Raw genomic sequence first — 104,601 nt, 5'->3', positions numbered from 1 at the left:
ACGCCTAGGAAAGAACAGGACCCCAGTCTTGATGGTAGCGACAATAATTGCCCTACTGGGCTGTCAGGTAAAAGGGAATCAAATAGACACTTATTGGACATATTTCCCAGATCCACCCCTGGTACACCCAGCTATGTGGACTGGAGAATCTATTCCAGTATTTACTAATGACTCATTCATGATGGGAGGATTTACAGATACTCATATTACTCCCAATCATGTGACTAGATTTAATTATTCTGGCTACAGTGCCCAATTACCTTTATGTTGGTCACATGATAAACATGCTGGCTGTCTGAAAGTATCATTTGAAGAAAAGACAGCGATTGGTAAACCTAGACTGACAAATAATTCTATTTATGGAGACTTAAAACCTAGTACTAGATCAATAATTAAGATGGGACTTTCCCATAACAAGCCAGTCATTTCTGCAAAACCTCCACCGGTACCCCACTGTCCAAATAGTTCTATAATTGAAATTGGCACCTTTCCTAAATGGATGGATTGTGTAAATACCTTTCCTGTACAACATAAGGTGTCTAAAGCTAATGGGTATATTTTAGACTGGTCTCCAAAAATTGATAAGAGACAATTACGAAGAAATTCTGCTATGACACCTGCAGGATTTGTTAGTAATATTTTGACTTATAGTGAAGGAGGCATTCAAAGAGATATTTGGCGTTTAATTGCTGCCTCAGAATATTTACATTTTACAGATAAACCTTTACCAAAATTTGTCGGCAAGAACTGTAAAGAGGGATCTTGCTATGGCCTAAGAGCCTATGTCCAATCTCCTTATGTTTTAATTATTGGAAATGTAAAAGTTAAATGGATAGATGATAGATATTTTGTTACTTGTAATAAGTGCAACCTAACCAATTGTATTTCTAGGTATAATGGAGGAAAAGGAATGCTGATACTTCATCAGCCCTCTTTTGTTTTATTACCTGCTAATATTTCAGAGCCATGGTATACTGCGTAATCAAGTAAATATTAATGAAAGGATTGAGACTAAGTTAAACGCCTTAGAGGCGACTGTTATTAACATTGGTAATGAACTTTCAGCCTTAAAATTTAAGGAAATGCTTAAATGCCATGCTAATTATAAGTATGTATGCGTTACAGCTGCCAAGTACAATGCTTCTCTCTGGGATTGGGAGAAAGTTAAAAACCATTTATTAGGTATTTGGCAAAATAGTAATAATAGCTTGGATATTCTGGAACTTCATCACCATATCCAAGACATTCAAAATAATAGAGCTGATTTTTCAGATCCTTCTTCTTTGGCTAATCAAATATTGAAGGAATTAAATGGATTCAACCCTGGAAATATTCTTAAACACTCCGCTTGGTACCTTATTGGATTATTCTCTTTGCTGTTAATTCTCTTTTGTATTGTAACTATAGGATGGCGAGTCTTCCAATCAAGAATCCGGGGACTCCAGAGAGTGAACCGCCGCCTCATTGTTAAGAATAGAAAGGGGGAATATGTGGGGAGCCATTCTGACACGTGATTGGGTGACTCCCGTTAAGGGCCTGAGGCACTCTGGCTGTGTCAGAGTTATCCCGACCCTTTCCTGATGAGAGAGCCCATCCGTGTGGGGGTGTGCGTAACCACTGACCCTGGAGACCCAATCACTGACCCTGACCTTGGAGTGCAGCCCCCCCCTCAACCTTCATTGGATGGAATTCTCCCCTGAATCTCTTGTCCCCCCAAATAAAAGGCTACTCCCCGGCGTGTTCGCTCTCTCTCTCTCCTGCTAGCCCAGAGTAATCCTCGCTGCCCTGCTGGGCGGCTGGAGGCAGGGAAACAGGGAGGCGAGCCGTCTCGGACCTAGCAATATAAAATAAGGTACTGTCTGTGTGTTTTATTTTGATCTCTTCTAACTAACTTAATGCCAGAACCTCATTAATGAAACCACTGCGCAGGCCGCGTGGTAGATCTGTGAAATCAAATAAAAATTTAAATTACAAATTTATTTCTATTGCTTTTAAATTTCATGTTAAGATATATGTATATGTACATATATGTTGGTTTATATACATATACAACATACATACACACACATACCTCCTTGCATTCTATACACCATTAGTTGTCAAGGCTTCCTGCTTTTGTCTTCTCGTTGACTCATTCTCTTGAATTTGTTCCTTTCTATTCAAAATTAATTTCTCTATGCTAATTCAGCCTCTTTTGACCACTGGCCTGGAATGTTGTGTTGCAGAAGTAACTGACTAGTCTTTCCCTTCCTAGGTCCTCATCTTTCTGCCCTCTCTTTCCTCTCTCTTTTTTTTAAAATTCATACATGGGCTCAGATTTGTCTTTCTAAAATACTGGTCTCCAAACCCTTTTGAAAGCACACTTTATTAATAAAAATGCTTGAACATGAATCCCTAGTATATTGATTTATTTATACATTACAGGCACGTATGTACCATATGTGTACGTTGTAAAATGTACATAAATATGTCTTGAAGTCAGGCACACTGTAATTGACTCATGAGGCTGAGGCAAGAGGACCACAAGTTCAAGGTTAGTCTTGGCAATTTAGCAAGATCCTGTCTCAAAATTTAAAAAATTGAAACAGGGCTAGGAATGCAGCTCAGTGATAGAGTGTTCCTGAGCTCAATCCCCAGCACCACAAGTAAATTTATTCATTAATAAAATATATTATACTTAAGTACCTTTTGTGACATTCAGTGAAAAGATCTAAGGTTGAAAAAAAGAAACTGGTGATCAGTGGCTAAAAATTACTTTTTAAAGTTTTATAGGCTAGGGGTTGGGGTTGTGGCTCAGCGGTAGAGTGCTCGCCTAGCACGTGAGAGGCCCTGGGTTCGATCCTCAGCACCACATATAAATTAATTAATTAATTAAATAAAGACATTGTGTCCAACTACAACTAAAAAATGAATTTTTTTAAAAAAATAAAGTTTTATAGGCTATATGTCTTGTAATTCTAACATATGTTACTGTAAAGATAATATAATATTGGGCCGGGGTTGTGGCTCAGTGGTAAAGTGCTTGCCTAGCATGTGTGAAGCACTGGGTTCAATCCCTGGCACCACATAAAAATAAAAACAAAGAAAACATTTGGCATTTGGTTTTTTGAAATTGGCTAACTTCATTTAGCATTATCTTCTCCAACCCCATCCATTTACCTGCAAATGCCATGATTTTATTCTCTTTTATTTCTGAGTAATATTCCATTGTGTATATATGTCACATTTTTTAATCCATTCAACTATTGAAGAGCATCTAGGTTGGTTCCACAGTTTAGCTATTGTGAATTGTGCTGCTATAAATATTGATATGGCTATGTTTCTGTAGTATGCTGTTTTTAGTCCTTTGGGTGAGGAGAGGGACAGATGGGTCAAATGGTGGTTCCATTCCCAATTTTCCAAGAAATCTCCATACTGCTTTCCATATTGGCTGCACCCACTTGCAGTCCCACCAGCAGTGTATGCGTGTACCTTTTCCCCCACATACTGAACTCTATGTAGGACAGAGGGGTTGGAGGGGAAGGAAGCAGGCATGGAGTAATTAATGATGGTGGAATGTGATGATCATTACTATCCAAAGTACATGTGTGAAGATACATATTGGTGTGACTACACTATGTATACTACCAAAGATATGAAAAATTGTGCTCTATATATGTAGTAAGATTGTAATGCATTCTGCTGTTGTATATAAATTTTAAAAATTACATAAATATAAGAAAAACAAATAAAATAAAGGTATTGTGTCCATCTTCAACTAAAAAATATTTTTAAAAGATAATATGAGGGGGTTGGGGATATAGCTCAGCTGGTAGAGTGCTTGCCTCACATGCACAAGACCCTGGGTTCAATCCCCAGCACCACAAAAAAAAAAAAAAAAAAAAAAAAAGATAATATGTTATCATGGGAACCAACAGATTTGTCTTTTGAATATCCCTTGGAGGCATACACATCTTTTTCACCCTTAGAACTCCCCATCATGAGAAAGAGAAAGTACAGTGTTGTGTGGACATGGCTTGAAAAACTCAGATTCCAAAGCTACTCTACCATTTAGTAATAATACAACTTAGAGCCTTTCTAAGGTTTAACCTTTCTCATTATTAATAGTATAATAATACTTATTATATAGTTATCATGATAATTAAATGAGCCAGCAATTGTAAAGTGCTTACATCTTTGCCTTGTATAGTTAAACATTAAAGCTGGGTGTGGTGGCACACACCTGTAATCCCAGTGACCCCAGAGGCTGAGGCAGGAAGATTGCAAGTTCAAGGCTAATCTCAACAAGCCTGGACTGGGCATGGTGGTACACTTCTGTAATCCCAGTGACTTGAGAGACTGAGGCAGGAGGATCAAAAGTTCAAAGCCAGCTTCAGCAACTTAATAAGGTCCTAAGCAACTTAGGGAGACCCTGTCTCAAAATAAAAAAATAAAAATAAAAGAGCTGGGATGTGGCTCAGTGGTTAAGCACCCCTGGGTTCAATCCCTGGTACTCACCTACCCCCAAAAAAATTTATGAAGCCTTAAGAAACTTGTAAAGACCCTGTCTCAAAATAAAAAATAAAAAGGATTGGGGGTATAGCTCAGTGGTAAAGCACCACAGAATTAAATCCACACCATAATAATAATAATAAGTAAATAAACAAATAAAGATTAGTTATAGGGGATGTAGTTCAGTGATAAGTTGCTTGCTTAGCATGTGGGAGCTCTGGGTTTGATTGATCCACTCATGTATAAAGGCAATCAAAGAACACTATCAAACATGCAAAGATTTATCTCATGTCAGGTACATGTAACTTTTTTGAAAAGTGATCTGGTGATGAAGTCTAGTCAATTAAGTTATTCCAGAATAAAAAACTGGGAATTGGGGGAAATATATTTAATCATTTAATATTAAGTTATTTAATATTAAATATATTTTATCTTGAATCCATGTAAAACTAGAACTAAGGCAAAACAATTAGAGATACTACAAATTAGGACCCACATATATGAACAAGGAAGAAAGGTCATCAAGCAAACTGAGAACATCCAAATGGTTATATGGCCCAGCAAGGGTATCAGAACCTAGGTAGAACAAAGAGGGCATACACCAAAATCGGAGTAGAGTACCTGTGTTGAAGATTGTTTCAGTATAAAGAGTTGGAGGCTCTACAGGGTAAGGAGGATGTTCATGTGAGGTGGTGGCTCAGTGCAGTGTCTGAGCCAGATGAGGAAGGTGTCGGTGCATGAAGATGACCAAGTGACAGTGTCAGAGCCCAGGAAGGGTAAAAAGAGCATTCCTGTGGGAACATAGTCTGGCATAGGATAAAAAAGCTTGAGCACATTGAAAGGGGAATCCCCATGGAGGGGCATAAAAAAGTTTTGTGTGGGTTGGAAACTATAGCTCAATTGTAAAGTTATTGCCTAACATGTGCAATGTCTTGTGTTCCATCTTCAACATTGGGGGAAAAAAGGTTTTTGAACTTATTTGCCATTTTTCTGAAAGCATGTTGATTGTCTTTAAAAAATATGTCTAAACATATCAGATTCCTTGCCCTCCTGCATTTTTTTTTTTCGGTATTGGGGATTGAACCCAGGGGCACTTAACCACTGAGCCACAACCCCAGTTCCTTTTATCTCTTATTTTGAGACAAGGTCTTGCTAACTTGCTTAGGGCCCCACTAAGTTGCTGAGGCTGGCTTTGAACTTGTGATCCTCCTGCCTCAGTCTCCCAAGCCACTGGGATTATAGGCGTGCACTACTGTGCCCAGCTCTTCCTCCTCCTTCTTATTCTTCCTCTTTTTTTTAGTTGTGGATGGGCATAATACTTTAAAAAAAATTTTTTATATGGTGCTGAGGATCAAACCCAGTGCCTCATGCCTTATAGACAAGCGCTCTACCACGGAGCTACAACCCCAGTTGTAGCTTCTTTTTAATACATCATTTTGGATATACATTAAGGAACATTGTCATGTTAATTTTTAAAAAATTGTATTATTTATTTGTATTCAGTCTTTTTTCTTTTAAACATATGCATTCTAATGCTATAAATGTGTCACTTTTAAAAAATTTTTTTTGGTTGTCAATATACCTTTATTTTATCTATTAATATGTGGTGCTGAGAATTGAATCCAGTATCTCACACATGCCAGGCAAGCACTCTACCACTGAGCCACAACCCAGCCCTGCATGCTAATTTAATAAAGCATTTTAATACCACTTAAAGAATACGAAGTGAACCTGAGAACTCCTAGACCATTTCCAATTTCAATGCCCATTCTCCTTGTTCCTCACAAAGCTTAGTTACGGTTCAGACTCTTGGAATTTTCTGGAACTCCATAGCAAAGATTGAAGCTTGCAATCAACTTTGAATTTCCTTATGGTTTCATACTTGTTACTTTTTACTCTCTTCCCCCTACCCAGCTGGGAGTTGAATCCAGGCTCTTGTGCATGCTAAGCAAGCTTTGTAGCACTGAGCCTCGTGCTCCTTGTTACCTTTTCTGGTTTCCTTGCCATTACCACACAGACTCAACTTTGGGTTGCTTCACTTCCTGCCTTCTGGGAACTTGAAGTTGCAAGAGCTCATGCTGGGGAAGCTGATGCCACATTAAAGGCACGCACATTAGAACATAGGGGCAAATGAGCCACAAGTGCCCTATTTGAATGCATCAGGATGAGAATGTTGTATTTCCCAGCCATTGCTCTTGCTCTGGTGGGGAGGCCTCTCTGGGCTTCTATCTCCCAATAGCTGTTTGTGAGACATGTTTACATGATTTTCTTCTATACCTGTATGAAAGCATGCTTTCGGGGTCCAGGAAATATCATATTGGATCAGAACAATGTTTTAATGGGCTCAGGGTTTTTATCCCTGATGGTACCATCAACCCACTTTGTACTGTAGACGTTCCAAACTCTGATCTCCAAACTGGTGATTATTGAAAAAGTTTTTTAAAAATTATTATTAAACTGTGGTAAAATAAAAAACAGTGAGAATGATGTGGGAGAACATGTCCAAATGCCATTATTTGTTGTTTTATCCTGAGAGTATGTCCTTCTTACATTGTTTGTTTGTTTGTTTCAAAATTATCTCTCCATTTATGAAATGCAGGTGGTAGTAGGTGGAGGCTGGTTTGTTGTTTTGCCATGTCCCTCCTTGGCAAAGCAGGAAATAGGCAACTTCTTTTCAATATTCTTTTTTTTCCCTCAATGGTGGTAGAATATACATAACTTAAAATTTATTGTCTTCAAACACTTTTGTTTATAGTTCAGTGATATTGAGTACATTCACATTGTTTTGCAACCTTTCCCACGGTCCATCTCTAGAACTCTTGTCTTTTTGAAATGCAGCACCCTTGAAATAACTTCCTATTTCCAGCCCCCGAGTCCTTGGTCTCCTCCATTCTACTCTCTGTCTATGAATTTTACTATTCCAGGGAGCTCCTAAAAGTGGAAACATATAATTTGTGTGTGTGTGTGTGTGTGTGTGTGTGTGTGTGTGTGTGTGACCTGATTCTTTTATTTACCCTAATGTCCTTTAAGGTTTATTCCTGTTGTAGCATACTTTAGAATGTTCTTTCTTTTTAGGGCTAAATAGTTAGGGGTGTATAATATTCCAGTATACGTATCTACTACATTTTGTTTAATCATTCATCTGTCAATAGACACTTTTATGGCTTTCACCTTTTAAAATTTTTTTTTTGTTTCAATTAATCATACATAACAGTAGAATGCATTTATGCACTTTGATATATCATACATAGATGGGATATAATTTCTCATTTTTCTGAGTGTACATGTTGCAGAATCATATTAGTTATGCTGCTACTACCTTTTGACCACTGTGAATTATGCTGCTATAAACATAGGTATATAAATATTCTTATTTTTTTAATGCAGTATTGGGGATTGAATCCAGGGGCGCCTTATCACTGACCAACAGCCTCAGTCCTTTTTTGAGACAGGGTCTCACTAAAATGCGCAGATTTTGAGTGAGTAATTTGATGAGTTTTGGCAAATATGTCAATCAATGTAACAGCTACCCTAATTAAAATACGGAACATTTGTATTACCCCAGAAAGTTCCCTTGTGTCTCCTTTTCATCTCTCCTCCTAAGTAACCACTGGTCTAATTTTTATCACCACGGGTTAGTTTTGCCTGTTCTACTTCATATTAGTGAAATTAAACAGAGTGTACATACTGCTTTGTGTCTGGCTTCTTTGATTCAACATAATGTTTTGGGGATCTATCACAGTGTCATTTCCTTTTTATTGCTGAGTATTATGCCATGGCATGATATACACAATTTTAAAAAGGCCAATCTCATTTGGTTTCCTTTCAGTTTGGGAATAAAGAGCTCTTGCTGGGGAAGCTGATGCCACATTAAAGGCTGGGGATGCTGGGGATTGAACCCAGGGCCTTTTGCATACTAGATATATGCTTTACCACTGAGCCACATCCCCAACCCCCTGAACATTCTTGTAGAAATTTTGAAGAAATTTTTATACTTGTACAAAAATCCCAATGTCTTGAAATTCTTATTCTTCAATCCACTGATAACCACAAGCTAGGGACATAGTCTGAGGCTCTTAGTCTGGTCTTAGTTGTGTTCTCTTTACTTCTGTATGCACAGAGATTTGTCCTGGCTCAGGCATAAATATTGTGCTTAATCAAATTACCAGGGATTGAACTCAGAGGCACTCAACCACTGAGCCACATTCCCAGCCCTATTTTGTATTTTATTTAGATACAGGGTCTCACTGAGTTGCTTAGCGCCTGCTGGCTTTGAACTTGCCATCTTCCTGCCTCAGCCTCCCAAGCATCTGGGGTAATCCCAGATGTGCCATTATGCCACTATGCCCAGCACACCATTTAGTACTGAGAGTCTTTAGAATTTTAACCATTCTATTGGGTATGTGATCTTAACTTTACAACTTTTGAGGGGGGGGTGCTGAGGATTGAACCTAGGGCCTTACACATTCAAGGCAAGGGCTCTACCACTGAGCTATGTCCCCAGTCCTCTGTACAACTTTTAATAAATTCTCCCAGTCAATTTTCTTCAGGGAATATTGCTTAATGGCTTTCCTAGGACAGGACTCTTTGAACAGAAATTGAAGTAACACAAAATAAATAAAGTAGAAAGCAGAATGTTGCCTCCTGCAACCAAACCATGGAGGGTAGATGTGGTGCTGCCCTAAGGGAGTGACTGGAACCACCTTCAGATCTCTCTCCTGTGCACTGCAGCTCTCCCCTCTGCTTCTTTCTGCACAAGGACTTTGTCCTCACAATTCAGTTGTTCCCCCTAAACTAGAGCCCTGTTTTCCTGCAAGTTAAGGCATCTATCCACAGTCCACCTGAGCAGCATTTCCAGCTAGGGAACTCTGATTATCATAAATTGGGACATGTGTTATCTCTGAATCAATCAGAGCATTAAGGGTGGAGACCAGCTGGGTTAGGTTCACCCTGTAGTGGAAGAATGAAGAAGCCATGATTGGGCAACCCTACCATAACTATGTTTGGAATGGGGAAGGGGAGTTCCCAAAGAAGTAGAGTACTCTTTGAGGCAGGTAAAACAATGTCTATGTACTCTCCCTGATTTTGAAGAAATTTTTATACTTGTACAAAAATCCCAAAGTCTTGAAATCCTTATTCTTCAATCCACTGACAACCACAAGCCAGGGACATAGCTTAGACACATCTAACCTCACTTAACTTTTACATCTCTCAGCTATAAATTTATCTAAACCATCCATGAACCCATTCTATTTAGGTTAGCTGAGGAACCTCTCAGGTTCGCTGAGGAACTCTGAAGGGAATACTATCATTAAGCAGCATGTTGCTGGGCCCAAGGGCCAAAATTCTACCTTCCCTCTTTCTGTATTCTCGTTCGACTACTTAACCCTCACTTTTGGAATCCAGTTCTACTCAGTAAATCATTGATTCTAACAACTCTTTCATTGTTCAGCTTTTAGCTTTCAAACTCTCTCAATTTCTTAGCTTTCAAATTTAATTCTCTTGGCTAGTGGAAGCCATCTCAGAAACTTGGCCTTCGCCCATTCCAATACAGCTCTTCTCTGGACCTTCTTCCATCCACCAAGTCTCTCCCCAAGTTGACCTTATCCTCAAAGTTCACCCTTTGGATTCCATTGGTATTTGAACTCAGTTCAGTAACCTCTAATTCAAGTGTATAAGTATATGGTGAATAAGTCCACAAAGTCATTATTTTCCTGTGTTGGGAATGGAACCCAGGGCCTCATGCATACTAGACAAGTGCTCTACCGCTGATCTACACCTCCAGTCCCCGCCCCCGCTCCCCCACTGCCAGTGAGCTTTTTAAAGGCAAGCAGTGTCCATAGCTGAGTCACCCCTGAAGGGAGACAGCAAGAGTGAAAGATTTCATCTTTAATGAAATCTGACTTTTGTAATTCCTAATTTTAGAAAGAAGCAATTTCAGCATATAGGTAAGGGTTTGTATCACTTGGAAAAACAACATATTATTTTGAATTTTCTTTGGAGAAGACAACACCCTAGTCTTTTAGTGCTTAAAGCCTCTGAGGCTCTTAGTCTGGCCTTAGTTGTGTTCTCTTCACTTCTGTATGCCCAGAGGTTTGTCCTGGGTCAGGCATAAAGATTGTGCTTAATCAAAATCTGTTGGATGAACTAATACATGGATGGAAGACCTCACAGAGCAAAACCAAATGCTGGGAAGGAGACAAAAATAAGGGGTGAGGGTCAGGGCTGGGAAGAAGCAATCCAGAACTTGACTGAAGCATCAGCTCTGATGCCTGTAGACATTTGCTATAATTTCTACCAGTTCTGTCTGATCTCTGGTTGCACCAGTTCATCCTATTTTCTCTGGCTTCATTGTCTGTTCGTTCATTTCTTTGAGTGCTTCCCTTCCCTACTGAGTCTATGAGTTGGTGATTGCTTCTCCCAATTGCTTCTTTCACTTTGCAAACCCACTGCCCTATTTTGTGTCCCTGGCTTTCAGGTTCTCCTAGGGAACGTCCGCATTTGCATGGGCTTGCAGTATTTTGGTAGCTTCTTTCTCTAGGGCAATAAATCCCTTTGCATCATTTTCCATCCAGACCTGTAATAGAGAGATGGCTGCAGAGTGTTCCCATAAATAGCATCAATTTCCTCACCTTCTGGTACTTCAGCTTGTATTCTTGAGATGGAGTCCAGCAGGCTGGGTGTGAATGTGCTTTGTTTATGCCAGTTCAGTCTCGGCAAGTATTTTCATCAAAATTGGAGGCTGAAATTACTGGCTACCACTGCATCTCTGGTAACTAAATACTTCTCTGGTTACAGGGTGTAAGTTGTGCTTCAGATCTTTTAGGCAACAGTACACAGTCCTAACTTCTTACAGTTTTAACTGGAAGATGTCTTCAGATCTGGGCCTACTTACTCTGTCTGGATGATAGAGCAAGCACTTGGTCCCATTCGAATCTGTTGCTCTAATCTAGGTCTAACCTTTAACAAACTTATAAAATAAATATTAATATAGTCCAAGCAAAAGAAAGCTATATTTAGTCTTATCTCAGCACAGAGACACATTCAAAAGAAACTCAAATCTAATTTCTGGAAGTCTTAAAAAGTCAAGTACAGTAGATCTTCACGAAGTTATCTTGAGCAATCTAGAAGGAAGTTATGGATCCCATTACAGATCATAAGTGTCACGCTTCTCAAGAGCTGCCTCCAATCCCCTTTTATTTCTAAAAATGTCTACCCTCATCTATGCTCTTTATTACTCTTTCTCTCTTTTGCCCATACTGTGGGCAGCAAGTATTTTTGTTTGTTTCTTTGTTTTTCGATTCAAGGCGAAATTTACACCATACAATACTAACCATCTTAAGGGTTGGGGTATAGTTCCGTGGTAGAGTATTGTGCTTATCCTGTGGGAGGCTTATCTAGTTCCACAACAGTTTTATCACCCTAAAAGGAAACTGTATAGTAATCTCCCCTTATCTGTGGTTTCACATTCTGCAGTGTCAGTTACCATGGTCAACCAAGATATCAAAATACTAAATGGAAAATTCTAGAAATAAATAATTCACAGGTTTTAAATGGTACACTATTCAGAGTAGTGTGATGGAATCTCACATCCCTTTGACACTAAATCATCCCTTTGTCCAGTGTACTCACACCGTATATACTACCTTCCCGTTCCTCACTTAGTATTTCTCTGAGTATTTCAAAACCATAGTTGCAGTTTCTTTTTTTTTTTTTTTAATATTTTATTTTTTAGTTATCGGCGGACACAACATCTTTGTTTGTATGTGGTGCTGAGGATCGAACCTGGGCCGCACGCATACCAGGCGAGCGCGCTACCGCTGAGCCACATCCCCAGCCCTGCAGTTTCAATATTTAGGATAAAATGACCCTTATTTTATTTAATAATGGCCCCAAATGGGGCTGGGGTTGTGGCTCAGTGGTAGAGTGCTCGCCTACCATGCATGAGGTACTAGGTTTGATCCTCAGCACCACATAAAAATAAAGATATAGCATCCACCTAAAAAAAAAAACCTAAAAAATAAATATTTAAAACAAAAATAATGGCTCCCAAAGCACAAGAGTAAGAATTCTGGCAATTTGAATAAGCTAAAAAGAAGCCTTAAAGTGCTTCCTTTTAATGAAAAGGTATAAGCTCTCCCGTTAGCAAGGAAAGAAAAAAAATTGATGCTGCTTGATGCATAGAAAAAAATCTTCTGGGAGCTAGGAAATCATGGCTAACTCAGGGTAGAGCACTTACCTAGCATATGTGAGGCCTGGGTTTGATCCCTAGTCCTATGAAAAACAACAACAACAAAACCCTAAGCTTCCATCTATAACATTGTGAGGAAGGAAAAAGAAAATTGTGTTCGTTTTGCTGTTGCACCTCAAAATGCAGAGAACTATGGTCATTGCTCATGAAGAAAACTTACCAATATTTTGAGATAGAGAGGAAGAGGGAGGCCACATTCACATAACTTTATTATAGCATATTATTATAATTGTTCTATATTATTATGTTATTATTGTAATCTCTTACTGGGCCTAATTTGGAAATTAAACTCTATTATAGGTGTATTAAACTTTATTATAGATATGTATGCCTAGGAAAATATATAGTATATATACAGCTTGACACTAGTCTCAGGCATATATTGGGGGTTTGGAATGCATCCCTTGAGGACAAGGGAGTGGGGCTACTGTACCCAATAAGCAGCCATTCCACATTCCCCACTACACTAGTATTTTCAAAACTCCCTGGGTTATGATAAATGATAGTCAGGGCTGAGAACCATCAGTATCCAGCTATCTATTTTTTCCTTGGGGTTTCCCCTACTTAGAGTTCCACTCTTTTTCTGAATGCAAAACTGAGCCAAAGATCCTCTTTAGAAATAGTGGGTAAGTTCTGCTTTCTGCCCTTCACACAGGTACCATTGACTTTGGCAACCTGATTCCTCCTTTTCAATATTTCTCCCTTTTCTATGTCCACTCTAGCTTCATTCCATTCTCCTGGGCCTTTGTACCCAAGAAGCCTGCTAAACAAGTCCTCTGGTAGGTGAGGCTTTCCTCCTTTCCCACCTACTCCCTAGGTTTCAGCAGATACATGCTCAAGATCCCTGGAGTGTTTGCCTTTTAATTGAAAAAACAAAACAAAAAACCTCAAGACCTAAAGAATACCTCTCTAATAGTGCATTTTAGGCAATAGGCAGAAAGGGAGAGGAAAGGACTGTTTTTGGAAATGAAGGAGCCTGTCCCAGTTGCTCTTTATCTGTAAGTAATGCACATACTGGAAAAGTATGCAGTTTGAAGTTAGAAAATAGAGTGGTTCTAGGCACTAGTTTCTTAATCTCCCTGAGCCTGTATTCTCACTTGTAAAATAAGGATGGTAATATTGAACTCAAAGGGTTTTATGTCAATAAGTTGCAGGCATAGAAACTGATTCTAGTTGAAAATACATTTACTAAAAGGTTAATGTTTGAGGATGCAACTCTTAGTAGAGACTTGCCAGGCAGGCCTTGGGGGTCAATCCCTAGCACTGCCACCCCGCAAAAAAAAAGATATTGGCTTTTCTTGTAAACGGACCTAGTTGATCTGTGAAAATGGCTCAGTATATACTTGACCCAGAATACCCCCACAAAATTGTGCAAATCAAGAAGTTCAAATATTGATGTTCATGGTAAGAATACTTGTGAGGACAGGGGAGGTAGCTCAGGGGTAGAGTGCTTGCTAGCATGCACAGAGACCTGGGTTCAATCTCCAGCACCACTTACACAAAACAAAAAACGCCTGTAGAATTACCCAAGCCACCAAGGGTAGGCCTAGCCAACAAATCACCAAGCATCTGAGTGATGTCACTTTAAAGACACAATGGGTACCATTCCTTTGTTACAATGATGGAGTTGGTAGGTGTCTCCTTGCCAAACAGTGAGTGTTGGACACAAGGTTGGTGGCCTAAAAAAGTTCTAAATTTTTACTGCATATTTTTTAATATTTATTTTTTAGTTGTAGTTGGACACAATACTTTATTTCACTTATTTATTTTTATGTGGTGCTGAGGATGGAACCCAGGGTCTCACACGTGCTAGGTGAGCGCTCCACCGCTGAGTCACATCCCCAGTTCTTTACTGCATATTTTTTAAAAATATTTATTTTTTAGTTGTAGGTGGACACAATACCTTTGTTTTATTTATTTATTTTTATGTGGTGCTAAGGATCGCACCCAGGGCCTTGCACATGCTAGGCAAGCGCTCTACCACTGAGCCACAAGCCCGGCCCCATACTGCGTAATTTTAAAAAGCATAAAAAGAATAAGCTTTAAAAAAGAATAAGACTGAACTTAAGAATTGATTTTTTAAAATATTTATTTTTTAGTTGTACCTCAGCACCACATAAAATAAATAAAATAAAGGTATTGGACACAATACCTTTATTTTATTTATTTTATGTGGTGCTGGAGGATTGAATCCAGGGCCTCACATGTGCTAGGCATGCGCTGTACTGCTGAGCCACATTCTAAGTCCCTGAACTTCAGAATTTAGATGTAGATTCTCTGGTTTTTTAACATATCCAGGTGGATAAAGCACCCAAGATGCATAGCCATGATTAGAGCTCATGGTTGGATTAACATGTGCATGAGCTCCTCTTGCCATACTGAGATGATCCTCACCAAAGAGGAACAAATTATACCTGAGCTAGAAGAGGAAGGTTCACAGAAGAAAACTGAAGGGTGCAGAAGAAACTGAAGAAACAAAACTTTGGCATGTGTATTAGTCAGCTTTTTGTCTCTGTGACAAATATCTGAGGTAAATCAACTTAAAAGGAGGAACGAATTATTTTGGCTCATGGTTTTGGAATTTTCAATCTATAGTGTCTTGGTCTCATTGCTTTGGGCCTATGACAGCACAGTGTTTCATGGCTGGGGCAGGTGGCAGAGGAGGTCTGTTCAGCTCATGGTGACTGGGAAGCAGAGAGAGAGGAAAAGACCACTATCCTAATATTCCTGCTAAAAGCACGTCCCTAATGACATAACTTCTTTCCATTAGGTCCCACTTCTTAAAGGTTCCATCAACTCCCAATAGTGCCATAGGCTAGTGGTCAAGCTTTTAACGCCTAGGGGGACATATAAGATCCAAACTATGATAACATGGGAATCAATTCAGCATAAAATGAATGGAATTCAAAAGGACATTGGTTAATGCACAGATTTGCAAGACAGTTTGGAAAATAAGAGATTATACACAGATAAGAACAATGCCCTAAAGCAAGTGGCAGAATTTAAGAAACTACTCTGTGTCACAAAGTACCAGCTGCTGCAGCTTGTCCTGCCAACAACATTGGCAGTGGGAGCTGAGTGTCCTGTTTTCTCTGTTGCTCCAGAAACTATATGTTGCTTCCATCTTTACTCCACCAGTCAGAAAGAATTATCCATAACTCTGCTTCTTTGTATCACTGGCTCCCAATACAACTGTCAGGGGTTCATCTATTTGGCTAAACCTAGGTCATGTGCCACTGTGCTGGCAGGTTAAGGCCCTGGTTATGTCAGCCTGTAAAATGGGTAGAAGGCTCTGCCTTCTGCCAAGATTCTAAGGTGGAGTGTTCCCCAAACAAGGGGGGGGGGTACAGAACAACCCAGAATAAGGACAAATTTTCCTTTAGTCAGCTAAACTGCATGAGAAGAATACTGTGAACTCTAAAGTGTCATGCAGGTGTTGGCTATTAACACTTTGTTCATGTTCTCACTTAATTCACTGCATTAGGGGATTTCCTCTTCTTCCTTCTGTCCCATATACATTAATACCAACCTGAGTCCAGGACAAGTCATGCTCAACATTCTGCTGTTTTTGCTTGTATGATAGGCAGATTGGTATCAATTGGTGGTTCTATTCTCTACTACCCCCTTGCCAAAGGCTCTGACTTCCATTTGCGTGTCTTTGTGTGTGTGTGTGTGTGTGTGTGTGTGTGTGTGTGCGTGCCAGGAATTGAACTCAAGGGTGCTTAACCACTGAGACACATCCCCAGTCCTTTTTGTTTTTTATTTTGAGACAAGTTCTCACTAGGTTGCTTCTAGCCTCACTAAGTTGCTGAGGCTGGCTTTGAACCTGCGATCTGCCTGCTTCAGCCTCCAGAGCCACTGGGATTATAGATAAACAAAGTGCTAAAATCTGGTAGCTATAATCTGGGATTACAGATTACAGCATAAACAAAGTGCTAAAAAAAAAGAAAGATACTTTTCTGATACTGAAAGTATCTGATACCTGCTTGTGAGCCACCAAACCCAGTTCTGATTTCTATTTGTGGATCCAGGTAATTTCTGGAAATTAGACTCCATCCCTGGACCCAGCAATGGAGTTTATGTCCTAAGACTAGCCAATCAGCATATTCTGTCTCCCTGGCCATAGTTATTGGTTCAGGAGTAGGCACATGGCCTAAGCTTCTCCAATCTGTGAGAAACTAGACAATTTTGCTAGGACAAGGACATCCTCTGTTTTCTTGCTGAATGTGAATGAGAAAGCATATGGCTTTGGGAGCTCCTGTCAGCCCCCTTGGAATCACAAGGGGAATCAGAATAAAGTGAACATTGTGGAAGGCAAGGCAAGGACAAAAAGAAACCATGTGCTTGGTGACCGTTTAGTCACAGGATAAAGCTACACTTGAACCCAGATTTCTCCTTTGGACTTCTCAGTTATATAAGCCAATAAATTCCATGTATTATTTAATCTAGAATGAGTCAGGTTTTCTTATACTGAAAGTATCTGATACCTGCTTCCCTCACTCTTTGCCTTATGAGACTAGAATTGTTGTCCATTTGGTGTTGGCTAATAATGAATCTTTTGGAGATACAGATTTAAATCACTACCCTGGTCTCATGATTGGGCAGCAGCATACCTATGCCCTAGAAACTAGGTCTAACAAAAATGTGAAATTGGGCTGGAGGTATGGTTCAGTGGTGGAGCACTATCTAGCATATGCAAGGTCCTGAGTTTAATCCCTAGCACCAGAAAAACATTTTTTTTTAAAACAAAATAGAAGGTATGATGGCAGGAACTCTGGAGAGCTTTTGCAAATAGAACTGAAGATCACATCTTTGCTCTGTGTCTTGTTGTGATCCTTGCCTGAGCTGGTTACTGGCAGCTTAAAACTAGAACTTTTCCAGGCTGCCCTGTCAGCTCTGAGTTGTTGTGAGCATTGAGTAAGATAACATCACAGAAACACACATTAATACAGTGGTGGTATCACTTAGACTGTGATTGACATATTTGCTTCCAGATGGTTGCTTTTTGGGTTCTGAGATGACTTCATCATCACTAGTTTCATGGACTGCAAGTTTTTGGGGATTTGATTTCCTCTTGATCAGGTGATCCAAGGGAGTGGCCACTTGTGGCTTTAATGCTAAGTTAGATCCAACCAAAAATTGAAATGGAGGTTTTAATTATGATATAGTCTTTCCCTTCTCTATGTTCATCATCTCAGAGGCTTCCCATCCCTTTAGAAGAACCCAATTCATTGGACTGTAACCACGACCATATTTTTCATGCTATCAGACAGACTCTTCAACAAACAAAACAAAACAAAACCTCTGTTCTATGTCCCATTAGCTTTCAGGTATGGATGACATGTTAGGAAACTGTTGGGTCCTATTAAGTATCAATGGCTGAAAACATTTATTCCTCTTCATTCTTTCCTCTCACTCTTTGAGATGATTATTTCATAACTTTCTCTTTCCTCAAACCTCCAACACCTATTCCAGCATCCTTACTCTTTGCCAATGGCCTTGTTTCCAAATTGATTAATAAAAGCACTCAGTGGAGAACATCCATCAGCTCTCAATACCTCCCCAGCCATTTTTTTTCCAGTATTGGGGACTGAACTCAGAGGTGTTCTCCCACTGAACTATATCCCTACAATTTTTATTTTTTCTATTGAGACAGGGTCTCACCAAGTTGCTGAGGTTGGCTTCTAACTTGCCATCCTCCTGCATCAGACTCCAGAATAGCTGGGATTACAGGTGTGGCCTACTGCTCCAGAATTACATACCCACTTGATTGTACCCATAGGTTCTACCTTTCCATTTGTGACCACAATTGAATGTTTGTGCTTCTACCTAAAATTAATCGCTCCACTGATCTGTAAGGGCTCATCCCTTCTCAATTAATCATTCTCAAAGACAAGTTTCTAGCAATTCCCTCTTCTCTCTAATGCATCATCAAATTTTCTCTCATTTTTAGTTATTTACTCCTTTGGGTGCTGGGTATGGAACCTAGGGCCTCATGAATGCTAGGCAAGTGCTCTGAACTACATTCCTAGTCTAAATTTTCTCTCTGTACTTAATCATTCCCATTTTAATTATGGGAAATAATGGACAACCTGTAATTTCTTCCATCTTAAAACCAAAAACCAAAACCCAAACCAAACCAAAACAAAAACCTCTCTCTTGTCCTTATATCCCTTTCCAACTTTGTTCTATTTTTTCTATTCTTCTTTATAGACTCCTAAAAAGAATTATTTCACCAATTCCACTTCACCTTCTATTCTCTTCTGAACCCATTTCATTCAGGTTTTTCCTGCACCATTTCCCCAAAACTACTCTCAGAAAGTCCATCAGCAATCTCTGCATTATTAAACCCAACGGTTGCTCCAATTCAGTCCTCCTCTTACTTCCCTTTGAGAGGCATTTAACACAATTGATCCCTCCCTCCTTGAAACACATTCTTGGTGTGGCTCCTGAAAGCTCACACTCTCTTTTCTTCACGTATTGACCACTGTTCAGTTGTTTTTGCTCATTCCTCCTCCTTTTCCCCATCTGTATACACTGAATACCCCCCAAGGATTCAGGATTTGGTCTCCTGATGTGTTTCTGTCACTTTCCCTACTTTCTTACTCTGTTGGTGATCCCATCTCATGGTCTAATAATCATTACACCCTGGACCCTTGAGCTGATATCCTCAAACCAGATCTCTCCTAGAACTACAAACTTATATGTCTAACTGCCTATCTATTTGGATGTCTAATAGACTTCTCTAAAAACTGAGCTGTTGATATTTTTGTACGACCTACTCTTCTCCAAATCTTCCTCATCTAGTAGATGGCACCTTTCTCCTTACCATTAGTTGATTAGGTCAAATCCAGAATTTAGCCTTGATTTTTCCATTTCTCTCACCTTCAGACCACCAGTAAATTCTGTCAGTTCTACTTTCAAAATGTGCCTCGAATCCAACTACTTCTCACCAGCTTCACCTCTACTATCATTCTGGTCCAAGCCGTTTTGTTTCTTGGTTCAACTTTTGCACAACCTCCTATGTGGTTCCTTGGTCTCTGAACACAGACTACATTCATCACTGAGGCCAAAGTGATACTTTTAAAACTTAGTAAGATCAGGCCACATCTCTGCAAAAGTCAATGTCCATTTCTGTGGTCTACAGACCTAAATGATCTGCAACAACTCTTACCCCTAGTCCTTTACTCTGTGATCTATCTTCTACCACTTCCCATCTTGCCCCCTGTACCCCATTCCCACTGGCCTCCCTGGACACAGAGAGTACATTTCCTCCCAACCTTCAACACTTCAGGCACACTCTTCCCTCAAGGCTTTCCCACTTGGTTTTCTTCTTCTCTTAGTTATCCATGGGGTTCAGTTCCTCATCTCCTAGGTTTTGAATGTCCTGTCCTTTGTGAGTCCTTCCCTCACCATTATCCTATTGAAAATTGCGTCATACTCTCCCAATCCCCTTCTCTGCTTTATTTTTTTCTATAGTACTTATCACTGCTTAAAACCCAATTAATTTCAAACATTCACTTTCCTTCTATCATAACTCTCTGTAGGAAGGAATCCCCCCCGCCCCGATCTTTTTTTCTCTCTCTCTTTTTGTGGTGCTGGGAATTGAACCCAGTGCCTCATGCATACCACTTTATCCCCAGCCCCAGGAATTTTCTTCTGTTTTGTTCACTGCTGTGAATTTTGCCTGACTAAATATAGTATAATTCATATGTACTGAATAAATGAATAAATGTGCTCACATTTAAATTGACTTAAGAGATGCAAAGCCTAAATCTGAAGGAAGACTCCCCAATGCTCCAATTTCTCATCCGTGAGAGAAACTATTTGGGGTCAGCTGGATCTTTCTGCTTCTCTTCCTGCCCTTACCTGTGATGGTTACATATTTCTTTGCCTGTTCAACTCACCTGAGACAGGCTTCATAAACTTCCAAATGCCTTCTAGATATTTCCACCTCTGGGTTTCATTCAGGCATCTCCAACCTAAAAGGTCCCAAACCTTTTAGGGAAAAAATGACTATTTTTTTCCTCCACATATCCCCAACCCCTTCTGTTTAGTTTCTTTTCCCTGGTTGGCCTTGTTTTGAATAATGACAAAGTCACTTACCTGGTCCTCTTTACAAGCCTGTGAAGTCATCTTTTACTTCTTCCTTCCTTCTTATTCAAGCAATTGCTCAATCTTATTAATCCAAAAAAAACTAAACATCTCTCAAATACAGTGTGTGTTGTATACCCCTAAACATCTTTCAATCATCCTAAATTTGCCAGAATCAGTTCTTGTCTGCATGGTAACCATTCTTAAGCCTGCCCCAGGCAGCCTATGGAATTCTCTTGCTTAAAAAAAAAAAAAAAAAAAAAAAGATGTGATCTGTACCCTTCCTCCTCACAAATGGCTCTGCAAATTTTTCAATTTGCTGTAGAATAAAGCAAACCCCTCTTGGCATGGTGCTCCAGTCCTTTCATCATCTGGCACCATCTTTCCTTTATAGTTTTGGTACCTGCTGCTCCTCCCAACACGTTTTCTATTCTTGCCACCATTCACTGCATTCCTCTGTGCCTCTATCCTTGCTGGTCCCTCTGCCTGGAATACTCTTTTATCCATTATTTTTTTCAGTTTGAGAATTCTTATTACTATTTAAAAACAAAAATTGGGCTGGGGGTGTAGCTCAGTGGTAGAACATTTGCCATGAGCTCTAGCCTGATAGAAAGCCTAGCATGTTATGAGGCCCTGGATTCCATCCTTAGCAACACACACACACACACACACACACACACACACACACACACTGATAGTGATGATTTATTATATATCAGGTATTACATATTACATATATATCACTTCACTTCATTCTCAGAAAAACGAAATAACCTGTTCAAGGTAAAACAGCTGGAGAATGATTGATCCAGGATTTGAATGTTAAATAAAGCTCATGGTCTAACAATATTGGGGAAGTTTTCTCTGACTTCTTGCCATAATTGCTTTTTCCTTTTTGTGCCCAAAGCAGGTTTTTTGTTTTTAAATTCATGACTGAGAAGCAGTTTTATTATAAAGTGAAACACATGGATTCTGAAGTCAGACCTTTTGGAGCTTGCTAGCTGTGTGAAATTGAACCTCAATCTCTTTATTTTCTAAATGGGAATGATGATATTACCTATCTGATAAGACTACTCTGAGGATTAAATGAGTCAACCAGTATAGTTCAGCATGGTGCATATTACATATCCCTGGTCTTCAGATACATCTTACCCTCTGTTATGCTTCTGATCTGGGTGACCTTATTAGGTTCTGACGTCTAGGAGGGAAAGGTCTCCTTCATTCATCTCCCAATCCTCCTGTACCCAGCATAGCAGACCTTTCACTAGCTTGGGAGCTCAAAAAATGCTTGGCAAATTAAATTTGTGAATCTGTGGGTGTTTCTGCCAGATAATGAGACATTTACAATTTTATGATCTATGCTGTGACTCAATTACCTCTGAATCTTTTGAAGAAAGTAGTTATTGAATCAGGCTGGCCATCCAATAGCTTCTGTCTTGTTTTTAAAAAATCCAGGTCATTGTCACTTCACTTATGTGAACAGGAAGCTTTTTACCTTCAAGCCTTTCCCAAGTTCCCTCATGTGTGAGCCAAGACTTTCCAGGGGGCGGGGAGTAGGAAAGAGACACCTGTCACAAGATTCCAGGCTCCTGGGATACAGATGAAGGTATTCAACTGTGGGCAAATACAATGCGGGCCCTGTGCCTGCCCTGCTGTTCCCCTCTAGTGAGCAGTGACCCGATTTGCAGCTTTGGGTTTTCACTTGCAACCACAGGCTCAGCGTTACCTGCTAAGAATGCTCTCAGCCCTGGAAAAAAGCCCCAAATGCAAGTGGGAGGCCTGAGGATTCCTGGGAGGGCCCTGGCTCAAGTTACACATTATTCTCTTGCCCTTAAGCTTGTTTATTTACATTTCAGCTGGCCTTACTAGGTAAGGCTGCAGGACTGAGGAGGCAGAAAGAGGATTCAAAGGAGAGTGAAAATGGTAGAAAAGGAAATGCTTGATTAGAGGTTAACATGTCCCCGGGGGCTCCTTTGATTTGGATTATTGTAAATGTGCACAGTGTAATGATTAAGCACTCCCAAGGGGGAGTGGTCTCTGCATAGAGTTGGGGCTTTGTTTCTTCTGAGTTGCAGCTGCTGTGCATAATAAGGTAGACTAGACCAAATAGGGCATGGAGAAGAGTTCCCAGGACTGGAGTGACTTGCTGGCTCTTATGCAGAATATTCTCATCATCTCCACCTAAGCCTGTGCTTTCTCCTATTCTAGATCTCAAGTAGCACCTGCATGTTGCTTGAGAGCCAGCCGACCATCCTCTTTCTTCTTGGATCATATCTTTCTCACAGGTCTCTCAGCCTGTGGTCTCAGGCCTCCCATTCCATTCTCTATGTTACTGTCAGAAGGGTTTTCCCAAATTAGTTTAAAATCCATCTGTGACTTTCCAAATCAAGTGTGCCCTCCCCCCCCCCCCAGATCTCCTGTGTTGATATCTCTACAACTGTGATTCCCTTCACACAGTAATCCTGATCTGCAGTATTTGCCCTCAAACCTTGCAACTTTCTGTTCTTGTTTATCATTTTGCCCAGAATCTCCTTCTTCCCCGACAGCTTCTTTCTTCCCTTCCTCCTTCTCAGGTTGAATGAGGATTCCCTCACCCTCACTTGTTCCTGTGGTACTCACCACAAACTGCATTGAGTCTCTGATTTGGCAGAAGAAAGAATTGCTTCCCAGCGTCTAGCTTTGGCATACAGTATTTGCTCAATAAATATTTGAGAAATGAATGAATGAATGAACTCTACTAGTCATATTAGGGTTCAATTACAGTTCAGGGATTAGATCTTGAAACATCTGGCTCTGAAAGAAAGAAATACAACAGTTTTTGCAATTATGTTGTTAGAGGGGTAGAATTTCACACTTTATAAAACGTTTTGTGTTTCTTCAAGCTAATGTGATTAAAACCTACTTTAAAGACCAGTTTTAAAGACCCTTTCTCTAGTTTTGATAAAACAGTATTTCCCAGCTTTAGCCAAACATTGAGGAGTCTATGAATTTCACTTTTCAAGCAAGTGTTTCCAGAAATGTCAAACCTACTGCTTAAAAACATGTCTTTCCAAGACCACAGTAATATACATATGATTTTCTCAGAGAAGGTGAGAGAGGTGGGCTGGTGAACTATGAAATACAATCTGCCTAAGGAGGGAGCAAGTTGCAGTGAAACAATTGGGGTAACTCCAAAGAAATAAATAACACAAATGGGGCTTACGACCTAGCAGATTTTCGCTGAACATTAAAGAAACATCTTTTTACATAGCAACTCAAAAATAGAATGGACTGTCTGGTTAAGTGGTGGGCCTTCTACTACTTCAAGTGACCCATTCGCTTTGAAAGCATGCAGGCAGCTAAGGCAGGTAGCATCCAGAGGTAAGGGTGCAAAGGAAATTGGACTAAGGCATCCTTTGATTCCTTGAACGTCGATTGTTTCTAATATATTGGTTTTTCTCAAATCTTTTGGTTCTTTGGCATCTTTTGATTCTTTGGTTCTCAGCTCTAAATGTTAAAATGTTAAAGCACAGCTGAGGAAAGCAGCAACAAAGATGGAAAGGGAGTTAGAGTATTCAAGAGGAAAAGGGAGTGATAATTTAAGGGGAGAAGCCATAAAGAAGAAACAGAGTAGAGAAGAAGCAAAGCAAGAATGGAAAAGGAAGCAGGGAGGCTGGGAAGAGAGGGAGAAAAACCTTAGGGAAGGAAGCAAGGGACCAAACTCCTCCAGGACTGCAGGAGGAGGAAAGGCACGCCCAGAGGGAATCGGTCGCTTTAAGGATAACCCCGCCCCCTGACGTGACGCAGCAGCAGCCACGTCAGCGATTGGCCGTGAGCGGAGGGCGGGATGGGGTTGCTAGGTGCGGAGGGGATCCGGCGGGCTCCGGCCGCCCGGAGTGCGGAGCCGCGGGAGCGGAGCCGGGGTTAGCGGCGTTGCTGGAAGATGGCGAGCGGCTGGGAAGCGCGGCCACTCTGGCGGCTGGGGCGCCTCCATCTGCCGCTGTGCCTGGTGTTGCTGCTGTTGTTGAGGAGCCCGGCCCGGGGGGCACACATCAAGAAGGCGGAGGCGACGACGACGACGAGTGCGGGCGCCGAGGCGGCCAAGGGCCAGTTCGACCGCTACTACCACGAAGAGGAGCTGGGCAAGGCGTTGAAGGAGGCGGCGGCCGCAGGTCCCCCAGGTCTGGCTCGCCTCTTCAGCATCGGTCGTTCAGTGGAGGGCCGACCGCTGTGGGTGCTGCGCCTCACCGCCGGCCTGGGGCCGCTGCTCGCGGACGACGATGCGGGGCCCGACGCTGAGGGGCCGCTCCTGCGCGGCCGGCCGCAGGTGAAGCTCGTAGGCAACATGCACGGCGACGAGACCGTGTCGCGCCAGGTGCTGGTCTACCTGGCCCGCGAGCTGGCATCTGGCTACAGCCGCGGGGACCCGCGCATCGTCAGCCTGCTCAATACCACCGACGTGTATGTGCTGCCCAGCCTCAACCCCGACGGCTTCGAGCGCGCCCGCGAGGGTGACTGTGGCCTCAGCGAGGGCGGCCCGCGGGGGGTCAGCGGCCGCGACAACAGCCGTGGCCGTGACCTCAACCGCAGCTTCCCGGACCAGTTCAGTAGCGGCGAGCCCCCAGCCCTGGACGAAGTGCCAGAGGTCCGCGCCCTCATGGACTGGATCCGCAGGAACAAGTGAGTGTTGTCCGGCCTCTCTTCCGCATCCACGTGAGCCTTCCAGGGCAAGAGGCTGGTTCCGATACCCAGTAGGCGCTCAAACAATGCTTGCCGGCCTAAGGGAATAGGGATAGTGAGGATGGAGGGTGACACCCTGTAACAGGAACAGCCCAGGCCGGGGAGCCTCCTAGTCCCGCTAATTGTCAAAGAAGCGGTGCCTAGAGGATATCATTTGTTCAAGGCATGGCTGAAGGGGAGATTCCTTTCTGGCATGCTGCCCCTCTTCTTTCAGGACCATGGAATTATAAGCGTTGGGTGGATGAGACCTTAAGGATAACCTAGGTCAGCTCACTCATTTTATAGATGAATTATCAATATTGTTATCTTGTTTCTAGAAGCATTGTACTAACCACTTTCCGGGACTGCTTTATCCCACTTGATGTTGGTCACAACTTGATGACACAGACACCATTCACATCCTGGTTTTGCATACGGGGGAAATTGAGAGTGAGAATTGGTTAAACTAATTTGCCTAGTGAGGAGTATAACTGGGACTTAGATGCAGGCAATCTGTCTCCTACTCAGTGGTCTTACGAGGGAGGGCAAGAGACTGTAGCCCAGAAACGGTAAATGACAACCATTGATTGTTTGATAGAAACTAATTCTCCTCCGGTTTTTACTTCTGACTCTAAGGAGCTTGGCTGGAGAACTTGCACAGATCTGTGATCTGCCTTATATTAGACTGCAAGGGTTTCTGATGCCATTTTTGCACCTTATTATTGGGCCTGGGCAGAATAACTAAATTGTCACACTTAATATAAACCTTGAGTGTTATTAAGTATGTGTAGGATTTAAAAAACTTAATAAGTATAAGAATGAGGGTCTCGAGAAATTAGTGTATAACAAGAAAATATTATAAATCTATATGAGATGTTCACCCAGTTAAACTTGACAGAAATTGTACTCACTAGCAAAGTGTGGTTGAGCTGAAATAATATTGACCATCTCAGTGGAAAAAATAGAACTTGAACTGAGTTTGGAGATGTGGGTAGGATTTACATCTGAAAGGAAGGAGAGGCATAGAGGAGGGAACTTATTAAAAATGGAATAGTGTCTGAAGTGAGCATATACTGCTTTGTTTTTCCAAGCATCACTGAATCCCCATATTTGTGCCTTCATAAGGCTTTTTAAGTAGTAGTTAATCTTTCCATCCTGATTTGGAGATTTCTGAATGCCAGGTAAGATAAGGCAGTAATGAATGAGGAAGTTTCTGTGTGGGACTTGGAATAATTTCTTCTACAAGATTTCAGACAGATACAGCGGGCCTAGAAGATTTGTGGGCATTATGACAGCTCCAGATTCTTTTTCTTTCACCTTTCACTTTACTCCCTTTAGAAGATATTTCACAAACACTTTCTAGGAGGATTTTTTTTTTCTTTTAAAGATGATCACGTCATGACCTCTGAACAACTGCATAAATTTGACTTTGACCTAAACTTATTGTCAAAAGCCATGATGGCTAGGCACTTTTCGAGGTGATGTATTGACTGTACTGTTTTCATTGCTTAAGTATTTAAATACTCTTGTCATAACCCTTGCTGGGATTTTTTTCTCTTCAGTATTAGTTCTGCTGTGACCAAGAATGAAAATTTCCTTTTGGTCTAAGTCACCTTGGGATTATACTGAAAGCTTTAAGTTTTTAATCTGGGCCCCAATATTTGCTCTCTTGATATTCTTTCATATCACTAGTATTTAACCATTATGAGTTTTGGTTCAGTATGGTTAGTTCGATGATAGGAGCTTGGGAGGATTTTAAAAACTTGTGTGGGTCATTTGGTATTATATAGTCATTTTATTCTGTGGCAGTGGACTACCCTAATCATACTGCACTGTTTTTTAAAGCATGTAACTCTGATCAAAAAGAAAAACAGGTGATTATATAAGGTAAAGAGTACATTCATCTGTCTGCAGTCTTCAAAAATTAACTCAAAATGTGTATTTAATGATTAGTCAATAACAAAGGAATTAAAAACGTAAGTATACACACACAATTTGAGATTGATGCTTAGATGAATATTAAAAAGAAAGATACAAACAGGTTGTATGAGAAAACTGCCTTTTTCATTGTATTTTGTGAAGTAAACATTTGGGTAATTTCTTTATTTCCTAGTCTCTGAACTCTATTAGAAATAGATTTTTTTGTTATTTTGAATATGTAAAAATTTAAGACTCATTTCTTCCAGTTTAGGAAAGGGAATTTATTTTTATTTTTATTTTTTTACTTTATATACTTTACCCCAAAGGTGTTTTTGTACTATTGATAATTGAGATGAGTATTTTAGAAAATATAAAAGATTTTAATATCAGAATTGAATAAAGATTTTATAGTTTATTTGATCCCATTTTAAAAATAAGTTGTATATATTTTTTAGTTGTGGATGGACATGATACCTTTATTTTATTTATTTATTTTTATGTGGTACTGAGGATCAAACCCAGTGCCTCACACATGCCAGGCAAGTGATGTACCACTGAGGTACAACCCCAGCCCAATTCCATATTTTTGACATACTAGATTTCTTTAAGTAAATTTACTTGTTTAGACTTCAATAGGAGATAGCATATAAATGATTTTTGATGGTGCTAGGATTGAACCTCAGGGCCTGTCAAGCACTCTGCCATTGAGCTACACCCATAACCTCAATTTTTTGATGTTTTGGAAGATCATTATCATAGTGTTGGGGTGGGTACAGATTATTTTAGGAGGCTTGTGCATATTCATCTACCATTTCCCAAACCTTTGTAATTTTTCGGGCATCACATTATCAATTTTTAAAGTTATCTATAGCATTGTCTAGTGAACATAAAAATTAATTTAGAAATTATTTTTTTTCATATTTATAGACTCTTATTTATAACATATTTAGCAGCTACTTTATTTATGTTTTATTTTTTTGAATTGCTGGGAATTGAACCTGGGGCCTCACATAGGCTAGGCAAGCTGTCTACCACTGAGCCACATCCCTATACAATATTGAAGTCAAGTATGAGAAACACTTGAGAGAATTGATTTGAATGGAAACCATAAAATACCTTTCAAATATGATAGGAATTGATCTGACAGAGACTCAAAAGAGTAATCTTTTAGCCATTGTGATCGATGTTACTTTCTGATGAAATCCTGGAATTAGTTCCTAAAAAAAATAGAATATGGAAGTCTAATTGAATTTTATTGCTCAAGGAGATTGCAAATAATTTATTTCTCTGAAAGTCCTTGGTTATGCCATTTTAAATATATTTCTGAGAAGTGTTTCAAGATATTAGAACAAAATGAAAAATAACATTTAGTAGAGAACCTTGGATTTTAAAGTTTAATTAAAAATATGGAAAGTGACATACTTCACTTAGAATGTTCAGGACTTTTTAATTGTTGTTCATAATGTATTCCTAGTGCCTAGAACAGTGTTCAACTCATAGTTGGCACTCAAAAAATATTTGTTGCTGAATGGATTGCCTGAACTGAGCCTGCCTTCTAATATAGCTTTCTCAAAGTCCAATGGGGGAAAAAGTGTTTAATTGTTTTAGAAATACAAAACATAATATTTTTTAATACATTAGCTCTATGGGGTTGGTGGGGGGCAGGGGTGAGATTGTTAGTATAGAGTTAGAAAGTTAAAATATGTACTTAATTTTTATTTCTTTAACATTTAAGAGGGACAATGGAAATGGAAAATACAATGATAATCTGTATGTTAGTGATTCCTTAAACACAATGCTAGATATCTCCAAAGAAATTAACTATTGTTGAACAGGAGCTATAAAGTACTCATTGTTGTAGATGTTCATGTGCATTATATTCCTTAGTCTTCATAACAACTTTGGGAAGCAGGTAGCACTAATTACCATTTTACAGATGAGAGGGAATCTAAGGTTTATTGAATTTGGGGGCAGAAACTTCTGATTGTGTTACTCTTGAGCCACAGATCTGTGAGACTGAACTTTTTTTTTTTTTTAAAGAGAGAGTGTGAGAGGAGAGAGAGAGAGAGAGAGAGAGAGAGAGAGAGAATTTTTAATATTTATTTTTTAGTTCTCGGCGGACACAACATCTTTGTTTGTATGTGGTGCTGAGGATCCAACCCGGGCCGCACGCATGCCAGGCGATCGCGCTACCGCTTGAGCCACATCCCCAGCCCGAGACTGAACATTTTTACCATATTTGCTTGACTCCAAAGCTTGTGCTATTACCACTTTACCAAATGACATTCTCTGGTGTCTGGAAGAGTGCTAATTATATTAGTCTTAAACTCTTCTCTTTTTATAGTCTGTTCTAGTGTTTAATCACAGCATTATTGGCTGTATTTTTTTCTTCTGTCATGAATAGATTCTGTCTTAAAAGTAATTTTCATTATTTGATCTCTTCTGGGATGATGCTGATCATGCTTAAAATAACCTTTGAAATTAGACAAATGATTTAATTTTTTCAAGCATATAGAGAGAAATGTTATATGTTTGTGTGTGTGTGTGTATATATATAGAGAGAGAGAGAGAGAAAGAGAGAAAATATATATATTTCAACCCTCTGTAGAATTTCTGTAGGTCAATTAATTTCAACCACAGAAAAGGCAGAATAAGAAAATCCAATTTAGAGTACAATGAGAAAAGTATTTAATATTTACTTGTAATGGTTTGAACAGTTACATAAGGAAAAGACTCATAAACAGAATGTACGCATTTTTTTTTTTTTTACCTGTGGTTTTCACCAGGAAAGAAGTTTTTCAGTGTTCCTATATCTATAGATTTGATCAGATTAGCCAGGCGCAGTGGTACACACCTGTAATCCTAGCGCTCTGGAGGCTGAAGCATGAGGATCAAATGTTGGAAGCCAGCCTCAGCAACTTAGTGAGGCTGTAAACAACAGGGTCTCAAAATATAAAATAATAAGGGTGGGGATGTGGCTCAGTGGTTAAATGCCCCTGGGTTCAATCCCTGGTACCCCACCCCCCAAAATATTTTGGGGCCAGATTATAAATTGACTCACTTAAAAGCAGAAAATGCGGGGCTATAGATATAGCTCAGTAGTAGTACACTTGGCTAGCATGTATAAGGTCTTGGGTTTAATCTCTAACAAAACACATATACATATGCACACAGAAACATTAAGAAAAACTTTTTGGTAGCGGTTTTGTTGTTGTTGTTTTGTTTTCTCCTGAGGATTGAACCAAGTGGTATTTAATCACTGAGCCAGATCCTCAGTCCTTTTAAAATTTATAAATTTGAGATAGGGTCTTTCTGAGGCTGACCTTGAACTTGTGATCCTCCTGCCTTATATCTTGAGTAGATAGGATTGCAGGCATGTGTCATCATGCCTGGCAAGAAAAAGGGTTTTGTTTTTTGTTTTATTTAATCAGCCTTATCTCCAGGTTAATTCTAAAAATGTCCCCATCTCTTGGCGCAATGGAGGATTAGTCTTTGAAAGGCTGTATTATTTTTCTCTGAAAACATATCACTATATATCTGGTTGTTTTTTGTTTTTCCTGAAACTTCTCAACTGTGACTTCTTTCTTGAAAATGTGAATTTAGTCTAGGTATTTTGTAAAACTGGAGCAAAACAAAACTCATCCTTTTTTAAACTAGACTCCCTATCCTTAAAACTCTGTGGACAGTAAATATACAAAGCATAACCCAGCTCATGTATTCAACAAGTATTATTTATACAGCCAAATTTTCTATGAAATTAACACATTATGAAATGTAAATATGAGGTTGAACTATATGAAATTGTCATTTTTTATAGGTTTTAAAAAAGGTTGAATATTGGAAAAGTCACATAGTTCAGCCCATTACATGAATTTGGAATTCCTTAAATAAGACATTTCCTGAAACATTAGTTAATGCTGTGTTATTCAACTACTTTTTCAATGATAGAAAATTCTTTAAAGTTACTTGTGGTTAACCTGAAACTGTTTGAAATTTTAAGTTGATGATACTTTCTTTCCATTTTCCTTTTTTTTTTTTTTTTTTTTTTTTTGTTACTGTTAGTAGTGGTTCCCTTATAACAACTTATAGAGCTGTCTTCTGGTCCCCAAGAGAGATATTTCAATTTGTTTATGGGTCTGGGGGAATATAGCTCAGTGTTAGTGTTTGCTTAGTATGCAGGAGGCCCTGGGTTTAATCCCCAGCAACACACAAACACACACAAAGATGAGTTCATTTATTAATGATATTGTGGAACTTTTATTAAATGCATTGTGTTTTCTATGTCTTTTATTCATTTATTTTTTTTTTAGTGATACATGATTTGGTTGTGTTTTCAAAGGTTTGTGCTTTCTGGAAATCTTCATGGTGGCTCAGTGGTAGCAAGCTATCCTTTTGATGATTCTCCAGAGCATAAAGCAACTGGAATCTATAGCAAAACCTCAGATGATGAAGTCTTTAAATACCTGGCAAAAGCTTATGCTTCAAATCACCCCATAATGAAAACTGGTGAGCCTCATTGTCCAGGAGATGAAGATGAGACTTTCAAAGATGGAATCACAAATGGTGCACATTGGTATGATGTGGAAGGTATGCAAAACACAGAATTTGCTGTATTTCCCCCTGCTTATTTAGCTTTCTTTAGTGTAGTTAAGAAAGGAAACTTTGTGGAATTCTAATTTTTTAAAATTTTATTTCTTTTTATATTGATAATTTCAAACCCATAATAAAATTGAAAGACTACCTATAGAAGTCTTTAAATATGAGCACCCATATATCCTTTATTTAAATTCACCCACTGTTATCTTTTCTGCTATATGCTTTGCTTCCTCACCTCCACACACATCCACACCCTCCCCTCTACATACACATATAATCTTTTGCCAATCCATCCAAAAATAGGTTGTAGTTTTCATGACACTTTGCCTGTAAGTTCCATTGCATGTTTCTCAAGTACAGTCCTCTATAGAATTATATACCATTACCATAACCAGTAATTCAATACTACCATCCTACATGCTTTCCATAATTCAAATTTTACTTATTATCCCCAAAATATCCTTTGTAGCTCCTTTTTCTCCAGATCTAGGATCCAGTCAAGGTTCAGGAATTGGCATTTGTTTGTTGTGAAGAGTCCAGACCAGTTGTCCTATGGAACATTGCCTATTCTGGATTTGTCATTTTTTTCATGTTAAAATTCAGGCCCAATTTTCTAGCACAATCATTATATAGACTGTATCACATCACATCAGGAGACACATAAAAGCAGCTAAAAGTGACTATGTTGGACAGCTTAATTAGTATGATAACCATTAATGAGATCTTTCCATTTTATATAAAGACACATTTTCCTTGTCTATTTTAAGCTGTAGGGTGGTCATGGAATTATTCTATTTGTTTATTTTTTCTTTAATTATGATAAAATTTGCCATTTTATCCCTTTTTTTTTTTTTTTGCTACTGGGGATTGAACCCGGGGTGTTTTACCCTTGAGCTACATTCTCAGCCTTTTTTATTTTTTATTTTGAGTCAGGGTCTTACTGAGTTGCTGAGGGCCTCAGTAAATTGCTTATTCTGGTCTCAAACTTGGAATTCTCTTGCCTCAGCCTCCCAAGTGGCTGGAATTACAGTTGTGAGCCACTGTGTCTGGCTTAGCCATTTTAAAATGTAGAATTAATGGTATTAATTGTATTCACTTCTATTTTCCATCATCACAATCTATCTCCAAGCTTTTTTATTATGTTAAACAGAAACTCTGAAATTGTTAAATAATAATTCCCATTCCCTTCAACCCTGTAGCCACTGAGAACCTCTAATTTATTGTTTATCTCTGTGAACTTGCCTATTCTAGATATTTCACATAACTGGAATCTTACAATATTTGTTTGTTTGTTTCTACCTAGTTTATTTCACTTAGCATAGTATTCTTAGGTTCATCTATTTTGTAACATGTTTCAGCACTTTATTCTTTTTTATGGTTTGTATTCCTTGAATGTATAAAACACATTTTGTTCATCTGTTGATTGGCACTGGGTTGTTTATACCTTGCTGGCGGTGAATAATGCAATAATGAACATTGTTGTACAAGTATCCAAGTCCTCAGCTTGTCTTCAATTATTTTGGGTATGTAGCTAGAAGTGGAATTGTTAGATCATATAGTAATTCTATGTTTAGCTTTAAAGAAACTGCCAAACTTTACCATACTGGCTATACTATTTGTATGTATTCCTACCAGCAACATGCAAAGGTTTCAATTATCATGGAATGCTGTTTTAAAAGAATTGTTAAAGTGAGCTTGAATTGTTTACCTGTTCTTTTAAATGTCATGAGAATGGTTATTGCTCTTTTAAAAATTTGGCAGACTTTGAAGAATAACTTTGTTTTTGTGCACAAACTTAGATTTTTAAGAATAAGCAAGAAGGAATAAGTCAACCCATGGAAATGTCATCAGTATAAATATTTTCTCTTAGAATCTGCTCATGGTGAAATGCCTTTGGGCTTTCTTATCTTTTTATTGATGGTCACATTATAAAGTGTCTTATGATGTGTCTCTTAATTTATCTTTATTTAAGCCTTTTAAATTGCTTTCTGACTTTTTATGTCAAGCCACAGACACCCAAAATGAGACTTAGTATCTCTGTAGAGTTTTCTGATCCCCCTGTAGTTTGTATCTGTGTTTCTATAATAAGCATCTATAGATGTTTGAAATATTTAGAAGCCAAACAGTTAGAGGTGATTTTGAAAACCATCTATTAAAAAGAAAGCTCTTTTTTTAATAGATAAGGGACATATTTCAATGTGTAATCCTTACATGTCAATCTTTAGTAGGTACATTTAATAAAATCTAATTTTGTGAACTGGTGATTTTGTGAGTTAGATTAATTTGGGATGATGTTACTTAAAATAATGGATTGAAGAATAATTTACTTGCCCTTTTTGGAAAAAGTTCTAAAAGGTTAGAAAGCAATTCCTAATTGACAATTGAAGAATGTAAGTCTATGTTATACTATTTCAAAAACAAATATCCTGCCTTCACCGAACTGTGATATTAAGATCAGAGATTATTTAGTTATTTAGTTACTAGATTTTTCTAACAACTGAAGAAGTTAAGTTTTGTTGCTGCTATTGTTATTGTTTTTATGCTTCAACGTTTCTCTTTAGCTGAATGGTCAGACATGTTTTATGTTATTTCTACAACAGCTGCTCTTTCTACCTTAGCAAATTTCAAGCAGATTCTTCTTGAGGGAGGAGGCTGTGATGGTTTCAGTCATTTCAACAGGGCAAATTCATTTTGTTTATCTTATGCAGGACTGCAGTGAGTAAGATGCTGTGAAACCTTGTGACTTGGCATATATTCAAACCCTGATGTCCTGGAGTGATTTTACTGATACTCTGTGTGATGTATTTAGGAATTATAGCTCAAAGAAGTATATGTAGGCCTTTAAAGCTGAAAGGAAATATATTGATCTAGTCCAATCCTTTTGCTTTATAGAAATTCAAGACCTGAGAGAGGGAATGACTTATGCAATGTAATTTTTTTTATTTAGCAAACATTTACTGCAAACATTCCTGCCACATTACCTGCCACAATCCATATGCTGTACTAGGATGATGGGGACATAGTGGAACAAACCAGAAATAGTTCCTGCCAGTGAGAATCAGATAGTGTATTACTTGGGTGGAACGTAGGGTGATTGGCCTCTACTACTTTACCTTCATTGCCAGGGTTGACTCAGCATATCTAGCTGCCTATGTAGGAGGTCCCTGCTTCTTTCAACATGCCTTTCAAACCTTCAAGATTCATGTAGGGAATGATTATCCTTAGAAGGCCTGTGAATAGTAATGCTTACCTGCTAAAGCCTCATTACTCTGAGAGCCTAAAAAGGACTTATTCATGGAGGAGGGCACCTTCTTTTTTTTTTTTTTTAATTTTTTTTCTTAAAGCACAGTGTGTTAAGTTGAATGCCTTTTGCCTACCTTTTTTTCCCCTGTGGTACTGGAAATTGAATCCACTCTCTACTACTGAACCGTATCCCCAGTTCGTTCGTTCTTTCTTTTTTGTTTTTAATTTTGAGACAAGGTCTCACTAAGTGACCAAGGCTGGCCTTGAACCTGAGATCCTTCTATACCTCAGTTTCCTGAGTTGCTAGAATTACAGAGATGTAATTGCATCACACCCAGCTCAGAGTTTTATTTTCAGTAATGATCTATAGCATGAAATAACTTTAGTTTTTTGTGTACGTTTCATGATGTATGTACATAAAACAATTCTATGAAATAATACTTTTCAAATTTTTTTTAAAGATGTTTTTGGTTTGTAGATAGACACAATACCTTTATTTATGTATTTATTTATTTTTATGTGGTGCTGAGGATCAAACCCAGAAGATCGAACCCAGTGCCTCATACATGTTAAGCAAGTGCTCTACCATTGATTCACAACCACAACATTATAAATATATTTCACTATTATTTCTTCTATCCTATCCTATTCTGTTTGTTTGTTTGTTTGTTTTGGCACCAGGGATTGAATCCAAGGGCACTTATCTCTGAGCCATATCTCCAATCCTTTTTATTTTTTATTTAGACACAGGGTCTCACTAAGTTGCTTAGGGCCTTGCTAAATTGCTGAGGCTAGCCTCAAACTTGTAATCCTTCTATCTCAGCCTCCTGAGTGGCTGGGATTACAGGCATGTGCTACCATTCCTGGCCCATTTCATTTTTAAAAAATTATTTTTTAGCTGTAGTTGGACACAATATCTTTATTTTATTTATTTATTTTTATGTGGTTCTGAGGATCGAACCCAGGGCCTCACACATGCTAGGCGAGTGCTCTATCGCTGAGCCACAATCCCAGCACCCCCATTTCATTTTTTTTTAAGAGAGAGAAAGAGAATTTTTTAATGTTTATTTTTTAGTTTTTGTCGGACACCACATCTTTGTATGTGGTGCTGAGGATCGAACCCGGGCCGCATGCATGCCAGGCTAGGGAGTCCCATCTCCAGCCCTACCCCCATTTCATTTTTAAAAAAAATATTTTTTAGTTGTAGATGGACCCGATACCTTTAATTATTTATTTTTATGTGGTGCTAAGGATCGAACCCAGTGTCTCACCCATGCTAGGTGAGTGCTCTACCACTAAGCCACAATCCTAGCCCCGCCATTTCATTTTTTAAAAAATATTTTTTAGTTGTAGATGGACACAATACCTTTAGTTATTTATCTTTATGTGTTGCTAATGATTGAACCTAGTGTCTCACCCGTGCCAGGTGAGTGCTCTACCAAGCCACAACCCCAGCCCCTTCATTTCATTTTTTAAAAAGTAAGTAACTTACCAGTTGTCACAAGTCAATTATATATTTCACTAATAGGTTATGACCTACAGTTTGGAAAAAAACCCTGTTTTTCATCATCATATGGTAGAATTGATTTATTTATAAATTCTAAGTAGGAACAAAACACCTTGCACATTGCATTTCATTACTTATTACTTGGGGGTTTTCTTTTGCCCTGACTTGTTTGTATGTCTCAGTCATTTCCAGTGCAGACTGAGCCTGGTTTCCCTCCCTATAATTTGAATAAGTATTGAGATAGGAAATTAGAAATATAATTGTCAGCTTTCCCTGTTGCTCATGTGTTTATTCATACTATGATTAGATAGGATAGCTGCCATAATGCCTTATATTTGTGTTTTGGTTTGTTTATTTATTTAATTGTAAGCCACTTCTGACTTGGGGACTAAAGTTTTTCAAACTGGTAATTGTGATTTTTCTTTTTTTTCTCTTCCGGAAGAAGAAAATATTCTGTGAATGAATCAAACTTTTCCCTCTCCTTTTATACTCTGGGCAGAGTTATAAACTGTGACTACATAGCATATGATGTGCCTAGTTCATTTTTTTTGTGTGTGTGAATATGAATACCTTTGATCATGTGGGCAACCATTCTTTCTCTACAGTGGAGGTCAGACTGAGCAGCATGAATGTACTCTAAATATTGAGATACACTTGACTGGGAGTAGGTGGCTGCTGGAAAGGAAAGAACATGGGGAAAATAATTACCAGTTTTCAATAGCATAACAAGTAGATCTGTCCAAGAATGGACCAAAAATCTTATCTAGAGGAGTGTTTTCTGTGTCATTGAATAGGGCTTTATATGTTAACCCATATGACACCAGAAAATTGGAATCTAAAACAAAGGAAAAATCCAAAGAACAAACCCCAGAGTACCTTATATTAATAAGTAGACAAATTCATAAGTATAGTAGGGAATTTAAGTTGTACTTCTCTCAGTAACTGTTAGATCATAAAGACATACATGAATAAGACCACAGTGGAGGCATTGGGTGTGTGACACATGCCTGCAATCTCAGTGGCCTGGGAGACTGAGGCAGGGAGAGTATGAAGTTCAAGATCAGTCTCAGCAACCTAGCCAGGCCCTAAGCAACTTAGCAAGACACTGCCTCAAAAATAAATAAATAAATGAAAGGGTCTAGGGATGTGGCTTATTGGCTAAGCACCCTTGGGCTCAATCCCTTGTGCCAAACAAAACAAAACAAATCAAACAAACAAAAAACCCAGTGGATTTGAAAAACCATAATAAACCACATAAATAAACCAATTTGACCTAATGAACATATATAGAAAGAATCTAATTTTCCTGCAGTCTCTTTACTAATGTCAGGTATAGATGACTAAGTAATTTACCAGTTGTCATGTTTATGGAAGATGTGTCTGGTTGTATTAAGTGCTTGTGTTATTTTGTTTTTTTAAAAATTATGTATTAAAAGCAAAACAACAAACATAAAAACTTAAAGGGTTCTTATATCTTTGTTGGTTTTACATTTTGATAGGATCAAGTCTAAACTTGAATAGATTCTGATCAACCTATATTTCTAGTCTCATCTTCTACCTCTCTGCACTGCTGAACTACTTTCCCTTCCTCAGAAGTGAACCTTCACACATTAGGCTATTCTGTCTAGAATGGTTTCCTTCAGTTTACCTGTAAATCCTTTGAAACCTCCCTTGTAATAAGTGTCACTCTCCTGCCCACCTAGAGTTTTTTTTTTTTTTTGTTATCTCAGCAATATAATGCTTATCCAACTTATGTTAATAGTTTCTTTGTGTCTCATGTGTGAATTCTTTGATAATAAGGACAGGGAGGTGCTATTCATTTTTGGAGTTATCTTTGTGTAAAATGGAAGGGACAGTCCTAGAGGAAGGGAGAGTAGGGAGGTTTTTACTATTATTTGGATTGAGGCCTCTTTAGGAGATAATAAGGGGTTTATCTAGAGGGATGCACGGGAATGAAGAAGGAATATGTTTGAGAAGAATTGCATAATTGACCTCTGATTAAATGGTAATACAGAATGTCAAGGAGAGAAAGGACCCAAAGATATGACTTTGAGGATTTTGAGTCTGAATAAATGAGAATGATGATAAAAAAAAGTTATTTAAAGGATTGTCTCTTTCTCCTTCTGTCTCTGTCTGACTTTCTGAGAAGAGTTGAAATTAGAGGTGGTACTTGATGTTCTGGTCACAAGTACCCAAAAGGCAGTTAGGAAATAGATTCTGAGATTTAGGAGTTTGTTTTGTTTTGCTATTGGGGATTGAGCTGAGGAGCACTCTGTAACTGAGTTGCATCCCCAGCCCTTTTTATTTTTTTGTTTTGAGATAAGGTTTTACTAAATTGCTTAGGGCCACATTAAATTGCTGAGGCTAGCCTTGAATTTGCAATCCTCCTTGTAAGCCTCCTGAGTTGCTAGGATTACAGGTATGGGCCACCACGTCTGGCAGATTAAAGAGTTTTGAGACATTTGGAAAGCATATATCAGAATACAGGATTTTGAAAAATGATTTGATATTGTTTCCTGGCATAATTGCTTGGAGGCAGAAATTCAACTAATACATATGTATAAATGAACAGATGGGTGCTTTTTCACCTCCAAAGTGAATTTTAGGATGTACCAGGATGCTTTCTTTAAGGAATGCTGACAATTCATATACTAATTATCAGCCTGTTCATGTGTGAGTATAACTGATAATCAAATGTACAGTGCTTTTGGTCTTAGCTGATCTTGTACATTGAAGAGTTGATTGGATCTCTTCTTCCTATTTTGTTCTCTTTTTAAAGGAGAGTTTCCTAATCTAAAAGGAAGGCAAAAAAGGTAAACCATAATTCAACAGAATATTTGCTTCTACTTGAGTCATGAGTTTGCTTTAGTAAACTGAAGTATAACCTAATATAAAATCTGACCTTTAGGAGCATTGCACTAGTGTACCTTGTAATGTGATAATAAGACCCTGTGAAGATTGAGAGCCAAATACTGCTATTTAGGGTTTGGCCCTTAAATCTTTACAACTATGTCTATAAATTGGATGTACTCTTCCCCCCTTTTTTCTCTTTAACTCAGGTGATAGAGAATGGGAGAATATTTTTAAAAAGAGGGAAATGCAGTTCAAAGATCTCTGAGAGATGGTGTTGACCAAGTTGGAACTAAAAACAGAGGCAGGACTGTTTAGCTCTGTAGAATCATATCACTAGCAAATATATATCTAGTGGGAGTGGTGAAGGAAATAGATTTTCAGAAGATTAGTTGCTCAGAATGTAAAGACCAAGTTCAGGTAAGGTTTGGTCAACCTAAATTTAAAGATTAGGGATTTGGGGATTTTTTTTTTAAATTTTTAAAAATTTATTTATTTATTTTTTTAGTTCTGGGCGGACACAACATCTTTGTTGGTATGTGGTGCTGAGGATCGAACCCGGGCCGCACGCATGCCAGTCGAGCGCGCTACTGCTTGAGCCACATCCCCAGCCCGATTTGGGGATTTTTTAAAGGACAACCTTTGTTTTCCATTCATTTGGCTCAGATTTTTCCATTTAAAATTTTTTATGAGCATCATGACATCAACTTGTGAGAACTCTTAGGGAGTCCAAAATTATCACTTAATAACTCACCTATTTTCTGTAAAAATATTAGAAGCAGTCAGAATTAATTGTGAGAATTTCTCACTATCCTTTGAACTAATAAATAGTCTTTCCTTATCTGCAGTTTTACTTTCTAAGGTTTCAGTTAAAACTACTGAAGTCTCCCTTTATCTATAGGGTTTATGTTTCAAGAATCCCAGTTTTCAACCATGGCCTGAAAATTTAAGTGAAAAATTCCAGACACAAACAGCTCATAGGCTTCGAATTGTTCTGAGCAGCATGATGAAATTTCCAGTATCCTGTTGTCTTACTGAAACATGAATCTTCTCTTTGTCCACCATATCCATGCTGTATATGTTACCTGCCCTTTAGTCTCTTATATATCAGATGACTGTTGAGATATGGCAGTGCTTGACTTCTGGTCACCCTTACATAGTAGCCTAATGCTGTATCACACTATCACATGAAGAAAGAGGGTGGGGAGTACATTACTATATTTTGAAATAGAGACCAAATTCATATAACTTACAATATGTTGTTACAATTATTCTATTTTATTACTAGTTATTGTTGATCACTTACTGTGTCTAGTTTAGAAATCAAACTTTATCATAGGTACATATGTACAGGAATAAACATAGTATATATAGAGTTTGGTCCTATCTTTGGTTTAAGGCATTCATTGGGGTTCTTAAAACATCCCACATGGATACAAGGGGTCTACTATAGTTTTTTTTTTCCTACTATAGCTCTAAATTTAAATATAAACTGGAAATTGTCTCTCTATATTCCTGTATTCTAAAATTATTTTCCTATTTTTAAAAATTGTAGTTTTCCTGTAAAAGGTAATAAATTTCCTAAATAATATAGTTTAATATTTAATATTTGGCCCTATGTTTTTTATGTCTAACAATGAAACATTGACTATTTTTTTTCCCATTGGCTTTATGCTTGAGGCAGAAGAGCAAATTGTTTGGGAGAAGGAGACTAGTTAGTTTGGATAGCTTTAAGGCTGTTCATTTCCAGATCTGCAGTTTCTGTTTCTAATCTTTCCTAACTTTGGTCTGCCTGGGAGATTCTGTCTCATATCCTTTTCTCCTACTTGACTGAAAACTGGCATATTTTTCTATCATCTGAATCACATTGTGTTACATTGCCTTGGAGTTTTCATACTTTTGGGGCAGCATGACAGAAGGAATAATTTGGTGATTTTTAAAATAGTATCATAAAAGTATCATCCCAGAGTTTTTATTAAAAGATATTTTCATCTGGGTGCTTCAAAGTACAGGATAAGGAAACATTACACCTGTGTTGTGAATGAATTGAAGGCTTTGCTTGTTCATTTTCAGCTTCTTACCAAGGGAGGCCTGATTTTGCTCATTTGTTTTGAGAATGTGTTTAAATAAACACAAATGAAAAAAATTGCTGATGCATATATAAAATATATTTTTAGTAATTATTTCTTGTTATGCTTATTATTTATAAAAATTATAATAAAACCATGCCTTTTTGATAAATTATGTGCCAGTGGTTATTATAATAATACAATTTGGAAGACAGAAATGTAATACTAGGTCATTATGATCATTGGAGATAAGAAAAATATAAATGTACATACATAATTATTATAGATTGGAACATTTGTAGGATGGCTAAAGCATGCAGGTATATTACATTCAAATTAAAATCTGCTGGAGGAAGTGACCTGGGAAAAATTCAAAGAAAAAAAGGGAAGTTGTAAAATTTCTACTGTAAAGAAGAGATGTGTTCATGTACTTTTTATAAAGACAATTCTAGGAATCAAATCTCCGTGATGCTTTCATTTATTTGGAGGCATTTAAAGTAATGTAAAGGTTTTAGTTAAAATTTTGTTTAGTGTACAGGATATTTACTTTGTTTAGAATTCTTTGAACTTAAAAATGAAAACTTAAAAATTTGTGAGGTAGGCTGGGTACAGCTCAGTGGTACAGCATTTGCCTAGTATTCATAAGACCCTGGTTTTCATCCTCAGCAACACACACATACACACACACACACACACACACACACACAATGTTGCATAATTTTTTAGTTATTTTAGTGTGAATAAATTGAAGATCACTGGTTTAGGAAGCTTTGAGAGACTGATAGGTAATAGAAGCTTGCTTATTTATGATGGTTAATAAATAGGATAAATAGCAGATCCTTTATACTACTATTAAGGTGTTATATTATTTTGCTGTAACTGAATGTCTTGCTCCCCAAATAAAAATTTTTCTTTGACTGGTTAAAGATATTGTGAAATCTGACTTTTCTCCTTTATTTTAAACCAAATGAAATATCATCCTAAATAAATGCATTAAGTGAATCTGGCAATAGCTACAACTGTGAGTAATACAATATCTACTTACAGATCAGTGAGGATTGCTTTTTGTGGACAGGTTTTGTATTGAAAAAATCAAGACAACAGATCTGAACCAGTTACTAAGTAAGATTACTTATGATTACTTATTATTAAGTCTTTGACATTTAATATGGAAAAATAGTGTTAAGTTTAACACAGGTGGCAAATAATGCCTACTTGTGGTATATCACAAAAAAATTCTTGAATTATTCATAACTCAGACAGTTAATGTCCCCATTTGTTTCCAGGTTTCTTTCTTTTTTGGTACCAGGAATTAAACCCAGGGCTGCTTAATCACGAGCCACATCCTAAGCCCTTTTTAATATTTTATTTAGAGACAGGATCTCACTGAGTTGCTTAGCGCCTTGCTTTTGCTGAGGCTGGCTTTGAACTCGCAATCATCCTGCCTCAGCCTCCCAAGCTGCTGGGATTACAGGTATGTGCCACCATGCCTTGCTGTGGTCTGTCTTGGTAAATTTTCCTTTGTGGGGGAGGGAGTAACTGGGTACCCAAGGGTGCTTAGCCACTGAGCCACATCCCCAGCCCTTTTTATTTTCTTTCTTTTTTAAATTGGTTCTTTTTAGTAGAACCCATTTTGACATAATTATGAAAGCATGGAATGTATTTTGTTCTAATTCAGTCCCCAGTACCTTTTTATTTAAAATTTTAATTTAATGTTTTTTGATACTGGGGATTTAGCCCAGAGGTGCTTGACCACTGAGATACATCCCCAGTCCTTTTTATTTTTTATTTTGAGACAAGGTCTCACTAAGTTGCTGAGCACCTCACTAAGTTGCTGAGCCGGCCTCAGAATTTCGAAACTCCTACCTCAGCCTCCAGAGTTGATAGGATTATAGGCATTCACCACCATGCCTGGCTTGATGAATGTTTCATATGTACTTCAAAGCATGTGTATTTCACTGTTGATGGAGGGAGTATGGTATAAATATCACCTAGATCTAGTTAGTTGATGGTATTACTGAAATCTCTAGCTTTTGCTCAATTTTTGCCTACTTGTTCTGTTGAGGAGAAGTGTGCAGCTGCAATTGTGGATTTGCCCATTTTTTTCATTATTTTGAAGTTCTGTTGTTAGGGCCATACACATTTAGGATTATGTTATCTTGCAGAATTGACTGTTTTATCCCTTTGTAATGTCTGTCTCTCTTTGTCCTTGGCAATTTTCCTTGCTCTGAAATCTATGGTATCTGATAGAAATATATCTATACTATTATATTTAAAACGAGTTTCATATAGATGGTTTATAATTAGATCATGTTTTTAATTCAGTTTGACAATTTCTGTCTTTTAGTTGCTATACTTTTGCCATTTACGTTGAATATACTTATCGATAGGTTTGGATTTTTAGATCTTATGTTTCCTGTTTGCCCCTCTGTTTATTAATGCATTGTTTCCATTTTCCTGCTTTCTAATTGGATTGTTTGAATGTTATTTAGTGTGTCATTTAAAATTATCTATTATGTTTTTAATTATGTCTCTATGTTTAGTTTGTTTGGGTAGTTGCTATAGGAATTATGATTTATATACTTACTGTTCACAGTTTTACCTAAAATTAATCTTTTTTTACCATTTTAAGAGGGATATATAGCCAGGTGTGATAGTACATTCCTGTAATCCCAGTTACTCAGGAAGCTGAGGCAGGAGGATTACAAATTTGAGGGCAGTCTGGGCAACTTATAAGACCCTGTTTCAAAATTTAAAATAATTAGAAGAGCTGGGATGTTGCTTGGTGGTAAGTATGCTTGCCTAGTATGTGTAAAGTCCTAGGTTCAATCCCTAGAAGAAAAAATTTAAAAAGAAAGAAAAGGAATGTATAAACCTTCCCATCACACTGTATCCTCCCAGTTTATGTTGTACTTAACGTATGTATTATGTCTATATGCATTGACAGTGCCACCAATGCCATGGTTTTAACTTTAAACTGTCAACACTGTCTAAAGAACCTGAGGAAAATAGTTTATTATATTTACCCTTTTCATTCATATATTACCTATTTCGTTCACTTTTCATTCATTCTTGAAGTTCCAGGTTTCTCTCTGATAACATTTCTCTTTTGCCTTAAGAACTTGACTTAGAATTTCTTCTAAATCAAATCTACTTAGATTTTTGTTTTGTTTTGTTTTCTTTCACTGAGTATCTATGTTGCCTTTATTCCCAAAGCCTCCACGGCTTCTGCTGAGAAATTCAATCATTTGAATTGTTTTCCCTGTGTATCAATGCATAATTTTTCTTTGGCTATTTTTAAGACTTTTTTCTTTGTCTTTGGTTTTCAGCAGTTTAATTATGAAATATCTAGGCATGGATTTCTTTGAATTTATCCTGTTTGGGATTTGCTGAACTTCTTGAAATGTAAGTTTATGTCTTTTGCCCAGTTTGTTACGTTTTTAGCCACTATTTCTTCAATAAAATTTTAAGCATTTTTCTCTTTTTTTCCTCTCCTTTTGATATTCCAATGACAATGCTAGACCTTTTAGTATTGTCTGTAAAACTCTCTTCTTTTTCTTTATTATTATTAATTTTTTTATTTTTCAGTGCTAGGGATGAACCCAGGGTCTTAATGTATGCTAGGCAAACAAACTACTAGTGAGCTGCACATCCCCAGACATCTCCCGCCGCCCCCGCTCTGTTGTTTAGCATGTACAAAGGTAATTTCTCTTTATCAGTCTTCAAGATAACTCACTCTTTCCCCTTGTCATTTCCATTCTTTTCAACATTTACAATAAATTTTTTAAATTCAATTATTGTATTCTTCACTTATAGAGTTTCTTTCATTTTCATTTATTTATTTATTTTTGGTTCCAGGGACGCTTAACTACTGAGCCACATCCCCAGCCCTTTTTTATTTTTTAATTTGAAACAGGGTCCTGCTAAGTTGCTTAGGGTCTCACTAAATTGCTGAGGTTGGCATTGAATTTATAATCCTCCTGCTTCAGTCTCTAGAGCCTCTGGGATTACAGGTGTGTGCTACTATTCCTACCTGCTTCTCAATTTCTATTTTGTTCTTTGTGTGTATGTGTGTGTGTAGTACTGGAGATTAAACCCAGTGCCCACTGGGTTCATTCATTGCTGGTGGGAATGTAAAAACAGTAGAACCATGTTGAAAAACAAACTTCTTATGAAGTTAAGCTTAAATTTCTCTTATGACTCAACCATACCACTTCTAGGTGTTTACCTCAAAGACATGAAGTCATATGTCCACATTAAGATCTATGCATAGCTTTACTTATAATTACCAGTTCCCCCTGGGTTTAATCTCCAGTATGACACACACACACCCCTATACACACACAAGAATGGATAAACAAATTGTATTTCTTCCTTTCACTACATTTTAAGAATGATTAATCTTATTTTCTTGGAGCATGGCTATAATAATTGTTTTAAGGTTAGTTTGATAATTCCAACATCTGGGTCATCTTGGAATTTATGTCTATTGACTCTTTTCCTTGTAATTTGTTGAGACTTTTACTAGTTCTTTGAATATCAGATAATTTTGGATTGTATCTTGGACGTAGTGTAGTGTTCAAGATTAGACACATATTATTTTGTTTTGCAATCCCTAACCCTCTACCCTTCCACCCCTGTCATGGGGATTGAACCCCCATCCTTGGGACTCTACCACTGAGCTACACCTTTCCCTTGGGTCTTGTTTAAATCATGTTATTGTGTTTGTTTTTTTTTAATGATAACTTTGTTTGTTTGTTTGTTCTAGCAGGGAATGACCTAGTTAGGTTCAGCTGCAAGTTTTGACTTGCCTTGTGCAGGCTGTGATTCCAATGTCAGTTCAGTTTTTGAAGCCTTTGTAATGTTATTGAGATCTGTCCTGTGTGTGTGTGTCAGTGAGGGGCCAATCTAAGAACTAGGTATTGACCTATTTTATAGTTCAGTGTCTATGCTTTTGATGTACTGTTTAACATCAGATTCACATACTTGCAGCTCAGAAATGAACCAGGAATTCATAGACAACTTTGTGGAGTCCCTTTCATAAGCTTCATCATAACTGCAATGTGACCAAGTCTCTGGCTTCCAGGTCTCCCAATATAGATGATAAATAAGGACATGAAGATACCCTTTTATGGGAAAGAAAAAATATGCAATATTATTATTAGTCATTGGGGGAATAAAAATTAAAACCACAGGAGAAAACACTACACACTCACTAGAATGCTTAAAATTTAAAAGATCAGGGCTGGGGTTGTGACTCAGTGATAGAGAGTTCGCCTAGCTCGTACAAGGCCCTTGGTTCGATCCTCATCACCACATAAAAATCAATAAATAAAATAAAGGTATTATGTCCAACTAAAAAATAAATATTAAAAAAAATTTAAAAGATCAACCAGTTGTTTGATCAACTTCTTAGTTGATGATGTGGAACAGTTGGAATGTTCATTCATTGCTGGTGGGAATGTAAAAACAGTAGAACCATGTTGAAAAACAAACTTCTTATAAAGTTAAGCTTAAATTTCTCTTATGACTCAACCATAACACTCCTAGGTATTTACCTCAAAGACATGAAGTCATATGTCCACACTAAGATCTATACATAGCTTTACTCCTAATTACCAAAAAACTGGAAAAAATTGAAATATTCATCACATAGAGAATGAATGAATAAGCCTGGCAGTGGTGCAGGCCTGTAGTTTCAGCAACTCAGGAGTGTGAGGGAGGAGGATTACAATTTGAGGCTAGCCTTGTCAACTCAGCAACACTCTAAGCAATTTATCAAGACCCTGTCTCAAAAGAAAAAAAGATACAGGGCTGGGGATGTAGTTTAGTTAGTAAAGTGCCCCTGGGCTTAATCTCACATACAAGAACAGATGAACAAATTATATTATATCCATGTAGTAGAATACTTAGTAATAAAAAGTACTATTTAGCTGGGCACGATGGCACATGCTAGTAATCCCAGCATTTTAGGAGGCTGAGGCAGGAGGATCACAAGTTCAAAGCCAGCCTCAGCAACTTATTGGGGCTCTAAGAAGCTTAGTGAGACCCTGTCTCAAAATAAAACTAAAAAAAAGGGGGAGGGGGCTGGAGATGACTCAGTGGTTAAACATCCCTAGATTTAAGCCCCAGTACCAGCAACATGGATGAATCTCAAAGGTATTAAGACTTGTGCTAAGTGAAAGAAGCCTGATATAAGACTATATATACTACATAATTCCATTTATATGTCATGTTGGGGAATACAAAAATATAGGGAAAGAATTTAATGATTACCCAGGACCTGGGAGCTGGGGAAAGGAACTTTCTGGTGTGATGCAAATGTTCCATATATCCTCATTATATTAATAGTTATACGACTCTATACATTACACTGTATACTTAAATGAGATAACTTTTATAGCATATAAATTATACCTCCATAAACCCGACTTAATAAAAAGCTTCAAAACAGCATGTTGAGAGAGATTGTCAAAAGTGTTTTGAGCCCAGCATGGTGGAACACGCTTATAATTCCAGCGGTTCAGAAGGCTGAGGCAGGAATATCGCAAGTTCAAAGCCAGCCTCAGCAGAAGTGAGACGCTAAGCAACTCTTACCATCAATCCTGTCTCTAAATAAAATATAAAATAGGGCTGGGGATGTGGCTCAGTAGTCGATACCCCTGAGTTCAATCCCCAGTACCCCACAAAACAAAACAAACAAAAGAGTATTTTGAATCAGTTGCTTTAATATTGAGTAAAGGAGAATTGTTTAAAACTCTGTATGCTTCAAAGAAATATAAAACTTAAGATATCATGCAAAAAGATATGCATATGACATTTTTGACTAATATTTGATAAATATGGCTATAAATATGTCTAACACTTCCTCCAACAAATGTCCATTGTTGGACATTTAGGGTTGTTTTCAGGTTTATTTTTCTTCAATTTACACACTATAATCTTTCTCCTTATAGATGCTATCTCAGAATAAATTTCCAGAAAGGAATTTCTGTGTTAAGGTCATACCTTCTTAAAAGGTTTTATATAAGTATTTCTAAATTGTTACCCAGAAATGTTCTATAATCCTTTGTCATTTTTTCATAGTATTTTCTTTTCTTTATGATTATTATGATAGTGTTTATTAGATGTTTTATAATTTTCAAATAGCTAAATCTGTCATTTTGCTTTCATGCTTTCACTCACATTGATGTCATGCTTATAAAGACTTCATTCTAAGAGTATGGAAATACTTATGTTAGCATCCAATTTCCTTTATGATTTTTTTTTTGAAGCATTTAACAACCTCTTCCTCCTCTTCCTCCTCTTCCTCTTCTTCCTCCTCTTCCTCCTCCGATTGAACTAAAGGGATGCTTTACCACTGAGTTATATCCTCAGTCCTTGTTTATTTTTTATTTTAAGGTAGGGTCTCACTAAGTTATTCAAGGCCTTGCTAAGTTGCATAGACTGGCCTTGAACTTGTGATCTTTCTGCCTCAGCCTCTTTAGTTGCTGGGATTAAGGCATATACCACTCTGCCCAGCTATGATTTCATTTTTACATTAAATTTCATATGAATTGAAGAGTTTGTTTTGTAGACATGAAGTAAAGCTTTTTTTTTTTTTTTTGCCACCTACCTCATCAGTTTTAGCCATGGGCACTTTACCACTGAGCTACATCCCTAGTCCTGTTTATTTAGACAAGATCTTGCTAAATTGCTAACGGTCTCACTAAGAATTTTTGATCATCCTGCTTCAGATTCTAGAGTCACTGCGATTATAGGCATATACCTTGCGCCTGGCTCCATTCTTAATTCTTAATGTTTTCTCATTCATTTCCCAGGAATTCTCAGTTATTTTTCCAAATTAATTTCTAGATCAGTTTATCCAGTCACAATGAAAATATATTTTTTTGCATGATATTTATAAGTAATTTGGTATCCTTATAAACTTCCTATCAATAGGCATCGTAATGCTCTACTACAATCTTCTAAGTCTTTAGTAAAATTTCATAATACAAATTTGTATCTCACATTTTGTTACATTTAATCCTATACATTTTGTGGGTTTTATTGCTGGAATCTTTTTTTCTGTTTTCTATTATTGCTGAAATATAGTAAAGACATTGATTTTTATATTGTTTTAATTGGTTGTCCTTTTACGTGACTTTTTGCTTAATTTAAATACAGTCTTAGCAAAGAAAAATTTGGGGAATGTATGTCAAGATTTAACTTATATTCTATATTTTCACTATATTCTACACAATGAGGTCAATATAATATTATAGTCAGATATATTATTCACTGTAATATTTCCTCAATCTATAGGACCTACAAAGAGACTTATCTCCAAAATCTAACTTTTAGTTTTGGACTGTTTATAGGGTTGTATGTTTAAAAAAAAAAACCCAATATTTATAACGTGATCTATAGGACTAGAGGCCACTAAATAAATTTTCTTGGAATCAGTTTTTTTTGGGGGGAATATTGGGGATTGAACCAGGATTGCTTTATTACTGAGCTATATCCCCAACCCCTTTTTATTTTGATAAGGGTCTTACTAAGTTACCGAGGCTAGCCTTAAACTTGCAATCCTCCTACTTCATTCTCCTGAATTCTTATTTTAAAAAGACTTCTATCCTTCCTTCCTATTATTACCCTAGGGATATGTTTGTATGTGTCATTGAATGGAGTTAGCTAGTTTATCAGCCTGTTAAAGTTACATATAAAAATCAGGTTGGGTAATACTCTAGAATGTTATTGTAAACTTCTTGCTACCTCTTAGCTAGTACTTCCTAAGTTTTATTGAAGTAAAACAATTAAGGGACAGACAAAAGAAAGCTAGGACTCAAACCTGATTATTATAGTGTTAAAAGTCGTCTGCTTCACTGACTGCTGGCATAATTGAAGTGTAAGCTGGCCATGTTTGCAATAACATAATTATTAAATTTTACATAGGCAAAAAATACAAAGAAAAAATATTTTCATATTTACATTGCTCTGAGGAAAAAATGGGGGGGTGTTCCTGGGGATTGAACCCAGGGGCACTTTTCCACTGAGCTTATATCCCCAATCCTTTTTGATAAATTTTTAAAATTTTGAGACAGAGTCTTGCTAAGATGCTGAGGCTGTCCTCAAACTTGTATCCTTGTGCCTCAGCCTCCCCAGTTGCTGGGATTAACAGGAATGCACTACCATGCCCAGCAGCAAAATTGTTATTTTTATGTGCTGTTTTGCTTCTTCACAAAGACTTTAAATGCTGGATAGAAGACATTTTATTTATAAATTCCCAGAATCTTAGTATAATGTCTTAGACACAGTGAAAATTTATTGTGACCAGTAATGGTAAGTGAAATAAGCCAGGCACAAGGAGACAAAATTCTTTGTGTTTCTATTTATATAAGGTATCTACGGTAGTCAAACTCTTAGAATAAGGTATCTACAGTAGTCAGACTCTTAGAAAGTAGAATGGGGGTTGCCAGGGACTGAGGAGAGAAGGAAAAGAAAAATTGTTCAGTGGGCACAGTGCTTCAGTTTTGCAAGTTATAGGGCTCTTTTGTACAACAATGTGAATATAGTTGTATTATTCTGTTTTCTTTTGCTATTTCAAACTACTTGAAACCAGATATGGAAAAAGTTTATTGAGCTTACATCTTTGGAGGCTAAAGGTCTAAGGTTGGCTGACCCCCATCAGTTTGGCTTCTGGTGAGAGCCCTCTTAGCTGAGTTTTATAAATGGCAGAAAAATCAAAAGGGAACCAGCCATATGTAGTCAGTTACTTGACAGCAGATGGCCCCGCTTTATTTCAACTATCAAGACTTAATTGGGACCAGGCACAGTGGTGCACACCTGTAATCCCAGCAGCTCAGGAGGCTGAGGCAGAAGGATCCCAAGTTCAAAGCCAGCCTCAGCAACAGCGAGGGCTAAGCAACTCAGTGAGACCCTGTCTCTAAATAAAACACAAAATAGGGTTGGGGATGTGGCTCAGTGGTCGAGTACCTGAGTTCAATCCCTGGTATCCCTCTGCAAAAAAAGACCTAATTGGTGTTCCATGAGAACTACATTAATCTCTTCCAAGGGCAGTGACCCCAGTGACCTAGTTATCTTCCTCTAGACCCCACCTCTGTTGGGTTTTGTTTTTTCTTGGTGTACCTGGGATTGAACCCAGGACCTTGTACATGTTAGGCAGGTGGTCTACCACTGAGGTATATCCCCAGCCCCTTATTTTATTTTACAACAGGGTCTCACTAAGTTGCTGAAGCTGGCCTCAAACTTGGTGAACCTCCTGCTGCAGCCTCCTGAGTAGACGGAATTAAATGGGTGCACCACTACACCCAATTTAGATATCACTTCTTAAAGATTCAGTCACTTCTCACATTGTCACATTAGGAATGAAGTGAGTTTCCAGTGCATGAAACCTTTTGGGACAAACCAAATCCAAAGTATGGCAGTTGCTAACATTATTGTAATGCATGCTTAAATATGATGGATGCCCATAAATTTTATGCTATGTGCTCGTTAACACAATAATACCAAAACAATAGCCCTTTAATAGTCCCTATAGCCCTGTGTGATCTTGTTTTGCCCATATCTCTCAACCTCAGAGTACCATTTTTTCCTTTGTCCTCTACTGTGAGCCATAGTAGCCTTCTCTCCATTCCTCAAACTTGCCAAGTTTTTTTTTGTGTGTGTGTGTTTTTGACCCCTTTGATTGAATGTTCTGACTTTAGTCTGGCTGGCTCTGTCTTGTTTTTCAGATCTTGGTTTACTTAATATTACCTTCTCAGAAAGGCTTTTCCTGACCACCTAATCTCTAGTTGCCACTGGTTGCTAGCTGTCACATCACTCTTTAAAATTTTTCTGAAAATCTTATTATCTGATATTTTTCATACATATATGTATGAAAAATATAGATATATTTATGAATTTAAGGTATGTGAGAGCAGAGACTTACTTTGTTTTCTTCAACACTGTGTCCCCATGCACCTAGAATGATGCCTGACGTGTGATCAGTGCTCAGTAAATATTTACTTAAAGAAAATTGAGGGGCTATGGTTGTGGCTCAGTGGTAGAGTGCTCACCTAGCACGTTCAAGGCACTGGGTTCCATCCTTGGCACCACATACAAATAAATAAATTAAATAAAGGTGTTGTGTCCAACTACAACTAAAGAAAATATTTAAAAAAAAGAATGAAAATTGAACTTCATAGTCTTGAATTATCATTTCTAGAGAAAGACTTTATTTTCCCCGGGGATCTAAATTTGTACTTAAAAATTCCTTCTTGGATATTTCTATGTAAGTGTTCTGCAAATACCTCAAACTCAACATGCCCCAAACAAAAATAGTTATTCCCCGTCTCCTCTCAGTTACTCTTCCAAACCTTGCTTCTCTCTTTTTTTTGAGGGGAGTGGTGGTGAGGAGGAAGGGGTTGGAGGTTGGAGCCAGGGCCTTGAACATGCTGGGCAAGCACTCTACCACTGAGCCACATTCCCAGCCCAACTTACTTTTCTTTGTTAATGGCATAATCATTAGTTTAACTAATCAGGTAGAATGTCGATTCCTTTCCTCTCTCAACTCCCATAACTTATCAAACCATGTCAGTATTTCAACTTGGTCCTTCCCTCCCTTACTACACAGTTATCACCACCACTTCATTTTAGGCCTAGTTACTATTTATTTGGTCTACTGTTAAAACTGCCTAAGTGGATTTTTTGTTTCCCATCTCTCTCATATCCAGACTATACAACTTTCTATCCATCATGCTACTTCCCTATTGAAAACAACCAAAATACTCTCTGTCTCCCCCTCCCACTGCCCAGTGCTTTGGAAAGGCAAGGAAGCCTTTATTTCTAGTCTCTTAGACCCTGCTTGCTTTTCCAGCCTGACCTTTTACTATATCCCTACAGCCCTGTGCTCCTGCCCTAATACTGTGGCTTATCAGTCTCACAGATATTTAAGACCCTCCTATTCTGCACTTTTACAAGCCATTTCCTCCAACTGGAATTCTCCTGATCCTCTGCATCTTTTTTTTTTTTTTGTTTGGCTCATATGGTTTTACTCATCTTTCTTTAAGACCTAACTAAATTAAAAAGAAAGTTTCCTCCAAGTAACCTTTCTAGGTCTTCCCTCAACCCTAAAACTACTTGACTACTGGTATAGGCCCATAGTACCTCAATTACTATTTTTAAAAACTATAGAAAGTAAAATAATATAATAATCATTTAATAATTTTAAATGTACAATTATTATACACTTAATTACTAATTATATATTATTATATATTGTATTCACTGGCATTAATCATATTCACATTGTTTTATGACAGTTATCATGGCCCTCTATTCTCATGTTAATGTTCTCTGTTTCTCTTGATGGTAAACAAAAATTTGGCCTCATTTTTAAGTACTTGATTAACATGGATAGACATGAATGGAATCGGATAATCTCCTTTAATTATTCTGAGATTTCATACCTGATATCACATCAGCATTGGGGTGATCCTGCTCAGGTAACTTTGGGAATGTGTTCAGTTTCCTTTTTTATATTTCTTTTTCCAAATGGCATTTGTTGGAGTTCATACAGTCCTGGATTTTTAAAAGTTTCTTTGCTCAAATTCTCCTTTACTAGTTTTGTTTTTTAAATATCTTTTTAGTTGTAGGTGGACACAATACCTTTATTTTTCATATGTGGTGCTGAGGATCGAACCTAGTGCCTAGCACACACTAGGCAGGCGCTTTACCGCTGAGCCACAACCCCAGTCCCTTCTTTACTAGTTTTTGATTCTTTACTTTTTACCTAGCTTTTTTCCCCTTGGCTATATTTATTCTATGAATATGTCAATGAAATCGGGCATATTTATTAGGTAAGATAGACACAGTTCAAAAGCAGGTGTGTCTCAAAGTGTTTAATGAAACCTCAATAGAAATGAGATTGAGAGTTTAGGCTCCAATATTGTTGCTATTTCATTTCTGACCAAGTTTTGTCAATTGTGCTATATAGTTTGCTCTTTTCTGCTCTCTAAGCCTTTGTTCTGTGATGAATTCCTTGTAGGCTGTGCTCTAGACTGTGACATTGACTTTTCTCTCCAAACAGGTTTCGGAATTATCTTTTTATCAAATGTTCTCTCCCTTTTAATTATAAAGAAAAAAACAAACATACCTAATGAAGGAAAGGAATTCTACCCTCCAAAAGATTGAAGAAATTAAATCACCCTTCTCTTGCCTTTTCCCTTATAATCAAACCAGCATGTATTTTTAAACATCTTAGAATCTGAGAGTTAGAAGTATCCTTTGTGTTCATCTAATGCTTACTTGCAGATAAATAAATAAAGACTCGTGTTAATGCCAAAGGGTTCTCAGCCAGTAAGTGGAAGAAGAATCTATGACTTAAGAGTACCTGTCCATGAAAGGGAAATTACTCTCCTCCTTCTGATCTGAAGGATCCTGTTATCATCGCCTGAAATGTGCTGGTACTAGAAAAATATGACCCTCAAAACCCACATTTGTACTATGCCCTATCAGAGGGGGAAGAATATCTGGGGATGATCTGGGGAAAAAGGAAGTCTGCCTTGCCAGGCACAGGTACAGAGGAGGATTTTGATGAGTAGTGGACATTGAATGAACCAAACATAGGCTCTCAAGGCATCTTTCAGGGATAGTGGAAGGAAGTGACTAAGGTCAGGGATTATTTCATATGCAAAAAAAAAAAAAAAAAAAAGGGCATTGGAGCCAGCATGTGGCACATCTGTAATCCCAGTGGCTTGGGAGGCTGAGGCAGGAGGATGGCAAGTTCAAAGCCAGCCTCGGCAACAGCAAGGTGCAAAGCAACTCAGTGAGACCCTGTCTCTTAAGTAAAATACAAAATAAGGCTGGGGATGTGGCTTAGTGGTTGAGTGCCCCTGAATTTAATCCCAGTACCAAAAAAGGGGGGGGGCATTGGAAACCATCTGATATTATAGCCACATTTCAGGAGCAAGTTCAGAGATCATAGTAAATTTATGGCCCTTTCCTTTTCCACTCTAGTCTTTATCCACCTAAAATAAGATGTGAGAAAGTCAAGTGACAGGAATAAGGTAAAAGACTTTCTACAAAACGAGTATGTGGGCTTGTATAGGTATAAAGGTGGTGAAGATGATTGACCATGGGTGTTTATTCCCTTTTAATTCCATCTCCCATTAAACACACTCTGAAAGGGTTCATTGTGTCTTATTTTTACCTGATTTATATAGCTGTACCATCCTAGTTACTTTCTTTTTTCTCTTGCCACCTTGATAAAGGGGAGTACAATTCAAATAGTAGGATACTTAATGATTCTTTGGCATGAATATTCTTCACAACTTTAAGATCATGTGCACCCTTCAGTGTCATTCTGGTATAAATCTTAACCTCTTTGTACCTTACTTCTCACATCTGTAAAAATCACGAAATAGTAATACCTACCTCATTTAATTGTTGAAAAGATTAAATGTTAATACATGTCAAGCTTTTAGGGACAGGTCCAGCATAATTTTATAAGTTTGAAAAGAAGATCATGTGTGTAACACTCAAATGTAGAGCTGTTATCAATATTGTTATTAACTGATATAGTCATACTCTTCATAACTGTTCATCCTACTAGTTAAATATAGTTCCTTTATGTATATTCCTTTTCACTGTATAATCCAACTAACCTTCCTTCTTGACATCCTTTACAATTGAAGAAGCTTCTCCAATTTCAAGCAGCTTAATGAAAAGAAAATTTATATATGGCAAGAGAAGGGTGATTTAATTTCTTCAATCTTTTGGAGGGTAGAATTCCTTTCCTTCATTAGGTATGTTTGTTTTTTTCTTTATGTTACAGGTGGTATGCAAGATTACAATTACATATGGGCCAACTGTTTTGAGATTACATTAGAACTGTCTTGTTGCAAATACCCACCTGCTTCTCAGCTTCGACAGGAATGGGAGAACAATCGTGAGTCTCTGATCACATTGATTGAAAAGGTAACAGCTGACTGGAAGCCTGGGGTACAGAAATAATGGATTAAATAAGGGAGAAATTTAGTTACATATGAATGCCAATCTTTATTAGGTATCATTTATTGTATCTGTTTTATTAGGATTGGAGATAATTTTTAGAGATTATTAGATCATAATCTCATACAACTCATTGTAGTTCTGTCCCCCACTCCTAGTTCTCTGCCACATGGTGCTCCCTTAGCCTGTCTTAGAACACTATTTCAAACTAGATTAACCAAATTTGTACTACTGGTAGGGGAAGGGCAGTTGGATTATAACTCAGTGAGCAAGTGTGTGCTTGGCATGCACAAAGCCTTGAGTTTGATCCCAAGCACCAAAAAGCCCTTCCAAAAACTCCATAAATTTATACAGTTATACAGGTTATTACAATGTCATGTGTTCATATTTGCTGGAGAGCCTTTACCACTGTATGAATCATGGATATTAGATCAATTTAAATACTAGACTAGGGATATAGCTCAGTTGGTAGAGTGCTTACATTACATGCCATGGGTTCAATCCCCAGTACCACCACAAAAAAAAAAAAAAAAAAAAAAAAAGCAGACAAGCTAATACAACTATTGGATATACCAGAAATTATACTTTGTTGAGAAAATTAGAAGCCTGACTTTGAAGAGAGGGAACTTCAAAAGCACCTTAGTGCTTAGTGGAGTCCAGACATTTATGACTTTGGGATTTAATACTTTCATCTGTATTTTATTTCAAACGTATTGAAAAATATTTTGGAAAGATAAAAAGAGTAATCCTGACTTTTAGAAATTCTGGCATCAGGAAAAGAGGTGTTATATTCTCTTGCCTTCCAAATTGACTATGAACTTTGATTCTTATTTTTTAGGTCCACATTGGAATAAAAGGATTTGTTACAGATTCAGTAACAGGAGCTGAGTTAGAGAATGCAACCATCTCAGTGGCTGGTATTAATCATAATATCACAACAGGCAGATTTGGTGATTTCCACAGATTACTTGTTCCTGGAACTTATAATCTTACAGTAGTTTCACCTGGGTAAGAATTTAAACTAGACTCTTAATTAAAATGTCAAGCCTCTAATTTATACCAAAGACAGAAAACTAGTCTTATACATGTTACTCACTGTATCTGGCTTTTATTTTTCCTTATTGTCTCATTTTTCTCCTTTTATATAAGAATACTATCATGGAGTGTTATGTCACATAGTCTTAATAGCGTGAAGCATAATGGTAAGATAGGGAGGAAAAAGAATTTTATAAGTTTGAAAAGAAGATCATGTGTGTAAAGCATTGCCTTAAGACTGACTAGATGAAAAAAAAAAGTAGAAGAAACTGGGGACTCTGAAAATGACATTTGAAGAATGTCATTAGCTTTCTAATATATCAGAGGAGTGGTATCCCACCTCCCTTGGACACCTTTCTGAAAACTCACTTTCATAAGGATTTAATTGATAACTTTTCATTTAATTTTGAAATTTACTACTTAGGAAAAGAGGTCAGGATGTCAGTTTGATAAAGCATGGCAAAAAATTAGATAATTGATGCCTTTGAGGAGTGTAGCAAGAGTTACAATGGAGTAATAAGCATATTCTTTCCCTTGAATGTGATTTTTTTTTTTTTTGGGCGGGGAAGCAGTTGAGTGTATAGTACCTGAAAAGGTTGATAAGAAAAATAATTCTTTAAAGACTTAATCTAAGATTCTCTATTAATCTAAGATTCTCTATGAGATAACATGCTAAAGCTCTTAAATTTGCACATTTATCTGTATTTAGTTTTGAGTTTTGATAGACCTCTAAGTGCAAGAGTAGTCAGAAGTACTGTTTTTAGATTGTTAAAGTATCGTGTGTCTTAACCCCAAGCCATCTCCTTTTTCAAATATTTTTTTCAGATATATGCCGTTGACAATTAATGACATAATAGTGAAAGAAGGACCAGCTACAGAGGTGGATTTTGCCCTTCGGCCAACTGCTGTTGTTTCATTAATTCCCGACACGACTGAGACTATAGCAACTGCTAGTTCTGTTGCTATACTTAATGTTCCTCGTGGAACATCATCTTCTCACGAACCAATTCAGCCCAAAGACTTTCACCACCACCATTTCCCTGATATGGAAATCTTCTTGAGAAGATTTGCCAATGAATATCCTAATATTACTCGTCTGTATTCATTAGGAAAATCAGTAGAGTCAAGAGAACTCTATGTGATGGAGATATCCGATAACCCAGGTGTCCATGAACCAGGTAACTGGTATGGTCTTTAAACATAATTTCAGTGCCTCTCAAAGCTTGTGGTTTATGTTGTCATGCTTTGACCAGAAAGGTCATTTAACAGTGTGAAGCATAATGGTAAGATAGGGAGGAAAAAGAATTTTATAAGTTTGAAAAGAAGATAATGTGTGTAAAAAGCATTGCTTCAAGACTGACTAGATACAAAAAAGTAGAAGAAACTGGGGACTCTGAAAATGACTGCCACATGGTGCTCCCTTAGCCTGTCTTAGAACACTATTACAAACTACATTAACCAAATTTGTACTACTGGTGGGGGGAGGGCAGTTGGATTATAACTCAGTGAGCAAGTGTGTGCTTGGCATGCACAAAGCCTTTTGGAATTAAAAAACATAATCAAAAAAGAAAAAAGTATAGCCAGTATTTTGCCAGAAAAAGAAGAAAATCCATTTGATAGTCTATACTAGACATTGGATTTAATATGTACAGAGATTTAATTTCTTTTTCTAATAGTATTTTTTATATGCACATGTGTGTGTGTGTATATGAACCTCATATGATTTAAATCTGCTCAGACATACATGTTAGTAAGGAAGATGTTTTGTAAGATGTAAAGATTTTTCTTTTGCCAAAAATACCTGTTAAATTTATTTATTTATTTATTTATTTTGAGGCAGGGTCTCACTAAATAGCCTCAGCCTTCAGAGTTGCTGGGATTACAAGCTCATACCACCACACCTGATTTGGCTCAGGATTTTTATACATATTGGATATAAAATAGAAAGTCTGTGATAACTGAAAAGGAAAAAAAAAATCTTCCATAAAATTGCTTTGTTTTCAGGTGAACCAGAATTTAAGTACATTGGAAACATGCATGGAAATGAAGTAGTTGGAAGAGAACTGCTATTGAACCTCATCGAATACCTTTGTAAGAACTTTGGAACAGACCCTGAAGTAACAGATTTGGTTCGAAGCACTAGAATTCACCTTATGCCATCCATGAACCCTGATGGGTATGAGAAATCTCAGGAAGGTAAAAAATAACTGAATATTAATGGTAATCTTTAGGTTATCACATGGCATGATTACTTTGAAATAGAAGAGAATTTGAACTTATTTCCTTGTAATTTCTGCCTGTTTTTATTCTTGTAAGTGGTTTTACCTCTTATATTCTTTTTTTATTATATTTTTTTATTTGCCAGTGGATTTTTTACTTTATTTCTTTATTTATATGTAGTGCTAAGGATGGACCCTAGGGCCTCACACATGCCAGGCAAGCGCTCTACACTGAGCCACAACCCCAGTCCCTTTAGCTCTTATATTCTTGTAAGATGGGCCAGACTGTTCATTATGTGATCAAATTTATGTTTAATAATATTTTTATTTCATTTTGGCAATGGTTCTTATGTGTTAAAAATAGTACAAGATCAAATTGTTGTATTTTAAACAGTAGTTCTTATTATTGAATTAATAACTTTATTTTTAAGTGAAAAATCAAACCAGATATACTTGAAGCTCTGTTATTGACCCAGTTCTGTTTCTTAGGCATATTCTTTTTATTATTTTTGGGTACTGGGGATTGAATCCAGGGGCTTACCACTAAGCTACATTCCCAGCCTTTTTTTATATTTCACTATGAGACAGGGTCTTGCTAATTTTCTTAGAGCCTTGATAATTTGTAGAGTCTGGCCTTGGACTTGCAGTCCTCTAGCATCAGCCTCCTGAGTTGCTGGGATTACAGGTATGTGCCTTGGTGCTGGGCTCCTTACACATATTCTAAATCTGCTAAATTATTGACTTCCCATTTGTGGAGCCCACTTTTCCTTCCTCTAGGCAAGTGCACCTTTCCTGGGGGCAGTATGGTAAGGTCTTGGAGAGGTTTACAGACACTGTCTTAGGCAGAACAGTAGTAGAGTGAGAATCTATCTTTTCCTAGCCCATGATTCTGTAGGGAAGTTTCATATTTTCTCTTTTCTCTCTGAAGGTTTGATAATTTTAGTCTATTATAAACTGACAATGGCATTTGAGATTCAAATGCAGGCAAGGCTGTTGAAGCTTATATATAGCTATACAACAGGTCTTCTTGGAATGGAAGTGACTGCAGGCAATGGAAGGTTGAGGGAAGGATTTACACAGAGAGGGTTGGTTGTTACACAGATAAATTCTCCCCTGTAAAAGCCACCTCTGGTCACCTCTGGGCCAAGTGTCATATCTCTAATCTTGGGGTTATCAGAAAAGCTGTTGCATGCATTTGCTGTTTACTAATGTAGATAGATGTAAATTTCTTTTTTTAAAAGGACAGTTTTCAGAGCTTCTATGCAGTTTCTCTGAACAACTAACTTGAAATATGCCCTATACATCTATTTGGATTTGGATATTTTACTCTCCTACAATTACTTCTAGGAAGTGATACTTGTGAGTAGAATTGGCCCCACACTATGAATATGCAGGCACATGACTATTAGCGCTGATCTGTCCACTGGGAGAATAAGCTGGTTGTTATTACTTAGACGCTGTCTTGAAAAAATAGGCTGGGGTTAATCCTTACATATTATTCAGATTAACTCCCTAAGGAACTCATTCTTTATCAGCATCACAGATTCCTCCCACATGCCCTCTACCCGCTTTCTGAAAGGTGCAACTCTTTGCCATTCGCATGTAATTTTTTTTTCTCATCTTAATGACAGAGTTCTCATTTCCTATTAAAATGGAATATGCGCTGTTAAGTGTAAATTGAACCTTTTTCTTCATCACATTAAATTTCCAACTGTGTACTAACTTTAAACTTGTATTATTTTAATGTAAGCTTATCAAAGTTTTCATTTGATCTGTTTCTTTACAATGTCTTAGTGAGCTGTATTAAAAGTACAATAGAGTCCCCCTCTGATCAGTAATACTCCCTCAACATTGTGATCATGTCATTATGTGTGGATTATTGACAATTGAGCAATGCTTTTAACATAATTTGTGTAATTGGATTTTTTTTTTCTTTCAAAGTATCACCAAAGGGCAGAAATGAAAGGATGGTAGTTTTACTGTTCTGTTCAAAACATCTGGAAGAGATAGATTTTTTTTAAGTATACAGCATAAAAAAGATTTATTTTAAACACAGTGGGATTGATAATAGTGATACCTGGTGTGTTCATAGTTACCTTTGAATTAAGATAGCTGAAGCAGTATGGGTTGGATTAAAATGTAAGTATCATGACTTAAATTTTATTCTTTTATCCCACAGGAGATTCAGGAAGTGGAATTGGCAGAAACAACAGCAACAACTTTGACCTGAACCGAAATTTCCCGGACCAATTTGTTCAGATCACAGATCCTACCCAACCAGAAACTATTGCTGTCATGAGCTGGATGAAGTCCTATCCATTTGTCCTGTCTGCAAACCTGCATGGAGGTATGGAAACTTTATAGTCCATTAATTAGTTCTTCTTGAGAGCATTTGAAAACCATGGTGAAATTTTATCTGTTTATAGTCTTAGGTTTTCTTAAAATGAATATTCTGTTACTGCTTCCATGGCAGATAGCAATAACGATATTTTCTCATTACTTTTTAGGCCAATTTCCTGACTTTTTCCCTGCCTTATTTTTCTCCTTCCTCCCCTTCTTCTTTCTTTTCCCTCTACAACCCTTTACTCTTCCACATTTCTCTTTTCCTTTCTCTTCTCTCTTCATCTCTCTGCTTTCTTCTTCCTCTTTCCATCCTCCCTCCTCTTCACCCCTACTCTCTTGTCATCATCCTCCCCATCCTCTTCCTCTAGCAGTTCTTCAGATGTTTTATATTTATTTCTCACACTTGAAACTTGATAACATGCTTTGTCATTCATAAACATCAAACACTAATAGATCCAAATGTTTAGTCTTATTTTCTTTCTAGAATTTCATAAACTCTTCAATGTAAGCTTACATTTTGACATTCTTTTATCTTTCACTTGCTACATATATATATGTGTGTGTGTGTGTGTGTGTGTGTGTGTGTGTTTGTGTGTGTGTATGTGTGTATATATATAGATAGATAGATAGATATAGATATAGATAGATAGATAGATAATGTATGTATGTATATATCATTAACTATAGCATAGTGACCTCATTCTCATGTAGGAGGGTCCAAGCTTATATACCTCCACATCATTCAGTCGGAATAGATCAGTTGAATAGAATGAGAGGCCAACATTGAAAATTATCATAAAGTTCAGCTACAATTGTGTGAATAAGGACAAAGGTATCAGTACCTAAGAGAACTAAAAACATGTACACAAACTTGTACATTAATGTTCATTGAACATTATTTATAATAACTAAAAAGTAGAAACAACCCAAGCAACCATTAACTGAGAAATGGATAAAATGTGATATAGTCACAAAGGATTATTATTTGGCATGAAAAGAAATCAAGTACTGATGCATGCAACAACATAGATGAAACTTTTTCTTTCTTTCTTTTTTTTTAGGGTGTGAATGAAATTTTAAGCACTAGCTGGTGCAAAACAGTAAAATATTTTGTATATATAACCTTGTTATCTATAACTCTTCTCAACCATGGTCTTCCAAACAAATCGATAATTCACACCAACATAACTTAGGCTGAAGTATACACAGGAATAACAATGTATTCTTTGGGAATTTAAATAAGAACTCAAGCTATCTAAATTTGGAATTCAGGTCTTTGGGAAGTGAGAAGCTTGTACTAAGCAACGGTACTATATTTCTGCTGCATCAAGTTATTTTGTACAATTGTACCTAAACTATCCTTGGTTTATTCAGCAAAATGTATTGGGTAAAACCATGAAAGCGTGCCAGCCAGTTAGGGTTCAGTAGCATGATTTTTATTCTCTTGCTATGAAAGCTTTATCAGGGGGAAAAAAAATTAAATCAAGGAAAACAAGTCAAGATGTGTGGGCCTCATGTCCTTTAAAAATAAAACAAAAGCAAGTACCCACTAATTGGCTCCAATGTAGTAGGCTTAATGGACCCATATCTTAAAAATTTAACAATGGTTTTTAAGGTGGGAGGGAGGAAAACATCCACTACCCTTTTTCAGAATTTAAATAGAGGGCGGCAGACATTCTTTACACCCAAAAACTATAGCAGCAGTTTAAATGTGACCAAGATAAATGTAGAACAGAGATGTTCTAAATACAGCAGAGCTCAGCAAATCTATCACACTAAAATCATGATTCCATTGTGAAAGAAAATGAACAAAAACTAAATAGGAATATTGAGATTTTTCATTTGAAGGTAATCTTAGTGCTATTAAGTTCACAAATATGCTAATTTAAATACCCAATCCTATTTATCTAAACCCATTTCAAACAAACAAATGTCTATTCTCTCCATGAATCAGCCAGTGCCCATTCATGTCATGGTTTGGAAATGGGAGAATAGGTTCCTCTTATATTGCAAGTCAGCTGATGTTTCTTTACATTTAAACTTTAACAAAATAGTAATTAACAGTAATCTTCTTTACTGTTAACTCACAAGGAAACATTTTGAAAACTGCAATTTGTTAAAGTTTCTGAACTAAAATGTAGAAAAACTGAACTACATAAATATTGAAAAGTTTAAAATTCCTTAATTTTTATTCCTGGTACCACCTACCACAACTTACAGGGCAATATACCGATGTAATGGAAAGAAAAAGAAAGAGACAAAGCTACAACAGATGAAGGACCTCAGAAATGTACATCTATTTGAAACTACATTGCATTAATCAATAGCTGCACTTTTTCCAAACTGTGGCTATGAAAGCACTGAATAAGAAAGGTTTCCTATTTAAGCTGCAGTAACTTTTCTGACTATTGATCATCATTCCTTTGTGGCAGATTTTTACAGTTCCTCTAATGCATTTGGGATGACTATCTCAAAGTTGCAGTTTTCCTGACAACTCCTTGCTCTCTCTGCTTCTAAGAAATGTGGGCCTTTTCTGCTGTTTTTAAAACCTCCTTTGACCATATCCACCACTTCCACCACCAGATCCATAACCACTACCTTAGGGACTGCCAGAACTTTTCCCACCAAAACTGCCCCCCCCCCATGGGTTCCTAATTTGATTGCTGTTGTACACTGTAATTTCCAAAATCATTATAGTTCCCACCACCAAAATTTCCTCCTTTGTTGTAACCATTATATCCTCTTCCTCCACTGCCATATCCACCACCTTGGTTTCCATATTCTGGTCCACCACTACCATAGCCTCCTCTACTGCTATAACCAGGACCATCACCCTAGTTGCCACCATCACCTCCAAATCCATTTTATCCACCATCACTTCCTCTGTAACTACCTCTGCTGCTACTACCTCGACCACCATAGCCCCTCTTCCACCAAAAGTTTCCACCACAGCTAAAGTTACCTCCACCACCTCCAAAGTTTCCTCCCGACCCATAAAGTTGCCAGATCCACCTTCATAACCTCTTTGTGACCCAGCAAACTGTATCTCTTGTTTAGAAAGGGCCCTTTGCACTTCACAATTATGCTTATAAATAGTGTAGTATTTCTTTCTTTTTTTTTAATTGGTTGTTCACAACATTACAAAGCTCTTGACATATCATATTTCATACATTAGAATCAAGTGGGTTATGAACTTCCATTTTTACCCCAAATACAGATTGCAGAATCACATTGGTTACACATCCACATTTTTAAATAGTGTAGTATTTCTGAACAACAATTTTGTCAACTGAAACATGATTATCAAAACTTACAAAAGCAAATCCTCCCTTTTTCCCATTTTGCCTGTTTTCCATAACTTCTATGGTTTCAATCTTGCCGTACTTTTCAAAGTAATCTCTCAAATTATATTCTTCGTATCTTCTTCAATACCACCAACAGAAAGTTTCTTCACTGTTAGATGGGCACCAGGCTTTACAGAATCCTCTGTAGAAACAGCTCTCTTTGGTTCCACTACACTCTCGTCAACCTTGTGTGGCTGAGCGCACATTGCCACTTCTACCTCTTTAACACGAGAGTAAGTCACAAAATCAAAGCCCTGAAACATTTTGTTTGGGGGGTCTCTCATTATCACACAATCTGTGAGTGTGCCCCATTTCTCAAAATGTTCTCTTAAACTATCATCTGTAGTTTCAAAGCTCAGACCACCAATAAACAGCTTCCTCAATTGCTCTGCTTCCTTTGGATCCTGACTGCCCCCCATGGTGGCAGCAAGGGCCAGAGTTGGAGTCAGAGTCGGGTGGTGGTTTTACCTCTATTTTGAGCCATAGATGAACCATGAAAAACATTATGGTGACAGAAGCCAGTCACATATAATATGATCACATTTATTTGAAATGTTTAGAATAGGCAGATCCATCAAGACAGAAAGTAGTCGCCTTGGGTTGGAGTGAGAAGAAGAATGGGAGTGACTGGGGTTTCTTTTTGGAGTCATGAAAATGTTCTATTTTTTTTTTTTTTACTCAAAATATTTTTTTTTATTGGTTGTTCACAACATTACAAAGCTCTTGACATATCATACTTCATACATTAGATTGAAGTGGGATGAAAATGTTCTAAACCAGACAGTAAGTGATGGGTGTATAACCCTGTGAGTACTCTAAAAACCTTTAAATGGGTGAGTCATATGGTATGTAAATTATATCAATAAAGCTATTTTTTTAAAAAAGAAAGAGTGAAAACATAGCCCTGCGGACAACAGGGAAGAAACTTGGTGTGAACATTTGTTGGACTGTCCAAAAGAAGCATTGCAACTGAGATTTGATAGCATATAGAGTAACTTTCTTTTAGAATAATAGTACATATTTATGGATATTTAGATTTGAAATGTTTAGAACAGGCAAATCCATCAAGACAGAAAGTAGATTAGTAGTTGCCTTGGGTTGGAGTGAGAAGGAGAAGGGGAGTGACTGCTAATGGGTTCTGGGGTTTCTTTTTGGAGTCATGAAAATGTTCTAAACCAGATAGTAAGTGATGGTTAAATATTATAGTTAAATAATATAGTAACCTTCTTTTTAGAATAATAGTACATATTTATGAATATTTAGATTTAGGAAGTAAATTGAGATTCTCTAAAAATTGCTTTCGAAGATTACCAGTAGAAGAAAAAATAATTCTACAGTTAGTAATCATGGGCTGTTCTAAGATAGTTGTATTGGAGTTGTAAAGTTACATCCTGGCTTGCAAAATAAATTTTTGATGTTTTGAATATCTTATGCTATGTTTGATAGAAAATATTTTTCATTTTGAATTTTTAAAAATATTTTCAGAATAATTCATTTGTCATGTTAGCTAAATCCAAAAATTCAATAATAGTTATATTTCAGGATATATTTACAGATATCCTATCAAGTCCTTGCATATAGTTGAGACACAGGCATATTCAATCATGTGGATGTTTTTCTTTCCATGACATATTTTGTTTTCTCACCTTAAGAATTCTTATATGATTCTAAAATCTTAGCACAGAAATTAAAAAGAACAAAATATATTTTTCTCTCTTTCTTTCTTTCTTTCTTTCTTTCTTTCTTTCTTTCTTTCTTTCTTTCTTTCTTTCGTAGAGGTAAAACCCTTCTCTACTCGCTTAGGTTTGTCAGCTGAAATTTGTGATTAACAGGTAATTAACAGTTTAACAGGAGGAAAGCATATGAATTTTGTTTGATGTTAATATTTTTATTGTGGCATAGGGGATGGGGGAGGCTTCATAGGAAAAAAGTAAAGCTCCAAAAGAAATAGCAGTTAGACTTTAGCAATTATGTGATATGTTGTGAAAAGTGTCTAGTCAAAGGAAAGATATTTGGGCTTCTGGGGGCAGTAAATTGTAGGAAACTTACTGGGAAATACATGGGTAAACTTATGGAAGATAGGGGTTGTTTTAGTAAGATTTGTTTGTGTACACTTGTCTTGGCTTTGACTTGTTGTCTCTAATGGTAAGAATGTTTTCTTTTTCCTTGTACCCAGAAGGTAGCTTTCTCACCAGAAATTTATACCAGGCACCTAGGCAGAAATGAGGAGAGCACAAAGCCCCTCCTATGTCTCCTGTTTCCCAATTGTCTTCAACTCAAAATAATGAGCCAGAGTAATATATTTTGAGTGCTATATTTTGATTCCCTTCACTGCCAACTTAACAATTTAGAATTTTGAAAGATATAGGAAAAAGTAAGATTTCCTTTTTATAAATTTTGATACCAATTTTTTAAAATTGTCATGAATTCTTGATGAACTATTTTAAAGTGAAAAATTCCAGTGTCAATTAGTACATTCACAATTGAAAAATCTGTTCCAAAACACCTCCAGGACCCCAAATGAAACGGCATACCTGTTAAGCAATTCCTTCCCATTCTCCCCTCCCTTCAATGTTAGGGAACCAACCATCTGTTCTCTCTCTGTAGATTTATCTGTTCTGAATTTTTCATGTAAATGAAACCATACAATATTTATCCTTTTGTGTCTGGCTCCTTTTATTTATTTATTTTGTATTGAGGATTTTTATTTTTTGCTCTTATATCAAGGTTGGTTAAGTAAAAAAAAATACTAATGTCACCTCTTCTAAGGCTCATTCTCAAGGCTCCTGTTATGTATTCCCTCCACTGAGAAGTGTTTTGGATTCGCCACCTATGTGTACCCATAATTACTGCTATAAGGGTTTACATAGGATGTTAATTTCTATCTTTGCTGAGGGCAGAACACCTTGAAAGGAGATATTGTTTAACTTGTGCCTATACTAGGTACATTTGCTATATATTAGGCTCATGGGACATACCTTTAATTTTAAAGCACATGATGAAGCTCCTTATTATGAAAATCATATCTTAATCATCCTTAAATCACTTGCTTAGCACTCTGTCCAATAAGTATTTGGTGAATGGATAAAATCTTTTTTTAACAGACTCCATATTACAATTCACAACCATCTTCAATGGAGAGAAATTCTCTATATCTAACTTAAACTCTGTGTCCTCTTTTCTTGTATTCTGCATAAATATTGAAAAAATGGAATTATCTTCCTCAGGACTCATGGAGCTTAGCATGAGTCCCTTCTTAGCAGAATGGTGCGCTCTTATTATATTGTATAGAAGTTTTAACGTTCAACAGGACTTATAGGCTCTTCAGTCCTAGAAAGAATACTAGGCAAGCAAAATAGTTTTGGAATGTTATCCACTGTTTATGTTCTCCACTGGAAAACAGGCTTTGTTCTTAAAATTAATAGAAGAGTTGATTTGGCTTTTCATTCTGTGTCATATGACAATGAAATCAACATTTTCATGAAAATAACATCATTTGGGAAATGTAGCACAAGTAAGCAGCTAAAAAAAATTGCTGTCAGCAGTAGTGAACTCTGTTTTCTTTCAAAAAGAAATAAAATTCTATTCAAAGCAAGTTTCATGCACATACTACATCCTAACTGTTTGCTATTCAGCAGAGTCAGGGACACTGCCATATAGCAATCTATACAGTTCTTATGACCATCTGATATGTGGTAACTTGGAATCAGTATCCCCCTGCAGCTTCTTCATTCATTTGACCGAGTTGGTCCATTTACCTATACTTTTCTTTTTCTTTTTTTGTACCAGGGATTGAACCCAAGGGTACTTAACCTCTAAGCCACATCCTCAGCCCTTTTTTTGTAGTTTATTTAGAGACAGGATCTCACTAAGTTGCCTAGGGCCTTGCTATGTTGCTGAGGCTGGTCTTGAACTTGTAATCCTCCTGCCTCAGCCTCCCAAGTTGCCTGGCTAATATTAAGTCTTTTATGACCCCACTTTTTTTAAACTTTAGAAAATTAGCCACTTGAGCTGGGTGTGTTGGCACATGCCTGTAATCCCAGAGGCCCAGGAGGCTGAGGGAGGAGGATCGTGAGTTCAAAGCCAGTCTCATCAACTTAACAAGGCCCTAAGCAACTCAGTGAGACCCTCTCTCTAAATAAAATATAAAAAAGGCCTGGGGATGTGACTTAGTGGTTAAATGCCTCTAGGTTCAATCCCTGGTACAAAAGAGAGAGAGAGAGAGAGAGAGAAGAGAGTGAGAGAGAGAGAGAGAAGAAAATTAGCTATTTGAAAGTAGTGAATAGAAGTTGATGCTGATTTTTTTTGTTTGAATTTTTTTTTGAATTTTTACATATGGGCCATGGATCCAAGATAAAATTCCATGTTTTTGAGAAGTTAAAATTTTAGTCAGAAGAGGTGCTAAAGTATCTTGTTCTTGTTAGAGCTATTTAGGGTTTGAAAGAAAAATTTTTTCACCTTATTTATTTATTTTTTATATGGTGCTGAGGATCTGAACCCAGTGCCTCACATGTGCTAGGCAAGCGCTCCACCTCTGAGCTACATAACCCTAGCCCAAGAGCACAGTTCTTTATACTGTTTATTTAATTTTTTTCCTGTGAATGTATATTAGCATTTATTATTACAGGATTACTTCCTGAAATGAAGTTGAATATTCTATTCCCTTTATTCCCATTCCTTTAATGTAGCATATTAAAAAAGGGCAAAGATGAATGGATCAATAGAAGGTATAATAAGTGGACATGTGGACAAAGAAAACAATGTGACTATAGGGAAGTAAAAGATACAGTTCTGTGGAAGGAGAGTGAACATGTGTAGCTCAGAGGTTTTGCCTAAGAAACACCCTAACCACTTTATGCCTTGTGGGATGCTTGAAGGGAGTTGATATCCTTTACATGTTCTGAAGTATCACTTCTTTATCTTAGGTCAGAAGAAGTCATATGATGTAACTCCAATTGAGTAATTTCTAGTAGCACAATAGGAGAAATTTTTAGTTGTTGGGGGGAGAAGCGCTGGCTCTACTTTCCATAAGATTCATAAGTCATTTAACTTCTCTAGTTTAGACTCCATATCTCCAAAATGAGGGGGATGGATTAGTTGGATCTCAAAGGTCTCTTATTTTAAAACTCTATTAAAATGTCTAAATTTTACTAAAAAATTATCAAAATTTGCTCTATTTTTCTGGTCTTAAATATTATAAAAATAAAATTGTATACGTCTAGTTTCAGCTTTGACAGGTAAATTACAAGAGTAAATTCAGATAAATTCCCAAGACCTTTCTAGTGAAGGCACCGTTTAGGTATCATGCATAGCTATTTACCTTCTCACTTGCCTACTTTGATTTTTATTTAGGAAATTGCTGTATTTTTCCTTTTTCCAGGTTCCTAGGGATTGAATCTAGGCTTTGCACATTGCTAGGCAAGTGCTACCACTGAACCATACCCCTACTTTTTTAAAAAATATTTTTTAGTTGTCAATGGACCTTTATTTTATTTATTATGTGATTTATTATGTGGTGCTGAGAATCAAACCCAGGGCCTTACACATGCTAGGCAAGTGCTTTACCACTGAGCTACAAACCCAACCCCCATACCTCTACTCTTTATTTTTCATTTATATTAATATTAGTCATGGTGAAATTTTATTGATTTCCTGTCTCTGACAGTATTGTGAAAAACTTAACTTTATCTTAATGATCCATCTTGAAACCTGTAACATAATGTATTTCCTCTTTTCCCTTATAGGTTCTTTGGTGGTAAACTACCCTTTTGATGATGATGAACAAGGGCTTGCCATTTATAGTAAATCACCAGATGATGCTGTGTTTCAACAAATAGCACTTTCTTATTCCAAGGTAGGTTTGTGTTTGAGCATCAAATGCTATAGAATTAATTCATTTAAAAAATGCTTTAAAATAGGTTCTGTAAGTCAAGTGCTTTCTTTTTTAAGCCTTCCATGACTCCTTTCAGTCAGCCTTTGGCCTTTTTATTCTGTTTCCCATCTCACTTTTGGACATGCTATATGCATTTCTCCATTAGCCTTTAACAGGTAATGTCTTTTTAGTTATGGTTTTTAGAATAGTACCTGGAATATATACATGCTAGTTTATTTCATTTGACAGACATTTAAGTTGTAAGTCCAGTAAATGAGGCTAAAGTGGAGGATTGATGAACTACAGGTCTAGAGCCAAATGTAGCCCACCATTTGTTTTTGTAAGTTTTATTGGCATACAGATATATAGTATATACATACTTTTATAGATTGTGTAGCTGCTTTTTCCTTTAACATCTGAAAATAAGTCAGTGTAATTCACCATGTTAACAAACTCAAGAAGTAAAACCTTGCAGCCATCTTAGTAGATTTCAGAGGACAAATTGAGTAGTTGCAACAGAGACTTTTGGATCTGTAAAGCCTAAAATTTTACTGTCTTGCCCTTTACAGAAAAAAAAAATTGCTAATGACTGGTTTAATATATTTTAAATCCTATAGTAGTATATAGCACAGGAAAGCAGGCAGAAGTTTCAGTGTCTTCTAAATTTCCTATAATTAACATAGATTTGTTTACCAACCAGAAATGTTAAAATTTGTGTGTGTGTGTGTGTGTGTGTGTGTGTGAAAATTTCATTTAAAAATATTTCTTAGAAAACATGTTCAAAGTTGGGGCTTGGGTAGGCATATTAATTTTAGTTTTGGATCTACTGATTTAGTCTGTGATTTATTAATTATATATAATGAAGATTATTACTGCAGCTCTTTTAAAATCACAGCCTTTTATCATTCCTCCTTCTTCATCCTCTCTGAGTGAACATTATGAGATTATTCAGAGTTGCTAATAGAAGAGCACAGCTGTGGATTTCACCTTAAGGATTTATTTCCTTCTGTTTGGGCATACCATTTTTTTGGAAGGACACAAGTAGAGTAATAGCAGAAGAATGGATATTGTTTCAATCATTGAAATCCAAATTAAGTGATCAGATTCTGCACATATTCCCATCACATTCTGTGTTAATTTTCATGATTTTGCTTTTCAACTCCATTGAGCTTTATGGTTCCTTAGCTTTTCTTTCTTAAGACAATTGAACTTTTTGATTTCCCTTTCTACCCAGCCTGGGCCCATGGATGTATCTTCAGTAATGGTGGATCTTGTACACCTCTTTGATATATCTGCCTTCCCAATATCCAATCCTCAGTAGTTGCCACCAGCTCTCTTCTCCATCCCGATAAGTGTAACCCAGAATAGTCATAGAGTCATGGCAATTTGCTACACTCCATATATATGCTCTCTAACCCTAGCTGAGCCTTCAATCCTAGTTGGAAGCATTTCATATTTGGCTCTTCTGACCCTATGGTGGTTCTAAGCCTTCATCCTCTACTGTTCTAGTTCCACTCCTCTTACTCTCGGGAGATCACTTTGCATTGAGCTAAAATACAACTCTGAGTAACTTGGTATGAGTTCATGTAGATTCTGCCTTTTCCATTACTATTTGTGTGTGTCCTACTCTTATTCTCGTTCATTTCTTGATCGTACTGCATCCTGCCTTCTCTGAAATCTTAAGCCTTCATATCTTCTATTAATGGGATAGGTGATCATTAAAGTCCCCAGTCTTTACTCACGGCCTTTTTTCCCCCCTTGGCTAATAAGCAGCTTACCTAAAAATAATATTTTCCATTAGCCTTAATAAACACCATAAAGATACCTTTCCATAATTTTTTATCCTTGTGCTGCCAAATTTCTCAAAAATAAATAATTTGGGGAGACTTCTAAGTGGCCAAAGACAGTAATGGATATGTAGCAGTCAATCTCCCAGAATTTTTCCCAAAATAATATAAAATGACTTTACAGCTACCAAAATTCTGTCCTTGGTATTACAAAAGATCCTGAAACTGCAAAATAACTGTGAATTTAAAAAAAAAATCAGGAAATCCCTACATGATCTGCCATGTGCTGGTTTCACCTTTATCCTGGCATGCAGCTTTGTGGTAAGGAAAAGCTGACTGTGAAAATCTATGGAGAAGACAGAGAGGGGGGCTAATGAGGGTGGGCTTAAAGGTGATTTGGAATGACTGCACATTACATATGTTCTAGAGCCAAAAATATTAAAAAAGGAGCTGAGCAGATAAGAGCACTGAAGTACTAGAAAGAGATTTCAAAATGCACACAACTTAAAGGAACTGGTGTGATTTAAAGGGATAAGCAGTTTAAAAGGACGAGTACATTTAAAGGGAAATCTTCCAAACTCATAGCTCCTGTTAGAGGAAGAAAACAAAAAAAAGAAAAAAGAAAGAAAGAAATAATAAGATGCCCTTTGGCAATTAGATGGTGAAGAGGAAAAGAAGATGAAAAAAGGGGTAAATGTAGGGTTTTACAAGTCAGAAAAAGACCTGTAAAGTTCAAGGCCTTATAATTTCACCCTTAACACCCAAACAAAAAAAATCACACTGAAGTACCTTTACTAATTATGAAAGAAAAGGGCATCATTAAACTAGGAATCATGTAAAATAGCCCAATATCATAAAAATGAACAAGAGGAAGATAAAGTTCATGAAAACTATTGCAAAAAGTCAGGAAATAAAATTTTACACATATAAACAAGGAAACCCTCTTATTACCAAAAAGCAATCAAGAAGCAGAAGAAAATTATAAATTGGCACTCCAAATAGATTAATTATACCCAAACATGTATTGAGAATATGAAACAAAATCTTTACTACAAATAGTCAAAAAATGAAAACAAAGGAAGAAGGGGACAGACAGAATAAAAGAAAGTTGATGGTGTCCAAATTATCTATTTTTTTTGACATTTGTGCTTTTGGTGTAATATCTAGGAAATAAAGGTTATTCCTATTTTTTCCTAAGTATTTATAGTTTATACATTCAGGTTTATGATCCATCTTGAGCTAATTTTGGGATACAATGTGAGGAAAAGGTCTAGATTCATTCTTTTGCATGTGGATTTTCAGTTTTCTCAGTACTGTCTTTTTGAAAAGATTATACTTTGCCCCTTGGTTTGTAGAATAAGCCTCCTAGAACCATTAATATATCATGTCATCCATCAAAATGTCACTTTGAAGAAAGTCAAAGTGTTATTCGTTACTGTCTTAGAACTGTGGTGTCCAGAGTTAGCTTTATACTAGATGATCCATTAAGATGCAAGAAGAATGTTAGATATTCTATTTATATTTTTAAATATATTCTTTAAATTTAAAATTTTATCCACATTTATAATATACATATTATAGAAAGTATATGACTGGCATTAAATAAACACTCAATAAGTAGTATTTATTATGATTATCTCAGTGATTATTAATTTATCCTCATTTCCACATTTCTGAAGCCCCTATCATCTATTGAAATGTACCTGTGCTGTGTCCTATTCTATTAGGTGTATAAAATTATATTTCCTCAATTCTAAGATGCCATCAATTGTAGTACAGATCATTGATTCAATAAAAGTTTTAAAACATAATATGCATATTAGTCCAATGGTACACTAATATGTGTGTGTGTGTGTGTGTGTGTGTATAATATAATTAGATGGATGGATAGATAGCTATTGACGGAAATGTAGATAAAGATAGAGGCACAGAAGATCATTGTACAAGCCTTTCCTGGAAAACCAGAAAACAAAAGAGCATATGTACAAGCTGGGCACAGTAGCACATGCCTGTAAAACCAGCAGCTCTGGAGACTGAGTTAGGAGGATTGCAGATTCAAGACCAGCCTCAGCAATTTAGTGAGATCCTGTCTCAAAATAAAAAATAAAAAGGACTGGGGATGTAGCTCAGTGGCAAAGCATCCTTAGACTCAATCCCCTCCCTGCCAAAAAAAAAGCAAAGCAAAAGCAAGTATGTGTACAATTATTACCGAGTGTTATGAGATCACCAGTCTTTAATTGGTATATTAAATTTCTGGAAGGGGACTATTCATATATTTTAAATTTAAAAGGTTAATTCTCAAGGTGGTGGGGAAATGGGAAATTATTATTCTTTTCTTCACACTTTTCTTTTTTCTATTTCCAATAGAAAGAAGTGAATTTTTGATCATCTCTCAAATCTTAATTTCTTCCAGGAAACTTCCCTTGCCACTTTAGTAAGAAGTAATATTTCTGTCCTCTGGATTCCAGTAGCATTTATTTGTGTCTCCATGGCAGTTTTTCTTCCCCTTCATTGAATAAGCAATTGTACATGTACTGGATGCCAGACATTGGGCTAGATGCTGAGAACACAAAGACACAAACTGTTTCAAAGAGTACTGACTTAAGGGAAGAAAATATATAACCTGTTGTAATAGGATAATTGTACATTGTGCAGGCAAAGCACAGATGACCCATCTTAGTTCCCCTATATGTCAGGGAAAGCTGCTTATTCCACTTTGTATGTGTGTTGTCTTTTCTTTCAAGTTCCTTGAAGATATGAGATGAATATATGAATATGAGCCAGTTTTTTAAAAAAATTTAGTTAATAGATGGACACAATACCTTTATTTTGTTTATTTATTTTTATTTGGTTCTGAGCATCAAACCCAGTGCCTCACATGTGCAAGGCAAGTACTCTGCCACTGAGCCACAACCCCAGCCCTGATAATTTTGATTTTGAAAAATAAATTCACATAGTCAAACTCTGGCATAGAAAATTATACATTAAAAAGTCTCAGTGCTTCCTATGGCCCCATCTCCTCACCTCCTACCCCCTTACATAACCTATTGTAGTCACTTTTATTATTTTCCTATATCTTTCCTATTTTTTTTTTTTTTTGATGGGGACACTAACAAATACAAATAAAGATTCTTTTTTCTCTCCCCCCAGGAAAATTCCCAGATGTTTCAAGGCAGACCTTGCAAGAATATATACCCTAATGAATATTTTCCTCATGGAATAACAAATGGAGCTAACTGGTATAATGTCCCAGGTAAAGATTATCAAGGCCTTAAAACTTGGACTTTCTACTTTTCTAATCTTTTTTAATTTTGAGAGAAAATCACTCTTTTAAAAAATATTGTTTAGCTAGGTTGCAATGGTATATGTCTGTTATTCCAGTAACTTGGGAGGCTAAGGCAGGAGAATCACAAATTTGAGGTCAGCCTGGGCAACTTAACAAGACCCTGTCTTAAAATAAAAAATCAAAAGGACTGAGAATATAGCTCAGTGGTAGCTCACCCATAGGTTCAATTCCTAGGACCCTCCCACAATTGTTTAAATAGTTTAAAACATTCAAATAACCTTTTCAGCTATTTTGAATTTGGTGCTTTTTGACTTTTGAGCAAAAGTAATGCACTTTAACTTAATAATAAGTGTTGTACTTGACTTCTGGCTATTGTAAAGGACCTTACATTTACCAGTAGGAAGAATATAAGCTACACTTGAATTCTTCTTAAACATAGATTCCAGATGTTTTGCCTGGACCACAAGCGTCAAAGAGCCCTCCTATGAATGCCATTATTGTTTTTCAGCCAGTGCAGATCCAAAATGAATTTGGCTTTTTTACTAGGTACTCATCCTGCCTTTTAAGAACTGAACTATTTAGACCTTCAGAGTAACTTATTTTAATTTTTTTGTCCTTTAGGTGGTATGCAGGACTGGAACTATTTACATACAAATTGCTTTGAAGTAACTATTGAACTAGGTTGTGTGAAATACCCATTTGAGAAAGATCTGCCAAGGTTTTGGGAACAGAATCGAAGATCTCTAATCCAGTTTATGAAGCAGGTGACTATTCAGGAGTGAAGTATAGTTTCTTTCAAGAGCAAGAAGATTTTCGTGTGGACACATGGTTTTCATGTAGTGATTTTAGAATATACCCTTTTAAATTTCAACTTGTTTTAGTGTATTTACCCAATCTTTGTATTCCAATTTATTTAGTACATTTATGTAGAAAATTCATGGATGCAAATAAGTTTATTTGTTTATAGGGAAAAACATTTAAAGGAAGTAATTAAATAATTGAGGTGCAATGGTATATGCCTATAATCCTAGCAACTGGAGAAGCTGAGGCAGGAGGATAGCAAATTTGAGGCCAGCTTAAGCAATTTATCAAGGTCCTAAGCAACTTAGTGAGATCCTGTCTCAAAACAAAAAATAAAAAGGATTGGGGATGTAGCTTAATGGTAAAGTGTCTCTGGGTTCAATATACAGCTCCAAAAAAAAAAAAAAAAAAAAAAAAAGAAAGAAAGAAAGAAATTAAGGTAGTGACATTTTGTTCTTAATGGCTAATGGTCACTTTACCCTGACCTTATCAAAGGCCAACATAAAGTGTTTGTCAAGTGATATATGGGTTATAGGGTAAGTATTTTTATTCTTTTTCTTATTGCCAGTGATTTACTGTGAAATGATTAATTTCCTTTTATTTGGATATGCATGGTAACTTATAGGTAAAAGACTATAAGAAATATGCCTATGGTAATTAGGGTAATCTAATACATTGTACTAGTACTTTTCTATTTTAATCATTTTCCTAAGTGGCACGGCATAAAGTCTGGGGGTCGGTACTAATATTTAAAAACATTTTATTCTGAAAAAATGTAAACATTCAGAAAAGTTATAAGACTAGTATAATAAACACTCATTCCTACACCTAAATTTAACAATTTTTAATATTTTTCTGTGTTTGCTTTTTATATATGAAACTCATTTCCACCCAGTTTTGGTTAAACTGTTTCAGTATAAATTGGAAGTGCTCAGGTTTTTTACCCCAAAATATTTCAGCCTCTATCTCTGGTATATCATCTCCAAATGCCATAACCCATTACCAAAAATTAATAGTAATTCTTTGATATTACCTAACACCTAGTCCATATTCAAATTTCCACACTCATCCCCAAAATGAATTTTATAGCTATATTTTTATATTGCATTTATTATTTCTTTTTACTTTCTTATAGTCCTTCCATTTTTTAAAAAAATGATGTTTTCTTTTTAAAGAGGCCAAGGCCTATTTTCTTGTAGAATATCCTATATTTTGAAATAGAATATTCCAAAATTTAAACAATGTTATTTATATTTTCATGATATAGGTAAATCTAGCCTAGAAAAAATTAGCCTTTAGAGACTAAAATGTTTTGTTTAGTGGGCATTTACATTTAGCCTTACTCTGAAATCCTAGATTCCTATTTGTTCCATTTGTTTACATTATTACAATCTGTTAATTTGGATATGAGCTCCCAAAGTAATTAGATGATGATCTTTACCATTAAAATCTGGTATTCTTATCCTTTATCCAGGTTCATCAAGGTGTTAAAGGATTTGTCCTTGATGGCACTGATGGCAGGGGCATATTAAATGCCACCATTAGTGTTGCTGAAATTAATCACCCAGTGACTAGTTACAAAAATGGAGATTACTGGCGTCTCTTGGTTCCAGGAACTTATAAGATCACAGCATCTGCCCGAGGGTGAGTGATGAATGCTTCAGAATTGAGGGATTCGGATAAGATAAACCTAGTTTCATTCTGGAGGATTATTTCCACAAAAGTCCTAGAGAGCCTGCTAAGCAACATAAAGTTTAGAGCTGGTTTCACTACCCCCTAGTGGCAAAGTGAGTACAGTAACTGTCAAGTGTAAGAAATCTGTGGAATTATTTACCTTTATCTTTCTCCACTCTGATTTCCTGTTCCCTGCTCAGATGCAGAAGCCATCATAAGGGATTTCCTTCACTATTGGTATCAATTCTGGAAAGTACCTGTTATAAAAAAAGAAAATACCCCTGTTCTGCTGCATACTGTAGTCACACTGTACTTTACAATGATTCTCTTTCAAACAAAGCCTTTTAAAACTCACACTCATTTTTTACTGTTACACATTTGCCTTAAAGCTTCAGTGAAATTTTCTCCTGATTGCAGGTTCTCTAAGTGAGGCCATTTTCAATATTTTATTTTTACAGGTTTTCTTTCACAAAGACTTACTTATTAAACTTTTTTTTCCCTTAAAGCCTGGGTCTCACTTTTTGGCTCAGGTTAGTCTTGAACTCCTGGGCTCAAGGGATCCTCCCACCTCAGCCTCTCAGGTACCTGGGAATATAGATGTGTATGTACCATCACACCTGATGTAGGTTTATTTATTTAAAAAGAAAGTGAATTTATGACTTTTTAATTGAGGGGGGAAAAGAAACTCTAATTTTAATTTTCTTCTACGAATGACTTAGAATTGGAACCACTTGACTGTTTAATCTGAAATCTCTTATCTTTACCCATTATACCACTTTTCAAAATATTTCATGTTTTGATAAGTGTATGAACTACCACAAGACAGTTCCCTCTGAGCTTTTTTCTTTTTTTTAATTCATTCTTTTTAGTTGTATATGACAGTAGAATGTATTTTGACATATTATACAAACATGGAGTGTAATTTCTCATTCTTATGGTTGTACATGATATGAAGTTACACTGGTCGTGTATTCATATATGAACATAGGAAAGTTATGTCCAATTCATTCTTCTGTCTTTCCTATTCCCATCCTCCCTCCTTTCCCTTAATTTTCCTTTGTCTAATCCAATGAACTTATTCTTCTCTCTCCACCCTGCTTATTGAATGTTAACATTCACATATCAGAACATTCAGCCTTTGGCTTTTTGGGATTGTCTTATTTTCACTTAGCATGATGGTATACAGTTCCACCCATTTACCCACAAATGCCATAATTTCATTCTCTTTGTAGCTGAGTAATATTCCATTGTGTAACCAGTATAACTCCACATTGTGTACAACCACAAGAACGGGGAGTTATACTCCGTGTGTATATAATCTATCAAAATACATTCTACTGTCATGTATAATTAAAAAGAACAAATAAAAAATTTAAAAATATATTCCATTGTGTATATATACCACATTTTCTTTATCCATTCATCTGTTAAGGGCACCTAGGTTAGTTCCATAGCTTCTGGCTAACTTATTTCTGAGGAGTTAGTTTAAAGGCCCATTAGAGTAAGGGTAACTTTATGAAGACATCAAGACACTTATTGTTACCTTTTTATTTTTTAAAAGGCTTTCAAATATCTGATGGTCCTTAAATGGAGGAGTTAGAACCTTACACTAATGAGTAATGAGGTCTTTTCTGTTTTTCTTCCTTTTGGCAGTGTTAGATATAACTAAAGCAGTAGGGTATCTGAGAATTAGGGCAACAGTGATGTGTTTGGTGGTGAATGTTCTTAAGCTCTCCGTCTTTTCCACCCACATACCCCGATGGCAGACAAGTGAACTTAGATTCTAAGAGACATGGGTGTCATCCACTGCAAGCACAAACTTTTATTTGAAGTCATATTTTTAATCTTAACTTATTCATATTTGACATGAATGTCTGTTTTTTTTTGTTAATGTTTTAAAAAATCAAATTATCTCCAAGTTAAAAACTTGATTCTTTTGGGAAACAATTTACATTATTCCAAGGATTCATGTGTCCTCCTTTCCCAATACTTGGATACTCCAGCTGAAGAAGCATGGCTCTGATCTGTCTGCTTTATTATAGGTATAACCCAGTTACTCAGAATGTGACTGTCAAGAGCGAAGGTGCTATTGAGGTCAACTTCACACTTGTTCGATCCTCAACAGATGGCAACAAGGAATCAAAGAAAGGAAAGGGGGATAGCACCAGCGCTGAAGATGCGAGTGACCCAACTACTAAAGAGTTTGAAGCTTTAATTAAAGACCTTTCAGCTGAGAATGGTTTGGAAGGCATTATGTTAAGCTCTTCCTCAAATCTGGCTCTTTATCGATACCATTCATACAAAGACTTATCAGAATTTTTGAGAGGACTTGTAATGAACTATCCACTTATTACAAATCTTACCACGTGAGTGTCAACCTTCTTATTACTGCCTTTTCTTTTTTCTTTAAGAGGTTTTATTCAGCATCAGCCACCTTGAACAGGTCTTATAATTTATTTAGACATATTTGGGAGCTAAATGTACAGAGAGCTGGAGTTTACTTATTTTGCAACAGATAGTTGATGGAGATCTTTTAAACAATGAATCTATGAGGGACATTGGAGGAGAATTATTTGTTAGATTAGCAATGTATCACCCTGAGGCCTGAGAAAATGTAAATTTACTTTTCCTAATGAATGCTTAATTTTAACTGATTTCAAACCCTTTCTGCTTTTCAGCTGCCATTCACATACTAACTATTTGGTTTGTTTTATTTCACTAGTGACAAGGGAAGGAATTTGGAACTATGAGCACACCTGTTAGGACCATGTGTAACCTTTTTCTCAAATCAGAAAATGAAGTGATTACTATCATTTCCTGTACGCTTGTCTTTATTTACAATCAGTTACCTGAAACTTTAGATACATATTTGATTGAAGCTTCTTGGAAAAATATGTAGTACTAGTTTACGTAAAACTGATAACTTTGAGAGCTTTTTTCCTTCTTTTTATGGCACTTCTCTGCATTACCTGTTTTATTATAGTAGGTCCTCTTCTGGTCTTGTTACAGTTAACTCCAAAAATGTTTCCATGATTAGTTGATTCTTATGGTTTGTCTGCTGTGGGTGCGGCCTTCATGTTTTGCTTTGAGCTTATAGTTCTCTTTTGCATACCTAATTAACATTATCTAGCCTTTTTTTTTCTATCTCTCTTCATTGGTCCTTTTAATTTTACCAGAAAAGCTTCTGAAATTCTGATTTATACTGTTTGTAGATATAAAGTGTGATGTTTACTTTGGCAATACCAATTACCTCCCTTCCTTGACTAATTCTTGAATATTTCTGCCTTGTTCAGGTTTTAAAATCATCCATCTTAGTGCCATAGAGAAGGTATAGGCTTTCTTATTTTAAAATAATCCCCAAATTTGGCATTATTTTGCTATCTATTTAGCTTACATTTTTTTTTTAAACTTTTATTTCAAGATGTGCTTTTCCATTAAGTATTTCCCCCAAATGGGGCATACCTGATGGTGGTAGGGGACAGGAGTTTTAGGTGGAACACCAGTCGACAGGCAGTATCATTGATTGACATCATGAGAAGGCAATAATCTTTTATTCTAATATCCTTTCTTGTCTAACTCTAGCAAATCTCCTCTTATATAAAAGAAAGAAGGCCTTAAGCTCACAGCTCTTGAGCAAGCAGAACATTTCATCATTGTTTTGTTTTTATTGAATTATTTTTATTTCAAAACTGATGTTGTATTTACAGTAGAGTATAAATTGTCTTATTTACATATATATGAATGTAAAAGGGAGGTTCTCTACATATATTTCAATATTTCCATAATGAAAATTTCAGTGAATTAACTTAAAAGACATAGATCATAGAAGATGGGACAAATGTTGTGAAGATGGTAGAAAAAGGACCAAATTTGGAGGAATGCTGAGTGAAATCAAATTCCTTCTTAAATCTGATACTATTTTGCTTGTATTTGACTTTCTTTGGTCAAGGAAAACCAATTTTCCTAAGGTTTTCTGACATAATGACTTCTGCTGTAAAGACTTTTTTAAAGCCTTTTCATGTTTTATTTTCATTTTTATTTTAAAAATACATAAATCAGTATTAACATTATAATGCTTGCTAACTTGCTTTTTGTTTCTGGCCTTTGAAAGTTTGGGACAGAGTACTGAATATCGTCACATCTGGTCTCTTGAAATCTCCAATAAACCCAATGTATCTGAACCTGAAGAACCAAAGATTCGTTTTGTTGCTGGTATTCATGGAAATGCTCCAGTTGGAACTGAACTGCTTTTGGCTCTGGCAGAATTTCTGTGTCTGAACTACAAAAAGAACCCAGCTGTTACTCAAGTAAGAGATAGTCTATTTTAACATGCTTTCAAAGGAAAAAACTACCTGGATGCAGTGGTGCATGCCTGTAATCCTAACAATTTGGGAGACTGAAGCAGGAGGATTGTAAGTTTGAGGCCAGCCTCAGCAATTTAGTAAGACCCTGTCTCATATTAAAAAAAAAAATAAAGAATATAAAAGTCTGATGATGTAGCTCAGTTGTAAAATACCCCTGGGTTCAATTCCTAGTCCCAGTGTGTGGGGGGGAAGAGTTCAGGGACATGGATGTCAGGATGCCATTTAAAATTTTTATGTTTCTTAAATTAGATTTTACACTGAGTACATTGTGTTACTCTTTTAAAAATGAATGATCTTTGTATATGCTCATTATTAATAGTATCTTTCCATTCTTTTTGTGGTGCTGGGAATTGAACTTGAGGCCTCACACATGCTGGGCAAGCACTCTAGCACTTAGCTACATCCTTAACCCTCTATTATATATCTTTGTATATATTAAGAGGCAGAGAGGAAAAAATTCTAAATGTTGGCATTCAGTTCTTTACTCCTTTGTTTAAGCCAAAGTACCCTTCTAATTTTTACTTACCATTTTATATGTTCTAACTTGAGGAACTTCCACTTTTAGTTGCTTATAACGAGAACATTATATTGGAAAAAGTAAAAGTCATAGTTTTTCTTTTGATGTAATACATAAAAATTGTTGGACATACTGGCTGCTAAAAGACTTTACAAAAGGTGGTTTGGCGTTGTCTGCTTTAGCCATTAAGGACTACAGAAAAGAATTTTGATTTAGGTGCTTAGTCATGTAAGTATAAGGAGCCTAGTTTGGTATTGTCTCAGGGAAAAGAAGGGAAGGGTGCATTATTCTAGAAGACTCATTAATTGGCATTGACTTTAATGAATTTAGGAAAGGGGAAAAGAAGTAGTATTTGTTGAATATATACTGTGTTCAAGGTACTATATATTAGATACTTTACATATATCATTAATTTAATTCTTAACTCTGTGACAATGATTATCTCCAATTACAAATGTAAACTGATTTGGATATTTGTTAACTTATAGTATATGTTACAGTTAGTTGTTGGTAGAATTGGATTTAAACCCAAGCATAGAGTCTATTTTGGTGTCCTTTGTCCTGTAAGTCAATAAATAAATAAATAAATAAATAAATAAATACAAGAGTGTGTCTCACTCTAAAGCCCCATGGTTTTCTTGTAACATACTGCTTTCCCTAAAAAGAAATTTTGCAAAGATTTAATGTCAGGATCAGAAGCTACCTGTATAACTAGATAAGCTGAACTTAAATCAGCCTTGCAAAAATTATTTTACCAAAAAGTCCATTGATGAGTTGCAGATAGTATCTCAAAGATATTTTTCTTTTTCTTTCTTTCTTTTTTTTAATGAGAGCATATCTTAGACAGTGGTTTTCAACCCTGCTCTGTGATAGGAACACCTGGGAGGTTTTAAAAAATATCAATGCTTGGACTCCATCCCCAGAGGCGTCAGTACTTCTTTAAAAACTCCTCACATTCCCAGAACCTTCAACCCCGCCCCCTCAAAAAAAAATCTACTTAGATTTATGTTGTTTTGATCTGTTTGTGGTACTAGGGATTGAATTCTGAGCCTTTTGCATGCTAGACAAGTGCTCTACCACTAAGCAACACCTCCAGCCCATGTTATTCATATATTTAACCATATCCGTAACCTACTGGTCTTATGGTTATAAGAGATGACATATCTTAGGTGAACCACCTAACTGAAATTTCAAAACTCCTAGTTTATGAGAACTTGCCTTACTGATTTAATTGGACTTGAATTGCACTCATAAGTTGAGATCACTTTAGAATGCTTTTGTCTTGAGTTAAGGCTCAAAGTACCCAGAGAGTCCCAGTGGCTCAGGAGGCTGAAGTAGAAAGATCACAAGTTCGGGGCCAGCCTCAGAAACTTAACGACCCTGTCTCAAAATAAAAAATAAAATAAAAAGAGCTGAAAGAACTGGGGATGTAGCTCAGTGTCAAAGTATCTCTGGGTTTAGGGACTGGGGTTGTGGCTCAGTGGTAGAGCACTTGCCTGGCATGTGTGAGGCCCTGGGTTCAATCCTTAGCATCACATATAAATAAAGAAATAAAGTAAAACATCCACTGGGAACTAAAAAATATTTAAAGAAAAACAAAAGTATCCCTGGGTTTAATCCACAGTACCAAAAAAAAAAGAAGAAGAAAATAAAATAAAATATATACATACCTGGTAATCTGCAGTGGTAAAACACAGGTTATACTTTAAAAAAAACAATCTTCCCCAGGGAAGAGATTTATGAACCAATGAATTAGAGTCTCAAATATTTTTAACGTATAATTATTACCAGAGTAAATAAGTCAAAGATCACTTATTCTGATTTATTGTTAGAAATTTTAGGCTTTGGATTGTAAAATAAACATTCTGTGTTCTAATAACTCTGCCATCGTAGCACAAAAAAGTCACATGTAAACAAATGGACATGATTGTATACCAATAAAACTTTACAAAGGATAGAAGGCAACAGACTAGATTTGGGGTGCAAGTATTGTTTTCTGACCCCTGTGATATGTCATCAGGAGATCCCTGGGAACATTTTACATAGTGGTTTTTTGCTTCTTTTAAAATTTATTTGGAGCAAAAGGAATTTTATTTTACTTTACATTTTTTCAATTTAAATTCCTTTTAAATTAACTATATTTAAAATGAACAGTGAGGCTCTCTATTTGAGGCACAGGAAAGTATCTGTTGATTATACATGACGCTAATAAACTTATTAATTTCTGTTTTAGCTGGTTGACAGGACCAGGATTGTGATTGTTCCTTCTCTAAATCCAGATGGGCGAGAGCGAGCGCAAGAAAAAGAATGTACTTCAAAGATAGGACAAACAAATGCCCGTGGAAAAGACTTGGATACAGATTTCACAAGTAAGACTAATTTTTACACCATTAAAGTACTTTGGAGATAATTCTCTTTCTCTTTGCTAGGAGATTGGTTGATGCCATTTTGTTGGTTGGTAATGGAGCACTTTCATATCTAAGTTATGATTGCAAGGTATAAATAAATACAGACACCCAAAAACATTTTGAACTTTTCTCCTTTTTCATATGCAAAAGTAATTCAAGTTTTTAAAAATAGAAATTCAATCGATATCATTGGGGTATTTCATCACTGTTTGTGTTGGATGTGTATTCTGTCCCTCTTCCCTTCCCTAACACACATTGTCATATGTGGATTTTGAGGAAACTGTTTTATTTACTTGAATGGGATTGTCAGCTCTATGTATTTTTACTCTGGTAACTGGTGATTGAACCCAGGAACGCTCTACTGCTGAGCTGCATCCCCAGCTCTTTTTATTTTTTGTGATCCTCCTACCTCAGCTTCCAAGTTGATAGGATTGTAACTTTTTTCATTAAATATATGATTAACATCTTTCTATTTAAGTACTTATAGACCATTTTCACCATTTTTTCCACATTTTTTATTGGTGAATTATAGTTGTACATATTGTTAGGATTTATTGTTACATATTCCTACATGCACACAATATTACAATATAATTTGGCCAATATGACATTTAATTTATGGCATTGTATGCCATTAATATATGGCAATTCTTTAGTTTATTCAGCCATTTTCTACTGGTGGATATTTAATATGTTTCTATTTTTTGCTTTTACAAACAAAAAACACCTATTTTTAAAAATTTTTATTTTATTTCAAAGGTAGGTGATATATTTTCTAAGTTGGTATTGTTTTTATTGTTGTTGTTTGGTACTAGGGATTGGACAGGGGAACTTTACCACTGAACTATATCCTTAGCCCTTCTTATTTTTAATTTTGAGGCAGGGTCTCTCTAAGTTGCTGAGCTTCTCACTTACTTGCAGAGACTGGCCTCAAACTTGCAATCCTCCTGCCTTAGCCTCCCCAGTATCTGGGATTATAGGCACCCACCACCATGCCTGTCCCTAAGTTATTTATTTATTTAATTTATTTTGGTACTAGGGATTGAACTCAGGGGCACTCAACCATTGAGCCACATCCCCAGCCCTTTTTTGTATTTTATTTAGAGAAAGGGTCTCATTGAGTTGCTTAGTGCCTCACTGTTCTGAGGCTGTCTTTGAGCTCCTCCTGCGTCAGTCTCCCTAGCCACTGGGATTACAGGAATGCGCCACTGTGCCTGGCTTCCCTAAGTTACTTTTAAAAGCAGGATATGCACATCTTTTTTCAGTAAGAATTTTCTTAAACTTGCTTAACATAATTAATTATACACATTATCCTTAAGTATATAAAACTCAAAGTAACCTACCTTCTAGAATGTGTATTTCTTACTTGAGATAGTAGTTTATGGAGAAATAAGTATTTACAAACTTCATAAGTCAGCATTTTGATTGTGTTCAAGTAGAGAATAATTTTCTGAGATACACTAAAATTTAGAACTTGGTATTTTATATTTGATCTTTCTTTTTTTCAGATAATGCCTCCCAGCCTGAGACTAAAGCCATTATTGAAAATTTAATTCAAAAACAAGACTTCAGTCTTTCTGTTGCTTTAGATGGTGGTTCTGTGCTAGTCACATACCCATATGACAAGCCAGTACAGACAGGTATGATCAATGTTATTTCACATATATACTTTTTAAGCATAGGTGGAAATTCCAAGTAAAATAATGTTCCTTCTAAATTTTTTTAAATGATGAGTATTTGAGCATATTCTATGATGAAATAGCTAACCCAAAAAGATTGTCTATGTGAGATATATATATATATATATATATACAGTTCAAACAGTTACTTGAAGATGATAGTTCAGATTTATGAAGATATAGCTTTATTGAGTCTAGCCGTCTTGTTCAAGCATCTGTTCAGTTCAATATATGATCATTTATTAGGCAATTATTATATGTGTAGATATTCGGAATAAAAATGCGAAAACAACACAACACCTGCCATAAGAAACTCTTGTATACAAATCAAATATTAACAGTATAGAATTGCCCTCCCTTGCTTTCAACCTTGACTGACAGGTTGCAATTTTGTGGTGAGTTGAACAGTTGCTTGTTTGTGCTGTTTTTAGTACATCTTATAAGGGACATTGTTATTGGAGGCAGTTTGTGCTGTTTTTAGTACAACTTATAAGGGACATTGTTATTGGGCTGCAGTTTGCCATACCAAAACAAATTTGTATTTTAGCCTGTAACATAACTTCACCATTAGTACCTTTGAATGTAAGGATGATGATTATCTTCTATGCCTGATTATCTTGGGCTAAACAAAATCATGTAACTAATTGTAACTCCTTAGTAATCTTCAGCATGGTGCAAGATTTATTAAAAGAAAATGAGTTATATTTGTGATATTGGATTTGGACAAAACTCTTTTAGATTTCTTATGATTTTTTTCTTTTTATAGTGGAGAACAAAGAGACTCTGAAACATTTGGCATCTCTTTATGCAAATAATCATCCATCGATGCATATGGGTCAGCCCAGTTGCCCAAATAAGTCAGGTAGATATTTTCTATACCTTTTGTTACTAATTGTTGTTATGGTTGCTTTGGGGAGGGTCTTGCCTTATGATCTTATTGACCCTACATCTCTCAATGCTTTTATAGATGAAAATATTCCAGGAGGAGTAATGCGTGGAGCAGAATGGCACAGTCACCTGGGCAGCATGAAGGTATGCTTTATAGAACGTAGTTAGAATAAGAATTATAAATATTGGCCACTGAATGAAAGAATAGGCAACTTTTCTGATATAGCAAAGTGAATGTCATCTGTCTCATGGCTTTCTTGACATGCCTAGGCTTAAATTAACCTGACAGTAATCTTTTTTCCCCTCTGGCCATTGTAACAATTTTTAACTGTATGACTTAATGACATTCATTATACTTACATTGTCCAACCATCACCATATCTATTTCCAAAACTTTTTCATTGTCACAAACAGAAATTTTGTATCTGTAAGCAGTAACTTCCTATCCCCCTCTCCCCACAGCCCTGGTAACACTAGTATACTTTATGTCTCTATGAATTTTACTATTCTAAGTATGTCATATAAGTGAACTCATACAATATTTAACCTTTTGTGTCTGCTTCTTTCACTTAGCATGATGTTTTTAGAGTTCATCCATTTTGAATCATGTGTCAATACTTTATTCCTTTTTATGGCCAAATAATGTTCTAATCTATGTATATACTGCATTAATTTATTGATTCATGAGTTGATGGACATTTGGGTTGTTTCTATCTTTTGACTGTTGCAAATAATGCTACAGTGAACACAGGCATGCAAGTGTCTGTTTGATCCCTTGTTTTATACTAGAATGGAAATTGAATCTTACTAAAAATCTATATTTAACTTTCTGAGGAACCACCAAACTTTTCCACAGCACTGAACCATTTTACATTCCCACCAGCAATATTCAACAATTCCAATTTTTTTATATCCTCCCCAGCACTTGTTACTTTAATTATAACTGTCCTAACTGGTGTGAAGTGGTATCTTGTTGTTTTGATTTGCATTCCCTGATGACTAATAATATTGGAGCATCTGTTCACATGCTTGATGGCCATTTGTATATCTTTTGGGGGAAAATATCTATTCAGATCTTTGACCCATTTTATAGTTTATTTGCTTATTTATTTATTTTATTTTGATACTGGGGATTGAACCCAGGGGTGCTTTACCACTGAGCAACATCCCCACCCCATTTTTTATATTTTATTTTGACACAGGGCCTCTCTAAGTTGCTTAGGGATTTGCTGAGTTGCCAAGGCTGACCTTGAGCTTGCAGTTCTCCTGCCTCAGCCTCCTGAGCCTCTGGAATTGCAGACATGTGCCACTGTACCCAGCTCTTTGACTCATTTTAAAACTGTATTGTTTATCTTTTTGTTGTTGACCTATGAGGATTCTTTATATATTTCCATATTAAATCCTTACCAGATATGACTTGCAAATATTTTCTCCCATGTTGTATGTTGTGTTTTTAAATTTCTTGATCATGTCCTTGGATGACAGAGAGGTTTTTTTTTTTCCCCATATTTTTCACTTCACATTTTTTCACTGGTGCATTATAGTTGTACATAATGATGAGATTCGTTGTTACACAGTAGTACATGCACACAATATAACCATATAATTTGGCCAATATCCTCCCCAGCACCCCCCTGACATATACACTTCTCCCACCCCTGTGACCCTTTCCTCTATTCTCTGATCTTCTTTTGCTTTTCATGTGATCACCTCCCCTCTTTCTTTTCCTTTTTTCTCTCTGGCTTCCACATGTGAGAGGAAAACATATGATCTTGATCTCTTGAGTTTGGCTTATTTCAATTAACATGAGGGTCTCAGGTTCCATCCATTTTCCTACAAATGACATAATTTATGTTTTTATGGCTGAGTAAAACTCCATTGTGTATGTATACCACATTTTCTTTCTTTATTTATCTGTTGATGAATACCTAGACTGGTTTCATAGTCTGGCTATTAGGAGCTGACATGTCTTCAACTCATTATTATACTGAGTGTTTTATTTATTTATATTTGCTGTAAAATGCATTACAGATTCTCTGTTTACATCACCCAGGTTTCCTTTTTATTCCATTTATTATCTTTCTTTCTTATCAATTTGCCTGTATTTAATTTTTACTTTATATTCCAGGATTATAGTGTCACCTATGGCCATTGCCCAGAAATCACCGTATACATAAGCTGCTGCTACTTTCCTAGTGCAGCACAACTTCCTTCTCTGTGGGTAGAAAATAAAAAATCTCTTCTTAGCATGTTAGTAGAGGTGAGTCTTTCTTTTTCAACTAAGAAGCATACTCCCAGGAGTATGTTCAACCTTTATCAAAATATTGTTTTGGGGCTGGGGATGTGGCTCAAGCGGTAGCGCGCTTGCCTGGCATGCGTGCGGCCCAGGTTCGATTCTCAGCACCACATACAAACAAAGATGTTGTGTCCTCCAATAACTAAAAAATAAATATTAAAATTCTCTCTCTCTCTCTCTCTCTCTCTCTCTCTCTCTCTCTCTCTCCCCCTCTCTCTTTAAAAAAAAATATTGTTTTTGTCTTTTATAAAAAAATTATATTTTTTATTTTAAATACCACAGTACGTAAAGAGATTATAGATGTCATGCATCCATATATCTGAAATCTCCTATAATTTGACCTTGTTAGATGTTGCACGTTCTTCAATCTGGCTGTCACACAGTTCCTGGAGTCAGGGTACTATGGTGGGAAGGCACTGGAAGATTGGGTCCTAATGCTTTAGGCTTTGACTATTATACCAGAGTTGTCTTTTATTTTATCTCTATCCCTATGACTCTGAGCATTAAATGAGTAACCAATGTGATCAGGGTCAGTGGGGAAGAAGGAAAATATTTCATTTGTTTGTCTTTAGTCATGTCTCATCTTTTGCCTCAGAATATCTGGCATGAAACATAATTTTTAAAAAATTTTGTAGTTGTAGATGGACAGAATGCCTTTATTTTATTTGTTTGTTTGTTTTATGTGGTGCTGAGGATAGAACCCAGTGCCTCGTGCATGCTAAGCGAGCGCCCTGCCACTGAGCCCCAGCCCCAGCCCCAACATAATTATATTTTAATCATTTTTTTTAGGTTCACAAGGGAGTACATGGATTTGTCAAAGATAAGACTGGAAAACCAATTTCTAAAGCAGTCATTGTACTCAATGAAGGAATAAAAGTACACACAAAAGAGGGAGGTTATTTCCATGTACTATTAGCCCCAGGTGTCCATAACATCAATGCCATTGCTGATGGGTACCAGCAACAACATTCACAGGTAAGAAACTCAAATTGAATAGTATTATGTAAATTCTTCTTCTTAATAATACTTCTATTTATTGACACATGAAAGGAATAAATAAATAAAAAGTGTGACCACTTCTTGATTACAGTAACTTTTTATCTTTTGGTAGTCCCTTTGGCAACAAAAGGGAAATTTTTATAGCATTTTGTATACTTCAGATGACAATGAATCATTTCTGTGGTTTGCTTTAAAGGCCTTGAAAATGTGGCAGGGATATAATATGCCTTAAGTAAACATTTTCAGAATGTTGCATTTTCTCTTTCTAGGTCTTTGTACATCATGATGCAGCTAGTTCTGTGGTAATAGTCTTTGACACAGATAACCGGATATTTGGTTTGCCAAGGGAGCTTGTGGTAACTGTATCAGGTAAAGAAATTTTGACTTTTAGTACTTGAAGTTAGAACCAGTCTTGCTATTTCAATTTGAGAGTGGATCACCTCCATAATCACTTGCAGCTTATCATTTTTTTCTAATGTCTCCTTATCTAATCATGACTTTCCTAAATCACTGTTTTCCCATGTTCTCCTGGCTTGCCCCCTCAGGTGTCACCTCCACAGAAAGGTCCTTTTGATTACCCTATATCACATAGTATCCATGTCACTATCTCTTCCCTATGTTTTTTCCATCATAGCACTTAGAACTACTTGCCATCATATTTTTTATGTGTGTGTGTGTGGTGTATACATATCTGTGTATACACATGTGTGTGTACATATGTATACATATATTTGTACATATATATTTATACTCATTTGTCTATATTCCATCTCTCCCACTAAAACATAAGCTATGGGTAGCATGGAGTTCATCTGTATCCTTAGAACAGATAGTAGGTTTTAATGAAAAGTTGTTGAATGAATGATTTGCCCTATATTTGCCTTTGACTTACATTAGTTCTGGTTTTCCAAGATCCAGGAAAGAGGAAATGTTTGGGTTTTTTCTAGGTTTAATTTGCACATTGTTTGAATTACTGAAAGGTAAGGAAGAAAAAAAATGTGATAAAATCATACTTAGCTGTTTTTTCTCTGTATAACACAAAGAACCTTGGTTCATTTTTAAACACAACTTGGACTTGAAGCAGAATTACTAAGTTTTATTATAATATGTATATGGAAGAGACCCTTGGTGGAAAGAAAGTGGTATATTAGGAATGTGGTACAATCATAGATCCTATAATGGAGCACTGAAAGAGTTCTTAGCTTGAACCAGATAAAAATGTGAAAAACTTAGTGGTTAAAGATATAGTAGCTAGGATTCAGCCATGCTTTTAGTCTGGCTCTGCCACCCATTAGCTATTATTCTATTACTATTGTAACTAAAACTCTTATTTTGATTTTAAATAAAGAAGAGGTTTTGGATGAAATGAAAATTCACTAGAAAGGAAAAGTGGAGGTCAATGATTGATAACAAGCAGGTTGCTGGTCTAAGGGTGTAGCTCAGTGGTAAAGCACTTGTCTTGCACGTGTGAGGCCCTGGGTTCGATCCTCAGCACTACATAAAAATAAATAAATAAAAATAAAGATATTGTGTCCATCTACAACTAATATATATATATATATTTTAAAAAAGCAGGTTGCTGAACAACAGTGTAAGTTCATTGTCATAAAAATAATGTGTGTACATACACATGCATAAATGAAGATCAGGAAAAATATGCACTAAGGTAATTGAAGATGACCTCTGGGTAAGAAACATAAAGATGTGGATGTTTTTCATACTGGTTTTTATTATTTTCACTCATCTGTATTTTCTAATTTTGCATACTATACATGTACTGCTTCTACCATAATAAAAGGTGGTTCTTACATACATGAAATAAAAATAAACAAGGAACATATTTTTTAAAGTGCCATAGTAAGTAGCTGTTTATTCATGTGTACGTCCCCACATAATGGTTTTTGTTTGGCAGGAGCCACCATGTCAGCATTGATCCTAACAGCCTGCATTATTTGGTGCATCTGCTCAATCAAGTCCAACAGACACAAGGATGGCTTTCATCGGCTCAGGCAGCATCATGACGAGTATGAAGATGAGATTCGCATGATGTCCACTGGCTCCAAAAAGTCACTCCTAAGCCACGAGTTCCAGGATGAAACGGACACTGAAGAGGAAACATTATATTCTAGCAAACATTGAAAAATACACTTTGCACATCTCCCAGCATAAGTACCAAGCAAAATTACAGTTCCTCTTGGGAGACACTGCATTAAGAGGAGAGACTGTCTTGCTTCTTCAAAGAGCTTTGGGAAGTTAACCTGCTAAATCTGTATTTTCTGTGAATTTCTCTGGCAGTTTTGAACTTCCCCTCCTTAAAGTACTCTTAACCTTTTTAAAAAATCTAATTTCTATTTATGCAGCAGAGATGGGACAGCCACTTTGTTTTTCTTCTTAATTTAAGACAAGCTATTTGGAGCTTATGTAATAACAGCATAAAGCCAACTAGTGGATGTTGTATTTTGCACACCAGGTGTTTACTAGTGGCTTTAGCTTTTTTTCTTTCTTTCTTTCTTTCTTTCTTTCTTTCTTTCTTTCTTTCTTACTTTCTTACTTTCTTTCTTTCTTTTAAAGGCCAAAAGAATCCAGACACATTAAAGCAGGGACAGCAGTCAGATTCTGACATAAAGCTTTAAAAACTCAAGGTTTTTCTCAACCTACTGAGGAGTACTCTTCTCTAGTTATTAGATAGCTGGAGTTTCTCTTATTCAGGTTTAATGGATTGAATGATTTTTAAACATATGTAACATTAGGAAATGAATAAATGGGCTTCCGCATTTGTCTTTCTACCTGTTTCCAGGCTAGATCAGAACTGGTTGGCTGTGCAGTAAGCAAGATTTTACTACCTACCTCTCTTGTAAGGTTTAGCAAAGTTCTAAATATCCCCATTTTAAGGGAGAACTCATTGACTTTATTGTGCAAGGTCTGAATGTCCACTTGAATGGAGCTGAGAGGGAGATCTAGCAAAAGGTGAAACTCATGTTGCCTATCTTTTAACTTGCTAAAAATCCACAGGTGCTGCTGCTTTTATCTGTGAAGCACTAGTTTATTCTAGGAATGCCTAATTCTTTAATATTTCCTAAATTTGAACCTTTTTCTATGTTGGACACCTATGGTTTTCAGATGACCCGGCCATCTACAAGATCTGAATTCTACTGAAAATATCTGGAAGTGTGGAAGAGACCTACTTGCACATTCTTAACCTATCTTTGAACACAAAACATCTACACTTTGTGCTCCAGCCTGAGCCTTCACTCAGTAATAGCATACTATCATTAAAATAGCTCGGCCAGTCTTGTTCACATAGTCCTCTGCAAGTGATGGGGTTCTTTGTCCTAATGTTTCATTTGATGGTCTCTCTTTTTTTTTTTTCCCTGACCATCCAATTTTGTTAAAAGTTCATTTGAAAGCTTTTAGTGATGGCTCCCTCCATTTAAAAAAAAAAAAAAAAGAAAAAAAAAGTGTAAACTATGGACTGCCGTGTGGTTTAACACTGTGGTGTGAAAGTGTCATCTTCACTGCCAGTCAGGCAAAGAACTGTAAGTTTTGCATTTTATTGTGTCTGTCTTATACAGTGGAAATGATGCTTTTTGTAAGTATGAGTCTTACCAATGATTTAATGGTTTAATACCTTTGAATGTTTTAATGGCCAAGTTGCTGCTGAACTTGTACTAAATCAGGGGATCAAAAAACTAGCTCTCATCTTTTCAAATTGTGTTTCATATCCATTAATGTATCAGTTATCCCAAAGCTTTTATGTGGAGTTGTTTACTCCATTCACCTAGGTCATTCAACCAGGTTTTGTGAGAAATACATCCAAAGTGGCTTTATAACAGAGATTTTGCTTAGCATGAATAATGAGGTCATAATATTTGTTAATAAATGTTGGTGGTAAGTTTGAATGACTTAAGGTTAAACCATTTTGGTATTAATCCTGGTATTACAAATCTACGTTCTGCCACCTCATTCTCATATCACCACATTCACAACAGTTTGTGGGATGCTAATATTAAATATCATGACTTAATTTCTTCTAATAACACTTTATATTTCCTTAAAGCTTTATTTTCAAGAGTGCAAAGTCAGAGAACCAACACAGGGCCTACTAGTGGCTGGCCCTGCTTGGGACATTGCAACTAGAAATTAAACCAAGTTGATACAACAGCCTTTGCTTTAATAGCAGTGTTCTTCACTAGAGGACACCTTGACATTTACTTCTTTCTTGATTAAACATGTCTTTAACATATATCTCAGTGACTAAAGGCCATGCCTTTTAACTATGTATAATTTTTTTTTAATGAACACACAAATAGTTCTTGAAGTAGTTTTTCCTGAAAGGAAAACCAAATTCTGCCATAAGTTTTCAGTCTTTAATTACTTGCTAAATAATGCATTTAGCTGGAAAACAAGGCCTTCTCAGCCTGTTACCTATGAACATGAATGTACAGGATCCATGACTACTAAGACTGTGTTTTCAGCCCTGCTCTGTCTTTTATTTGTGGATCTAATCTTAGACCACATTAACAACTGAAGGCATTGAAGCCATATGGGATGGGGAATGCATTTTTTCAGTGTTTTTCCTAGAAACTTTCCATTTCCTTGGAGTCATGTAGGAAAGTAAGTATCACAGTATTAAGAAATGTGCCCAAATCTGAGTTGTGCCTTTCTTTACTCACAAGGCATGGTTTTGTCCTGGCGATCAGTCTGTAAGCCTTCTTCCTTCCCAGCTCCTTAATAAAAGCAAAGTGATTGAGTTGGTAATATTCAAAGTGTCTGCCTGTATAAATGTACTAATTATGTGGTTCAAAAAGATGAGCCCAAGCAATTCCAGAGAGCCAGACTCTGGTTTTGATGTAAATTTGTTGAAACACTTGGGTACTAGTGAGATCCCATCCAGTTGAGAAATGCTTGCAATTCTCATTGAAGGGAATTTGCTTTGGGACTTTGTCATCTTCCAGAAAGGAAACATTGTATTTTTGACCCAGTGTGATTGGTCAATCTTTGGTAACTTTCATTGAATGGGATTTGCTAAATTAGTGAATATTGAACTTAAAACCAATTATGAGTTGACAAATAAATAAAAGGTAGTGCTTATGTCTGAGCTTATTGTGTTTCTGAGCTCACACAAGGTTACTCAGTAACCATGACCTGCTCCTCCATTTCCATTTATTCTCAGCATTAAATAGTTTTATCTTCTTGATGCCAGAAGACACTTGTGCCAAGTTTTGTCCCTTGCTGTATTAAAAGCTTCTTGGCTGTGATTGGTATGATAGTGCCCTATATTATGGTTCTCTGGTGGAACTGTTTTAACACTAGCAACCCAGCATTTCCCCTAAGTCTTTATTGTTATTACGAAAAATCCCAGTATGGTTAATGTTCAGCAGCTTTCTATCAACTTTCTGATAACTCTTTGGGTTTTGGATTTAAGTAAAGCATATTGGGGTATGATTAGAATCCTTGATTAATATCAACCGAACTTAGATTTCTAGTTCATGAAGAAATCTAAATCTCTCCCAACACCCAATTCTCCTATTTTGGGTAATAATTCCATTAGCTTCCACTTGACTTTCAGAATATTGTCCTGGTTGATTTCAATTTGATAGATTACATTATAAAATTTGAAAGTCAGTTACCATTTTGAGGCAATTGGATACAAATTATGTAAATATGTACAATCATGATTTTTATAAATGGCATAACATGAGTGTACTAGCTACATTCTATGTTGGCCATGCTGCAGATTTTCTGGAGGTATAACATAATGGTATTTTTTTAATGCTCTTTTCACCTCTCTCTTTTTTTAGAATGATGCTCCCCAGCTCTAGAACTATATATATAGCTGTTTATGTGACATGCCCAATACCCATTCATCTCAAGTGCTACAGTCTGGTTGATTTCATGCACTGTGCCTTCAAAATGAAATTTTTAAAAGGGACTTTAAATGAAGTTGAATAGTAGTTTTAAAAAGTCAATCTGTGTAATTTATGTGAAATCTTAACTGTAATGAGGTCCTTTCTGTTTTTTATATGTAAACAGATTACTAATCCTGTATAAAAGTTATTTTATGATGTTTGTCTTTGTGTTTTGTCTCATAATCTTTTATCAAAAGGAATAGGTCAGACAGAGTTATAGATCCAATTTGAAATTTATATACATCTAATTTTTCTGCCTATCCTAGGGGAAAAATAATACCAGGATGGGAATTCAGAGTGTCACCTATATAATGTTTCTGTCTTTATGAATTGACTTGAAAACTTTGTTCTGAAGTATTCATGGCATATAGTCGCCACAGTTCACTTCTGTTTGTAATTCACTAGATATGTTCAATTGTTCTACAATGTCACAACAAATAGTAGCAATCCAGCATTTTAACAGTATGCTTTAACACTCCCTTTTATTCCATGCCCTATCTTTAGGACAAAAAGAAGGATCAAAACGTAGCTGGGAAAGATGGTACACACCTGTAATCCCAGCTATTTGGGAGGCTGAGGCAGGAAGATAATAAGTTGAAGGCTTGGGTAACTTAGGAAGATCTTGTCTTGATTTTTTTTTTTTTTTAATTCCAAAAGGGCTTGAGAATGTAGCTCTGTGGTAGTGTTTGCCTAGTATTCACAAGACCTGTATTTAGTCCTCAGTACAAAAAAAAAAAAAAAAAAAAAAAAAAAGTTGAAAGGTTTACCTAGTTTAAACTTGTTAAAATTTTAGTCCAGAGCTGGGGATCTATGTAGCTGAGTGGTTGAGCAGTTGCCTAGTTCTAGGTTTTACCTTGTATCACAAAACAAAAACAAAAGTTTTGATGCTTTTCTAGGTGAAACCTAGTTAGAATAATGTGTCCTGGCACTTTTAGGAGTGATGATGAATTCAGTATTCCCTTGTTATTTAACAATTTGTTGATAGTGCTACTATAATAGAGATTGGGAAAGAAAGTTATATAAGAAACATGGGTTCTGCTGAAAAAGGAACTAATAGTCCAGGCTAGAGAAATAAAAGTGGAGAAAAGCTTTACTTCAATTGTGTTTCGTTCCTCTAAGAAGAAAATCTGTAAGGAAGTGAAGCATGAGAGGTTTGAGCTTGGACCAACCTATGACTGATTTTGGGCTCTGCCATTTGCCTCATATGTGACCTTGTGTTGCACAATTTTGTAACATTCTATATCTCAATTTCTCTACTGGTAAAGGAATAATCCTTGATAGGATTATAGTGGGGATTAAATGAATTAAATGCTAATACACTACTCAATTATAAATAAGTGACAATGTATAGGCCTCCATCTCTCATTCTTACTTGCAGTTTGAATGCCAACCAAATCTACACTATTTATTCCAAACTTCAGGTAAATACACCATTAATTACTACCCACAATTTAGAAAGCAGTGAAATCAGACAGCCCAGTTTTCACTTTCACATTACAGTTTCTACCTATGTTAACTGGTAGAATGTTTAAAGCAAACATGCTATTTCTTTGGCACTTTTGGCTGAGGTCATATGGGATCCTGTTCCTTGTTTCCTATTTTTGTGTAAACAAATGGAGACAAAGTGAACAAGAATGAGATAGATTGGCTAGATGCCCTTCAATAGATGAATAAATAAAGAAACTGTGGTATATATACACAATAGACTATTACTCAGCAATAAAAGAGAATAAAATTTTGGCATTTGCAGGTAATGGATGAGTTGGAGAACATCATGCTAAGTGAAATGAGCCAATCCCAAAAAACCAAAAGCCAAATGTTTTCTAATAAGTGGATGCTAATCCATAATGGAGGGTGGGGCATAGGATGAGTGATGGAACTTTGGATGGGGCAAAGGGGGGGGGAGGACAAGAGGGTAGGAAAGATGGTGGAATGAGATGGACATCATTACCCCAGGTACTTGTATGACTGCACAAATGGTGTGACTCTACTTCATGTACAACCAGAGAAGAAAAAAATTCTCCATTTGTGTACAATGAATCGAAGAGCTTTCTATTGTCATGTATAACTGATTAGAATTTTTTAAAAAAAGAATGAGATAGGTTGGCCTGTATGGAGTTAAAAAGGTGTTCAAGTTTAGAAGCCAGCCTGGAAGAAGACTAAAGACAAAAGGGTGAGAGTAGTCTGAAGATGTGGTAATTGAAAGTGGGAATAGATTGAGATGGAAGCTTCAGCTTCAGCAAATGCACTGATTCAAATGGAAGCAATATGAAAAGGCAATGATAAAGGCAAAGCTGTGATGGAAAATAAAAGCAGCAGGTGGAGAAACTGAAGATGAAACATGTAGAAAAGAATGCAGAGTAAATAGAAATTGTTAGGATAATATAGATTATATTCTATGATTGTCAGTGAGGTTGAGCCAAAGTGAAGGGGGTTATGGGGAAGATTTAGATTGCAAGATCTGAATCACAAATTTCAAATATTTGAAGTGACTCCAATATTAATAACTACTGTTGCTTATTATATATCACATGGTTCTTAGAAGAGTTTTGCAAGACCAAACAAGCGTTTGAGTCTGAAAATATGTTAGGATCCTTGAAGAATTGACCTGAAGACAGAGCAGAGAGAGTAGGTGGAGTGTGGGCAGATTGTTGCAATTACTGAACTGGAGAACTGCTGAATTTTTAAAAAAATAATTTTAGAATAGTTTTAAATTTATAAAGTTGAAGAGAATACAGAGTTGGCTGCTGCGTTTTTATGTGGAGAGTGTGGGTGTTGGGAGGGCAATGAGGAAGGATTGTATGCAGTTTCTATTTAACAGAACTTGAACAGGAACTGAAGGTGTGGTAATTGAAAGTGGGAATAGATTGAGATGGAACATCCCATTTCCTATGCCAAGTCCCTTTTGTTCTGAACAAAAGGGACTTGGCATAGGAAATGAGATGTTTAGAGCCTGGCCAGCTCTGCATAACTTGATTGACACAGGGGTGAAGCCCTGTGGCACTACCCTTAGGTGACTGAGTAAAACTCAGGTCTCCAGTGGAAGGTATCTCTATTCTACAGTTGAAGGAGACCTCAGAGTTTTTCACCACCAGTAAAACAGAGCAGAAAATTTCTATCCGGGTTCCAGATTTTGACATTATCAAATGCTATGAAACAAACTAATTATTTTCAAAGAAATATATGATAAATTTAATATCATTGGGAACAATAAGATAGCAGAACTTCTAGAAATGAATACAATATTTCATTACAAAATAATGCAGAACACAAGAAATCAATATAGAAATCACACTCTCAGTGTAACCTGAAGTGAGAATTCTTAAACTTCAAGTTGAATAAAATGAGAGAAATCACCAAATCTCAGCATATACTTCCACATGCCACCCCACAACCCCACCACACCGAAAGGGGGGCAAAGGCAGATGGAACAGCCTGCAGGGAAGACAAGATGGATGCCAGCCAAATCGCATAATGTCCTAACATCTGTCTAAAATCTCTGCCAGACTAAGTCCACCAAGGTCTTAACAGTCTAAAATGTGTGTCCAAACAGGTCAGAGCCCAAAGGACAGGTGAGATTCTTCAAAGTGAGTGTGATTTAAAGGGAGTAGGTGTGGTTTAAAGGGGCAATCTTTAGAATACAGCTTCCAGTGAAGGTGATGATAAATGAACAAAGAAAAACACCCTTAGGGATGAAAGAGAGAAAAGAATCCTCCTAGTGAAAAAAGAACTACAGAACTAGAGCCCATTCAACCCCTCTCCACCACCAAAACAAACCAACAACCCACCAAAGTACCTGAACTTTGCTCTATGGACAGATCTGTCATGAAAATAACAGATAGAAATATTGATAAGAAACAATTATATGAAGATGATATGATTATGTACATAGAAAACAAAATAATCTACAAATAAACTAGACATAATATGAGAAATTAGTTCTATTTCCAACTCTAGGAAGACAGGCCTTATCAAGAACAATTAGAAAAGCCAGATTGAAAAACAAAACACTGAAGAAATAGAGAACAACTAAGGTAAGAATGACTTAATGAAATCAAGAGCCTAGAGCACAGGAAAGTAAGCAGTGATAGTAAAATGTTTATCTTGAGGCATCTGTTGATTTGTAAGTGCTGGTTGAGAGGTCAAGCAGGAGGCAGAGAACCCAAGGAATTTTAGGTAGTATCACTGGCTGAAGGAAAATAATAATATCTCAGCACCTATCCCATGTAAGGGGTACTGGTAAGGAGGCTTTCCCTTAGGAAACAAATGGCTACCCCCACTCAAAGGGCTAACCCAAAACAGATCAGTTTTAACAAACATGGAATCCCACCTGGCATTCGACTACCTCATGCAGGATTAAGCTGATCTGCCCCTCCTTGAACTGCCTGCAACAAACAGCAGGAAAGAGTCTGGAGGAAGATATCATCCAGAGCCTCAAATTTTATCTATAATATACAGTATCCACTCAAAAGTTAGTCTTATTAAAAATAAGATGAAATGATGAACAATCAAAGGGGAAAAATAAGAAATAGTTCCATGAGAGGTACAGATTTTTCAGTTATCAAACAGATATTTTAATAATAGTGATGAATAAATTTAAGAAAATAGAAGATGAAAAATGTTAGCAGAGAATTAAAATTTATTAAAAATTTAAAAGGAGAATTTCAGTTCTAGACAAGATGGGATAGAATTATTCCCCCATTCCTCTCATGAAATCCAGCAAAATGTTTATACATTATGTATATATTCAGAAATGTGGAAAAAAGGCAGACCAGACCAACTAGGAACCTCAGGATCTAAAAAACAAGGTAGAAGTGAGTTCCTGGCTTTTCTCTTTGCGTCATGTATCCTATGATGTGTGCTAGAGAGTCTGGATATCCAAAGATGCTAAAAGGTGCAGACTAGAAAAATCCAAAGGAAAGCTTTTCTCTCCAGGGAAAGACCAAGAAACGAGTAGCCTAGCAAGACAGAATATTGTTAGACGATAATTGTGCTACTCCCTACAAATGCTTCAGAACAAACCAAGACCCATTTCAAACCCTGGCCAGCAAAGGCTGAGGGGGAGGGGCTAGACAGGCATCCTCACCTTGCAGTAATGAAGTGCCCCCCAACATCCGCACATAGTGGTGTCAAAGAAGGCAAAATAGGGGGCTGGGACTTTCACTGCTGAACAGTAATAATGAGGATTCCTGCTGTGATGTCAGTGGGGACCACATGGGAAGCAGTAACAAGGCTCTCTCCATACCTGGGATGTCAATGAAGGCCAAGGGAGCACCTGAACTTCCAGCCCCACCTGGAAGAACCAAGGCAGTTTCCAGCCTCTCCCACTGGCACAGTGTAAGAGGAAATCTGCTAAAATGGAAGATTTAAATAAGATCCAGTCTCATAATACCTAAAACATAGCATATAAAATACAGGATTATATGGGATATAATTAAAAAAAAAAAAAAAACTCATGCCAAAAATCCAGAAAATTTCAACTGAGTGAAAAAACACAATCAATCAACAGACCCCAACATCAAGATGATAGATAGGTTGGAGTTATCCGGCATGGATTTTAAAATAGTGTAAAAGAACTCTGAAGCACTAGCCAAGCAACCCAGCTACTTTACTTAGGAGACTGAGGCAGGAGGATTGCAAGTTGGAAGCCAGACTCAACAACTTAGTGAAATTGTATCTTAAAAAGTAAAAAGGGGGCTGGGGATGTGACTCAAGCAGTAGGGCGCTCGCCTGGCTTGTGCGGGACGCTGGGTTCGATTCTCAGCACCACATAAAAATAAAATAAAGATGTTGTGTCCACTGAAAACTAAAAAATAAATATTAAAAAAATTCTCTCTCTCTCTCTCTCTTTAAAAAATAAATAAATAAATAAATAAATAAATAAAAAGGGCTGGGGATGTGGCTCAATGGTAGAGTTCTTGCCACAGTACCTGGGGGGGGGGGGGAGCATTTTAGAGAACAATTATAAACAACTTAGGACCAAAAAAAATTTTTTTAAGTCTCACTGACAGGCATGGTTGGCACATTTCTAATAATCTCTGCTATTTCAGAGCCTGAAACAGGATGACTGGTCTGAGCAACTTAGGGAGAGCCTGTCTCAAATTTATTTATTTTTTTGTTTTTTCAAAAGGGCTAGGGATGTAGCTCAGTGATAGAACATACCAGGCCCTGGTTTTGATCCCTAGCAACATATACACACACTTTCACCAAGGAAACAGTCTTGGCAAAGAAATAAAAGATATAATAAGGAACTGAATGGAAATTTAGATCTGAAAAGCATAATAATTGAAATAAACTAAGCACATGGACTCAGTAGTAGAATGGAAGGGTCAGAGAAAGACATTTGTCTGTCAGTGACCCTAAAGACAGAATAGTAGATAACCTTCCATCTGAACAACAGAAAGATAGATTGAAAAAAAAATTAGCAGAATCTCAGGGATTTGTGGGACTTTATCAAGAGATCTAGCAGT

At 36.6% G+C, this 104,601-nt stretch overlaps 1 protein-coding gene and 1 pseudogene across 3 annotated transcripts; one reads left to right on the top strand and one right to left on the bottom strand.

Annotated features, from left to right (window-relative positions):
* Window positions 1-24,662: 24,662 nt before the first annotated feature.
* On the top strand, window positions 24,663-95,237 carry CPD (carboxypeptidase D). Of its 2 annotated transcripts, XM_081270986.1 has the most exons (21): window positions 24,664-25,495; window positions 31,794-32,041; window positions 56,535-56,677; window positions 57,549-57,718; window positions 58,571-58,923; window positions 59,750-59,941; window positions 62,144-62,311; window positions 71,396-71,505; window positions 76,461-76,563; window positions 77,218-77,360; window positions 78,872-79,041; window positions 81,114-81,437; window positions 83,183-83,378; window positions 86,186-86,321; window positions 87,869-88,000; window positions 88,806-88,901; window positions 89,007-89,071; window positions 91,056-91,187; window positions 92,013-92,198; window positions 92,492-92,591; window positions 94,135-95,237. In XM_081270986.1, exons 1-21 carry the CDS (start codon window positions 24,759-24,761, stop codon window positions 94,359-94,361), a joined length of 4,131 nt encoding a protein of 1,376 aa, XP_081127112.1. In that variant the 5' UTR covers window positions 24,664-24,758; the 3' UTR covers window positions 94,362-95,237. The 2 variants fall into 2 exon arrangements, with proteins under 2 accessions (XP_081127111.1, XP_081127112.1); XM_081270985.1 differs by having other exon boundaries at window positions 24,663-25,495; window positions 88,806-89,071.
* On the bottom strand, window positions 64,850-66,070 carry LOC308635475 (heterogeneous nuclear ribonucleoprotein A3-like; annotated as a pseudogene). The gene is made up of 3 exons: window positions 65,555-66,070; window positions 65,242-65,392; window positions 64,850-65,121 (listed from the first exon to the last, which is right to left on the bottom strand). The product of its transcript is annotated as a heterogeneous nuclear ribonucleoprotein A3-like (transcript).
* Window positions 95,238-104,601: the final 9,364 nt, after the last annotated feature.

This window comes from Spermophilus citellus (assembly GCF_964194105.1).
Source record: "Spermophilus citellus genome assembly, chromosome: 17".
In the NCBI taxonomy this organism is placed as follows: Eukaryota; Metazoa; Chordata; class Mammalia; order Rodentia; family Sciuridae; genus Spermophilus; species Spermophilus citellus.
Note: the sequence above shows the minus strand (reverse complement) of the source record. Positions and strands in the feature narration are given on the sequence as shown.

Coding starts and splice junctions, on each gene's coding strand:
- CPD (XM_081270985.1), top strand. CDS start 24,759: ATGGCGAGCGGCTGGGAAGCGCGGCCACTCTGGCGGCTGGGGCGCCTC. Junction 56,678..57,548: donor TGATCACATTGATTGAAAAG/GTAACAGCTGAC, acceptor CTTATTTTTTAG/GTCCACATTGGAATAAAAGG. Junction 89,072..91,055: donor GTCACCTGGGCAGCATGAAG/GTATGCTTTATA, acceptor TTTATATTCCAG/GATTATAGTGTCACCTATGG.